The 144,179-nt window shown below is 46.3% G+C and overlaps 1 protein-coding gene, 1 non-coding gene and 2 pseudogenes across 2 annotated transcripts; 2 read left to right on the top strand and 2 right to left on the bottom strand.

Annotated features, from left to right (window-relative positions):
- Positions 1–5,289: 5,289 nt before the first annotated feature.
- On the bottom strand, positions 5,290–5,485 carry LOC126546475 (U2 spliceosomal RNA). The gene has a single exon (XR_007602606.1). It is a non-coding gene; the product is annotated as a U2 spliceosomal RNA (small nuclear RNA).
- A 21,369-nt stretch (positions 5,486–26,854) lies between these two features.
- On the top strand, positions 26,855–139,106 carry LOC126545589 (protease-associated domain-containing protein 1). The gene is made up of 4 exons (XM_050193507.3): positions 26,855–27,216; positions 27,281–27,393; positions 74,120–74,229; positions 138,798–139,106. The coding sequence occupies exons 1-4, from the start codon at positions 27,129–27,131 to the stop codon at positions 139,084–139,086; spliced, it is 600 nt and encodes a 199-aa protein (XP_050049464.1). The 5' UTR covers positions 26,855–27,128; the 3' UTR covers positions 139,087–139,106.
- On the top strand, positions 78,490–80,870 carry LOC126545588 (uncharacterized; annotated as a pseudogene).
- On the bottom strand, positions 80,975–86,712 carry LOC126545586 (uncharacterized; annotated as a pseudogene).
- Positions 139,107–144,179: the final 5,073 nt, after the last annotated feature.

Raw genomic sequence — 144,179 nt, 5'->3', positions numbered from 1 at the left:
AGGGCAATGCAGGGTCGCGACTAAAGAACCGGTAAAGCAGCAAATAACCAGCAGTTTCGTGGCGTGAAGAATTGTAAGCGAGCGTGACGTAGGGTATTACAACGTCCCAGTCGCGGTGGTCGGGCGAAACATACTTAGCCAGCACATCGGTAATTATCCGGTTCAATTGGTCAGTCAGGCCATTGGTCTGAGGATGGTACGAAGTAGCGAGCTTGTGCTTGGTAGAGCAAGACTGCAAAATGTAAGCAATGACTTGGGAAAGAAAAGTACAACCACGGTCAATGCGTAGCTGTCGTGGGGCCCCATGCACTAAAATTATGTTGCGGAGGAGGAAATCCGCGACGTCACTTTCACAGTTCGTCGGAAGCGTTCGGGTTATGACATAGCATGCCGCGTAATTTGTAGCCACAGCGATCCACCTGTTGCCGGGCTTAGACTCAGGAAAAGGGCCAAAAGGCTCCAAGCCCACTCCAAAGAATGGCTCAGTTGGGATGTCGAGGAGTTGAAGATACCTGGCAGGAAGCGTCGCTGCTTTTTTTCGATGCTGACAGGGCTCGCACGCCACAACATATCGGCATATAGAGCGAGCAAGGCCAGGCCAGTAGAAGCAACGGCGGACACGGCAGTAGGTGCGAGTGACACCAAGATGCTTCATTAAAACTTCTTTCTGGGCGAGTTGGTGCATACTTGACATAAAAATTGTAACAGCGCAAACACATGCAACCACAAAGTATCAAGGACAAGACCCATTCGGTCTTGACTGCTGTGTCTGACACCCTCCTTCAGAAGCTAAAACTGGGAACACGAAGAAAAGATGACCGTCAGAAGACCGACAAGCCTTTGGTTGTGCCGTAACTGCACAAGACTTCGCACAGTCTCAAGAAGGTAGCAAACAGGCATGGGGTGTCCGTTGTTTTTTCAGCACCCAACAAGCTGGCACAGTTATGCCCACACATCTGCAACTCTAAAAAAAGAGGTTGTCAGCTAAAACATGAGAAGCCGTTCATCAAGTGTTCCACAGGAGTGGTCTACGCCGTTCCCTTGAAGTGTGGAAAGGCTTATGTCGGCCAAACCGGCCGCTGCATTAATGAATGCTTGGGGGAACATGCCCGAAATTTAACTTAAAGAACAAGTACGCACATTTGGTCGCGCACGTAATTGAATGCACAGGATGCGAGGCTCGATTGGGAGAGACAGATTCTCGGCAAGAGTGCCGACGCGACGGCACGCATCAGTTTTGAAGCGTTCCACATACAGAATAATGGCAGCAAGTGCATAAGCACGCCTTCTGTATCACTTTTTGCTGCAGAGCTTCAATTTTTGGGAGTGACTGCTGATTTGATTGTATGTTAGTATCCCTCGCCTTTTTCTAGTTTTTTTCTAGTTTTCTTGTTTTGCTGCGCCTAATTCTGTTGACTGCTGGCACATTCGTTCATCGATGCGCAATGCCTTTTCCCCCGATTGTATCACTCCCTTCCCCCTTCACTTCTGCTTTTCCCCTTATATAAGGTATCCGTCTTCCGTCAATAAAATTTAGTTGACAGCCAGCGCTTGTGTCTCATCCTTGATACTTTGTGGTTGCATGTGTTTGCACTGTTACAATTTTTATGTCAAGACACCAAGATGGCCTGCAATTGGTGCGTCATGAAGCACATGGAGAACGGTTGAGCGAAGGTGTTGAGGGATGACACAGAGAAGGGAAGAACAGTCAACGTGAAAATTCATCATCATCATCATCATCAGCCTGGTTACGCCCACTGCAGGGCAAAGACCTCTCCCATACTTCTCCAACTACCCCGGTCATGTACTAATTGTGGCCATGTCGTCCCTGCAAACTTCTTAATCTCATCCGTCCACCTAACTTTCTGCAGCCCCCTGCTACGCTTCCCTTCCCTTGGAACGTGAAAATTATGGCGGTACAAAATGCCGTTCTGGAGGACAAGCCATTGTAAGGATCGGTCAGTAGGTGCAGATTCAACTTGCTCAATGAGGATCCGCAAAGTGGTGTCGAGGCATTGGTCATTGGCCATTTCCAGAAGTTGGGAGATGGAGAGAACGCAAGCAGAAGCGTCTATGTCGTCGACGTCGGGCCTTTGTATGGGGTAATGGGACAAGCAGTCAGCGTTGGTGTGCTGGTGCCCCGACTTGTAGACCATCAAATGGCAATACTCCTGCATTCGCAAAGCCAATTGTCCAAGCTTCCCTGTGGGGTCTTTTAACGACGAAAGCCAACAGAGAGCATGATTGTCGGTGACAATACAGAAGGACCAGCCATATAGTTAAGGACGGAATTTCACAACCACCCAGACAAGAGTCCGATGCTCTCTCTCAGTAATGGAGTAGTTTCGCTCCAAAGGAGACAAAAGGCAGCTGGCGTAAGCAATAAGCCGGTTATGACCACGCTGAACTTAAGCCAAGACAGCACTGATTCCGTGGACACTTGCATCGGTGTGCACGTGAGTAGGTGCTGAAACACCGAAGTGGCCGAGGACAGGTGGGGGTGGTGAGTAAGGTCGCGAGATGAGAGAAAGCAGCAGCTTGGGAGGAGCCCCATGAAAATGGCACACCTTTCTATAGGAGGTGTAAGAGGCCATGCTATGATGGCAAAATCTTTACCAAAGCGGCAGAAGTAACACCAAAGTTACGAAGCTGCGGACATCTTTTGCTGAGTGCGGCACAGGAACGTCTTTGACAGCGCACATTTTTCGCGGGTCAGGTCAGATTCTAAAAGCGTCAACCAGATGTCTAAGTACAGTTATCTGATGATGGCCAAAATGGCATTTTTGCGAGTTAAGCTGCAGGCCAGCCTTGCGAAAAATAGGCTGCGAGTCGCTCAAGGTGTGCACGGAACATAGGTGAGAACATTATAGCGTCACCTAGGTAGCAAAGACAACTTGTCCATTTAAACCCTTGAAGTAAAGAGTCCATGTGCTCAAATGTGGCCAGAGCGTTACATAAGCCAATGGGCATCAACTTAATTTTATAAAGTCCATCCAGTGTTATAAAGGCTGTCTTTTCATAATTGAGATCATCAAAACCGCCGGAAAACCACCAGCGGTCTCCACCAACAGCGGAAAACCACCAACGGAGATGACAGCATGGCTGACTCCAGTAGATAGTGTAGCAACACAATTCAGTCAATGCATATGCATCCTGGGCCCTTCTGTGCCCAATAGTACTTTCACATGTTCTTGAACAGTCAATCCTTTTGCACATCATAAAGTTTCACTGTACCCTGCTGCTTGTAACAACAAGTTTTGCTGCCAGTGCCAAAATATAAGTAGATGCCTTAGATCTGCTTCTATGGTAGAGGAGACGCTATAGCTGTGGATTTATCGTCTGGAATTTTCCATATTTAACACTGACTTTAGAGAAGCTGGAACCTAGTTACCTTTGGTGTCTTATGGCAATTTGTATGTGTTACTTAGCCCTGCATTCCACTGTTCCACAAGTACATTCATGGACCAAGGTCATCACTGATAACTCTGCAAGTCTCTCCATTCCTGTCACGAAGATTACATAATCGTCTTTCTTTCACGCGCATCTATAGCAAAACAGACGCTTTTAAGTCATCTGCCCTTCCACATGTCGTCCGCTTGTATAACAACCTTCCCGACATCCTGGTAGCTAACAAATAAAAATTCCGTCACCACATAGACACACATTTCTCACTTTAGTTCCCTTTTTGTCATCTTTGCTTGTTGTCTGCATTTCTAGTCTTCCTTGCTCAAAGGATTTTCGACTTTGTGTACACTTGATTCTTCATTGTATGCTCTCTATACCAGGTAAAATTTTCAAGCTCCCCTTACTCAATGCCCATTCTTCGGGCCTGTAAGGTATTTTGAATAAATAAATAAATTAATAAATGCTTGACTTGGTCAAGACAACATTCATCGTGAAAGCGCCCACAGAAAGGCAATGAGCGCACCTTGTGCATGTTTAGGCCAGATGTTATACTGACGAAATCAAGCATGGGCTTCAAGTTATGGTGCATTTCTGAACATGAGGCCTAGTAATACGCAATATGTTTGCACATGAGTAAAGTTGCTGTCCTTTTTTCATACTTTTCAAACCAGCCAGCAAGAGAGTGACCTTCCAACCCTTCATAGCACCACCCTGCTGGTGATACTGTGGCGGCGGCCTAAGTTAGTAGACGACATGGTCCACTGGGTTACCATAAGTTCTTGTGATGGTAATGTCATGCCTTACACGCATGCATGTGTTCATCTCCTTCTCACGCATGTCATGACATTCATGGGAATCATGTCATCACTTGACATACAGACCATGGCATTTATTCCAGTTATTTTATTACATACATGGCATGTTATGTCATTAATGCCACACATGCATATCCAGAATATTATCCAGTTACAGAAATGCAGGTCATGTCATTCAATTCATTATAGTCATCTCATTTATAACATCCATTTAATGACATGATTGTCATTCATGTCAGTTCCATTTTCTAACCAGTTATATATCAGGGTATCCATGACATGAATGTAATGACATTACCTGCCATGACATGACTGCAATGAATGATGTAAAACACATGAGGTGATGGCATCGTGGTCATTTCTATAACTGGATATGTATCATATGTGCGGCTCTGAAGGGTTGAAGTAACGCCTGTCACCGGCAAAAGATGCCGAGAGCGAGTGGGGCTATACTAATCCAGGTACAGCCAAATTCAGGAATTGGCATCCCTGGTGCAGTATTCGGCCAACACCTCCCAAATGGCTCACTCAATTACCCAATGTCCCTCAGTCCCTAGCAGCTGCAGAGCACCTGAACAAGGCGGTCGTCAGACCTGCAATGCAGCAGAGGGTGCTAAGAATCGCTGGGTCTGGACAGGCCGCCAATGGAAACTGACCCTTGCAACGTTTAACATCCGAACGCTTTCGAGTGAGGCTAGCTTAACAGAACTCTTTGAGGAATTATCAGACATTGTTTTGGATATCCCCAGGCGGGACTTGCAGCCGAGAGCCGACAACGTCAATCAACAGAGCGCAATCCACACCAAGCAAGGGAAGTTTTCAGGAGAAACAGGTGGCAGCACCCCTGGCGTGCGCCAAAGCAGTCGACGCTGAGTGCACTGTGGCAGCACAGTACAGGGTAAGGCAGTGGGTCCACTGCCCCTATTCTAGTACATTGTACTGGAGCTTCAGGATAGGACCAACGGCAGCACCACCGCAATTTCAGCATTTTTACAGCGAAGCTGTATAGGGCTAGGTTCTGGAAAAAATTGCGTGCCTCTATCGATCCATTAGATCGAGAATTTCTCCCCACACGTGGGCCGATCCCGAAGATAGTGCAATACCGGGCTGACCCGCGGCGAAGGTGAAGCAGGCTTTAAGCACTCCGCCAACTTGCAAAAAATAAGTTTAATACCTTAGGTCCAAATACAACCCGTATCAGATATGAAGCTGATAAGAACAAATACTACACTTTGACCCACGTCGGCCCTCTCTTTGCCAGCGTTGCAAGCGCTTGCATATCTCCTTTTGTTTCCTTCCGCTCTCCCGTGGTTTCTGGTTCCCCACAAACCATGGGAGTTCGTGGTTCCAATTTTGTGTGTGGCCGCTTGTGACTTTCAAGTGACCTTACAACCATTACTTCACTGCAGGACGTCGGCCAATGCATGGTCGCCTTGGCCACGGTGAAGCAGTGTGTGCCCTCGGAGTGCAGTTAGGTGCGTGTGTCTGTTCTACGTGCTGGGATTCGTTAGTAAAAGGTGTGCCACGTTTTGCAACAATACATGGGTATGTATACCCACCACTGCCTCATCATCTTCAGAGGCACAACATCACGGAGGAGGGGGTAGTCGCGCCTCGCCTTCCATTTATGTGCATACGGCGTTTGACACTCGGCAATGGGCAGTCCGCCATTACGGGGCTCACGTATACAGCTTCGCTGGTCATTCACTGGCAGTCAGCGAAAAATATGTTTCCAAAGCTATCATTTCATGCCTTTCGGCAGGTACCACATGCGGTCATCGGACACTTCATTGCGACACAGGTCATGCAGCCGCAAGCATCGGAGGGCCTGGATCTGCGCAGACAGCAGGTTTCCGTCTGCAAGTTTTGCCTACAAAACTGGCACCTTCACGTCAGCACATCACCTAGCCTGCACACCAGACGCTTGGGAATGCCTACTTAAAGGGACACTAAAGTGAAAAATGATTTCTTCTGCATCAGTAAATTACCATTCTACAACACCAAAAAACACCACTCTTACAACGATAAGACGTTTGGTAAGCCAGATAAAGCGCAAGAACGAAATACGGGTGCCGACGCCTACTTAAGTTCCCGCACCTGGTGGGGGCTGCGACGTCTTGGATTTTTATGGCATCTTCTAGGGCCTACTAATTATATATAGTGGTACAGATTGACTGCATTGTGTTCTAAAGGAACCAAATATTAAACATGGCATGTTTTGGGAACCTTTATTCAGCCAACGCGGCCCAAATGCGAAAACATACTTTGGAATCCCTGACGTCACGCTGACGTACCGGTGCTGGGGTTTCGGCGCGAAATTCAAATACTGATACTTGGACCTTCATTTTCTCATCTAATAACCAAACTATTTTTTTGAAATGATTGCCTGCAGGGTTCTCAACAATGCTCAAACAATGCAACTGATTTATTGTTTCGCTTTAGTGTCCCTTTAAGGAACAGCATCGCTCAGCTTCTTTGCAGTCAGTGGCAAATATGTTTGCGGAGCTAATCATTTAATGCCTTTCGGCAGATGAGTCTCCTGCTGTTACTTATTTTCTCTTTGTAGTTCTTTGCCACTGACTGCACAGAAATGCCTACTGATTATGCTGCTTGTTCTAAGCCGTTACCTTCGGATGCAAAATTTTTAGCATGTTCGGTTTGCCAGGAAGGTTACCACCTCTGAAAACGATGCTCTACAGTAACTGAAAACAGCTACACAAAAATGAGTACCGTTAAACATGGAACCTGGTTGTGCCAAAACATGTCAACCGGAGAAAAGCCCACAGGGAGACTTGACACAAACACCACAAGAAGAATCGTCTACACAGCAATTTGTTGCTGTAATTGAAAAACTAGACCGACTTGCATCCAATGTAGAAATGCTCACCACGAAAGTAGAACTTCTCACATTTAAGGACTCGGTTGAAAAAATTGAGAATGCACTACAGGAAGTCCAGACTTCCATCGAATTTCTTTCGTCAAAGTATGAATCTGTACTCGAGACAGTGAGCAACAATCAGACTAAGGTGCCGGAATTACATTCCAAGGTTGACTCGCTGTCTTCTACCGCCCAGTTCCAGGCAGACCTGATTGACAAAGTAAGTGAGCAAATGAATGAAATGGAACAGTATAACAGGAGAAAGGTTTCCGAGATCCACGGGCTTGCCAGCAAGCCCAAGGAGAATGCAACACCCTGTAAAGGGTCCTAAAGGGTCCAATAAAGGATGATGATGAGAATCTGCAATCCTTCCTCAGTGATCTTGCACAAAACTTGAGATAACTAACTTTGCAGCAAGTCAAGTCGCTGTTACTCATCGTCTTCCCAGTAGGGACAATACTGCACCAGCTATTCCTTGTCCAGATATGCTCCATTGAAGTCAAGGAACAATGGTTTCGATCACGTAAGGACCTGCCTGGATTTGTTCAGCAGATTTTCCATTGTTGTTTTTCAATGACAACCTCACACAGGTTAATTGTGAACTGTTCTGGCTAGCTCGCACTAAAGGAAAGGAAAAGTCCTTCAAGTATGCCTGGACAAGAAATGGCAAGGTTTTTGCAAGGAAAACAAACGGTGCTCCACTCGTTTGAATTAATAGAAAATCGGACATTGAAAGGCTTGTCTAATTATGGGTAGTAGCTCTTTAAGGTTTGCACTGACTTTTGAGAAATTTCTCGAAATTTGGTCCGGGTACCAACACATTCTATGTTACGTACGAATCACAAGCATTCATAATCACTGGGACCATTTAGTAGCCATTCTATATTCTGTTCCGTTGCTTTTTGACATCGTGTTACTCACAAAGATAAATATTTCTCCAGATTTACTTTCTCGTTTTGCATTGCCAGGCTATCGGGCATTCTCATTGCATCATCCAAACAGTAAAGGTGGGGGAGTAGCTGCCTTTATAAAAAAACGCTTGGTCGGTCTACGAACTTAATTTGCCTTTCAACCATGCCAAAGCTGTTACTCTCCGCTTATCTAATCCTCGATTTTCACTGGCCTTGCTTTCCGTATACCACCCCCCATGTGGCAACAGGGGGGTGGTATTTTTTTGGCAGAGCTCAACTCTGTGTTATCGCATCTAGGAACTGATGAATCTAGGAACTGATAAATGTCATCTGCCTCACAAGTGACATTTATATACGCTAGGTCCAACAGTAGGGATAGTTGCTGACTATGTAGATGCAGTGCGTAAATGGGAAATTGAAATTACAATCTACGCAGCAATTCGCAAGGGATTTCTATCTCAATGCCTTGTTTCATCCCGCATTGATCATGTAAGTGTTCATGCCCATAATTTAGTAGTTAAATCGGACATTGCACAGGTCAAGCTTTCTGACCATTACTTCGCCAGCTGTTCAATGAAACAGGCTGTGAGTCCCTTATTACCAGAGGCTATTAACTCCATCAAACAAATCTGCATAACTGACCCAAGGCTGTTTGATAAGCTAGTCCAAGAAACTGACTGGGATAAGTTTTTTCTGTACTGTCACCGGAAAATATGTATAGTGAATTTGTAGTTGTGTTTGATTCTTTTAGGCAGGCGGCAACAAGTGTTGTCAAAATTAGGCAATGTAACTTAGCCAGAAATGGATGACCAGCGAAATCTTAACCGCTATAAAGGAAAAAGACTTGCTGTGGACTAAGGCTAAGTGCTCGTCATACTGAGATGACACGCATTTAAAATATAAATGTGGCAGAAACAACGTAAATGCAATGATTAGATTTGCGAAACGCACTTATTTTAGAAAGAAATTTCAATAAACTCGATCTGACATAAAGAAAACATGGTCGCTTATCAACAATCTTAAAGGAGGCGACATTTAAATTTTCCTATTTTTCTGCAGGTGATGAAACTGTGGCAAACTTATTTAATCAGTCCTGTTCAAGGATCTCGGGATTGAGAAAACGGCGGCCATCTGTGTGCACTTTAACAGATAGCTTGGTAGATTCGGCATATCTTTCCTTACTCTCGCTTGATGAAGTGAGGTCCATTGTTTTTAACCTGACGAATAAGTCACCAGGGTTTAACAAAATATTGATCAGTGAACTCCAGAAGAATTTTGATGCAATTAAACTTTTATTGCTATCTTTTTTAAACTTTATTTTGGATGCTGGAGATTTCCAGTTGAAATGAAAACCACAATAGTAATTTCACTTTACAAGCAAGGTGCACACAATAATATTGAAAATTACAGACCTATTTAGATAATCGCCTGTATAGCTCCAATATTAGAGAAACATGTGGATTTTGCGATAACGTTTTCTGGATAAGCATAATGTATTATCATCAAATCAGTATGGATTTGTGCAGGGGAAGGGCACCCAAGCACTGTTCGAAGATTTATCTGATCTATTAAATTCCACCCTAGATCGCAACCGGGTAGCCTGTGCTCTCTTTACGGATGCCTCTAAGGAATCTGACAGCGTTTGTCACGACATTTTGTTACAGAAACTGTCTCTTCTCAGCCTTCATGATTCATTCTTCAATCTTAACTAATTTTCTGCATGATAGATGACAGTGTGTAAAAGTGGGAAAATAATTTAAGTGTTTTTACAATTAGTACATGACCGGGGTAGCTGGAGAAGTATGGGAGAGGCCTTTGCCCTGCAGTGGGCGCAACCAGGCTGATGATGATGATGACATGTATTTATTCTGGAGTCCCTCAGGGCTCAATACTAAGCCCCTGCTCTTTAACATTTATGTGAATGATCTGTCCAATGTAGTATGTGATCATATGTATCAATACGCCGATGATACAGTTCTTGTACCTGTGCAACCAATCGCTCTGATGCAATTAGCTCCTCACAGAATAAGGTAACTACAGCTATGGACTGGTTCGCGGCTAATTTAATAAGTGTCAACCCTTTTAAAATGCGACTTTTATGTTTCCATAACCCCATGAAAAAAATCCTGCCTTGCAAACTGTTATTCTTAACACATCTGACTGTTATACATGCACATGTCAACCTGTTAAATACGCATCTTCTGTTAAGTAGCTTGGGTTGATTTTTGACTGTGATCTTTTATGGAACTCGCATTTGTTGCAGCTCTGTAACAGGTTGTGTGCGGTCTCCTGTGTATTATTCAATATGCGATGTATTATGCCAATCTCCGTGCAAAAAATAATTGTGAATACTTTAGTCTACAGTGTGCTATGTTATGGCGTGACTGTTTATGGTCCCTGCACCCTTAGATGGAGCTCAAGGATTAAATCAATTTCACGTTGACTGTTGTCAATAATGGCATACGACTTGTGTCCAAGGAAAGATACAGATGGCTTCAGGTTGTTGAATTTGCTGAACTTAACTTCCCTGACTGTCAAAAGTGTTGTAATGAGACTTTGGCAGGCCTGCTATCTGTATTTTGTTTTTCTCTATGCACAATAAAGATTGTATTGTATTGTGTGCACCTTCACAGAGTGGAATGGCACTGAATTTTTTTGCATCACCCTCGGCGCTTGCCAAGGCTTCCGCTGGCCCCACTCCACCATTCTAGTACACTCAAAGTCACGAAGAGCTTGCGCGTTATCAGTGTGACACGGCATTCTCGACAGCAAAGTATCGAGCGCTGAGTTTTCGAGAAAGGAAACACAAGCAAGGCAGGTGATTATTGTTGTGGGTCAAGCTAAGCCCCAAAGGGTGCAAGCTTTTTTAAAGGGACGCTAAAGCAAAACAATAAATCAGTTTAGACTTATGAAGCATTGCTTGAGAACCCTGCAGGCAGCCATTTCAAAAAAATAGTTTGGTTATTAGACGAGAAAATGAAAGTCCAAGTATCAGTATTTGAATTTCGCGCCGAAACCCCAGCACCGGTACGTCAGCGTGACGTCAGGGATTCCAAAGTATGCTTTCGCATTTGGGCCGCGTTGGCTGAATAAAGGTTCCCGAAAGTTGCCATGTTTAATATTTGATTCCTTTAGAACACAATGTAGTCAATCTGTACCGCTATATATAATTAGTAGGCCCTAGAAGATGCCATCAAAATCCAAGACGTCACAGCTCCCAGGTGCGGGAACGTAAGTAGGCGTCGCCACCCGTATTTCGTTCTTGCGCTTTTCTGGCTTACCAAACGTCTTATCGTTGTAAGAGTGGTGTTTTTGGTGTTGTAGAACGGTAATTAACTGATGCAGAAGAAATCATTTTTCACTTTCCATTTAAGAATGTAGTCATAAAGAGCCTAGACATCGAAGGAGACAGTCGGAAACAGAAAACACTTGTGAAGCTCAAATTTATTAACAAGCTGCATGAACGGCACCGTCGTCACGCAAAGCGCAAACTGCTTAGCGCCACAAACTTTTCAAAGCAAGATATAGCTGATGCAGGAGAAGCGCCGTTGAACGGTAGCGTCTGCCTCATCCGGGCATTTCGCAATGCGCACTGGGATCGCACTGCGCTACCACAGTCACGGAAAAGTAGACAGAACCATTTTGTGGATGATTAAAGACACCATAGGCATATGAAATAAACAATACAGTTCTTTTTCCAACATGTGGAATTACAGTTCGGGCCAAATGATAGTACCGGTCAATGCACAGTACTCAAGTGCGGCGTTCAACAGTACAGTACACATTTAGTACACACGGCAAACATATGACCAGGGATCAAAATGAAAGCGCGTAAACGCAGTTTCGATACCTGGTTATAACCGCTTCATCCAGAACTATAATTCGCATCATACAAATGCAGCTACATACCGATCAATCGTTCGGGCGTCTAGTTACACAGCAGGGAGGCATTGAAGTTTCTCGTAGCAATTTGAGGCAAATCAACCGAGTTAACGTACATATGCGCAGTCACGACACAAAGAGCATGACTCCGTGTTTGCAGTAAACAATATAGCCGTCAGTATAACTCACCGTGTCAGTGGCGCAATTCCTCGTGTCCGCTGCGCATTGCTGTAGCCTCGCCCAGGCACGTGATCTGTGGCAAAGGAGCCAAGGTGTCGACCTGACGAAGCAACGATGCTTCACAGCACGCGCACCTGACGCACATTCCCGACCCGCCAGCGCGTCGCGTCGTCCAAGCCTCGGCCGGTGTGAGCTGAGCAGTCGCCCCTGTGCAGTTTTCCCTTGGTCCTCCCTCAAAGAAGCGCGCGAATGCAGTACGCATGCGCCGGCACGCCGGCACCATGGCCGCCGGTTTACTGAACCAACGCCTCCTTCAACATACGTTGACTGAACGGTGCCAAAGCTACACGAGCTACGATGGCCAAATAGGCGAGCGCTGCCATGTATCATATGTACAGCCTTGGTCAAAAGTTCTGAAGCCGCAGCGACTGCGCCCGGAGCAGCCACGCTCCGCTATCGCGGCGCTGCCATCAACGGCGCTCGCAGACGCTCGCTGGTTGCGGGAATAAAAGAGAGCAAGAAGGAATATCGTTCTCGCTGCCATGCTGTGGTGCGGCAAGAATAGTAACTTGAGTATTCCGCATCCCCCTTTGCAAATCTTGCCCTCACTGAAAGCGCTCCGCGCGTTAAGAGAGCGGTGATCCTGGTGGCGCTTCGCCAGCAGCGTTCACTCATAAAGAAAATTCTTTCTCTATGGTTCACTTGGTACGTTTGTGCCCGACGAAGCACAACAAATCTTTTTCGCGCCAATTGTGTCGCCTCGCCCAGCCCACGTCTTGGGTTTGACTTTTGTATACGCATACGATGTTTTTAGCTCGAAAAATCGGAGAGCTACTTCATAAAATGCAGCGCTATTGACACGTGGACTTGTTTATCTTTTTGGATGAGCGCTTTTCACTGTTTAACAAATGTTATCGCTCAGCGCGGGACCCGCCCGCATGTATCGTAAGTTTCTCGAATGTTATCGATGGTTCTGTTGTCACCGAAGCTTGTGTAATCTGATTGCATGTGCGACGCGAATTCTGTAGAACTTTCTGGAAGACACGCGGGCACCATCGATTACTCTGGAACCTTCGATGACTCGTGTATAAAAGCCGACGCGCTTGGCCGGCAGATCAGATTTAGACGATCGCCGACCGTGTTCGCCGCTGTAGCTGTGCTTTGAGTTTAACTTAAAGGGACACTAAAGGTTACAAGAAAGTCAAGTTAAAGTGATAAAGCAATGCTCTAGAACGTCTTGCCCCAACCACTGGCACGTGCCGAAAGCTTCGGCGCGCGCTAGCAAGCGAACGCGTCGCTTCGGCTGGAGGGAAAGGGCGCGCAACCACTGGAGACAAGCTCCGACGCACGCCGAAGCCATGCCGAAGCTCGCTCCTCCGCTGCGGCGCACTGTTGCTGGACTATTCCGTCTTCATCAGTCAAAGTCCGGCCTAAAACAGCCTGCTGTAAACTAAGCTTGAAACAATAAGTTAGTGATCTGTATGCGCTTTTAGATATAAAAAACACGTTTGAATAATGAAAATACACCTGCCTCAACAGTTTTTTATTTTTGAAGTAACAATAGTGTACAAAATATCGACATCAGCGCTCGCGCGTCGTCTGTCTGCAAGATCGCTTTGCAAACACCTGCACGACGATGCCATATATCAAAAACTGTTGCACCATTTCATTTTTTGGTAGCTTATTGCACAGCCAACTATGTAAGAATTAGGCGTGCAATGTATAACTGAAAAAATCTGTGTTGGAAATATTGCCACGTAGTAGTGACGGTAAATAAATAGTGCCGGCTCAATCGCAACGATAGCGGCGAGCAATGTCGGCAATCGAAGAAAATCTCATCTGCGGGTCAAGCGCGTCGGTTTGCATACGGCAGTCGTCGAAATTTACAGCCTATTCGCTGGTGCCCGCGCGCCTTCCAGAAACTACAACACAATTCGTGTCGCGTATGCAATCAGATTAGCAAGGTTCGTCGACAACAGACAGAACCATCGATAACATTCGCGAAACTTCCGATACGTTCAGGCGCATCGTGCAGCGAGCGATAACGTTTAACATCTTTTAGCCGGTGAAATACGGTAACCGGACACAGATAAAGCATCCGTGTCAATATAATTATGCTTGTTGGTACATGAAAGAAACGTGAAAAAGTGGGTTCTGAGAAAATCAGCACAAACGAATTGAAACATCTGTAGCACTCACAGAAAAAAAAAACTAGAATAGCTAAAATGTATGTAATTCGTATCTTGTCTCCCCCCAATTCTTGATTCTGTCAAATCTAGCCCATGGAGCACCTCTATTATTCTAGGTTGTTTTGATGCATCAACACCGCATCCGGAGGCTTTCACATTGAGTGTATTGCTACAAAACATTTTCACAGTGCAAGGGCCATGTTCTATTGTAACTGGTTTCCACATATCAAGTTTGCCTTTCTTTACATTAATGAAATGACATACCGTCAGATAATAAATGCTTGAGAATTAAAGGGTTTTAATAGGAGTCTTTCGTTGCCCTTTGCCAAGTCGTACTATTGAAGCACTTATTCGAATGTATGGGAGCAGCTCATTTGCATAGTATAAGAAATATATAAACAGGTTATTTTCACAATTTATACACTTCGTCACCACAAAAAGAAAAATTGCAGTTGTTTGTAGCCTGCTATGATGTTTTGACTGAGAAAGATATATTCAATTTTTTCTGCGAGGCACGGAATAATTGCTGTGGCATATTATTTTATTGCACAACACTGCATACAGTAGCCAGCCATTATTAAAACTCAGAAGAAATTAATAGCACAATGCATATGATCAGGCACATAGCATATTATTGCACTTTCTTAATTCATGCCAGAACGACGACCACAGGCGTCCTTCTCCAACAAGGTCAGCATCCATCGTGCCTCCTTACCATCGGGCTTCACACCCTCAGCACGTTCAACCTCAGCTTTGTGGTGTTTAAAGCAACCTCAAGTGCGTCTTACGGTTCCAGGAATAAGAAAGAAGACCGTCCTGCCTACCTTGGCCTTGAAGCAAGCAGCTCTGGATTATTTGCACACTTTCTACTTTGATCGAGTCCACATATATACGGATGGTTCTTCCACTCAGACCAGCTCCACCAGCGCAGTGGTTATACCATCATGATCACTAAGCATCCAATACAAGATTTCTCACTTGACAACATCGACCAGTTCGGAGCTTGTTGCCCTCCGAGGTGCCGTTGATTATATTAATAACCAACCGGCTAATCGGTGGGCAATATTCTGCGATTCAAAGGCGGCCTTACAATGTCTTCTATCATCTCTTCGTCGCGGGTCATGTGAACAACTCGTGTCGAAGATACGAGAAATGCACCATCACGTGATCAAGAAAGGACACGACGTCGTGTTTCAGTGGCTGCCTGGTCATTGCGGTATCTCCGGCAATGACCTCGCTGACGAAGCTGCTAGGAAAGCCCACGAAGGAGCAACCCTTGTTTCTATACCTTTATCGCGGACCGACGCAGCCCAACACTTAGGCAAGCTAGCGCACTCTTTTGACATTGGAAAAGTGGCACACACGTGAATTCACTCAACATCGATTGCATTCCCTCTATCTCTCTATGCAACTGCGGCTGTTACCAGGTCTTCTGCAAAATGAGGAAACAGTGCTGTGCCGCTTACGTTTGGGCGTCGCATTCACCAGTGCATATGCATTTTTGATTGGAATGGCTGATAGCGCCGAGTGCAATGCCTGCGGTGTCGAGGAAACCATAGAACACCTAATGTGCTACTGCCCATCTTTTGAAGATGAAAGGCAAGACCTCTGCAGAGCTCTCAATCAGCTAGATGAAAAGCCGTTCACCTTGAACAAGATCTTGGGAACATGGCCTCGCATATCGCAGCTACAAAAGGCCACAAAAGCGCTGCTGCGATATTTGAAAGATACCGGATTGAGTCAGCGTCTGTGATCCAGACTGAGTGACCGACTGATATCCCCAGTGGACTTTCTCTTCTTTTAATCTTTCCGTCCCCCTTTCCCTTTCCCCAGTGTAGGGCAGCCAACCGGGCTCAGTCCTGGTTAACCTCCCTACCTTTCATCTATCATTTTCTCACTCTCTTCTTAATTCATGCCCTTTTTTTAATTGCACGAAAGCTACTGCACTAAAATAGTATACTAGTACATACTTAAAAAGCACAGTTTTATACTACGATAATAATCAATCATTCAAATTTTTATTGTAGTGCCCAGGAACAGCTAGAGAGCTTTTGTACTGGTGCACTTAACGAGCACTATACGAGACAAAATGTGGAGAAAACATGAATGTAGTAGACAAAAAAATGGAAGATAGAGAAACAAATAGGGAAAAACGGAAATGCGGAAAAGTAAAAGGGAGTTAATCCTACGTGATTATCTACAGATACACAATACACAGGAAATGAACTCTGAAGTATGTTTTGGAGTCGAGTCTTATTAGCACAATCTTGTAACAAGCCCAGGCAACGAATGTGGAATGCTACCTGTTATACTGTTGCGGCACAAACAAATGCATATAATCAAGAAACTTTAAGGAATGTATAATGTCATGGACCACCTTATACAGGAACAAAAGGTGCGATTAATTGACTTGAATCTAGAGGTGCGAGTTGAAGTATATTTGAGAAGGCTCAACTGTGGTCGCCATAATGGCAAAAGTGGTGCTTTAAAATAGATATCAATTTATTCTGGATGCGTTCAATGAGGTCAGAATTAGATTTGCTCATTGCACCCCCCTCCTACAGAGGCATACTCTAGTAGTTGGAGGCACACAGCAGAATTTCAGAAACACAACAGGTGAGTGGAAATCATGCAATATACGGCATGCAATTCCAAGAGCGTGAAGGGCATCTTGTGTAATTATCTATGTGAAGAGAAGCTTAGCATTTTGTCGAATTACACACCAAGATCTTTCATTTCATTGACCCTAAGGAGTGGAGCATCACGTAGGGTGTATCAAAATTTTACATGGTGCGTTTTGTGCATATAACTTAATGCCATAGTGTTGGAAGCATTTAAGAGTACTTATTGCTTCTGCACCAGTTTGAGAGTGAAAAAATGTCTTTTTGGAAGTCGATGCAGTGGTGAACACTGTTGACAGTCTGAAATAATCTGAAAGTCTGAAATGTCGGCACACAAAGTCATGCTGTTCATTTATTAAAATGCTCTTAGCACTAACAGAAAGCGAGGAATCCCATATCGATTCGAACACCTGACGCACTGAAGAGGATAGATATAGGTCGGCAGTTAGTAACTGCACATCTAGCACCTGATTTGTGCATGGGCAATGTTCATGCTACCTTCCGAGTGCTAGAAAAGGTACTAGACTTTAGGGAACTATTGAAGATGCTTGTGAGAACGAGGAACAAGTATGCTTCCATACGTCTTAACCCTTTCAGACACCACTTTATCCCGTTGATTGAAAAGTTGCTTTCACCACATCTCTTGCATCCTCAGAATCGTAGAAAGTGTACAGCTGCAGCAAATATTAAGAATTTTCAATTGTTTAGCGAATTTTGTCAAGTTTACAAAATTTCGACTCCATGCGAAAACTCACTACAGGAACACAAAATATGAAAACATGTACTATTTCGTGTTTTGAAAAGCTTGAAAAGCACTTATCCAGCCACTTGACAATTACGCCTGGTGCACGACATTGTAAAAAACAATGAAAGAAGTGAACCCACTACATACAACATACTGACACAGAGTAACAACACCCAGCCGTCTACCTTCCCACTCATTTTGTTAAAACATTCTGCACATTATTCAAAATTGCAGCACAGTTCCAATAATAAGTGTTTCAAAATGTATGAAACACATTATACCATTACTTTCATCAGTGCTTTTGCTATTGATGCAAGCTCCTGCTGTGCCCAATTGTGTATACAGCGTCTCAAAGGGTTAAGCTCTGTGGAGGAAATACCATCAACACCACAAGAAAGGGATAGTTTAAGGCACTTCATATACTTGGAAATGAGGTTTTCATTGACTGTTAGCATACACTGCGCCAGACTGAGAAGGAAGGTTACTTGAAGCATATTTCACACCATATAGCAAACAGAAATGTTCTGCAAAGGCATCAGCAGTGTTCGATACAACACCACTATGTTCATGAAGACGTACATCTTTGGCACTCCTTTTAGAAGAGAGAGCCCACAAAGCTCCAGAAATATTTTGAATTATGTGTCACGCTGGCTTCAACACAATCAATGTGGTCAAAGTGATGATTCTAATAATAATAATAATAATAATATTAATCTGAGTGGTAACTTGGCACACTAGACTAAAAAGAAGGCTGATGCCTGTATGTTAGAGCATCTGATAACCAGCCATCTAAAGCAGGAATTTGCAGGATGCAGAAGACACTTCCTTCCCCTCCACGTGCACACACACTTGCTCAATAACACAGCACGGCACACAGGCACACATTCGACAGGTGCACAACACACAGGAGTGCCAATGAAGTCTGGTTCCAAGGAAGGAGAATCCAAATCGCCAGGGGGGTGGAGAGAAAGCTCTGCATGCCAGATATAATCATGGAGTTGTGGTGTCGGGCCATAGAGGCGTGATGAGGGCTCAGGCTGTGCTGACCACTTGTTCAGACGAACTGAAGAAAGATTAGTGCTGTCCAGAGACACGTCAAACACCCTGCAGTATAGACTAGTGCAATGTTGCGTTGGTATTGCAGGTTGTGCTACTTGAGGGGTTTCAGGCAATCCTCGAAGGCTGGCATGAGCTTGTGACAAACGAAAAGACGGGAGTGAAGGGTGCGTATTGTCCGGCGCTGAACAAGCTTAAGTTTGTTAGCGTTGCGAGTTTGGTACGGGAACTATACTGATGAGCAGTACTCAAGTCGTGACAGAATGATAGAAGTGTAGAGTGCTCGGAAAACCTTAGGTCATCAGGGAAGGGAGACACGGGACACAAACCCAAGAAAGGGCCGGTGCTTACATACAGTGCTGGTGACATATGCGGAAAAGTTGAGAGAACAGCTAAATGCTACACCCAGAATGGGAAGGGCCCGAACAGTCTTTATAGAATTGCCTCCAAGGAAGAAGGTTGGACGTGCAGCAGTTTCGTTGTAGCTGATACGCATGGCAGCTGTAGTATAGTGTCGCCCCCTGTCAGATCTCTGTGTCATCGTACATGTATGTTGTGTAGTTGTTTAGCTAGATGGCGCACCCCCCTTCTGTCATGTGACGAGCTTGTACCAATCGGGAGGTGTCATCTGGCATGTGAAGCCTTTTTAATAATAAACGGCCGCGGGTCGGCCGAGTCTTCGTTCCGGTTTTCATCGGGAGCAGTTAGCTCCGTGTCTCCTTCACTGCGCCGGCGCCAGCCGCGCGTTCGCCCGTCGGGGCCCGCTTGCCTGCCGCTGCCGACACAACAGCAGCACTTTTTACGGTGCTACTACAAAGTTTGATATTGTAGGCCCAGTCGTTCACCTTTACGGAATGTATTTATTGTAAGCACGTATGCTGTGCATCGGCATATTGTTGTTGTGGAAGCGTTAACTTGTTAATCAAACACATTCTCCGCAGATGCATTAGTAACTTGGTTTTGAGTAGTTCTTTGTCCTGACTACAATTTATAGTATCGCAGCAAGAAACATTTTAGTAGAGGCTGAAGGCATTCCAGTAGTTTAAGCATACTGACTGCACAAAACACTGATGACACCTTTTCACATTCCCCACAATGCACTCACACCATCTACACTTTCCATAAGCAAAAAGTGAGATAAAAAATCAATTACAGTTTCATTGACTCAGTACTTGCTGCTTCTGAAGCGGGCATCGAAGCAATCGTGGTATACGCTGCTACATGCATAGGTCTTGCATGATGCAGGTCCTGCTATGCACTGCACACAGGGCACACGTTGCAAACAGATTTCTTTTTGCAGTGCTCAACTATAACGACACACTGACTCAAACATGACTGCGTTGTCACGTATGCTTCAGTGCGTCAGTGTTCTTGATTGCTTCACGAGCGATTAATCCCAACTAGCCCAAAAGACGGACGCACCAGAAAGAAGTGAGTGAATGAGTACAGTGAACTTGTACTGAACTGGATTCACATGCCGAATAGAAGAGCGCAGTGTCAGCTGAAACAGGCGGCACGGCTGATTATGTAAGTACTTCCAATAGTTCGGCTACTAGTGTATTTCGCTTTCGGAAGTTATCTTTACCACTGGAAGCAGCGCAGAGCTTGCCCGTTAAACTTGAGTCAACCGACACCACACGAAACACGCCGCGGTTGACCAACCCAACTTCCACACGATTCATTCACCACATCACAGGTCACACGAAGTCAAGAGTGCCATATTTTAAATCACTGCAGCACCAAACGGACCTGAAAATTCATTTCCTTCGACAGAGTTTCTCAGGTGAGTTCGTTCACTCGCCAGTTACGAACTCGATGGACGCGCTAGGCCTACGCGTAAACAACATCTGCGATAGGCGAGTGTTGATTATCCAGACTTTGGAGCTCGTAAACGTGTTTCCATTCGTTTTGAGCACGACAATATGCACATACAACAAGCACAGACGTTGCGGCAATCGTGATTCAGTTGGCTGTTTTAGCAGACGATCGTACCGAGCCCGGCGGAACCCAGTGGGCAGGTTGGATTAGTCGGCGTCGTTCGAAGTCGCTTCGGATCCACGTCGCACTGCCACAACCCACGGTCGTCAGTCGGTTGATCGTGTCGTTGTCGGCCTACTATTACAACACTGTCTTTCAGGAACACTGTCGCGCGCGTCGTGCGTCCAAAACACTCGGACGATCGTTGGTGCCGGCGTCTCCGCACGGTCGGCCATTACAGGCCTAGCAGCCAGAGGCTCCGCAGCCTCCGATTGGTTGACGCCTGCGAGGCGTCGCAGCCTCCCATTGGTGCACGCCGGCGCAGCTTCGCCGCGCGCCGGCAAACTTCTAGCATCGGCAGTAGACATAATCGCTGCGCGACGTTCCGCTTCAGCGAGTTCCCGACCGACGCTTTGACGCATTTGACCCTTCGGCGCGCGCCGAAGCTTTCCAGCGCGTGCCAGTGGTTGGGGCAGGCATAGGTGTTCTGTGCCTTCGGCGCGCGCCGAAGCTTTCCGGCGCGTGCCAGTGGTTGGTTGCGACACGCCACGGCAACACGCACTTGTGACAAGTGCCGTACCCGCAATCATAAAATCAGGCACGAGACGATTGTCGTTTAGAGACAAGGTCTAATAAAAGAGTAAGCAGTTCACCCGAGAAGCCAGCACAGTACGTTACGGCTGAAAGTTAAGCACCATTCCAATTTCATGGCGCTGGCCAGCTTGGCAAGTCTCCAGAAACTGCTTAAGACGCGTCGGAGCAGCGTTCATACTTTCGTAGCACAGGAGATACGTGAAGGTCCCATGAGCTCATGATCATAAGGAGCGAAATTCGGCTAATAAACAGATGCGACGGGAGTGTTAACTTAGCCGACAGACTATAGAGATTGGCTTACCGCCAAGGCCGTGCACTACCGTTGGCAAAGTGCATCGTGCGAACGCCAGCAATGCCACAACCAGCATCTCGGCAAGGAATGAACTGCCTACACAAATTGGCCTGCGGCGCGAACTCGGCGCGATATCGGGCGGTTCATTTCCTTGCTGGGCAAAACACCTTCCTGTCACTTCGGAAGGTCAGATAAGGCGGCCAAACAACACAAAGGAGACACAGAACACGTCAATGTGTTATGTGGAAAGAACGATATTTATTCAGGATCTGCCAGTAGCTGGGTCCCGGCCCTGGGGCGCTCGAGCACTGGTCGCTGAAAATGAAACTCATGACGAATTAATAGCACTGCACTTGGATGAAACATGTTTTTCCCAATAAGTACACACTGCTATAATACTACTAATGCCCCTAATCAGGTCCTTTGGTAGCAGTTAACTGCTACTAAACGATGCTGAGGACTACATGTACCACTAGGATGACTGCGCACAACCTGCAGCAAGCACTAATGTACAAGCAAATTAAATCTGGCTTTGCCAACCAATGTTTATTAAGACAAAAACACACAAACAAGTGATGGCACAGCTGTGACAGAGTACAGCAAAGGCATTTTGATAGAATACAAAATGATGTTTGGAATTTTAGTGTATGGAAGAGAGTGCACAAATGCACCCAGGGGTTAAGTGCGGAGTGATGCAAAATGTCTTTGCTGTTTTTTGCACACTAATGATATAAATGAGGCAATGACAATGCAAACAAGGGAAACAACGCAACCATTACCACTGTGGATGCTGAAAGAAAATGGAGATCTAAAAGAAAAATAAACATGGGGAGGTCTACAATTAATGCAGACCCTCCGACAATCCTTTTTTTGCCAAACGCGAGACGATGTTGGTGCGACATGTAGGAAAACGCATGAGCATTCCACAACGGCAAACGCTGAGAGTGATGGCGAAATGTGTAGACTACGAGGTGTCACGTTTCTCACACAATGCTTTTTTTAAACATCTCACAGAATTGAGGTAAATGCACGACACGATTTGAGACCCCCCAGCGACATTCCTTCACAAGTGGGAAGGTCATGTGTAAGAACTTGAAGGTGTGGATGCCAGCTCTATATACAGCACGCAGACATTGAGCAGGTGTTAGCCAATCTAGGCACCTGTTGGCTAGATCACGCTCTCCGGTATCAGTATTCACCACGATTGTACTTTCAGCAGAGTGGCTGAAATGTAGAATTGTGGACTGCCACTCTTTTGATCGTATGTTTGAATCCTCGCAGCACAATGAGAACTTTATTTGCAATATTCTAGCAAGAAATTCGGGAATTCCAGTGACAACACCAGTAGACATCGGAACAACCAGGGGAGTTAGCCCATAGCAGCTATTGCTGTAAAAAAGAAGACTGGCATAAGCACAAGAATTGAGATGGGCATACTACATGCCTTTGTTCTGGTAGTGGTCCACTACTTTGGTGCTACAGTTAAGGATCTCCACTGTCACTGGACATAATAAGACTTCTTAAATTATACACTCGCGCACCCGCCGCCTCTGAGGTCGCCTAAGTGGACATACTATGCTGGCTGATAGCGGCCCCCTCCCACTTTTAGTATGCTTCGCCGCACAACTAAGCCGTACTGCGGCGAAGAAGCCGTACATTTGTATTGAGTGAATAAACAAATGGTTTTTACAACAGTACAGAAATAAACGCGCACCATGCATCATTCTACCACACGAAAGAGCGTCGCAACATACGGTAGCTGATTCACACAGGCCGTGTAGCCCACTTATCAGTCGTAAAGGGCATTATGGGTAATTCAAAATTTCAGACACACATATGTGTTTATGTTTACGTTCGCACTCCTTGCGTAATAAGACTCCCAGAACTTCCACAATAGAAAGTAATTTACAACACACAAACGCAAAGAACACTATATGTCTCGTTTTCAACTCGGCCGTCATGCAAATGACATATAGCGCGGAAAAGCGTGAACATGCTGTGTGTTAGCGTCGTAAACTTCATACTAGGCAAGGAGCTAGCACACCACAATCCCGCGACAGCCACTAATGAGACCAAGACGGGAGCACATGTCTGTGAACGCGCAAACCCTAAGCCACTCTGCTCCTCCGCCACCCCCGCTGCATCAATCGTTTCATGCACAGCACACCAAACACACATTCAGCGCTGAACAGTGGGCGGTCGACGCAGTTGCATTTACATGACTTGCAGCGAGCAGCACATGCCTCGATGTCCGTTAAGCAAAGTCGGACACGGCGACGCCACATCGCGGTTCGCAGAACTTCGCTGCCGAGGCGCTAGGCCACTTCGATATGGTGGCTAGATAACTTCGATATTTCAATTGTCACCACCGCCGGGTTCTCAAGAAAGCACGGGTCACACAACGCAGATTCTGTAGTGCCAGAGCTCATCGAGGCCAAAGCCGCATTGCCGCACCGCCACTACTCACGGCTTTCCGCTAAGTAACACAGAAACTACAACCAACACACAAGCAACGCACGCACGATTACATGAGCAATGTTGAACAACGCGCGGTCCAGAGAACGATCACGCCGAGGACGAACACGCCACGGCGTCGCTCGGCGCCAGCATCGCGCCTTCTCAAAAATCCCTAAATGATGCTGTCCCTAGGCACCTAGGATCAGGTCACGTGAGGGATTTTTGTACGACAAATAGACGCACGCGTCAGAACTCTGCCCCTATGGGGAACCAGTGCTGGAATTTTCACGACGCCTGCAGCGCCGCCCTGGCGGTCAGAACGTGCACAATGCAGCCTCCCCCGCGGACGAAAAATGCTATTGGTAGTGGCGTTGCGTGCCCTGAAAGTCGAAGGAAAACAAAAGGACGCCGACAATACTGTTGCGTATACAAGTGCCACAACTACGTCAGGATGAGGGAAGATGTATCCTGCGTTTTCCCATCTAAACTCTACGAACAAGAACGGAGGCGGTATTGGATCCAAGCAGTCAGGCGAGCGGAGTAAGTTCCCGTCTTGTCGCCCGGTCAAGCGGTGTCGGGCTGGTTTCTAAATCGAATTTCGTGTGTTTGCTTGGTTTATTCGATAGTTAAGACGGTAAGCCGTGGCAGACAGTACCAAACAGCAGAATCTGCAGTCGGCATTTCGTCGGAAACAAAATTAGCAATAGCATGCACCATCCGGCATATGTACCAACCATTTCTCCTTCGTAATACCACCGCCAAGCCCCTTCCAACGCCACCGCACCAAGCGAAAGATACGAAAGGTACATATTATCCATTCATTGCCAAGAATTATGTGGGAGGGAAGCTGCCTTGTAATACGAGTTGTGTGCGCGTACTGCCGGCGCACGCGCGACTAAGCTGCCTATGTGTTTTTAAAAATGCGCATGCGGATGAGGACTCGGAGCTGAGATGCATCCAGTAAATTTATGTAATTAATGCTAAATGCAGCCAGCGTTGTTACGGATCCAGCAGCGGAGCACTCAAACCTTTGCTTGCGCGAGTCACCTGATGCGATAAAGCTTTCTTCTCCATTGCCACGTAATATATGCACCCCGAGCATGACAAAGAGCGGCGCAAAGCCCGTGTACGATACATTGGCCGCATGCTTGCAAACATCCCGGTAACACACACTTTATACACGGACACATTTGGATGGCACCGAATCCCTTAGAGACTCTGCTGCAATGCGCGGAACAAATGCCGCTTACGGAGAAATTCTCGGTGTTGCTATTGCAATTCGATACGCCATCCATGTTCCTGAGGTAGTGTATATATTGACGGACTCGCAACAGGCATGCGGGGCGTTCCTATCAGGACATGGCATCCCGAGAGCGGCGCACCAAATTCTCAAACAGATCCCGCAAAATACACCAACCACAGCTCCCCGCATCCACTTACTCTAGACCCCTGGTCATACCTCGCTGCCGGGTAACGAACGCGCACATGCGGTTGCCCCAGAAATTTCCCTCCGGGCGACTTGGCGTGGTGAGGCGACTAGTTCAGAGTGGGGGGATCCCTTGCTCCGTTATAAAGACATACTCCGTCATTATACACCCATTCGTCGCACCCACGCCGCACCACCGCCATCCTTCTCGCGGGAAGAAGCAGTGGCATTACGCCAGTTACAAACCGCAACATTTCCTAATCTTGTCTCTCTCAATAAATTCTACCCACACTGTTATGCAGATCGTTGCCCTGGCTGTGGCAGCTCGCCCACAATCTTCCACGTCACGATTGAGTGCACTGCAAACCTCTTTCCTCCCTTGCCAACTCTCTTTTACCCCCTACACAACAAAGAGCTGTGGGACGATGCCCTCCGCGACGGACCTCCCGAGGTCCTCCGAGCAGTGATACAACGGGCTCGAAACATCGCCGGAATCATCTTAGGGACCCTGGACTGAGGGTTCCTCCCACACTGCTCTCGCCATTCAAATATTATTAATAAAGATGTTTTACTCTCTCTCTTCTCCATTGACTGCTGTGGCGAAGTAACATTAGAATTTTTTATGTCTAGCCAGAGAAATATGTCTTCAGGCCAACTAATACTTCCGAAAGCAAAGCGCAGCACGACCGGAGCCGTAACTGCTAGATTTGCGAGGCAGCTAGGCGCAACCTTTAAAGAAACGCACGTGCTCGCCGCGACACACTGTGAAAAATATATAAAGCTTAAAAAGCTTCTTTCGTCATTTCTTCACTTGATGGCGCTAGCTTCTTTACGAAAACTGTCCACTTGAAGCTGCGCGAAAACGGAAATATACGAACTATAATACGGCCGCGCACGTGTGTGTCGTCTGGTCGGGAGGCTGGAATATGCCGCGTCTCGTCGCCAGGGCGGCGTGCAACGCACTCTTTTCGAGCTTGGTGGCGCAAGCCACCGCCCCGTTCCAAAGGGGACGCTCATAACATCCATCCATCCATCGACGCGTTACCTATCCAGCGCTGGTTCCCCATTGCAAAGGCCGGCTAATTTGACGCGGCCAGGAGGCAAAATATGCGCACAAGGTACCTAACGGTAACGCATCAAAGAGCTCACAGCCCCAAGCTTTTATTACACGCATATAGCGTGGAAAGATGAATTACTCACGCTGTAAGTGGGCACGGAATACGGACCGCTTCGCAGCCCAACCCGTCCAGACGCCATGGAAATGAACAGTGAACAAATGTGACATCATGAGTTATAGCGGACGTGACGTCATAGGTGAACGTAGACGTTTTGGGCACCTTTCGTCTGCTGTGTCCAGGTCGCACCAGTCACGGCCAGCTTTCTAAGCAGAAGTGTAGAAAAAGAAGGAAAAAGAAAAAGCGCTCCACCGTAAAACTTGAATGTAAGCGCCATGCCATGTCACGTTGTTTCCCTGTATTATTTTAATTTGTGTATGCTAAAATGTGTCGTAGGACGCAATCAGTAAACGCAAATTCCTTCCCACAGAAGAAAGCACGAAACGAACTGACTCCCCTCCACTGGCGGCAGCACACTAGCATAGTGGCGTGTGTGATGGTGGTGGTGTGCAAGGTGGTGTGTACTATCTGTTGCGGCATGGTTCGGTGATGTGCTATCGGTGACCACGCGTTGCGAACTTGGGAATGCCCAAGAGATTCTTGCGGGGCACGGCGAGTCTACTGCTGACATATTGCTGCGTCCTTGTGGATGTTGCGCTGCTGGCGAACTTGGGTGCGTAGTGGCTGGCGCCGAATGCCGCGTGGCTTCTCTGACAGCGTTCTCCGTCTCCTTTCAGTGTCATCTGATGGCAAATTCCTGAAAGAGGACATCTTCTTCGAAATACTTGAACCTGAGAGCCTGAGGTACACGTTTCGGCTGAGGCCCGCGCACGAGTTCGGTTCGTCGTTTGTAAGTGGCCGCCTTCCTCTTGGTTGTTTGCTGGTCCACGTTCAGTGAAGACGTGTGATTTCATTGCGCTGGTGAACCTACGCCGAACAGGTTGTATCCCCAATCAAGTACCGAGGTTTTCAATTGTGACGTAGTCTTCATTAGCGATGTACAAACTTTATTCATTCAACAACCCTCTTGATAGACCTTTGGTGAGGGAGCAGGTACAGTAACGTGACAACACAAAACAGGAAATCAGCAAAAAATACGCAAACGTTATCAGGACTAGAGGCAACGATATGAGCACAAAATCCGCATTTGTTGGGTAAAAACGTAGTTGCGAAAATAAGTGGTCCATGTGCTCTAGAGATGCATCAGGAAAAAAAAGCAACAACAAAGTAACAAGCAAACTGTTAATTAGTCCATGATAACGAAAGCTGACTGAATAAAAATCATGTTTAAACATTTATCGTCCTACACTCAAATAAACCATTTTTTTGTGTAACGTGCAACACATGCAAGCAACAAGAAAAGCGATCTTCTAATCGGTGTCATCTCATGACATATGATTAGACTATGATGGAATTTTTCAGCATCAACATTCAGCAACAATGAAATTGGCGTGGTCATTCCACAGTCAGATGGCATACGGGAGTGCCAATCAGACGAAAGTGACCGTGTTGCCCTAGATGTGCATAGAATCTCATGATGGGACATGTACAGTGGGAAGTCTGGCACTGTAAATTTGTTTACAAAACAAGTGAAGGAGTAAGGTGTCATGGTGGTGGCTGAACAATGGTAGTGAACGAGTACATGCTATGGCAGAGTGGTAATGGTAATTTCTAGAGACACTTGTTCTGTAGGGATTCTAGAAGGTTAATGAGATTACTGTGCTTGAAAGATCATATTGGGTGGAGCTGCATGCTGAAATTTCCATATGTAGAAGTGTTTTGAAAGTTAATTTGCAAATGTACATTTGCGTAGCTTCAGCTAGGTACTCAGAGTGTGTTAGCCCAAACAGTAGAGAGTTCTAGATTAGGTTACCTAAGCCTTGGGGAATCCTATCGCTTGCGTTCATTCGCAGTTGCATACTAAAACAGAAAATTGTTATAGGTTTGCAACCGAAGTTGCACACTCTCGCTGTGTCAACATGTAGTCACATGTAGCATTCGCATTTCTTAAAATATAATGCTAACCATAAAATAACAAATAAAAATACTTTTCATAAAAGATAGTTTCTTTGCACTTCAAAGGTCTTTGTTGACATGAAGCAAGGAATGTATGGATGCATAGCTCACAATTAAAGACAAGCCAAAGCACTCCACACAGGTCGAAGTTTTGGTGTCTGGTATGCACACTCGCTGTGGAAGTGCATTGTCGTCAGATTCATTGTGATTGGTGGTTCATTGCCTTCACTTGCCTTAGAACGCCAGAAAGCTGAGCTAGTTGGTAAGGATTCATTATGCAAAAAAGAGGTGAGGCGTGCAGACAGGACACGAGTAGAGAAGGGAACAACACGATCGCCAACTATCAACTGAAGGGAGCACTGAGGCGAAAAAAGAAGGAAGACACAAAACTCATCTGCGTATGCTCAGGAATGGTATCACCACGTGTCAGTCGGGTACATGTGCCGGTCTACGTGAGAGATAACTGTTAAGGCACTTAATCTCTTCCTTATGTAAAGTAATCGAAGGCTGACTCACGCATGCACTTCCACCATTATAGATATGCCATGCCTCTACCATAAGATGCGTATCTTCATTCTTATGCCTGTACAATATCGTGCATTCATCTAACTCTGGCATGCAGTTACAATCTAGGCAATGTAGCGAAAGATTAGAAGGTGATTCGCCGGTTGACCACCTTTTATGTTCCATTAGCCTCTGATTGATACAACGTCCCGTTTGCCCTACGTAGAACTGGCCACAGCTAAGGGGAATTTTATAAGCCACACCCATACGACAGTCAATAAAACTGTTGTTCTTAAAGGGCCCCTGAAACGGTTCGGACAAATTTTGTAGACGCGTAGGGTACAGCTTAAGTAGAACATTCACACCACAATTTAAGTGAAGCGTTACGTATTAATGGAGTTTCAAGCGATTAGAAGTTACCCTCCTCTCTAGTCATGCTTTTCCTCCTCAACTCGTTCGCCGAGCAATCGGGGCTAAGCTCCGCCTTCACTGGTTTCGCGTCACGATGCGACGTCACATCGTCCACTTCCGGTTGTTTTGGAGCCCGCCCCCGGCCGCGTGAAACCTCTCCGCTAGCCGCTTGGCCGTCGACCCCAAGCGAGAGCTATCGAAGCAGCGTGCGTTGCGAGCTTTCTGTCGTAGCGCCGAACGTGTCTGGTATTCCAGTAACCACAGGCAAGCTGGTCATTTCGGCAACCAACTGGAGGCATAAACTCAAGCTGATGAAGGAACTTTAGCGTAGACGTACGTGCGGCCTGATCGGTCTGCACGGTCCAGCCACTTGTTGGTGCAGTGCTTAACCAGCCAAACAAATCGCTAATATTGCTCTAACCAAGTGCAAAACATTTTAAACATTTATAAAAACAAAGTGTTGATGATTACACTCCTGCGAAAAATACACACCAGCATCCAAAGAAGAATACACTTCGTTACTGCTACTGTGTATGGTTGAGCTCTGTGCCACCAGGTGGCTGCACCGTGCAGACCATTCGCATTTGCGATTCTGCTCATCCCATGGCTCATCCCGTTACGGCACAGTCAAGCGGCGAGACCCTGTCCCCTTGCGCTTGCATTTGCCCTAATACCGGACTCGCGAAACGCTATTCCGTTAGTAATTTTCCGGTGTAAAGTGACGGCCACAAACGCGCAAACCTTGGCGCCGATCGGATAGCGGCAGTCCGATGCGCAGCAGCCAGCTCGCTCGTATGCTGCCTTGCAGAGGGACACGATGTCGCAGCTTGACATATTGCCAGTCGCTACGTTTGCAGTCCACAAAGCAACAAAGTCGAATCGTAGTGCTCGCGAAAAGACTGAGACCGACTCTGACCGCGGAGCTCTCGTCAAAATGGAGTACGTTGTAACACAGGCAGACGACACTTGCTGTGTGCCGGAAGTGCTTAATTGTATTGAAAAGTCGTTCTTGTGCATTCTCTTTATGTTACTTTCTGTTTATAAAAACAAATGAACTAACATTCCAACTATTACGAAGATCATTTGTTTACCATAAAGTTGGAAAAATTATTGATCACGCGCCCTGGTCAGCCAATCGGATAGCTCGCCCCACTGACGTCATATGGGTGATTTTCGTCATATGGGTAGGGGCGGCTTAAAATTCCGCCGAGCAGCGTGCTCCGATCGGCAGCGATGTGCATTTTTAAAACCTTATAATAAATTACACGCTTTACGCGGAGCACTTAGATGTGTCAATTAATGATCAGAAGGACCTACTCTAACGACTTAGTACGTTTGTAGAAAATCGTCAAAATCGTTTCAGGGTCCCTTTAATGTGCTTCACTGGACAAATATCTGTTCTTTTTTTTTGCCTTTTACCTGCTCCTTTTTCCTCTGTACGGCAGCGCATATCTTACCTAGCTTATTGGGAGTAGTGAAAGCAACATTAACATCATACCTACTTGCAACTTCTTTAAGCCTGTGCGACACTGAATGAATGTACGGAATAGCCACTACTCTTTTTTTGCTATTACTGCTTTCTGTAATCACGTCCGTCACCCTCGAAACCGACTTCTTTAGGCGCTCAGCCACAGTGGCCACTGCTACACTAGGATAACCTGCTTCTAATAGGCGCCGGACCTGCGCATTAGAATTGGCACTCATTTTGTGCATGCAGGATCTGGTGAGAGAAGACTTAAGGCATGACATGGCTATTCCGTTTTTTACTACTTTGGAATGCTTGAATTGAAAGTTTAGCAACGGCTTCGAAGATCTTGGGGAGTACTGCCAACAAACGTGATTTTGTTCGAAGACCAAGGAAATGTCAAGAAACTGAATTACGCGTCGCTGAGGAAATCCCTTGGTAAACTTTAATCCTCCTCCATAAAGTTTAAATTGCTCACTTACTGAGGTAGCAGCGGAATCGAGTTCTTCCCTATTGCAGAAAATCAGGTAATCGTCAACGTAACGAAATATCTCGATAACGCTATCACCTAAGGCTTTCTCTAAGCAGCTGTCAACCTTACTCAGGTAAATATTGCTAAGAATAGGGGCAACCTTTGAGCCAATACAAATGCCTGATTTCTGCAGAAAAACACCATCTCTCCACCCAATCAGCGTCGACTTTAAGTACATTGAAAGAATTTCTAGAAAAGCTCCCGTGGAAACACCGCATCTGTCAATAAAAGCTGACTCTTGCACTTGTTCTTTAATGCACTCGTTTACAGAATTTAGCAACCCGTCATGCGGCAAGGAATAATACAGGTCTTCGATATCCATAATAAAAGCTGTACAATCACCAGGATTTTCCTCTCTCAAATGCTGAACTAGTGCCTGAGAATTACGCAAGCAAAAGGGGTCTGAAAAACTAGTGAAGCTAAGCAGTTCTGTAGGTAATTAGCGACACAGACCTGCCACGTCCCTTTCTCTGACACTATAGCACGAAAAGGAATTTCTTGCTTATGGGTCTTCACTGAGAAAAAACAGTTCCAAGGTGAGGGATTTTGCTTTCTTGACATTAGAGACAACCCTATCAAGATTATGTCTTGACAGGAGGTCAAGCGCACGTTGCTTAACTGCCGACGACTTGAGTTTTACTGGCTTTAAGTTCTTTTCTATGGCTGAAATCGCTTTTTCTGAAAACATGTCATCTGGCATGATTACGAAATAACCTTCCTAGTCGGATATTACTGGTCTAAGTTTCTTCTCCACAAGGTAATTAACTAACGGTCGGACAGGGTCAGACGTCTTAAAATGAGACTTTGATTGTTTAATGCTAGCAATGCAATCTGAAGTACAGCGCGAGCGTTCTTCTTGCGGGACGAACCTGGTTATGCAGCAAGGTATGCTTAAAGCGTCAACAGGCTTTACGTTAGGCTTAAAACAGTGCTTAGGACCTAAAGCAAGGGTTTTTCTATGGGTATCACTTACGATGGCGTCTCTAAGAACCAGCACTTATTTGACGGTGAATTATCAGAAAGGTGTTTCCTCTTACTTTGTTGAAGATCCAGAAGTTTCATCCTCCATAGGAAGTCCGCGTGTTGCACGGCTATCCTATTCCAATCGACGTAGGGGCGGTTCCAATGGTGACCATCTGCCAGGGCCGCGCAACAGACTTTTAGACACTCCTGATAGAACCTAACTTGGCGCCATGATTCAGCGGAAAGAATAGCTCCAATCCTCTTGGCATGCCCAGTTGATGGTTGAAGGAAGCCACACATCATTTGAACTTGCAATGGGACGACACGATTACGACTAAACCACGACATGGTTCTAGTGCGGAACATACATATTGCAATTAAGGAAGTTAACGAAGCAGGATTGTGCAGATAAGTAGGGGAACATGGAAAAGGGCTTAGAGTACTAGAAATGAAGCTTAGAACGGCAGAAAGCTGAGCTAGTTGGTAAGGATTCATTATGCAAAAAAGAGGTGAGGCGTGTAGACAAGACACAAGAGTAGAGAAGTGGACAACACGAACACCGACTATCAACTGAAGGGAGCACCGAGGCAAAAAAAGAAGGAAGACACAAAACCCATCTGCACAAGCTCGGGAATGGTATGGCCGTAGTATGAATGCTGCCATGAGATTGAAGGATGGGATGGTGCTGGCATGATAAGCATCTGTTGTTTTCTGAAAGCACGTCTTGGCTAGCCTCGCCTCAGCCTGCGTCCCCGAAGTTACCGTTCATGGCGGGAATAATGAAACCTCTTGAGGGCAGCAATGTTTCTTCCAAGCCGGCTGTCCCAATGACCCAAGCACACGGTGGCTTCTGCACGTGTACAGTGCTGTACTCCCTATTTCTTGGGTAGGCAAACCGCTTGCACTCCCTAATCTGATGACGACAGCATGTATTTATTGAGTGATGTCTCGAAGGCCTATAATGTGGTATAGGAAGAGGATGGGGGAGGTGTATTCAGAGCCGTCCTAGGAGCTAATCTAAAACTCTCTATTGTGAAAGGACCAATTTGGTAATTCCTAAGCATTTGTAGGATAAAACGTGAAGCACAGGACTTCAAAAAATCATGAGCCATTCCACTCTGTGAAGGTGGTTGACCAGCAAAGGTGCTTAGCACACATTAGGAGGCGACACATAATTTTGAACAAAGGTACACTCATTTATTGTCTTGATGGGTGGTCATTGTGACGAAAGGTACGCACACTCATTTATTGTCTTGATCAGTGGTCATTATTTCACTCACAACTGCAATCACATTCTTTGATTATGTCAAATTGATGCACATACGCCGCTGGGTGGTCGGTTGGGCCGGATCGGTGTGGCATCGCAAGGAATATGTCTGCAACACGAAACGCGTAAACCGCTCCCTTTTTGGTACCAACACATCCACATTAAAGTCACCGACAACAACAACAGGGGTAGTGTCATTGCAGCTAATTCAAGCAAAGTGTGTAGCCATAAACCTTACGGGACTAGGAATCATAGCATTTTTTGCTTGCTCACAGGGGTGTGAGCTATTGATGATGACAGTTTTTGACATGCTGTTCGGTATGTGGTATACATGATTAGAATTTAAGCACTGTTCGCTTCACTTTGCCGAGTCCTTGTAGCCTCTGCCTTACGACACTATGATCCATTGCATTTTTCGCTTGCTTACGGGAGCATGAATGCTTATGGCGGTATGAACTATTGATGATGATAGTTTCTGTTCACGGAGAACAAAAATGCCCGAAACTCTAGCCATATACAGCTTCGCTGTAAAAAGAATTGCTTGCAGCTTAACAATATCATTTAAATAGATGACCAGATGTTGCACCAGGTATTAGCTGGAGGCTGAATAGGCGGGTATGGTGATCGGCTGAAAATGAGTGGCATTTGAAACATGGCATCTGTGACATACATTCGACTCTGGAATTACTTCTGGTACATGCTGTCATCAAAAGCCTTCGAGATTGCCTTTTGTTATCCAGAGATATGGATGATAATGATGCACTCATCTGCAAAATTCACGAGATGAAATGTTACTTGGAAGGCTGTATCATAAGAAGCCAGCAAACACTGACACCAAGGACAATATAGGGGAAATTACTTGTGCTTAACAGAGCATATGTGGGTTTATTGACCAGTTGCCTTCACCCAAAAAGATCACGTTCTCGTGACGCCTGCGGCAAAAAGGACGTTCCATGTCCGCTGCTAAGGTCTGTGAGTGGTGGTGCTGGCTAACACATTATTTAAGCACAAGTAATTTCCCCTATGTTGTCCTTGGTGTCAGTGTTTGTTGGCTTCTTATGATATGACTAATAAAAATCGGGCCCCTCGGTTAACCCCCTTTCTTCTCGTTTACTTGGAAGGCTGGTAACACAAAAAATAGTGGCCTGAGGGGCATCAGTCTCTGCACCAGGAATTGCAAAAGGCATAGAATTGGTAATTTTCTTGATGATTGGTAGTTGTAGTAATGTATTGTGTTTACAGAAAAGGACAAGAAAGTTGTGTAGCTAGGATAGCGTGAGTGAATAGTTTTAGAACAGTCAAATTTAAGATCATGTGGCAATAGGCACAGATAAGTTTCTATGCAAATTGTATTGCACTGCCACTTGCTCCCTCATGTTTTCTTTCAAAGATGCTAACATTACTTGTAGGTATTCTAACACGTTACTTTACTTGAAGATATACTTGTAAATATTTGAAATTTTTTATATAAAAAAAGCAGGTGATAGTTGTGTAAGCACCCTGTCCTTGGCTCTCGCCAAGAAAGAGTGTTTCTATCTGGAAAGTAACTTGCCCATGGATTTGTTCCGATAGCTCCTGTGTTTGAGGGTGATAGAGGAAACAAAGGAAAGAATGTTGCTTCTTTGTGTCGGGGTTCTGCACATGTCAAGCTACGTGTGGTAAAAATTCAGTTGAAGTCCAGCATTGTGCCCTGTGTGCTTCTTGCTGTCATCTGACATTTTTTTTCACTACTTAATGATGTCTCAAGCCTGGAATAAGCACCAACTAGCCCAACTGTCTTCTCTAATTACTTGTAGGCTGTAAAGCTTTCTCACCTAATGTATTTCAATAAAATGTGATATGGGTTATGGTAGTGCATATTTTCTATTTGCAGTCCTTTTATAAGCATGTTGTATGTGGGGCCTTTGGCAAACATCGCCATGTGCAGGTATCACGTTAAAGATGGTGCCTGTGGGCATGTGTGCATTACAGATGAATACCACTTGCTTGATGATTGTCAGTGATGAGGCAGCTAATTAAAAGAATATTGCTATAAATATAATTACTAGAGGTGAGCTGTTTGATTAAAGTTGAAGCTTATTCTCCCCAGATTTTTGATAATTCCTTGCGAAACGCACTAGCTGTGAACTCGACCTTCCCCAATTTCTATTTAAAGGGCAACTCTGGCGTTTTTTAAACCATATTAGGATATTGTCATTTTCAAACGGCATTGACAGTTCTGTCACCTGTAGGGTCGTTCAATTTGCTTAGAACTTCATCAATAATTTTAAATAACCAATAAATGAGATACCAAAACCGAAACGGGTAGCTGCTTTGTGTGAGGTCACAATGAGTGACTGATGTGAGGTCCTACACTACCATAATGTAAACACGCAGAATGTGTGCTGAACACGCAGTACACATGGCGCTAATACTAAAGAAGCGAAGCTGATTATGTCTCCTGACGACACAGGCAGCTTTTACAAAGTTTCCGAACTAGACATCGGCGATTTAAGCGACGATTTCAGTGACAGTGGGGTGTAGACTCTGACGTCGCAAACACAGGGTACCCAGTAGAAAGTCATGAGTCCAGAACGCAACCAATCTTTAAAATTCATTATCAGGAAAGCTAAATGACTTGCAGCCATATAGTTTGGCACAAATAATCAGAATGCAAAAGAGAACATATATTCAAAATTTTATTAATATCAGTGGACGTCGAAAAATGACCGGAGCTGCCCTGTAAGTACTGCTGGATTATTACTGCACTTAGGCAATAGCATGCCCAAAATATTTTTAGTTAAAAAAAGAGTTTTTTGTCTGCTTGTATGGCAGTTATATGTTATCGGAACAAAATGTAGAATGTGGGGCAGGTTCGCAGTTTCTTATGGAAGCTTTTGTTTTCTTCGTAGTCATTATATAACTGAGATTGGTAGTCTTCAAACATAAACAATTGGCTAAAATTGCTTTGGCATGAAGTGTAAACGAAGAATGGTTGCAACCCCGTAGGGGTGTCTGTGTCAGCAAGCGTTTGGTGTGTTATGACACCATGTACCCGTGCACACGAGGTTTGGACCCTCCTGTGTCTATCCATGCACGGGTTAACCGTGTCCGGGGAAAAGGGGATCCTGGGGGTTGAGCTGATGCTGAGTGTTTGGACCTTTAAGGCCCCTCAGTGGAGGCAACACACCCCTTTGGCCTCAGGTTCACGTAGATGGCACCTCTGGACTTACCCACCCAGAGGAAATCGGCAGTCACCTTTTCCTCTCCCCGTCTTCAATCTTCTGCAGCGAAGCTGCTATGGGCTACCTTCCCCACTATTGTGTACACGTGTAGAAAAAACTATCATCATCAGCATTGGCTCCAGCGTCGTCGTCTTCCACAGCTGGTTAGTTGGCGCCCCTTGGCGCTACCTTGTGAACGTGCTTGTGCCACTGCTCCCGTGCTCATTGTCGTTATTAATTAAGAAACACAAAGACAACCAATCATTGTGAAAGACTTCAATGAACCGTCAGGATTTACCCAGTGATCGGGGCCGTACATTTCAGCTTCGCTGGTTAACCATCTGTATGGAGTGCTTGGGCTGGCACTTTTTGCTTTCCCTCCCACTTTTCCATCTTTCCTGTATTCTATTCACTTCTTTTAACTACTGATTTTCCGGGTGGCAAGGGTTCCCCTTGTGCAATTTATCCAGTCTTGTGTAAGGCTATAGCGGCAATGCATGGCTGGCGTCTGCAGGTATTCTTGTAACCTTGTAGCGTCCCCTTGTAGGGCTTGGCGGTGAGTGATTACCATCGCCGCTGAATTCGGTGGTGAATGACTACCATTGCCACTGAATTTTCCTAGGTTTATATAGCAAACTCTTTTCCCCCACTCCCTGATTGCTTCCTGAAGAGGGGGTGCACCGATGAAGTGTTCAACTTCTTCATGAAACCAAAATAAACATTTCATAAGTACCATGTAATACAGTCAGCAGAAAATCAAGACTGTCCGTACAATATCCCCATTTGTTGTCGCCAAATGTCTGATGGAAGCAGCCGGCTCAGGTTACAAAGTAACTAAGATGGGAAGCACCAACATTCTTCTGCAAGTGCGTGACAAGCTTCAATACAACAAACCATCAAAACTTGTAGCGTTTGGTGACATTCCTGTCTCAGTGGGCCCCCACAGGCCAATGAAGACTGTGCGCGGTGTCATCTCTCATGACAACCTCTTTGAACTTAAGTAAAGCAAGCTGTTAGACGGATGGCAAGACCAGAACGTGGTAAAGGTGCAAAGAATTTAGGTGCGCCGACAAGGAAATTCCAACCCAACATGTAATTACGTTTGGAACAAGCAACCTCCCTGATTCGATTGGGACTGGATATTGCAAGCTTCGTGCACAACCGTACATTCTTGATCCACACCGATGCTTCAAGTGTCAGCATTTTGCGCATGGGTCTCAGATCTACCGAGGGCACACTACGTGTGCAAAATGTGCATCAAAAGACCATTCCTCAGACATCTGTACTTTTGCAAACCACTGTGCCAACTGTGACGGAGATGACTCCGCCTATTCGCGATTGTGCCTGTCATGGAAGAAAAAAAAGGAGTCGAACTCTAGGTGAAACTAAACATTTCCTTACAAGAAGCGTGCAAGTGTATTTCTGTCAACCGCAATCAGTCCAATCCGTCTTACACTGATGTGACGCGCCAGGGGGCAGCATCACATCCTTTGGTGGCTGCCCAAGTAGCACGAAATGTGACGGGGGTTACGCCATTGTCCCCCTCTGGCAGGAGCAGTCAATGCTGTTCAGCCCTCTAACACTAAGGGCCAGCAGACCTCCAGGCCTGCCAGTCCCAGGACACCTGCATGTGCAGACAAACCTGAAAAACCCCCGAGTGTGCCCGCCGAGCAGGTATCATCCAACCCCTCTGAAGAGGCGATGAATGCAACCAACACTACTTTGGCGTCTCAGACGTTGAAGGAACGGTGTAGCTCTGTGGAGCACGCTGGGAAAAACTGCAGATAACCTTATCTTCAATAAAATAAAGTCTGAGCGTAGAAGAATGCGCCGTTGTGCCAAACGCAAACGCAGGGTGTCAACCAACCAGGAAGACCGGAAATTCTCAAGGATGTTGAATAGTCTGGAAATACTCAGGGAAAATTCGGGGAATTTGTGCTTCCATCAGGGAAAATTAGCTGTAATTTTATTGAAAGGGAACGAAAGTTGCGGTAATGCTGGCTCGCGTAACAGAGAGGGATTGTAACGAATCGTCTTTTGACGCCGTGTCGTCGGCTGGAGGAGTTGGCAGTGTACAGTCAATAGAGACATTCTATTCCGGCAAACGGGGGCGGTTGGGGCGGATTGCCGGATTTGCGGGGGCGTAAACGTGAGCGGCCGGAGCGGTGCAGCCGCCTGGTGGCGTAGAGGGAAATGAGACAAACACACAGCTAAAACTGCAGTAATTGACTATATCCTGCTTCCCTGCTGGTGCAAATTTTCGGCAACGGCGTAATTGGGAACACGATTACGCCACTGTCGAAAATTTACACCAGCAGCTAAGCAGAATATAGTAATTGGCTTTGTGCTTGTGTGGTTGAGCTTTGCACCACTCGCTGGCGCCACTGGCCGCTCACGTTTACGCCCCCGCTCAACCGGCAAACCGCCCGCGCACCGGACGCACTAAAATTAGATACTTTTAGCGTGTCCGCTATTCCGGCAAACCGGGACGGTTTGGGCGGATTACCGGATGGTCGGGGGCGTAAACGTGAGCGGCCGGAGCAGTGCAGCCGCCTGGTGCTGTAGAGCTCAATCAGACAAACACAGAACTAAAATTGCAGTAACCTACTTTATTATGCTTCGCTGCTGGTGCAAATTTTGGCAGCGGCGTAATTGTCTTCACAATTACGCCGCTGTCGAAAACTTACACCCCAGCTAAGAAGATTATAGTAATTGGCTCTGTGTTTAGGTGGTTGAGCTTTGCACCACCAGCTGGCGCCACCAATGTGGCCGCTCACGTTTACGCCCCCGATCATCCGGTAATCAGTGTTGCCAGGTTTGGCTATATATAGCCAAATTGGGCTACAGAAAAAAAATTTTGGCGTCGACTTGGGCGAGTTGGCTACGGTGTTATATTTGGGCTACTGAAAATCTGCGACTTGGCTTTGTTTGGGCTATGTGTGGCACCTTAATCCATGCTCCAGAGGTGACTCTCATAGAGTAGAAACAAATCTTGAAGGCTATGTTTTAGCTGGCTGACCCAGCAGCGCGGCTGTGCGTGTGCGCGAAATGACCCCCCCCCCCTTTCCTCAGTGCATCGTTCTTTGAGCCGATGATTTTATCCTTGACGCACTTAAATTTACACCGCACTTCACCGTGCTAACATTTACTCCAGCAATGTCTTCTCATCTTTGTCTTATGCCGACACCCAATCACCGGGCATCGGGATGAACCTGGGAGTGGAGAGTGTTTCACAGTACACTGTACTAACATGGTTATGCTGAGAAACGGAGAGCAATATAGTTGGGCGATCGTGGCACCGACATGAAAGAAGGGAAGCACGGGTAGATGACACGCTCCAGTGTGCAGGGCGAAGGCATCTGTTTGAGGTATCGCGCTGGGCACAGTTTTCGACCTAGTCCGCGTTTCTCACAGTAAGCTCTTTACAGCCATTTTGCGTGCGAAATGAACTTTAACGCGACAGGCGTTAAGGGCCCCATGTCGCAGAAAATCCGGCGTCGACGCCGTTGTCCGTGTGAGAAAATTGATCGCTAACCACGTAGGCTCTTCGGCTGGCGCATATGCATTACTGAAATAATCGATTTTTTCAAAGTAAAACGCGTCAGAAAATTCGTAAAGTACGACTTACACTCAACTTACAGACATGGTAGCGTCGAATTGTAATTTGAGTATACGAGAAAACATGTTTGTTACGCGGAACCTCGAACACGTACCCCTTTTCCAGCTGCCGTTCGACGTCTTATAGGGGGGCGATGGTTTGGGCTAGTTGGTTTTCCATGAGACTGAGTGGTGCAGCTCGAAGCAGATAAGGGGACACAGGAAAAAAAACGAGGACAAGCGGTTACTGCCAAACAGGAGCGGCGCGCCCCGCTCAGTTCCATGCAGCACCATCCGGATGGCACTCGCCTCCGCAGCAGCGGCGGCGTCTGCCGTGCGAGTGAAAAAAAAAAAAGAACCAGAAAGCTCGCCTTCGTGCATATTGTTCGCCTCCAGCGTTCGCAGGTAAACATTATGGTTGCATACGCTGCATTTGCCGGGAAGCGTGAGAAGCAGTCAGGGATCTTTGAATGCTATCACATTCCACTCTTAAATCTTAATATTAAAGAGCTGAGAAGCAATTTTCATGGTACCTATTTTTAATGCAAGGGAAAGTTTACCAGTCAGAGTGTGTAATCAAGAAGTGGTAACGCGGAAAACGCCGTGGAACATTTTTTATCAGAATTTTTTTATATGCAGTGAAGATGTAGTCTTTCACTGGCAACGTGCTCAAAGCCATGCTCAAAGCGGTGGTAGGTGAGCGCGATAATGATTATACGCCGGCATTATGGGAGGCAGACGACAGTGCGGCCGTAATTGTGACAAAGTATTTTGTCTAGCAATTCGACGTTCCTGCTATTCATGTTTGCCGAAGTGTTACATACTTTTGCGGTAATTGTTACGTGTTTTCATTGTTTCCGGCCCAAGTGCTTTGGTATTTAAACAGTCAAAGCGAAACCAATCGGATTGAAAATGAAGCGACGATTTTACGCGTGATACGCAGTTCAGCGTGTTGCCGTAGCCCTACGTGCGCTTTTGAGTTCCGAAGCATAGAATAAAGCGCAAGTTCTAATATTATAGCAACTGCAATTTTAAGCAATAATTATGTTGTACTTAATAACAGCCGACTTACAGTAATCTCATAGACTACATCGGAAGTACCAAGATTTTATTGTCAGGCCTCGCCACTTACTGGTCTTTGAGATTTTCTTTGCCAGTTTAAAATTATAATCCCTACTTCAGTCCCGAACAGCGTGCCTGTTTCTATCACCATAAATCATGATCAGTTCATTTCCATCAACGTCTCACAACACTTAATTTCTGGCCAGTTGTCCTCCAAGCCTCCTCCAAGTTTTTTGTTTGTGCTTCCACCGACATTCATTTCGATAGGTTCTCCCTCAGCAGCGATACGCTGGAAGTTGAGTTTTCGGGGCCAACAGAAAAGTGTTCTGTGTGCAAGCATCATGTAACTATTGTAGATGTCAAGGGTCGACCGTCACGGCCATAGAGTTTCTCACTATAACACCTAGAGGGTAATCTGGCGCCACCGTCTATGGGAGTTTCTTAAGGGGGCACCGTGCCATTATGGGAATGACTGTACATGTGTCTGCGAGGCTCGTGTTAGCTGGTGTTGTAAGAGGCTTCGTCTAAAACGTGGATATGGCTACGCAACTAACGCGTTCTCAAAGTAAAATCTTCATAAAATCTTTCCATTCACGCATATTACATCTTTATTCACCCACAATGCATGACCAAGCGAAGAAAAGCAAGGACAGACGACCAACTGTTTCAAAGCGAGCGCGAACCTTGTCGTCTGTCCTCCAACTTTAGCGGCCCGCTGATACTTTTTACGTAACATGTAGTCGTACACACAATAACAAGTTCTCATAGTTAAACAAAACATGTTTTTGCGTAATAATAAATCTAAAACAGCTTTTCACGTGCTGTTTTAGTAGAAAATGAATCATTGTGACAGACGGAACAGTACTTGCCAAGCGCGTCTTCAAGGTGTCCTGTCTCTACGAGAACGATGCCAATCTGAAGTCACAATAAACCGACATTCCCATGCATACCACAGCGCAGCAGCGCCGATTTCCCTCTAGGTAATGTAGTGAGAAACTCTATGGTCACGGCATCAGGGACATTTCTTTACGACGGGACGTTGTACAAACAGGGATTACCGGAGTCGAATGTGAAAATGTATATACAGATAAAACTGAAAATAACAATGGCTATATTTGGCCACAAATTTGTTTTGCTCTTTTTTGTGTTTGGCTACATTTGGGCTATAGTTTCTTTAGCTTTGGGCTACGCCGCGTTGTCCGACCTGGCAACACTGCCGGTAATCTGCCCAAACTAGGGTGGCTAGAAGGGGAGGTGTGAATACCGGCGGCGCAAACGTGACCCCACAGCGCAGATGCCGCGGGGCGGCGCTGTTGACCAAGGCGGGGTAAGCACGCAGCCGAAATGAGCGCCTCGCCAGCCTCGCGTCGGCTGCATCTCTACCACCGAAGTGAAAGTGAGCCCGTTTCGGGTATCCCGCGCTTTCTGCGAGCGTCAAAGAATGAATCTTTATTATGAAAACAATGTTATGTCAGCCCAAATTATTACTCCTGTGAAATTTTACGGGTCCAGTTCGCACTGTATCGAGATTCAAACGCGTTTTGTCTGTGCGCATTTCGTGAGCTGGCTTTGGGTGTTAGGAGCTAGTGGGGGCTTCGAAATAATTTCGACCACTTCGGGTTCTTTAACGCGCACTGACATCATACGGCACACGGGCGCCTTGCATATCGCCTCCCTGAAAATGCGACCGTCGTCCTCGAGATCAGCAGTCAATCACCCTATGCGTGCCGTAAGACCTGCAAACTGCAGACATTACCTGATAACGTCTGGACGTATTTACAAACCACTTTTTGTCTGCGCTTGCAGACCAGTAGCATGTCATTTTGACGCTCATATAAGGAATTTACTATGATTGCAGACAGTGAAGCAACAGATCTGGTCATGAAATTGTTTATTTACAAGTGAGCAAAAAAATTTACAACACACAAGGTTTCAGTGTTTTCCGTTTCTTCTCACTGCTCTGCTGATTGAAACCTTTAAGCGAAAAGTGAATCCTTGTGAGGCAATAAAAACGTATAACTGAGGCTGTCAGGGTAGCAGAATGGTCTAGGCAACCAATCTTTGACATTTAACCAATTGACTGCAAAATCTCGCCCACAGCTTTGGCATGCTAGCGTGTTACACTGAATTAAAAATTATGGGGTTCTACGGGCCAAAACCACTTTCTGATTATGAGGCACGCCGTAGTGGAGGGCTCTGGAAATTTTGACCACCTGGGGTTCTTTAACGTGCACCTAGATCTAAGTACACGGGTGTTTTCACATTTCGCCCCCATCGAAATGCGGCCGCCGTGGCCGGGATTCGATCCCACGACCTCGTGCTCAGCAGGCCAACACCATAGCCACTGAGCAACCACGGCGGGTGTTACACTGAATAAACGAGTGAGTTTGTTTTAAAGGGCATTGTCCAGCTTATAGAACGATTCTGAGGGATATAAAAGGCCCTCAAGGTCCCACTCTTTGGATGCATCTGGTGGAAGCTCTCTGGGGATATTGCCTTTATGGTGCTTCGCAGTCTTCACAATGTGTGGCCAAAACACGCCTTCTCGCCACATAACCTGCAATGTAATAAACTAGCCGTGCGTCGCTGCGGTGCTCAACATAACTTTGGGGGTCCACAGCATCTCGCCCTCGAATGACGGAATGTCGGGAGGAACACTCCAAAACAGGCGACGAGACCAACTGACAGCGGAGGGCGCAGGCCAGCGCGGGAGTACCACGCCGTAATACCACGCCGCGAGCAGCAGCGCCACGTTCCCCCTGGTGGCATCGGTGCGCAAGGTGGTCACGCGCGCCCGAAGGAAAGCGCCGCCGGTATTCACACCTCCCCTTCTAGCCACCCTACCCAAACCGCCCCGGTTTGCCGGAATAGCGGACACGCTAAAACAATTGGCTAAAACATTAGAGACGTTTAGCGTGTCCGGTATTCGGGCAAGCGCGGGCGGTTTTCCGGTTTAGCGGGTGGGTCAACGTGAGCCGCCAGATTGGTGGCGCCAGCTGGTGGCGCAAAGCTCAACCACACAAACACAGAGCTAATTACTGTATTCGGCTTAGCTTCTGGCGTAAATTTTCGACAGTGGCGTAATCGTGTTCACAATTACGCCGCTGCCAAAAATTTGCACGGGTGGCGAAGCAGGATATGGTGAGTTACTGCAGTTTTAGCTATGCGTTTGTCTGGTTGAGCTCTACAACACCAGGCGGCTTCACCGCTCACGTTTACGCCCCGACCATCCGGTAATCCGCCCAAACCGCTCCCGTTTACCGGAATAGCGTACAAACTAAAAGTCTCTATTGCCTCCTTTACTAGATGCCCGCCGCGTTGCTCGCTTTCCCATTGTAGCGGCGGTTCCCTTAGTTCACGGCCCCCTCGATCACGCGCGCACGGCGGGGCTTGCTAAGCCCCGCCGTGCGCGCGTGATCGAGGCGGCCGTGCTTAGTTGAAGTTAGTTCAGCATAAATTCCGTGAGGCGGCGCTCGTTGCCTTTTCAACTTCCGGCGGATGTGGCAGCGGCGGTTGAATGCATCCGCCGGCGCGTTATATGCGCGGGCGTCTGTTAGCGGGCGTTATCGCAGGCCTCCGAGACGGTAACAGATGCCTTGTTAATCTCAGAGGCCGCAGCACGTGATTGCAAGTTGCAGGCGTTCGCCATGAGAGGCGCTCGGCGCGGAGGAGAGAAAAGGGAGAGGGCCCGGAACCGAGCTACCGGGCAACGCGGCAGGCATCTAGTAAGACCTATTTTTGCCATTTCTGTGCAGTGGTAGTAAGGAATAGAGCACAAACATTAAGCTTCGGGCAAATTGAACATTTTGATAACCTAAATTACTTCCATTTTGCTTCTGGTTGATATGTAATGTTACAGAGTATCGCTCTGGTGAAGGCACTACCATGTTTTATGTGACGCTTGATGTGGGGCATGTCAGTAGCAACCTTGAAATATATATTTTTTTCTTTCTTGAAATGTTTGAGGCCAATGAATAACTTGTGCATGTAATTTGAGTGGGGGATTTAATCCTTTTTGTGAAGAAATGTAGCATGGCTGACTTTACAATATTCAAATATTTAGTTATCTTGAAATAGCTTCAGGCAAATGAATAACTTGTGCATATAATTTGAGCGAGGGATTTAATCCTTTTTATGAAAAAATGTAGCATGGCTGACTTTACAATATTCAAATATTTTGTTACTCTGTATTTATAATGACTTATCATAAAATTCTCAGAGTCATTCTATTACCTTGATTTGCTTTCAGTGGAGTCGCAAGCACCACCTATGTTTCACACATATGTATAGACAGTCGATCATAATTTGTGACCGAAGTGGATATTCGGAAACATTCGTTTATATATGCATCCCCTTTTTATTCGTATTTGAGAAGGTTCCATTCGATTTGCAATGAGTTTTACCATTTCTTTTCAAAGATATTTTATTTGCTATGCATTTTACTAACCCCTGCCTTCAAATTTATTTTGAATAAAATAAATGATACTTTTTACTGTGCAAACTGGATTAAGTCGTTTTTTAGCATGCTTACTATAGAGTGACAGCATCAGGCGACATAGTGTCAGGCTGTCTTGATGTAAAGTGAAGTTCTGTGTCACTCAGGCAATTTTGCAAAGGCATTCAGGGAAAACCTGGAAAACTCAGGGAATTTGGAAATGTCAACTTTGTAGACACCCTGAAAAGCGAAAGCTGGCAAAAATACATATCTAGCATTAATTCTTTTACCGACGAACGAAAAGCCTGCAACTGGGTGACCAAAATAAAAGTCCAGCAAACTCATCCTCTACCATTAGTAAATCTGCAGGGAGACACCTTTGATGACCAGGCTTATTCTCTAGCTGTACACTTCAAGCATATTTCCAGTACATGCCATTATGCAGATACATTTCTGAGGTACCAGCGATAAGCAGAGCGACTGCTTCTGGGTCTGAAAGGCACAACAAATCAAGTATACAATCGTCCATTTCACTGGAGTTTGACTTCACTGAATTGTTGTAAGAAGTCCACTCCAAGAAGTGACAGAATACTGTATGAAATGATCAAAAACTTACACCCTCAAACCCACAAAACACTACTGTCACTCTAACTCCGTGTTCTCTGCTGGCTACATTCCGACCATCTGGAAAGAAGCAATAATCATTCCAGTACTAAAAGACGCAAGGACCCGACTTCAGTCAGCAGCTATAGGCCTGTAGCCTTGACAAGTTGCCTGCATAAGCTGTTTGAGAAAATGCTTAACTGGTGCCGCCTTCATTTTTTAAATGTAGCAAACTATTTGACCCCCTAAAGTGCGGTTTCAGGGAAGGTAGATCCACAACTCATCACCTCGTACACATTGAGATGAATGTTTGTGATGCCTTTGTGCATAAAGAGTTCTTTTTGTCATTATTTATTGATATCTACAAGGCATGTGACACCACATGGCATTTCGGAATTCTCCGTTATCTGGCTGGAATGGGAATCTGTGGCAATTTGCTGAATGTCAACCAAAGTTACCTGTATAACCGCACATTCTCTGTTAGTGTTGGTAATTCCTATCTCGTCCATTTGTGTAGGAGACTGGTGTACCACAAGGTGGTGTGCTAAGCTGTACCCTTTGTAAAAATGAACTCTCTGCTTACTGTCATACCACGTACAATGTCTTATTTTGTTCATGTGGATGATGTGCAAATCGGTTACAGATCTCGTAAACTTGCTATCTGCGAGCAACAAGTACAGCTTGGGCTTAATAAATTGTGTAAGTGGGCAGATGAGAATGAATTCAAGCCAAATCCCCGAAAAGGTATGTGTGTCCTTTTCTAATAAGAGAGATATATACAAGACACCAATATTGATCTTAATGGAGAACGGCTATCTGTAAGCTGCAAACATAAATATTTAGGCTTCATTTAAGACACTAAATTAACTTTTATCCCGCATTTTCAATATCTGAAAGCGAAGTGCCTGTAGACAATGAATCTACTGAAGCTCTTGTTCTGCACATCTTGGGCAAGTGACAGAAGGTGCCTCTTGGGCTTGTACAAAAGTCTCATATGGTCATGCCTTTACTGCAGAGCCATGGTCTATAACTCTGCTTTGCTTAGTGCTTTGAAGATGCTAGATTCTGTTCATCACGTGGGTATCTGTCTTTCTACAGGTGCCCTCAGGACTAGTCCTCTAGAAAGCTTGTACATTGACTCCAACGAATGGTCTCTACATCTCCAAGGGACATATTTAAGTTTCTCCTAAGCCCTGAAGGTTAAATCAGATATTCAGCATCCATGTCATTCTACTATTTGCGACATGTTCACTGTCGGGCTTTTCCGTAACCGGCCAGCCATTAGGCCTCCTCTGTCCCTCCGGTTGGAAGCACTGCCAGAAGAAACAGGTGTTCCTATTTTAGAGAATCTTCTAATGGATCCTACTTGGCTTCCACCACCTTGTGAGTGGCAGACTATCTAATGTGACATCTCTTTCGTAGAAATATCGAAACGAGCACCTGAGGCACATATACACATTTTCTTGAAGTTCAGGAGTAGTACGAGGGCAAATCAGAAAAGTCTTTGCCCCTATTTTTTAGCCAAAATAAGGTACATACAGGTAAGGTACCTTACACTATTTTTCCACATAGCCCCCACACCGGTTCAGATATTTATCCCATTGCAGCACTAAATTTGAGAAATGTCAGGCAACGATGCACGAGGCCTCCCTGAATGCTCATTGCCATGCTGCTGCTGACATACCTGCCAACCCTCCCGATTCGCCCGGGAGACTCGATTTTTTTACTGAACTTTCCGATTGTACGATCACTGTCTTATATCTCTCGAAAAGTTGTCTCTCCTCGCGCAATAATGGTTTTTGCAAAACCGGCACCACGGAATCTGCAGCCACATCGTAATCATCAGCATCGCCAACAACGGCGGCACTAGCGCCATCGGTACCATCGACTAAGCAGCAGACTACGGTGCCTAGTTAGCCGACCAAAGCCAGAGCCAATGTAGCTTTTGCATTTCATGCATGGTTTCTGCGTGCCTTCCTCCATGGTGCATTGTTACGGCTGTTTGTGTGTATTATTAGTGTTGGCTAGGCCGTGTGTGCGGTGCACCATGTAAAGTTAGAAACTTCATGTGCTTGATGTCATGGCGCTATCAAAGCCCAAGAAAAAATATTTGCAGAAGTTCTTGCGATCTTGCACTTCTGAATTTCCGTGCCTTTTGACATCAAGATAAGGAGAACGTTTTGCATTTTGTACAATATGTGGATGCGATGTCAGCGTGCCTCACGGTGGGAAAGGCGACTTCAAACCGCACGTTTCTATGGCGAAGCATCAAAGCTATGTTCGCACCGCTGAGCCGCAAGACAACATAGTGAACTTTCTCCGGAACAACTGCGACGACAGTGTCATACGTGTGGAGTGCCTGTTTACGGGATTCCTCGCCGAACACAACCTACCCCTTTGTGTCAGTGATCACGTTGGGCCTTTTCTACAAAAAGTGTTTCCGAAATGCGACGAGGCGAAGCGTTATGGATGTGGATGCAACTCTGAAGAATGCGGAAATGGCCAACTTGAAATTTATTTCACAGGCATCGCTTTCGAGTCTTCATTTTTTTATTCAGAGTTTCCCTCAGTTGCTGCCCCGAGATTCGAATGAATCTCCTAAAGACGCTTTAGATGCTCTCGAAGCTGAGTTTGCCACTCTACAGGCGTAGTCTTCCAGAGGACATTCTGAATGAACAAAGGTGTGATGTGCAGTGGTCTATGTTTGGAAAAATGAAAAACACTGATGGAAAACATGTTTCTAGGAGTTGCTAAGGTGATGCTGGATTTACTCGTCATATTGCATAGCTACACAGTGTATGAGAGTATTTTTAGCACGTCGCGAAAAGCTAGGACTGAATTCCACTCATCGACAGTCTGGACTATGTTTTGAGCAAAGCTACTCCAACAAAATTTTGAAGTGAGCAAAGTCTGCTACTGCAAGGTCCCTGCCTGAAAGTTTGAACGAACCCCCCCCCCCTCCCCCGGTCCCACCGGAAGTTAAAACAGTAAATGCAACCCCCCCCCCCCGTTGACACAAATAAAAAGTCTCCCGATTTTTTATCTCGCCAGGTTGGCAGGTATGCATGCAAGTCTTCACAGCCTTTTGATAACTTGCAACATCACCACATCACACTTCTCAAAGTGAGACACCTCTCCCCATATGTGGGCTGCATTTCCCTGTGGATTTCGATGGACGTTCGTCCCTTGCTCCATATAACACGAGTCGCACTTTGTTGCTCATATACTGTGGATGTGTGAAGCACAACCGCCATCTTCAACAACTGACAGTAGTGTAGTGCCGCAGAGCTACTGGCAAATAAGCCTGGGCCAGTCCAAGAAAGGTCCACCGCTGTGAATGAATATGTTGACTTTGCATTTACAGCCTTAATTTGGCTAAAAAAAATAGGGGCAAAGATTTTCTGATTCGTCTTCCTATTCCTGTGCTGAATTTTATACAGATGCTTTGAAGTCTCCTGCTGGTGTTGCCTACGGAGCTTTAGGACCATCGTTTTTCAAATCCGGTACATTGAATCCACATATAAATGTTTTTACGGTGGAGACATACACGATACTCTCTGCAGTTAAGCACATAGAGCAAACAAATCTCACTTGGGCTATTGTGTTCATGGACTTGTTGAGTGTAGTCCGAGCCCTAATGGGTGGATGAAAACAAGACTATTTAAAATAACAAACTATATGCATTTGTGTGCTCAGCTTATATGGTTAAAACAAGTCATTGTCCTATGCTGGGTACCTCGCCACAGTGGCATAAAAGGCAATGAAGCTGCTGACGACAGTTACCTTAATAGCTTTTAGTGACACCAACACAAACATACCTATTCCAGTAACAGACACTAAACCATACTTATGGCATATGTTGAAGAAGCACTAGCCGAAGCATTGGGATACCCAGGTATCCAATAAACTACACTTGATCAAACCTAAGCTAAGGTACTGGATATCGGAGAAAACAGCACAATACAAGGAAGTGTAGAACAACAGAAAGCTGAGCTAGTTGGTAAGGATTCATTATGCAAAAAAAGGTGAGGCGTGCAGGCAGTACACAAGAGAAGAGAAGTGGACAACACGAACGCCGTGTAGATATTCTACACGGCATTCCACTTCTCTTCTCTTGTGTCCTGTCTGCACGACTCACCTTTTTTTGCATAATGACAAGGAAGAGATTGCTTGTAGATTAAGAGTAGAACACGCTTATGGTACTCACTCTTACCTCTTGATGGGAAGCAATCCTCCGACACGTACTAAGAGTGGAGTACTCTAACAGTTATTCATGTTCTTCAATGCCCTGCTATAGAAGCAGAGAGGAAAAAGTTTTTCCCTTCAGCATATCGTGAACACATCCCTTTGCACCCAGCATTTTTTCTGAGTAATGAACTGCTTTTTAACTTGAGAACTGTTTTAAACTTTTTAGCCGAAACAAACATCCTGGAAATCATTTGGCCAGGATGTTGGCACTCTTGGAGCACTGTTGCTACTCTCACTTATATGTTTTATTCCATCAGCTATTGTTAATGAAATTCCATTTGTTGTGAAATGCGAAAACACCAGTGTACTTAGATTTAGGTGCACATTACCCAGGTGATCCAAATTTCCGGAGTCCCACACTGCAGCATGTCTCATAATCAGATCGTGGTTTTTATAAGTAAAACAGCATAATTTAATTTTCAAATTCTATTTCTGATAGCCACAGTCATTGTCATTATTTTAATAGCTATAAAATTTTCGCCATTGATAGTGACAGATTTTTAGGCATTTTTACACCAATGTTACTTCTGCCATTTGCATTCAATTTCTCTCTTTCATTCAGAATTCATTGGCACATCATTTTGTGTCATGGTGCTCTTTGGTCATATCTGACCCTTGTGCCATAAATACCACTGTCACGAATTTCAGCGCTCCAGTAATGGACAGACACAATTCAGATATGTTAGAGAACATTGATCTCGAAGAAACAAAATAATGAAAGAAAAAAAAACAGCAAACTACCCTGACACACTATAAACACTATACAAACAAGACACTCTAAAAACTAGCTATACACATAAAAAACAAACAAGCCCTCAACTACATACTGTTCTTCTGCTCGATTAACCAACGCGACGTCACGAGCAAACGAACGTTCTGACTGTCGCCAATCGTGTTGGACTCCGGCCCAGTGTGGCAAAGGACGTTGGCCTCCGACGAGAGCGATGAGGTTGTAGTCTTGCGCAGAGATCCGCGTGGTAATGCGCGTTACATGAGCAGACTAGTCCAAGTCGTGTGAAAGGGTGACGCCGAGGTATTTAAATGTGTCCACTTTTTCTAAGGTAGTATTAGTAATATTATACGGTGAGTATAAGGGCTAATGGCGGCAAGTGAAGCACATTACTTTACATTTATTGCCGTTAAGGGTCATTAACCAGTTGTTGCACCAGCCTTGCACTTTGTTAAGGTCATTTTGTAAAATACTGTGGTCAGAGTCGTTAGTAATTGTGCGGTAGATGACACAATCGTCAGCGAACATACGGATTTGAGAGGAAACATTAAGGGGAAGGTCGTTAATATAAATAAGAAAAACTAGGGGGCCTAGAACGCTACCTTGTGGGACGCCAGAAGTTACAGGAAGGGGTGCGGAGGTGCGATTGTTGACATGCACTGACTGTGATCGGTTAGTGAGAAATTCAATAACCCAATTTAAGATGTCAGGGTGCAGTTTCAGCTGGGAGAGCTTGAGTATTAGGCGTTGGTGAGGTAACTTATCAAATGCTTTAGCATAATCCAGAAAAATGGCATCGATTTGGGTGTTAGCATCAAGATTAACGTGTAAGTCATGGACGAACATAGCAAGTTGCGTTTCGCACGAGAGACCTTTACGAAAACCATGTTGGGATGGGTGAAAGTAGTGTCAAGGAAGTGCATAATTTGGGTGAAAATGACGTGCTCCATTATCTTGCAGGGTACGCTGGTTAGGGAAATCGGTCTGTAGTTAAGAGGAGAGTTTTTATTACCCGATTTGTAGATTGGAACGACCTGCCCTTCCTTCCAGGTGACGGGGATGCTACAGGAGGATAAAGACTGTGAGAAGATTAATCTAAAGTACGATGCGCAGATGAGTTTAGTATTTTTTTACAGTTTTGAGTTGATGCCATCCGCCCCCAATGACGATGAGAGTTTTAGCTTTTCAATTATTCCCGTTATGCCATGTTCAGTGAATTCGATGGGTGACATAACAGATTGCACAGCTGACGGTGGTATAGGTAACGGAGCATCAGGTTCAGTGGTGAATACTGATGAAAACGCGCGGTTAAATGCATCGGCACACTCTTCTTCGGGGATTACTATATCGTTATGGTCGGCGATAGTGATAGCATTCGGTGGCTTGGGGTTTAGTAATTGCCAGAATTTCTGATGGTTAGTGCTTAGTACACGAGGCAACGTGTCATGGAAAAAGGAGTGTTTTTCGCGGCGTATAGCCGGGAGATAAACTTTCTCTGCCTCGTAATATTTGTCCCATGCCACAGCACAATTGGTTTGCTTTGCCGACCGAAAGAATCGTTTCTTCCTGTTTTCTAAAGTTTGTAATTTTTTTGTGAACCAAGGTTTATTGCTGTTAGTCGGTACTGAAACAACTGGAATGTGGTTATTAGCAAGGTCGGTGATTTTTTGTTGGAAGATCGACCAATTTGCTTGAAGTGTGCAGTTGTGGAATTCATCACTGAAAGTGGGGTAGAAGGACATTAGTTCGTTGTTAATGGCTTCGTAGTTGCCTTTATCGTATAGGCGTATTATTTTATTCCACGATTCTCGTTTTGGAAAGGTAAAGTTAAAGACAGTGTGGATTACCTCATGGTCGCTAATTGCCGGGAATAAGATATTGAAGATAGGCTAGACAGATTGTTAGTTAATATGAGATCTAAAATGTTGGCCGAGTCATTCACTATGCGTGTTGGTTCTAAGACCAGCTGGGTCAAGTTGAAATTAAAGCAGACTTCGAGGAAATCATTTTCGGTTGTACTATGTGATGAAGGTGGATAGTTATCCCAATTGATATTAGGGAAATTAAAGTCTCCAAAGAGCAAAATCTGAGCGTCAGTGTATTTTTTCATTAGTACATCTAGGACGCGGTTGAGCTTGTCAGTGAAGCTAGTGTCTGCTCGCGGGGGGTGGCAGCAAACGCCAAGTAAAATAGTTTGCGGGGTTGCACGAAAGAGTAGCCATAATATTTCAAGGTTACTTGGGTTGTGAACAGCGGAGCAGGGCATCGTATTACTAATGGCGATGAGCACGCTGCCGCCTCTAGAGTGCTGGCGATCGTTACGGAAGACATGGAAACCGGGTAGGTCATCCATGACCTCCGCGTCGGATACGTCAGTGGTTAGCCAGGTTTCTGTAAGTATCAACAAGTTACATCCAGCTGATAAGACCAGATTAGATACAACGTCACGTTTGGAAAGGAAGCTACGTATGTTAGAATATATCGCTGAAATAGTACTGTTAGGGCGGGTTGTCGTTATCGAACGGTGTGTTGGATGACGGTGATGCAGCGATTCCTATTGGATTTCTTTTACACATTTTGTACTTTCATCGTACATGTACTCAGCAGGTCCTATAAACAGAGTTTTGTAGCCTAATGAAAATGCAGCTGACTTGGTCCTTGCAAAAGCCAAAAGATGTTTCCGGGCATTCTGCACAGTACGAGAGAAGTCTTCGCGAATGCTATAGTTAGTCCCTTTCATCGTGCGGCCGTTAGACAGAATTTTTTCTTTTGTTTTATAAAAAAAGGAACTTTACGTTTATAGGACGGTTTCGGTTATCAGAATGGCGGCCGAGACGATGCGCACGTTCAATCGCCTCAGGATGCACGGTTATGTTTAATTGGTCGGCGCAAAGCTGAATGATTTCTTCCTCTGACTGAGCAGCGGATGCAGACGCACTTGGGTTGGGGATACCGAAGAAGACAAGGTTGTTGCGGTGGGCTCGGTTTTCTGCGTCATCGATGCGCGCTTCTATATCGGAGATTGCCCGTGTCGTCACGGCCGCAGAAGTCTTAAATGTTTCAACCTGTCGCTGCAGGTCCTCGATGTGTTGACAGTGGCTCTCGACGGCATGCATTCTTCTGTTTAGTTCAGAAATCGAGTTGTTAGTCTCGACTAGTCCGCTTTTTAAACCTTTAATCTCGTTAATTAACTGCGATTGCCCAGCGGATAGCTTCTTTAGTTCAGTTAGTATAGCGTTAGAGTCAGGACCGGGGTTAGTTTCTGTCGCCCGACAGTAGCAGCAAAGAGCGCGAGACATGAATACAATTCATTGCGATGGCAAACAGACAATGGGGGCTCGGCAGCAGTACCAAAACAGAGTTGCTTGATTTCTTAGCGTAGAGACTATAACACTGACTAACCTGCATGTTAAATAGCAGCAGTTTAGTGGACTGTATCATGGCACAGCCACCGAGCCCACAGGTTGGCGCGTGAAGGCGTTGGTCGTTTATAGGTGATCTGCCAGATGTTGCTGACGCAGGCAGCTCCCTGGTGGTAGGGCTGATCACGCTCGTCACAGGCAGCACTAGTAGAAGCGTAGGGGGCGCTAGCGTGACTTGGTGATAGACAGCAGGGGCACGGCCAAGGCACGGTTCCAGGCAGATTGAAGTTGCGTGTGGGACAGCCGAGATGGTAGCGGGCAGAGCTGCGCCGATCAGTGCGATGATGAGCACCTGCATGTTAAACAGCAGCAGTTTAGTGGACTGTATCGTGGCACAGCCACCGAGCCCACCAAGGTAGGTAACTTGCGATCACCCGAAGTTGCACTTTTCGGCCTTTACCGTAAGACCCGCATCTCGCGTAGACGTACCAGCACCTTCCTTAAGTGCTCCATGTGATCGTTCCAGCTGTTAGAAAAGATGGCCACATCATCTAAGTAGGGGATCGTGTAATCTCGTAGGTCTTTCAAAACAATATTCCATCAGCTTGGAAAAGCTAAACGGTGCGTTCTTAAGCCCAAAACTTAACATTAGTGGTCGAAATGTGCCAAGCGGGAAAGTGAATGCTGCATAGCGACTTGAGCTTTCTAACATGGGCACCTGCCAGTACCCCCTTACTAAGTCGATTGTTGAAATATATTGGTCTCTGCCCACCCGTTCAACTCGTTCTTCTATGTTAGGTGTAGGGTAAAGTTGGTCCCTTCTAATCGCATCCAATTTCCTATAGTCCACACATGGACGTGGCTCTTTCCCGCTTGCCTCTACGAGAATCATCGGGGAAGTTTAATCACTGTCTGCTGGCTCAATGATTCCCAACTCAAGCATTTGTTTGATCTCTACTTCCATTATTTCTCGCTGACGAGGTGAGACCCGGTACAGTTTGGATTGGACAGGCTCGTCTGATGTCAACTCAATCGCATGAGTAATGAGCGTCGTTCTTCCCAGCCGGCTACTGAAGCATTGGCGAAATTCCTCAAAGAGTTTCCGGAGGTTGCTTACTTGATCGGCCTCGAGAGCCAGTCGGTTTACAGACAGATTCAGGTTGTCCTTTACGGAGCGCTCCGCATTTGTCCCTGTCGCTAAAACTGTAAGTTCGACCGCTACTTCTTCAGACGCGTTTACCACCATGTTCACAACCTCTTCCCTTCCACAATAAGGTTTCATTAAATTGCAGTGGTAAATGATTCCTTTATTCCTTTTTCCCGGAACTTTTAAGGTGCAGTTAGTCTCCGATATCTTCTGGGTAACCTTTACGGGTCCGTCCCACTGTACCTGAAGTTTTTTTTTTTTTTTTTTTGTGAAGGCCTTAGGATCATGACCCTGTTGCCTACCTTAAATGTTCGCCTATGTGCATTTCTGTCATAGTACGCCTTCGCGGTTTCCTGAGCCTCTTCTAGGCTTTTTTTAACCAGTTCTTGCGGGGGACACTTAAGCGATCCAGCAATTTTAAAACTTAATTCACCACTGTCTGGCTTTAACCTGTTCCTTCCCACATTTCTCTTAACATTCAACATTCTGAGGGGGAACGGATCGTCCGACCGTACACCAGCTCGGAAGGAGTGAACCTCGTTGCCTTATGTGGGACCGTTCTCAACGCGAACAGGGTTGCGGGTAAACAGTCCTCCCAGTCTGCTTTGTGTTCATGGCACAATGCACGTAACAATCTCTTAAGCCCCGAGTGCATCTTCTCAACGATGTTTGATTGTGGATGGTACACGGAGTTGTGTATAAGCCGCACACCATACCTTTCTACGAACGTCGTGGTTAAAGCACTTGTAAGTACCATCCCCTGGTCAACCTGAATCTCTGCAGGAAAACCAATTCATAGTGTCGACTATCTCAGTGGAGCTCAGTTCCTTCAAAGGAATCGCTTCAGGAAACTTTGTCGTGGGACAGAGAATGGTCAAAAGGTACTTGCACCCTGATTGTGTCGCCCGACTGTGTCGATCACCAGCCGACAGAATGGCTCCGTGATTAAGGGAACCAACTTTAAAGGTGCTTTGTGTTTATCTCCCGGCTTCCCAACTCGCTGACACGCGTCACAGGACTTTACATAATTTTCCAAATCCTTAAAGCATCCTGGCCAGTAATATTCTAACAAGAGCCTCTCCTTCGCTTTGTTGATTCCTAGATGACCCGACCAGCCATTTCCGTGACACAAAGTCAGGAGATCCACCCGATACCTCTCCGGAATGATTAACTGATCGAGGATACGGCCCCTACCATCTCGGTAGTGTCTATACAGCAGTCCTCCCATTTCGTGGATGGTAACGTTGCGCCTTGCTATGTCCTCTCTGGCGTTGTAGTGTAAACGTGTCAGAGTCTGGTCCCTCTGTTGCTCCGCGCTGAGAGACTCCCTGTCCACCTGCAGAAGCCTGTCAAAGCCTCCAGAGGCTGGTGAATGTACAGAGCTGCTCTCCCTTTCCGTTACTTCCACTGACGACCTTTCTTCGCTACGTGAGTTTTCTACGGGGATCATTTTAATTGGCACCTCTGCTGTCACATTGTTTTCTTTTTCCTCCAATGTCCGAGGTTCTACTAGGGAATGCGCTTCCTCGCGTTACGTCATCGCTGCGCTGGGGTCCTCGGTCAGCTGCTCAGTCAAATTTGAGCGTGCTCGCGAGCAGGTTAATGCGTGCACCCTTCCTTCTCCGAACTCCTGACCGCACTCCCGTAGCAAACACTCCAAATGGTTTGAAAAGAGATATGGGTAGTCCATTGGCAGCGCCTTCGAAACGCCTGCCTCTGCCTCTAGTTCTCCGAAAGGACTGGAAATTGTCACTCATGATATTGCCAGACACGCGCTGTGTTCCTCTAGCACTGACTTGATCCATATCACCTTCCCTGTATAGTCCTCGGCATTTACAAAAGAAGGGTGAACTATGTTCATGGTTGCTCCAGTGTCCCTTAATACCTTACAGGTTTTTCTGCTAATCCATAGCTCCTGGAGGTATGGACGGAGAAGCTCCAAGCTTTCGTTGCTTCTGCCTACGTAGGAAAGCACTACCGGCTTTTTTTTTTAATGCAATCCGAGGCATAGTGACCTAGGCCCTGGCACTGATAACATCCGACCGGTCGCCTCTTCTCGAACTCTCGGGTATCAACCTTCTTTGTCCTGTTCCCGGAGGGCTGCTAGCTCCTTTATTATTGTTCCCTTCCTGAGTTTTTTTCGTCAACTCGGCGCTCTCGGTAGCTTTTACCTGTGTCTGTTTTTTGTGGTGGATATACCTTCTCATATTTACCCTTCCATTTGAACGCTCGTCGTCAGTAGTGAGTTTTAGTCGCATCACGTACTCATCAGCTAGCCGAGCCGCCTTATCTACCATGTCTACGGCATCTCTATCCTGCACCCAAAACCTCACTGACTGTGGAATGCTGCGGTAGAATTGTTCGAGACAAATACATTCTATAATTTTGTCTCTACTTTCGTAAACTTCGGCACCCTTAAGCCACTCAACAAGGCTTGTTTTCAAACCGTACGCAAACTCTGAGTAGCCCTCGTCACTCTTTTTGCTCGCTTCTCTGAATCGCTGCCTAAATGCTTCCGGGGAAATTGGGTAGCTCCCCAACAGCGCTGCCTTTACTTTCTCGTAGTCTTCCGCGTCATTCGCCGTTAATCTTGAGACTACGGTCGCTGCCTCACAAGACGACAAAGTAACCAACCGCTGTGACCAGGTGCCCTGAGCGAAATTACACCTTTCGCAAGTTCTCTCGAAATGAACCAAGAATAAGGCAATGTCCTCTCCAACCTTGTATGATTTCATTCACTGGTCTATCCGACATGGCTCGACCTCGCTTGATCTGCTATGGTTGTCCCCTTCACTGCCCGCTGCTGGACGCGATTTCTGAAGTTCAACCTGTAGCTATGCCATTTCTTTCGTGCTTTTCCCGTTCTTGCTTACGCTCACTCTCACGTTCTTGATGCTCACGCTAACGTGTTTCTTGTATCACCTCCCAAGCAATCTTAATGCTTTCATCATCATTGCCACTATCTTGAATTGCCTTTTGGATAGCTGGCTTTTTCATCTTTTCGTCCGCCTCAACTCCCAACTCGTCGCACAATAACAAGTCTGACCTCGTCAACCTTCTAAGATCCATGGCAGCTGCCCCGACTGGTGCTTAGAACTGTTTTCCTTAAATAATTTGTCCAAACACAAAATATGCAAAAATTCCCAATTCTTAGAACCATCAAAATAAACATGCAAAATTTGAAGTCTGGCGAATCAAAAGCAAAAGACCACGCGCTCACTCACGGATGCAGCACCACACCATCCGGTTCATCGGTCCACTGTTCCCGGTTCCTCAGGACTCCCTGAGTCAAAGGCTCTTTCTTCTTCGCTGTTCCCAGTTCCACAGGACTTCTTTGGATGAAGGTTCATCCTTGCCGCTGCCACCAGTTATTAGATCTTGCCGTTGAGTGCGGGAGTTGGCCGACATTGAGGAGAATTTTGAGAACTGAAGGTTTATTTACATTATTTATAGTAATAATACAAACTAATGAACAGTCATAAAGTTATCGATGTCCGGCAGCAAATCGGACGCTGCGGCCCGTGGCAAGAAGAACGAAAAAAAAAAAAAAGCTCTTCCCCCTGTCTCTCGCTTCTAACTCCTTCGGTCTCTCGGGGTCGCGTCATTTTCGGCCAATCGTCGAGCCAGCTCCAATGGTAGGCGCCTGTGCAAGTGCCGTCACATTCGGCCAATGGGGACGCTCCAAGGGTTCCATTGTCAGAGGGTTGACTTGCCTCGAGCGTCGCCTCCCCGCCTGGAAGCGCTCAGTTAGAGGAGATGGGTTGTTCTCGAACGACCTTCCAGAGCCACAAAATAGCTTTGCTCAGGACCAAGATCAACTACCTGGAACCGTGCCAGCCTCCCGTTGCACTTTCGGGAAGAGTCAAGCAGGGGGGGAGACAATAGCTCAACGTGCGGCGCATGAGGTGGGGGTTGCCAACCTGTCTGAGGGGTCCGGTAGTGTGGTAGACGCGCCCCGGCGCACCATAATTCGAATGCGACAGCGATTGGGTATGGTCGGGGAACGTGAGTAATGCCAGGAAAAGGGTCCGTATCCAACAAGGCGTTTCATCTGGGATTTCTGGTGAATCGCCGAGCTGCTTACTCGCCTCATAAAAGCTAACATGAAGTTTGTATGGCAACAGCCACAAGAAGACTCAGTCCGGGAACTCCAGCGACATCTGCAGCCGCCGCCAATACTTGGGCATTTTCATGAGATACCGACACTGAGGTTCACACAGTAGCAAGTGGCGTAGGGCTTGGCGCTGTATTGGTCCAAACAAAGGGCGGCTTGAACGAGAGAGAGAGAGAGAGAAACAACTTCATGTAGTCGCCTGCAGAACGACACCATGACTAAATGGCGCCGTGACGCGGGTCCTGACGTCTTCTTAGCGGGTGATCTCTACTCAACTCCAGCGCGTGTTACTCCCGCGGTCGGTCGCCCTGAGGGGCAATGTTCCGTCGGTTTCGCTCGGCATTTGCCTTTCAAGAGCCGCCGAGACCTGCTGGACGGCCCAGGTTTGGATTTCGTGGTCGTAGCATTCCGCCGCAGTCGCGAGTCGCGGCGAAATCGTTGTAGTTGTCGAAGCTTCGTCGGGGAACTTGGTGCAATCCCATAGGATGTGCGTGAGGGTGGCCCTCTCCCGCTGGCACACATCACTCTCACATATAATTTCGGGTATAGATGAGTCATTAACACTGGGGTGGGTAAGGACCCAGTTTGCAATTGTCTGAACAGCACCGCCTCCGCTCGGCTCAGCCCTGGGTGCGGGGGTGGGAAAGTCCTTCGAGCCAGGCGGTGGAACTGCGCAAGTTTGTTGAACGTCGTCATGCGGTCCTTGGCACTACACCACATTGGACGGTCGGTTGCAGCAGCGCGGTTGGTTAGCGCTCGCGCCACTGCGTGTGCCGTCTCGTTGTGGTTATCGTGCTTCGCCGACTCATCGTTGCCCGCCTGCGCCGGGAACCACTTGACTCTAACATACCGATTCTTTCGTTGCAGGTCAGCCGAGCACAGAACGCGCACAGCCTCACCACACACTTTGCCCTTTGCATAATTCGAGTCATCGCATACGCCAGCAGGTCTCTGTTGAAGGCTGAATGCAGTTATTCAACGACCGAAAAGTAGTGCCTCGCCGTCGTCTGGGCGCACACAAAATTTCGACCCTACTTTGTATGGCAAGGCATTCAAGGTTGTCGTTGACCACCATGCTTTGTGCTGGCTCGTCAACCTGAAGGACCCGTCAGGTTGCCTGGCTCGCTGGAGCTTACGCCTACTGGAGTTTGACGTGACAGTAGTCTATAAGTCAGGGAGAAAACATTCCGACGCTGACTGCCTGTGAAGAGCTGACAACGCTTTTCTTGGGCTGATAAGTGCTAGTAACTTCACGCACAACCAACGCGCTGATCCCGACCTGCACCGTTTCATTGACTTCTTAGCCCGCAACATTGATTCACCGCCCAAGACATACAGGTGTGCCATCTCGTCGCTGTGCTATGGAATAGCGTACTTTGGAAGAAGAATGTCGCACCAAATAGTTTGACATACCTCCTAGTCATGCCAGACAATTTGCGGCATGAGATTTTAGAAGCATCCCACGACGAGCCTACTGTAAGACATCTAGTATTCGCTCGTAGTTTACTAAGAACTCTGGAAAAATACTACTTGTCACGTCTCAATGTCGATGTTGCTCACTATATAAGGACTGCTGTGACTGTCAGCGCCATAAGACCCCGCCTGCTAGGCTGGCTGGCCTCCTGCAGCCTATTGACCTACCGACGAAGCCCTTTCAAAAATTCGGGAGGGACCTGCTCGGTCCATTCTCGACGTCGACTTGCGTGAACAAGTTGATAGTAGTGGCGACGGACCACCTGACGCACTACGCTGAAAGAAAGGCATTACCGTCAGGAAGTGCACTCGAGCTCGCAAGATTCTTTGTGAGGAACATCGTTCTCCGGCATGGTGCACCCGAGGTTCTCATTACCGACAGGGGAACGGCGTTCACTGCTGAGCTCACGGAGCAGTTTCTGCGTTTCAGCTACACATGCCATCACTGAACTACTGCCTACCACCCCCAGACGAACGGCCTGACGGAACGCTTAAAGGGCCCCTCAACAGGTCCCATAGCAAATTTTGGTTATATGCTAAAAGTTGTTACGTGTCCTCTAGGGAGCATGCTGCCGCAAAAAGTTTTCAAATCTGCCCAGATAGAAATATTTCAGTGCCGCGAACCCATGGTTTCAGGAGGCGAGCTCCACTGCATAGAGAGACTGTCCACTCGCCCTCTCCAGCCTCCGCAAGTGAAATTCCTTCCCTGCGTTCTCCTATACCGCACATCGAGGATTGCGTGACGCATACATCACGGGCCCTTCCTTCGTTTTTTCTCCTTGCTTTTTTTTTTTTCCGGTGTTACGCATTTCCGCCGACAGTGTCGCGCGCAAGCTATTGTCTCGTTCGTGCAGCGCACGATTTTGCACGCTGTGCACAAGGAAACATGACTAGCGGTATAATTCAGTGCTACATGAATACTGAGGCAGACACAAGCGTATTGCAGAGCATGATCACGGTAGAAAATGGTTTATTTTGGCTACCTGCACACGACAGTAGGAACAAGCAGACGAAGCGGAAGTACATCTCTTGCTTTGGTGCGAAGTAAAACAAAAAACACGCGGACATTCCGTTTGTGTTTTAGTATTTCTCTAAACTTCAATTCGTCGATTCAAGCAACAGATCACACAGATAAAAGATGTTGTCTTGAATAATTCTCAAAGTCACGTGTCACCACGAGCGATGTCACACTGCGGGCACGACTATATTGGCGCAGGGGCACAACAACGTCACCGTCCGGCTCGGAGCGCGGTGGCCTTGAAGAGAAAGAAAAACGGCGTTCTGATTGAAATTTAAGATCTTTACGCGGCATGTAGCGATGTAATATTTTGCAGACACGATCATTATCGCGCAATGTATGCTCTGCGCTCGTCAGCTCAAAATGGCCAGACCTGATGAGGGGCCCTTTAAACAAAACCCTTGCCGATATGCTCGCCATGTACGTGGACGTCAAGCGCAAGACATGGGACGAAGTTCTCCCCTACGCCACGTTCGTGTATAATACGGCGCAGCAAGATACAACGCATATGACTCCTTTCAAACTTGTTTATGGCAGAGAAGCCATTACTACGCTATACGCCATGCTACCACACGTTGACGACAGGAGCATTGATAAAGATGTTACCGGCTTTCTACAACGTGCCGAGGAAGCCCGTCAACTTGCCGGAACGCTCATCAAGCGGCAGCAACACACCGATGCCCGACATTACAATTTGAGTTGACGGGAACAAGACTTCGCACCTAGTGATTGTGTGGACAGCGATTCGCTGTCGGGGTCTCAGTGAGAAGTTCCTCTGTTGCTACTTTGGTCCCTATAAGATCACATGGCACCTTGGGCCGCTCACATGCGAGGTTGTTCCGGGTGGAGTCGCGCTAGCTCAACGACGCGGAGCGCGCCCTGAAGTCGTCCATGACCTGCGCATTAAGTTTTTTCAGCGTTAGGGGACTCGCAGACAATCATTTGTTTTGTATTTCTTTTTTTTTTTTCGTTACTTGCTCGCGAGTTTCATGTTTTGTTTGCATTGTTTGCTTTGCAGCCTTGTGATGATGCCCTTGCGTGGGGGAGCACTGCCACATGCACTTATTTCTGTTGGGGCCCGTTTCTTTCCGCAGCACAGTTTCCAACTCGTTTCAACGTGTCATGTCGATAGAGTGTTGGAGAAGCGTTTGATAAACGCATTGCGGAGCGTTCATGCGCTAGTACGTTTGGCGTCGTGGTTATTAATACTGGGCTGGCGAGAGTGCTGGCATTCTTTTCTACCGACCACTGGCACACGTCGGAAAGCTTCGGCAGGTGCTGAAGCGTCAAAAGCGTTGGTTGGGAACAGGGCGAAGCGTGACAACGCGCAGTGATTATGTCGACTGCCGATGCTAGAAGTTCGGTGACGCGAGGCGGAGCTTCACCGGCATGCACCAGTGAGTGGCTGCGGCGCGTCGCCGGCGTCAACCAATCGGAGGCTGCGAAGCATTCGGCTGCTGTGCCTATGATGGCCACCCATGCGAAGTAAAGCCCTTTAAACTTCGTGAAGTAGCGACACTCTCCTCCTCCGCCTTCATTCCTCCTCGTTTCTCCTCTTTTTCACGCTCCATCCTCGAACGTGGCGCCGCCTACACCGCTTGAGTGTAGCAGATGACCTTTCGTACAGTGAATGCATGCATGGCAAGGCGGTGTGCTTTAAGCGTTCGCGTTGGCTTTCTAGCTCAGAGTAACTTTGTGTACAGCATAACGGAGTAAACGAGTAGCTAAACGAGTAGCTTCGTGTACAGCTAAACGGATCGTTGTGCAAATTCGGTGACAGTTTTTTTTTCTGTTTTGGTAGCTATTCTTTAATAAGGTATCTGAACGAGCGCTGACGCTGTGCCATGACGACTCCGAATGTATCGCGTGCGCTAAAATTAGGTACGCAACATTTGTCAAGTGCGTATCGCAAGATCTCATTGTGAATGGTTGTAAATAGCACATGTACGATCGAATGCCAACATCCCGACCTCCAGCCAGCCCTCAGTAGCCTAAATAATCCACGCCGTCCTTACCGTGTGAAGTTGCGGTGCGTATCAGCTATGACGTACAAAGGACGACAGAGGGCACAAACGTACGCTGCTCTGAAGGTTCGAAAATGTATTACAAGCTACAGAGCTGCCAACGTGCATGCTTGCCAATCTTCTAAGCACGTGCAGCCTCAGAGGTGGGCGCTTGACGTAATAGTTCTGTGGAAAGCCGCAAGGTGGAGAGAATGAATCAATACATCCACCCATTCGTAGCAATTGCTACAAAAGAAACCCATACTTGTGCTATTATGTTTCTCGTGCCTCAAAGTCGACAGAAATATGTGCAGTCGATCATCGAATCGGGACTCTACGTATATAGAAAATGAAATCGTTTTCTTTAATATTGATTTGCGAAGCGGGAATGTGGGAACTGTGATGGACCTGTATGCCCCGTAATATCCGGAGTTCCCCAAGGCTCCGCACTAGGTCCCCTGCTTTTCCTAATTTATATTAACTCCCTTCCTGGTTCCATTCACTCGCATATTGGACTCTATGCTGATTGTGTATTGTATAGGAGTCATTGTGGTGTTTTTGGCAATGAACTCGCTGACAGTGAGGCAAGATCGGCATCCTCTTCCTCTGATGAAGTACGGATTGCCTACTCGCGACCTGACACCAACTCCATGATTAAGGCACTCATGCAGGACCTTACAAAAGCTTACAGAGCCCACTATAACAACATTCACAGACGTCTACACATGATTGACCCAGACGGTAAATTCTGTTTGCCCCTGAAGCTTACACAGAGCAAAACGTCAGTTACACAAAATTCGGCTCGGTGTTGCTTTCACCCGTCGCTACGCACACCTTATCGGCCAATCGAACAGCCCTGATTGTGATCACTGCCAGACGCCTGAAACACTGCAACACCTACTGTGTGTGCGACTGCCCAACATATATGCTGGAGCGAAGGACGTTAGAAAGTTTCTTAGCCAGCGTTGGCAGGCAACCACTGTCGGAGGAAGCTATCCTCGGCCCATGGCCTGACACTGCAACTTCAATACGTGCAACAAAAGTATTGTTAAAGTTTCTGCAGGACACCAAGCTCGACGAGCGGCTCTAGCAAGACCACTGTCTCATGTACATAAGCACTCACCACTTCTCTTATCATCATCATCCATCCCAGTACTTTCACTCCCCTTCCCTCTTCCCCAGTGCAGAGTAGCAGACTAGAGCGCACTAGCTCAGGTCGACCTCTCTGTCTTTCCTATCAATAAATCCAATCTTCTTCTTCGTGTATTGTATAGGCAAATATATAAACCTTCTGATGCAGTCACTCTTCAGTGAGATCTGGATAACATCTCCACTTGGTGTCACACCTTGTCTATGAAGCTAAATATTGGTAAGCGCAAAGCAATGAGAATGCATACGCCTAACCAGTCTTCCTGCACCTACTTCCTGAATAACTCTCCCTTCTGTCGTCTTTGATTAAAAGTATCTTGGCATGTACATTACTGCCAACTTATCATGGAAAATGCATGTTGAACATATCACTAATAATGCTAACCGATCACTTGGTTATCTTCGGCATAATTTTTCCCGGGCTCCTGTGTTCCTAAAACTACTTCTGTATAAGACTTTTGTGCACCCGAAAGTAGAGTATAGTATCCCCACACCAAATCACTCATACAAGTTCTCGAATCCATTCAAAATCGCTCTGTTCGTGTTATACTTTTTAATTATTCTCGTTCAGCCAGTGTAACACTTCTGAAGAAAACATTAGATCTTCCTGACCTTTCCTTATGCCGTCGTATTTCTCGTTTATGCCTCTCACAAAATATATTTCACCAGTGAAACTCTAAAGCAATCACCTTCTATTTCTCCCACTTACTTTTCATCCCACATGGACCACCGGTTCAAACCTGGCGTTCCAAGCTGCAGGACTAATTTTTGTTTTGATTCGTTTGTTCCGAAGACCAGTGTGTACCGTAACCAGTTTCCTGCCTCCATTGTGTCAATCACAGTACCCGAAGCCTTCAAGTCTGCTGTATATGATCATCTTTATTAATCTGCCTTCCACACATGTATTCCTACCCATTACCCATTCGTCTATAATGCCTAACGGCCCTAGAGCAAATAAATGAAATTAAATGCCCCTTGTCAAGTCCGAATCACACGGAAAAGGATTACAAAGGGAAGCAGGGAGAGTAGGAGATAGTTGAAGGGTGATTATAGCTGGCGACTCAAACAAGGTGCCCAGAAGCAATTGTGGGTAGGGTGAAAGGCGATAAAAGAGTGACAGTAGGGACATTTCCAGGGCGGGCATTGGGCGCTGTCATAGAGCGAGAAAAAGCAAAGCTCGCGGTAAATTCCCACGAGCGCAACCTTGTTGTAGTAGCAGGTCGGCTAAATGGTGTCCTAAGCAGGAAAGGGACAGGACTAGCCCAGTGCTTGGCGAAGGGGGTAGATGACTTGAGCGAGCTGTCCCCTCAGCTGCAGATCGGGGTGCATGGTGCTGGAGGTGCCTGTTCGTGACAGTAACATATAAAGAGCCGCAGTGGCTGCTAAGGAGAGAGAGAGAGAGAGAAACAACTTTATGTAGTCGCCTGCAGAACGACACCATGACTAAATGGCGCTGTGACGCGGGCCGTGACGTCTTCTCAGCGGGTGGTCTCTACTCAACTCCAGCGCGTGTTACTCCTGCGGTCGGTCGCCCTGAGGGGCAACGTTCCGTCGGTTTCGCTCGGCCTTTGTCTTTCAAGAGCCGCCGAGAACTGCTGGACGGCCCAGGTTTGGATTTCGTGGTCGTAGCATTCCGCCGCAGTCGCGAGTCGCGGCGAAATCGTTGTAGTTGTCGAAGCTTCGTCAGGGAACTTGGTGCAATCCCATAGGATGTGCGTCAGGGTGGCCCTCTCCCGCTGGCACACATCACTCTCACATATAATTTCGGGTATAGATGAGTCATTAACACTGGGGTGGGTAAGGACCCAGTTTGCAATTGTCTGAACAGCACCGCCTCCGCTCGGCTCAGCCCCGGGTGCGGGGGTGGGAAAGTCCTTCGAGCCAGGCGGTGGAACTGTGTAAGTTTGTTGAACGTCGTCATGCGGTCCTTGGCACTACACCACATTGGACGGTCGGTTGCAGCGGCGCGGTTGGTTAGCGCTCGCGCCACTGCGTGTGCCGTCTCGTTGTGGTTATCGTGCTTCGCCGACTCATCGTTGCCCGCCTGCGCCGGGAACCACTTGACTCTAACATACCGATTTTTTCGTTGCAGGTCAGCCGAGCACAGAACGCGCACAGCCTCACCACACACTTTGCCCTTTGCATAATTCCGCACTGCACTTCGCGAATCGCACAACACTGTCTGGCACCCGGGGTCGGCAATGGCCAGGGCAATGGCCACCTCCTCCGCCTGACACGCCTCGCGGACCCGTAAGCTCGCCGCTGCCCTCGTCGCGCCGGACGACGCCTCGATGACGGTAGCTACGAACGCCGCGCAATCTCCCTGATATTCTGCCGCATCCACGAACCTTGCGTGCTCGTCCTTGGCGTGAAAGTCGATGAGGGCCTTGGCCCTCGCCGCTCTTCTTTCCTTGTTAAACTCCGGGTTCATGTTTCTCGGGATGAGGTCTACCCGAATCAGGCGCCGAGTACCGTCCGGGACAGAAATGTCGCTACTCGCCTTTTTCGCCCCGGGCGTGAAGCCCAAGTATTGAAGCCTGCCGGCTTCGGTCATAGAGAGCCGCTCCAGCTGGGCGGTCCGTTGCGCTTCCGCAATTTCCTCGAGGGTATTGTGTACCCCCAGGCTTAGGAGCTTGTTGATGTTCGTACACTCGAATAGTCTGAGCGCCGCCTTGTAAGCGATCCTAGCCCAGGTGTCCAGACTCAACATGGGCGCAAGAATGTACAATTACATCAAGGACTTTCTGACGGGGCGGACTGCCGAGCTCTGCGCCGGCGATCTACGGCTCCAAGAGAAGAGGCTCGGCAGTGTCGGGACCCCCCAGGGCTCGGTCATCTCGCTGTTGTTATTCAACCTCGTTATGATCGGGGTGGCCAAGTGACTCTCTCACGTCGAGGGTGTCCGGCACACCATCTACGCCGATGACATCACGGGAGGCAGCTAAGTCACATTGAGAGCACGCTGCAAGAAGCTGTCGACGCGATCGAAGACCAGCTGAACGGTTCCGGTTTGATCTGCTCACCGAGCATGTCAGAACTGCTGGTGTTGCCACCAGCAATAGGCTACATAAACATGCAGTGCGGCAGAATTAAGGAAAAGTGGGTAGAGATTGAGGAGCTGTTAAGTACAAAACAAATAGGGGTATATGCGGTTACAGTACGTCAGACGTAACAAGAGCGCAGCGAGGGATTACGAGGCCATCAAGATCGTGACGAGGAACGGCCAAGTGATCCTGGAGGTCGACAAAATCCGGGTGCTCGGCATGATTATAGACAAGCGACGGGGCAACGGCGAGACCATTTCCCGCCTTACAGCCACGATTACCAACGCAATACTTCTCATCAGACGGGTCGCCAACCGCAAGGCCGGGATGAAGGAGGAAAGCTTGATTCGGCTTGTGCAGTCCTTCGTAATCAGCCACGTCACCTACGTTGCAGCCTTCCACAACTGGATGCAGTGTGAAAAGAACAAGATCAACGCCCTGATACGCTGCTAAGGAGGCTATATGGACAATGAGCCGAGAGAAAGGTGTCGAAGTTGTTCAAGTAAACAGGGAAATGAGAAGGTGTGGTGGCTTTCAACGAGACGGGATCCACTTCAATCATAGGCTTGGACGAGAAGTGGGCTGGCGACTTGCTGGTCGTGCGGTTGCTTTTTTGGAGGGCGCTCAGAAGGCCAGTGTAGGTAGTAATGAAGAAGGTCCCCTAGGGGAACCTCAGAATAGCATCACTGTCAATAACAGAAGAAGTAGGAAAACAAGAGAGCTCGCCATGCAATAGGCTACATAAACATGCAGTGCGGCAGAATTAAGGAAAAGTGGGTAGAGATTGAGGAGCTGTTAAGTACAAAACAAATAGGGGTATATGCGGTTACAGAAATGCATCTTAGAGACTGATTGATTGATTGATTGAGAATTACGTTTGGGAAGGGTGCAACAAAACTAAATCGGACAGAAAGGGAGTGGGAGTCGGAATGCTCATCCATCAGGGAGCCACACGGAAAAGAGTAAATTGAAAATGTCAAGAGCATCTTTGGTTATCCTGTACAATGAGTGGCAAGAAAACTTGGCTGGGCATAACATATTTGGGGACTGGAAATAATTGCAGAGAAGAATCAAGAGTTAGTGAAATGCCTAACTGCTGATATTAAGGGTTTCGGGAATGATGCCGAAATTATCCTATTAGGTGACATGAATGCTCACATACAGGATCTAGATGGCTATACCGACAACAACGGGGAGCCAATGCTACATCCTTATGAGCAACATAATCTTGTTATCATGAATACAGGGCCAAAATGTGATGGGCAGACCACGTGTGATGTGAGAAATCGGAAATCGACCATTGATTACTGTCTGATGACGGGGAGAATTCGTGATATAAGTGTTACAATCTGCCCGGGTTCGTGGACGAGGGGGTGCTCGAGGCACCCTCCATCAGGGAGACGCTCCCTAGCGAGGTGGTGGTGAATGATGACTGACGATGATTAGCTGTGTTCATCGGTGTTTATTTGGTGCGATGATCAATGTTGCCCACCGAGCCTGGCAGGCCAACGAAGATTATGCCCAAGGAGGCGTCACATGCTCGTCACATTAAGCTGAGAGATGTGGTCATTGAAGAGGAAGGGTATAGCAGCATAGAGAGTGACCATAAACGCATCATTTTGAAAGTGGGATATGTAGTTGGGAAAGAGAGCAAGGAGCACAAAATGGCGACTACAAATTTGAACATTTAACAAATAACAAATATAGTCACAAAAGTCGAGGAAGAACTTTGCAAATGGCCAAGAGTGGGAATATAGTGAGCTTCTAAGTGTAATAACGACAGATATACGGAAAGAGAAACATGTTCGTTGGAAAGGAAAAAAGATACCGAAAAGCTGGTGGAAGAGGGACATACGAGAAGCAATCGCCGAACGACAGAAAGAATCCCGAGAGCATAGGCAGGCAAAGAAGGCGCAGTTGCCACAGGATGAAGTGGCCAGTAAATGGAAATATACCGGGAGAAAAAGTTTATGGTTCAAATACTGGTGCAAGCAAAATTAAGAGGTGAAAGTGAACGTTGGTTGTCAGAAATACGTGAGAGAAAGGAGGCCTCACCTAGAATGTTTTGGAACCACATAAAATTATAATGCAGGAAGTCAACAACAATATAACAACATATCCTAGACGAAGATGGAAACAAACTGGAAGGGGAAGCGGCATTAAATTACATCCGAAAAATAACAGCCGAATCTTTCCAAGGCAATGACGAGGTTGTACTTGAGGAAAAAAAGAGCATGAAAGAGAGCCCGATAGAAAAGGAGCTTGTGCTGACAAATTTTAACTGGAAGAAAGCTGAAGAGAAAATTCCTAAGTGCACAGCCACAGGGTTAGACAAGGTTCCCGTTAGGCTGATTAATGAACTAGGGCCAAAAAGTAAGGAAGCTCTGTTGAAAACAGTAGAAAATCTTTAAAAGGTAGACGAATACCAGACAGTAGGTGACAACATAGAATGAATTTAATTTATAAAGGTAAGGGGGGGGGGGGAAAGAATTCACTCATACAGACCGTTGACCATTACATCGGTAATAGTATCCAGGTGCAATTAAATTAAAGCTGCAAGCATGGGCAGAGAATAATGGCATTTTGGGAGAATTTAAGGATGACTTCAGAATAGGTAGGTGTCTGGATGATAACTTATTTGTCCTTACCCAGTGTATTGAAGTATCCAGAGTGGAATTTAGGTTTGAAATTAAGCGTTAGAAAATCAAGTGTTATGTTATTCAATGAAAACAGTGAATAGACAGTGGCAATACAGCACCAGGAAATACCTCGAGTAAAAGAATATAAATACCTTTGCATATGTATAAACAAAGGCAATAGACATATGGAAACACAGGAAGAAACAACAGTAAAGGGGAATAGAAATTGTGGGAGATACGGGGTTCTCCTCCGTACTCTTGGGACAAAGGAACGACAACACAGTAGTGCAAACAATCACAAGGGCATTTATTGCACCTTTCATAGATCAATGCCTGCTAGCCGAGTTGCTATCCCCAAAACATGCCGATGGGCGCGCGACAAATCTAGAAGTCCGACTCACCGAGCGAGCGAATATGTTCGCCCCATGCTGGATCCCAACACCTGGTCATTCGCCTGTACGGTCACGCGGACTGTGGCGCCTTCCAAAGCGGCCACGCGAGACGGTCTCGCAGAAGCCTGGACTGGCGCGCGCGCGCGGTATGTCCGGCGCGTTCGCCAGTCCGCCGCTCAAGAGCCTTTCTTTCCCGCGCCTAAGCAACCCCGCCGCAGCGCAACACTAGCGCCATCTCTCGCACTGCGCTTCAACCACTCCGACCGCCGCGGGCGCTAGGCCATGCGGCGGGCGAAGCCTCCTTGCAGGAGACGAGCTATGCGGGAAAACTAGATCTCAGGGGAGGCGTGAGAGTTACGCATCCCCACAAAATGCAGCCATAATGAAACAGAGCTTTATGGTGATACAATAGGTACAAGGTGCTCAGGGGTATGTGGAAAGGTGTAATGGTTCCAGGACTTACTTTTGGACATGCGATTGTTTGCTTGAAATCAGGGGTACAACCAGGACTCAATGGCAACCAAAAATCAGTGGGACGCCTTGCATTAGGCACTCACGGGAAGACTACAAATGGAGCTGTGCCGGGTGATATGGGCTGGACAAGTTTTGAAGTAAGGGAACTTGACAGTGAAATTGATTATGAAGAACAACTGAGGAATATGGAAGAAAGTAACTAGACTGGGACAGTGTTCAGGTGTTCACAGGAAAAGCATTGAAGGACAGCGGAAGAAAAGAACTAGGAAGCTTACTAGCAAGTCTATGACCTGTATGGTGAACAAAAGGGCAACAAAAAATGTTTAGTTGAAAATCAGACAGGCTTAGATGATCTCATGAGTGGTGGCAATGGAAGAGAAACATGCTATGATTAACTTTTTAAGAGGAAAAAACGAAATCAGGAAAGAAACAATTTCTGATAACTTAAAGGGAAGCTGTTTACTTTTCAAAGCGAGCTCAGGAGGCCTTAGAACATGCACTTATAAAGTGAGATACAGCAAGGAAGAAGAAGCATGTACTTGCTGCGCCAAAGCTAGGGAAACAATGGAGCATGTTTTATTAGAATGTGAAGATATCTGCCCAGCGGTTGGTTTAGTCACCTCTGGCATCCTTGAAGCCCTTGGGTTCAGCGGGAGCAGGGGGAAAGTAAAAATGTCCGCAGTGAAGATTAGTAAGAGGCGATTGGAAGATTGGTGGAAGAAAAGTAGGGAAACGACAAACAGCAGAGGCGTACAAAAACGAAGTTCACAATAGGGGTTGAGAAGGTTTGGTTATAGGAATTCATCGTTCTTTTTTTTTTTTTTTTTTTAAACATAGGTAGGACATTAGGCAATATAACAAGAGCTTGGTGGCTCAACCTATCGCCCCGTTCCAAAAAGGATGCTCATAGCATCCGTCCATCCATCCTATATCAACCAGCACGGCACTGACAGTTCGGTTTGACCAACGAAGGAGGCTGGCCACTTTCTAATAAATATTTATTAATTCATAACATGCCATAGTGTGCCATTATGAAAATTCATCTCCAACCGCCATGGTGGCAAGTGGCAAGCTGTCACGGGAAGTTGCTGCTGCTATGTATTTGCTTTAGTGATCATCAATGGAGATAGGGCCTGAGATCACATTCACTGTTGGATGCTTGCATATCCATGGGCAATCGGGTGGCAACTACCAAGTCGACCCGTGAATAAGAGAGTTGATTTTGCTCTTGCTTTTCTTTCTCAAACTGCCCCACTATACGGACACATTTGCAGTCCCTTGTTTCCAAAAATTGGCTGGTGACTGTATATGTAGTATAGCCTCCATCATATGATGTTGTTTATACTAGTTAGTCTTTTTTTCTGTGTTTAAACTTACCTCTATCCTGGCTTCTTTGTTGCCTCCTAAAGAGGCAAACCTTTGTTCATTCAACCCCATTGCTGGCAACAGCACATGCGAGTGGCTTTTAGTTGTTTTGTGCAGCATTGTACATTCAGGTATTTCTTTAACAGTCCTGTGATGACCACAACGTATGCTAAACAGTTTCCTCGTTTGCATTATCACATCCGTTCTGGTGTTGCTATTGCACAAGAGCCGTATTTTTAGCAGCACTCTCTGGCAGTTTTGTATATCGGTTTCTTAGCCCATGACTGTTGATGCACTCGTTCTAGTCATCAATTAACTTTGTGTTTTGCAATTAGGTAATGAGGAAATCTTTGGTTGCAGGTCACCCAGCTATCCAATGTGGGCCTGGTGCTGTCTGAGCCGCTGCAGGGCTGTGCCAGCCTCGTCAATCGGCTTGAGCTTCGTCACAATGTGGTGCTCGTCGAGCGTGGGTCAGTCCGACATTTGGTTTGTTCTGTACACCATTAAGGAATCTACAGAAAATTTACAACCGAGTCTTTTCAAATAAAGAATTAGCCTAGTTCCCATGAAGGAAAATCTGGAGAAGAGGCACCAGAGTGCATTGCACACTAAAATTAGACAAGGTGTTTTTTAGCGCTAATTATACAACTGAAACATATTTCCAATGGCACTACACAGACAACAGGTGCAGATGAATATACTAGGCTATTTAAAAAAAATATGAATGGATCTTTTTATAACAGGGTTTAACTGATGCGAGTATGCTTTCTTCATGTCTTTTCCTTGGGGTAGGATGGGTAAGTGGCGTTTAGTGTTTGCTAATGAAGTAAACTTGGTTAATTAATTTTTAATTGCTAGGTTTAATGCCCATGTTGCAATATAAATGTCGTAATTGGGCACTGCAAGGAGCTGGAACATTTTGTGCGATTTTAGAAGAACCATTAATTGTTTAGGTGCACACAGATGAAAATGTGACTTTTTTTTCTAGTCCGAAACTGTGTTGCACACAAACACCACCGCAAGCACTGCCTGGTCATGCATTGACTGCAATGGCCTGCCAAGGCGTCCAATTTGTTGTGTGCTTCTGTTACAAACAATGGTCTGTCGCCGACATGCAAGTTTCACAAGAGATGCAGTGAACCCATTAGCATCAAGAGGCAGGCTCTATGTACAGCCCACTTTTGGAAAGTTAGTGGACAAATATTTCAATCGTAGATGGCACTCTTAAAATTGTGTAAATATCTCTAGCCTCCTTTGGCACGCTGTTGCAATACCGCCATTGCAACATGGGGGGCCCTAAAACTAGTAATTTAGAAGGTAACAAACCAATTTTAGTTAGCTAACAGACTGCAATAGGTACTTCTCATTCTAGCGTTCTCCATACTGAAAGGACAAATAGGGAGGAAAGAAGAGTCTGTTGCTGGTACATACTTTTAGAAACGATGGAACCCAGCCTTTAAGCCTCAAACATAGGAGAGAAGTAGACAGACACACTCTGGGACTAGCAACAAGTTTAATGAAAACAACCACACAGAAGTTCGCAGGGCAGCCATAGTGCGCATGCGTCATGCATACCACGTGACTATCAACAAAACCCAAAATGACATCTAGTAACCACATTTTTCTAAATAAGCTATCTCTTTCTTTGACAGCGATAATGATTGTACACTAACACATTGATTGTGACCATGTTTTCGGATATGATACGCTTCAATCAGTTCTCGTTCGTATTGTGTGGTTCCCCTGCCAATAAGTTGTGTGTCTTCTAGAACAGGAGAACAGCCGCACTCTCGGCAATGAGTAGGCAGGCTTGCCCCTCCTCCTGACGTGACGGCCGTTTCGTGTTCTTTTAAGCGGACATTAATACAGCGCCCCGTCTGGCCTATATAGACGTGACCACACTTCAATGGTATGCGATAAACATTTTTTATGCAAGTTGTGAACTTATGACCGGTACTGCAAGCACTCCTAGGTTTACGATTTTCAATCCTAGCACAGACTTGACACCTTGCATGGCGCCGAGAACACAAGCCGAAAGCCATGCCTTGTGGCAACTTTTTTCACATTGTGGGAAACCTTGTGGAGATAGGGCATGACTTCCACTCGCTTACTGTCCCCATTGGCAGTGCTAAGTCTCTGCCTTCTGTTTATGTTTTCAACTTTTTCAGTTTTGTCTCGGCTACTGCTTTGAGAACAGTGTCAGGAAAGCCGGCCACCTGTAGACGCTTAATCTGCTCATGAAAACTTTGCTCCATTGAATGATGGCAGCTTTTATTGAGAGCATTGTTGATGCAAAGGGTGGCATGCCATGCTTCACTAGCTTAGAGTGCGATGACTTGAATGGTAGAAGCTGTTTCTGGGTACGAGGCGCGTACATCCAGCAGACGTGACCATTGTTAGGGAATGCTAGTTTTAAGTCTAAAAACCTAATTGCATTGTCTGATGCCATAGAGTTTCATATTACTAAGCATATTAAATAAGCAGCGGAAGCGCATAGAACTTACATGGGTGGACGACAGATGGTGCTGCTCAAACAGGAAGCGGAAAACAGGAAATTTATGATAACTCAAAAGGAAGCTCATTACTTTTTGAAGCGAGATATAAGAAAGAAGAAGAAGCATGTGCTTACTGCGATAAAGCTAGGGAAACGATGGAGCATGTTTTATTAGAATGTGAAGACGTCTGCCCAGCAGTCAATTTAGGCACCACTGGCCTCCTTGCAGCCCATGGGTTCAGTGAGAGCAGTGTAAAAGTAAAGATGTCCGCAATGAAGATTAGTAAGAGGCGATTGCAAGATTCGTGGAAGAAAAGTAGGGAAACGACAAAAAATGGAGATGTACAAAGGCGAAGCTCGCAATAAGGGGTCAGAAAATTTGGTTCTGGGAGTTCATAGTATTTTTTCTTTCTTTCTTTTTTAACCTAGGTAGGACATTCCATCCATCCATCCATCTAGCGGAAATGAAGTTTCTTTTTTTAGAGCACAATCCAATATGGCCGTTTTTCACTGGCAGCGTACGCTGGTACGCGCCGTGCTCGCCCTGCTGGCTATGCGGCATGCCTCATTGCCTTGGCTGCCGCGTAGCTGGTTGCGTTCTAATTGCCAGGAGACCAAAGAGCTTGTACTGATGCCCATACAAACAAGCCACAAGTGAGTGGCTTTATTGGCAGAAGACAAGCAGTGTACATTCTCGTGCAAGAGCAGAAATAAAATTTGCAAGTTAATATATGATGGAATCGATGCTCACCATCGTCGTCATACATGGCGGTCTGGTAACGAGTGACAACCAGCCGCGCAAGCAAACTGAACAGACTGTCCCACCTGTTTGCACCGTCAGTCGCCGTGAAAGATGAGCAACGTGCATTGCGAAGCAACTGGGTGACGCAGGCGCCTGCTGCCGCAGCCATCACAGCAACATGGACTACCCGGCACTTTAGCATTAACTCCTTTCCAACCTGCACATTCTTTTTCTCTCGCTAATGTGTGGCTCGCACTTGGGGCCCCACTTTGTCTCAATATGGACAAATCAGTTTCGTGGGCATCCACTTCGGCAGCCACTTTTACGGGCCTTTCAACCCATGTGGCTATCAACTTCATACACGTCGGACCATGTAAGCACATATGCTGGTCTCCATTCATGCCTAATCGTGGCCGAGAAAGGCCATAAGCACAATTTGCCCACGGCTGCAACAGAAAAGGACAAACGGGGAGCACGAATCACTGTGCGTGTGCAAACTGCAGGAGCAAATGCTTATCCCGAGAGACTGCTTCCCAGTGCTACTTACCAGGTCACCACATCCGAGAAACGTAACACGGGCGACCATGACCAAGTGGGGCAACGAAACCAGATTCTGCAATCAATCACTTCAGTGTAGCTTGCACAAAGACCCAGGCTATAGAGCAAGAAGAGCAATCCTCAACGAGACTAGGAATATGGGAATGAGAAAGCTTGCATTCAAGAAAGAAGCCACTCTGCTCTGCAAGCACTGCAGGCTCAAAACATTATATTATTTATTAGTTACCTGCATCGCCTCGTAGGGCATTACAGCAGGGAGGTTACAGAATTGAATAAATACATCAACAAATTATTTCAATGCGTGGAAAAAAGCATAATTTTCTGTGATGTATACAATACTCGATGGCAAACTGTTCCAATCTTGAACAGTTCTAACAAAAAAGGAATAATGGAAGACATCAACCCTACAAGAAAATTCCCTGACCTTCAAACAGTGGTCGTTGCTTTGATATGTAGTGTGGTGCCTGGGTATATTGTTCGCGGTTTATACCTGTTTTAGAATAATAAATATCATGGAAAAATTTAAATCTGATATGCCTTCTACGATTCTTTTTGCTTTTTGTCATGTCAAGCTGCCGGCTATAGTTACCAAGAACAAATCTAACTGCCCTATTCTGGATTTTTTCTAATTTATTTATAAGCTCTGATGTGTGTGGGTCCCAACAAGCACATCCATATTCATGTATTGGACGTACATGACTGAAATACAACTGTGTTTTTAAGTTACTCGGTAAATGACTAAAATTGCGCCGCAAGAATCCCAAAACTGATGCTGCCTTATTTCCAATATACACTCCGTGCAGGACCTATAGGGGGCACCTTGAAAGCCGCACGCAGCGCCACTTGCGGTGCGACTTGCGTGCAATATTGAGAATAGTAGCAGATGGTCGTGACTCCTTGCATAGGAAGCTATGGCGGTGCAAGTGCCCGTGGCATTAGTCCTTCGAGCTGGCTTTAAAGATATTGTAGTGGGATCGTTCTTCCGCAATGCCTCTACGAAGAAAAGCGAAAAACTGCATCAAAGCGGGCATGTTTTTGACGGCAACGTCGGTCTGGAAGGCCGAATGCGTGCGTCAGGCGTTCGTCTCGCAAGAGGCTTACTCCATAACGATCGAGATAAGTTATCATTCTTTCATGCTTCGAATATGTTTGGTGCGTACCCACTACCCGTGTACTTGCAAAATATTGAGGCTATTTAGAATTATCGATGGCTTAGATGAAATCGCGGCCACTGGCTAGGCGGCGTTCCTTTGTTACGACCGTGGCTTCGGGTCACAACTATTCGCAGCCATGTCACCGTGTCTTGCGCAGTCTCTCGCTTAAATTTGTCGCTCGGTGTAATGACCCATTTCTTTGTTGTCTATCAAAAAAAAAGATATGTTTTGTAAAGCGCAAACAAGGGACACGGCACAAACAGAAGGTCAAACACAGGACAGGTACTACTTTCAACTGTTTATTCCACAATGCGCAGAAGCGTGTTGTTTATGCACTTCTGCCATTACATGGTCCGCACAGCTTACTTATGCGGGCCAGAAAGCCACGCTTTGTTTTTTCCTGCAGACCCTACAGTTCTGGTAGCCTAGCTACTCTTCGTCCTAGCTTGATTCTACAGAGTAGTCGCAGCGGTGCCATGCCGCTAGGTGTGTTTACGTTAATATGCTAGGCAACTCAGTTCACTGCTTCATGTTCCTAGCAAATAAATAAATCATGCACAGCTCTAGCTGACCTCGCATTGCATTCCCAAATTTTGTGAGAGGTACGTGGTGAGCTAATAATGTTTATGAAATTGTTCCCTCAATTTTGTGCAGTATTAAAATGCCTTGCATATTGTCGCGTGGTGGTGACATTGAAGAACACAGTAGCAATACTGTGAACGACAAAACTAACTTTTATTGTGCAAACCTGTGCCCACAAAACAGGCTACACTTATAGCACAAAAATAGCGGGAACACGGTCGGCGATCGTCGAAAATCTGATCAACGGGTCAAGCGCGTCGGCTTTTATACATCAATCATCGAATGTCCCAGACTAATCGTTAGGACCCGCGTGCCTTCCACAAGGTTCTACACCATTCGCGTCAGGCGATGAAATCAGATAGCATAAGGTTCGGCGACAACAGACAGCGAATAGAAGAATCGATAACTTTCCAGAAACTTCGGATACATGCAGGCGCGTCCTGCGCTGTGCGATAACATTTGTTAGGCAGCGAAACGTGGTCGCCCGATAAAGATAAGTACACGTGTCAATATGTTTCTTTTCTCATCAGCTGGATGCCAGCAGGAACATCACACAAGCTCACTGCACCTGAAGAGGTGGTGTCTCAAGGCAGTGCAAGTATTCAGCAGCAGTGATTACATATGTCAGTCAAGAAGACGTCCATAGCAAATGTGTGGAAATGGCCATCGGCGAAGCAGCTTGGGATGTATAACAAGGGAGTATTGTTTTCGGAAATGTACCCATCTAAGCGTCCAGATGACATGCTGGTGAAGCAATCAACTCAAACTGCCCCTTGGGCATAATGCGTCGCCAAGATGAGCAAGTAAAGGAAAATCTAGCAAGCTTGGACAGACTGCTCGGGCGCCTGGGTCATCCCAACGAAATATTTGAAGCAGAGAGCACTCCAATTGAAGAAGTGAGTGACGACTTTTTTCTTGAGGTAGTGGTGACAGAGGATGAATGCAGAAACATTGCAAGACAAATGATTCTACAGAGTGGATGCCCACAGTGGCATTGTGAGAAGGCACTGAGAATTTCAGCGAGTTCCAAGGCTCACAGGATGAAGACACATCAAGCAGACTTTGAAAGCTTGAGAAAACAACTGGCAACGCCAGACTCCTTTAAAAGCGCTGCAGGTGCGTACGGTGTGGCAGAAGAGCCAGTCGCACGGCAAGAGTACATATCCAAAGAGGGGCGCAAGGTGATTCAAGTGAGACTTGTCATCAGCACTGTGCAGCCATGGTTATGCTGTAGCCCGGATGGTTTGGTGGACAAAAAGCAAGGAATCCGCTTGCTGGAGATCAAGGCCCCTTCCAGGTGTGAGACACAGCCCGTTGTTAATGAGAACATAAATGTGGACTATCTCCACTATGAAGAACAAAAGCTGCAACTACGGGAAAGTCACTTCTACACACAAGTTCAAATAGACATGGGTTGTAGGTGCGAGCACATGTGACTTTTACGTGTACTTGCCAAAGGGGTCGAAATGTGTCGAAGTAAGAAGGAACGACTCCTTTCTGAAAAAAGTTGTGCAGAAATTGGAGTGGTTTTTTTAGGCACTACTTCCCAGCTGTGCTGAGGCGCCGACGTCTGTATTAAACTTTAGCAGTGTTTACTTGTGAAGCATGTTCTTTTCTATTGAGCGAAATGTGGGCACGCTTGCACAATACACCAAAAATAAAAAGAGCTGTCCAAACATTTGCTTTTGTTCAAAGCACTCACACAGTCTTGATGACAGGACCTTGTAGATTAGCCAGCACGCTGCACACATGCATTATCTCGTCGATGTGATACTTGAGCTCTGGGGTTAACCTTTCATTCAACATGGCAAAAATCTTGATGCGTTGGATGCACCTCTCCACATGAATGCAGTGATATGCAACCTTATAAGCTTCTTCCATCTCCGCCTTGGTAAAGTACTTGTTGGCCTTTGCAAATGGTGGCATGACAAGTGTGACGTCCTTACTTTTTAAGTCGCACTTTACATGGGGAAAACCTTTGTCCGCCATCACCATATCCCCCGGTTCCAGCAGGTTAATCAATCCAGAGTCGGAGATGATGTACGTGTCACTCGACCTGCCACCAAACACATCCGAAATGGATGTTATGCAACCGGATGGCGTGATCCCAACTAGAAATTTCAGTGTAAAGTCACTCTTGTAGTTGCTCCAGCAGTTTACCCTATCTGCAACTTTACCTGGCTTCTCAATTCTGTCTTCCAGACAGTCTACAATAACCCTACAATTGGGATAGTTCAGGTGGAAAGAGGAAGGCATCGATGCTCGTGCCACATCCCTCGAAAACCACTTGATCCACCCTCCGGTACTGACGGACAGGACATTCAGAGTGGCATAGAAAATGCGCGACGCGCTAGTTTGATGCACTCTTGACAAAACGCCTATTGCAGAGAATGTGAGGCCATGCTTCATCTTCACGAGAAACAGCAGAAGCTTGATGTCCACCGCCTGGTCCAAGTATCTCTCGCCATGCACCTGTAAAATGAGAGGTATTTTGTGAGAACAACATTTACAGTAGTGATGAAACCAACCTTCAAAGCTTTTCTTTTTTTGCTAATTCAGAAACTTCCACAATTTTGAAACGAATGTTCAGCTGATTTAGTGCTTTAGGTGTATGAGTGGTTTCTTCAAACTGTCCAATGCCTGAACACAAGCAGGCGGTATTTTGGTGCAGGTAGACATCCCTCCGAAGTTTAAGCTCCTCTGGCCTGTGCATCTGGCACATTGATGCAAACACTCCTGTGTAGTGCTGTTTTGTGTCTCACACCAACACTCTTATCTGAATGTCGCAGTTGACTATGTTTAGGTTCGTCCCCCTGGCGCCTAGTGTGACCGCATTGTCAAATGCAAGCTTGAAATCACCAGAGTATCAATTTAGACATATGTTTCTCATTCATTCTCAAACCACAGTCCAACAATGGCAATCCTGATGCAGTTGGTGGTGCTGTCCACTGTCAAAATGTTGTTCGGCTTGAGAAGACCAGGGAAACTTTAACTCCTGGCTTATGGGATCCCAACCCATCTGACACGCCTGAGGTTCAGTCACTTTGCAAAACTTTTCTGAGATCTGTATTTGGAACTCAAAATTTGTTTTCATACATAAAGTGGCACACTGATGCTCGAGGACCATGCTACGGGTAAAAACAAGCTAGTTGCCCACTGAAGTGCGTTGTGAAAGGATTAAAAGATGCACCTGATCTCACTGCACCACCATCTCCTTCGTCAAAAGTTTAACGGATGTACGCACAAAGCCAGCGTTTGAACCCAGCAAGAACAGACACCATTTCGCATCTGTCGTCTAGTGAAATACTAAACGCTTTCCAAAGGCTGACTTTCTCCAGCGCCTATGTTTATGCACCTCGTACGAACAGCTGGTTTTAAGATTTGAGTTTGGGCATGTGGTTTCCTATTGAGAGCATGGTCCTAAACTGTCAATGTGCTAAAAGCAATTCTCCATCACTAACGTTAAATAAATATTGCCAGACCAGGAAGTCAGTTTTCTGTTTTAGTTGTGATCGATATCTCACTCAGCTTCAGCAGATACACTGTCTGCTAGCGCATGTGAAAACGAGGAGAAACACCATCATCAAACAAAAAAACATCATCATCAACATCAAATATAAAAAAAAGGCTGCACCTTTAGATAACGTGCATGATATCAGCATATCTATTTTTCAGTTCAATTTAAATTGAGCAACTTGTGAATATACTCTCATTGGTGTCATTTCGAAGGTGATCTAACATTTACCCATGGGAAGAGGCTCAACAGAGCCAGAAACACCGTAACTGTCACCCCAGTCAGGTCTCTGGGCATCGTCGTTTTCCTTGTCCACCAAGGACTGGTAGCCGTAGAAACTTTTTGGTTGGTGTTCTTCTAAACGCAATGCAGTGACACTTGCGTCAGCTGTTCAGGTGCAAAGAATTCAACCTAGGTGGATGCCTCGCATGCACCGGCAAACAGGGCAATCATCACGACTCTTTTGCTGTGGGCTTACGGTGTCTCTAGGGTCTGAGTTGAGACCTGCATAAAATTGATGGCATGTTATAATTTTCAGACAAGAGAACAAGGTGTTTTCTAGCTTTATCTTAACCCTTGAATACCGATTGTAGCCACGTCAAGAAGCCCTAACCATGCACACCAAGACACAAAAGCCCATGCAAGGCTCACCACAGTACCCCTGGGAAACTAGGTGAAACTGAATGAACGTTCATTGTGATGAACGAGAAGGGAACTACCATCGCAGGTTTTTAATATGGATAACAACAGCAAAGATTAGACCCTACAGGATTGTTCGTTGCCTGGGGGACTCGAATTATGAAGTGGCGGCTGACAAAACCCAGCTTTTTTCATGCAGCAATTTGCAACCCGAGGTGGTTCACATTATTCTTCTCAAGCCGTTCTACACTCGATAGGACTGTGCACGTTTCATGTTCCAAATTGCTCTTCAGTGTACCATTATGTTGTTTTGTGTTGCATTGGGGTGATGTGCTTTTAACAAAGGCAGTGAAGGCTGCTTTTCGTTTGTTTTTGGCACAAGTTTGCCACAATAAATGTACAGTTGTTTTTTATTCACCCACCCTGCATTCCTTTTTTTTTATAATCTGCAAATTTTGAGCGGGCACTTACTCAGTACCTTATGGTAGTACAGCAGAACGTACCTCAACTCCTTGCAGTTGTTTGGGTTCGTTATTCCCATTGGTGCCTTCAGGTTCCTCCAGCAGTAGTGTGACTGCTGGTGCTGAAGAAGCTGGCACGTCCATGGTGGCTGTAGGTGGTCCAGCTTGCACCATGTTTGGCAAAGATGTTGAGGAGCAGGCGAGATCTGCAGCAGTTGCTGCGGCTGTTCTCCGCTTCTTAATTCTAAGAAAAATGCACACCTCAACTTCTCTAGATAATCTCAATGCAGGCTGGCATTGAACGAGAAAATGTCTGTCTAATTAGGGGGGGGGGGGGCACTGCTACTGTAAGTTTTGAGCAGTTGCAATCAGCAATGTTTGGCTCACACTCACATAGCACGCACGGACTGAGGTGCTGCAGTAGAACTGCTTTAGATTGGAGCAATCTCGTTTACAGCCAACAGGTCCATATCATGAATCTGCTCCCCCTTCTCTCCCTGTCAGGCTCTGGTGAAAGACCAAAACAAACGAAAACTAACGACTGCCAGATCTCTTAAGACGAGAATAAACAGACTCGATTTTTGTTCGGCATGCAAATTTGTCCCCATGCTGCACACTTCGGGCGTTTAATCACCCCCGTAATGGCTACATGCACTGTTCTTTACTCCCAAGTATGCACCACTCAAAGTGCATGCGCACTTGGCCAGCTCGTTTGTGTGAAGTCATTTCATTTCATTTTTATTTCCTTAAAGACCCCCTCTGTAGGGGGTTTTACATAAGGGGTGGGGTTAACATGAGAAAGTAAAACATTTTTGTTCATGATGACAGGTGGGATGTAACTTTTCTAGGAAGGTTGATGGACAGGTGATGGCTGCAATTTCATGGGGAAGGTCGTTCCAGTCGCTTGCTGTTCGGAGGAAAAATGACTTGGAAAATGTAGTCGTATGGGCACGTTGGCGTGAAACTTTCAGCAAATGACCAATTCGGCGAGACATGCGTGATGGTGGTGCGCAGATGTATGGCTGCTGTTTGAGCTGGGAATAATAGAATTTGTGAAATAGGCACAGGCTAGAAATACGGCGACGGAGGGAAAGACTGCATAATAGGAACTGTAGCTTGGGAGATGAAACACTAATATAGGATGAGTATGAGCGGTGAATGAAATGGGCAGCTCTGTTTTGCACAGCTTCTAATGAGTCAATGAGGTAAGCTTGCTGTGGATTCCAGATGGCAAATGCATACTCAAGTTTTGGCCTGATTAATGATTTATAAGCAAGTAGCTTTACATTTTGAGGGGCGTCGTGAAGATGATGTTTAAGAAAGCCTAGTTTTTTATTCGCAGATGATATTAGTTTTGTTACGTGCTCGCGCCATGATAAGTCATTGCTGATAGTGATGCCGAGGTAAATATAGGACGGGACAAGTTCGACAGGAGAATCGGAAATCTTATAAGTAAATAAATGCGGGTTGTGACGACGACGAAAAGACATGAGCTTGCACTTATTGGGATTAAGTGTCATCAACCAGTGATTGCACCATGATTGAATGCGGTTAAGGTTGTCCAGAAGGGATTCTTGATCAGCGGTAGTAGTAATTGGAGCATAAATAACGCAATCGTCGGCAAACAGACGGACATGGCATGATAAATTTTGTGGTAGATTATTAATATAAATTAAGAATAGGAGGGGGCCCTGAGGAACGTCCGATGTTACTGGTAGACGGTTAGAGGAGTAGTTAATAGTAATGGAGTGTGAACGACGTGTGAGGAATTCTTTTAACCATGCAATAATTTCTCGATGCAAGTTTAGTCTGGAAAGTTTTAAGAGTAGACGTTGATGAGGTACCTTATCGAATGCTTTGGCAAAGTCTAAAAAGATGGCGTCAGTTTGTAAGTTAGCATCAAGGTTGGAATGAAGATCGTGAAGAAAGTCACTGCGCTTTTCTTTTTTGCGGGACTTATGGTGTAAGCCAAGCTATGCTCTAGCGACCTCTCGAAGCTTCCGAGTGCCATATGGCTACCCCGCCGTACTATTTCTGCGTTAATTATGGGAGCTCTTCGAGGAGCCACGACCACATCGTCCCGCGACCTCTCAGAGAGGGGAGTTTCGACCCCCAGTTTGCGCACCTCTGCTCTAGCGGCTGCGCCTTGCCAGCACTAGAGTGAAATCGGTCACACGAACCATCGATCACACCGACTGACGAAGTCTTGGCTCGGGTGTCGCCAAGAAATTATCGCTTCTAAAAATGTCAACACCTGATGGCTAGTTTAAAAAGAAAGTGCCTATTTCGCGGAGTTCTCACCTGTCATAGCGTCCAGCCTTATCTTCCGGAAGAACGGACCGCTTACGGTACTCGTCAGGAAATATCGTTGGCACGTACGACGGGGACGACACATCCTTGGACGGCGCACCCCAACGAAATGGACGCTGCATATCTTCGTGTGTCGAGAGGGCACCCAGTTTGTTCCGTCGGCACTGAAACGTGTTGATGTTAGTGGCACAAGAAAAAAAAACGCAGAACGCGACACGGCCGAGAGAAAAGACACGGTCACGGGAACCAAACTTACTTTTCCCGTCGCACAGCCGTGATCCACTGTTGCCGCTGCCCGACAAAGCACGGACGAGTTGAGAAACCATCAAACGTCGTCCCCGCTGGGCACGACGTGTGCCTGTTGGTACAGCCGACTACGCAGCAATTCATTATTCCGATCAACTACGCGTTAACGACGCGGTCACGGCGTACGCGTCTCCACGGCGGCATGGATTCGTATTCCGGCGGCAGTAAGGAGACGTTTCCTTCTGCTCGGCTTCTCAATGAGTGTCTTCTCTGACAGCCGCGCGGCGGCGCGCCAGTTGCAGCGCACGTTTGGGATAGCGCACGTTTGGGCAGCGCACGTTTGGTTTTGGGATAGCGGTCGTGGTTGGGTTTGCGTGAGTGATTTGGCGAACTTGCTCGTTGGGTCTAGGGACGTAGGCCTAGCGATGACATCGAAAAACGTGAAGGCCGCGGGGGACGGGGAGCAAGTGCAGTGCGACGAGTGCCTGCGCTGGTGCTTCCTCGACGAGACTAAATTCCAGAATTTAGCAGACGCGGTGGGGTCTAGCTTCACGTGCAGGTCGTGCGAGGGCGTCAGGGAAGCCGTCCAAAAACTGGAAGGGAATTGGGCGGCTAAGTTTGAAGAGCTTAAGGCAAACCTGAGGGAGGAGCAGGAGAAGCGGGTAGCACTGGAGGCGAAGGTTGAAAATTTCGTGAAGGTGGAGGCGGCCCAGGCCGCGCAGTTGGTGAGGACTGTGGCCGAGCTTGGGGAGGCGAAAGAACGGAGCGCCGAACTGCAAAGGCGGCTCGACGCTCTTGAGACTCGGGCAGCGGACAATGTCGGGTCAGGGCACCAAAGCGAGGGCAAAGTGGAAGGCAGGGAGCCAAAGCAAGCGGTCGCCAGCTCGCCGCCGGTGAATCGGCGTAGCTATAGCGAAGCAGCGCAACACGCCCCGAGTGAGGCGACGCTGCAGCCACAGGAAGCCGGTAAGCAGGGAGAGGTAGGAGAGAATGAAAGAGTGATTATCGCTGGCGACTCAAACATGGCTGGGTGCTCAAAAGCAATTGTGGAGAGGGTGAAAGGCGACAAAAGAGTGGCGGTAGGGACATTTCCAGGGCAGACACTGGGTTCTGTCATGGAGCGAGCAAAAGAAAAGCTCACGGAAAATGCCCACGTGCGCAACCTTGTCGTAGTAGCAGGTGGGCTAAATGACGTCCTGAACAGGAAAGGGCCAGGACTAGCCCAGCGCTTGGCGAAGGGGGTGGACGACTTGCGCGAGCTATCCCCTCAGGTGCAGATCGTGGTGTGCACGGTGCCGGAGGTGCCTGTGCGTGACAGTCATGTACAAAGAGCCGTAATGGCTGCCAATGAGGCAATATGGAAAATGAGCCGAGAGAAAGGATTTGAAGTTGTCGAGGTAAACAGGGAAGTGAGAAGTTGTGGTGGTTTTAAACGAGATGGGATCCACTTCAATTACAGGCTAGCACGAGAAGTGGGCTGGCGACTTGGGGGTCGCGCTGTTGCTTTTTTAGGGGGCCCGCGGGCGCTCAGGAGGTCAGAGTAGGTAGTAATAAAGAAGGTCCCCTAGGGGAACATCAGAAGAGCATCGCCGTCGATAACAGGAAAAGGAGGAAAACAAGAACAAGAGCTCGCCATGCAATAGGCTACATAAACATGCAGGGCGGCAGAAGAAAGGAAAAGTGGGCAGAGATTGAGGAGCAGTTACATAGAGAACAAATAGGGGTGTATGCGGTTACAGAAACGCACCTTAGAGACTCAGAAGAGCCGCCAGTTATTGGGAATTATGTATGGGAAGGGTGCAACAGAACTAAGTCGGAAAGAAAGGGAGGGGGAGTCGGAATGCTCATCCAGCAGGGAGCCAAATGGAAAAGAGTAAATTCACAATGTCAAGAGCATCTTTGGTTATCAGGTACAATGAGTGGGAAAGAAACTTGGCTTGGAGTTACGTATTTGTGGACCGGAATAAATTGCACAGAGAAGAATAAAGAGTTAGTGGAATGCATAAGCGCTGATATCAGGGGTTTCGGGAATGGTGCTGAGATAGTCCTATTAGGTGACATGAATGCCCACATACAGGATTTAGACGGCTATACCGACAATAACGGGAAGTCAATGCTAGACCTTTGCGAGCAACATAATCTCGTGATCGTGAATACAGGGCCTAAGTGTGAAGGACAGATCACGTGGGAAGTGGGAAACCGGCAATCGACCATTGATTACTGTCTGATGACAGAAGGAATTCATGATAAGTTGAGAGAAATGGTCATCGATGAGGAAGGGTTTAGCAGCATAGGGAGTGACCATAAACGCATCATTTTGAAAATGGGATATGTAGTTGGGAAAGAGAGCAACGAAAGCAAAATGGCCAGTCCAAATTTGAACGCTGAACAAATAGCAAATATAGTCACTAGAGTGGAGGAAGAAATTGGCAAGTTGCCAAGTAAGGGGTGGGAATATGGTGAGCTTCTAAGTGTAGTAACGACAGAAATACGGAAAGAGAAACAACATGTTCATTGGAAAGGAAAAAAGAAACCGAAAAGCTGGTGGAACAAGGAGATACGAGAAGCCATCGCCGAACGACAGAAAGCATCTCGAGAGCACAGGCAGGCAAAGAAGGCGCAGTTGCCACAGGATGAAGTAACCAGTAAATGGGAAATATACCGGGAGAAAAAGTCCATGGTTCAAATACTGGTGCAAGCAAAATTAAAAGGTGAAAGTGAACGTTGGTTGTCAGAAATACGTGAGAAAAAGAAGGCTGCACCTAGAATATTTTGGAATCACATAAAATTATTAGGCAGGAAGGCAACAACAATACAACAACATATCCTAGACGAAGATGAAAACAGACTGGAAGGAGAAGCAGCAATAAATTACATCCAAAAAGTAACAGCCGAATCTTTCCAAGGCAAGGACAAGGTTGTATTTGAAGAAAAAAAGAGCATGAAAGAGACCCAAGGGGGAAAGGAGCTAGTGCTTACAAATTTAAACTGGAAGAAAGCGGAAGAGAAAATTCCTAAGCGCACAGCCACAGGGCTAGACGAGGTTCCCGTTAGGCTGATAAATGAACTGGGACCAAAAAGTAAGGAAGCTCTCGTGAAAGCAGTTGAAAAAACTTTAAAAGATGGACGAATACCAGACAGTTGGCGACAAAGTAGAATGAATTTAATTTATAAAGGTAAGGGGGAGAAAGACAGAATTCACTCGTATAGACCGTTGACCATTACATCGGTAATATACAGGCTAGCAATGCAGGCAGTGAAATTAAAGCTTCAAGCATGGGCAGAAAATAATGGCATTTTGGGAGAGCTTCAGAATGGCTTTAGAATAGGTAGGCGTTTGGATGATAACTTGTTTGTTCTTACTCAGTGTATTGAAATATCAAAAGCAGAAAGCAGACCGTTGTATGTAGCCTTTTTGGACATTACAGGAGCATACGACAACGTAGACCGCAGCATTTTGTGGGATATTCTGGAAGGGGAAGGCTTAGGTAACGATTGTATACAGCTCTTGAGAGAGATTTACCTAGAAAATACTGTTTGCGTTGAATGGGAAGGGATGAGGAGCGCGGAGAAAGTTCATATCAACAAGGGACTGAGGCAGGGGTGCCCTTTATCCCCGCTGCTGTTTATGATGTACATGGTGAGGATGGAGAGGGCGCTAGAAGGGAGTAATATCGGGTTTAATCTCTCATACAAACAGGCAGGTACAGTAATAGAGCAGCAACTCCCAGGTTTATTTTATGCGGACGACATTGTGTTGCTCGCAAACAAGCAAAGTGATTTGCAACGTCTGGCTAATATCTGTGGACAGGAGGGCAACAAGTTAGGTTTGAAATTTAGTGTTAAAAAATCAGGTGTTATTGTATTCAATGAAAACAGTGAACAGACAGTGGAGATACAGGGCCAAGAAATACCTCGGGTAACAGAATATAAATACCTTGGTATATGGATAAACGAAGGCAACGGATATATGGAAACACAGGAAAAAACCATAACAGTCAAGGGGAAGAGAAATGCAGCCATAATGAAGCACAGAGCGCTATGGGGATACAATAGGTACGAGGTCCTCCGAGGTATGTGGAAAGGGGTAATGGTTCCAGGACTTACTTTTGGAAATGCGGTTGTTTGCTTTAAATCAGGGGTACAATCAGGACTCGACGGGAACCAAAGGTCAGTGGGTCGCCTCGCATTGGGCGCTCACGGGAAGACTACAAATGAAGCTGTGCAAGGGGATATGGGCTGGACTAGTTTTGAAGTGAGGGAAGCCCGCAGTAAAATTGAGTACGAAGAACGGCTGAGGAATATGGAGGAAAGTAAATGGGCTGGGAGAGTGTTCAGGTATCTGTACAGGCAAAACATTGATTCACAGTGGAGGAAAAGAACTAGGAAGCTTACCAGCAAGTATGCGGCCTGTGGGGTGGGCAACACAGCAACAAAGAAGGTCAAGTGGAAAGTCAGAGAGGCTGAATTAATCTCATGGGTGGCGGCAATGGAAAAGAAACCTGCCATGAGTAACTACTTAAGGGGAAAAAACGAAATTAGGAAAGAAACCATTTATGATAACTCAAAGGGAAGCTCATTACTTTTCGAAGCGAGATCGGGATGCCTTAGAACACGCACCTATAAAGCGAGATATAAGAATGAAGAAGAAACATGTGCTTGCTGCGGTAAAGCTAGGGAAACGACGGAACATATTTTATTAGAATGTGAGGACGTCTACCCAGCGGTCGATTTAGGCACCACTGGCCTCCTTGAAGCCCTTGGGTTCAGCGGGAGCAGTGGTAAAGCAAACAGGTCCGCAATAGACATCAGTAAGAGGCGATTGGAGGATTGGTGGAAGAAAAGTAGGGAAACGACAAAAGACGGAGACGTACAAAAGCACAGTTCGCAATAGGGTATCAGAAAATTTGGACGTGGTAGTTCATAGTGGTTTTTTTTTTTTTTTTTTTTTTTTCATTGGTGAACATAGGTAGGATATTAGGCAGCATAGTAGTAAGAGCTTGGTGGCGCAAGCCACCGCCCCGTTCCAAAGGGGACGCTCATAACATCCATCCATCCATACGTAAAACCCCTTGATAATTTGAAAGTAGCGACACTCTCCTCCTCACGGCGCTTTCCTCCTTTATTCTCCTCGCCCGCCGGCTGCGCACGGCGCGCTTTTCCTCCTGGGCTCCCACGGACGGGCCGCAGGATTATATGGAGGCGTGTTATTGTGGGCCAGTTGCGCGCCCCAGTAGGGTTGAAAATTTTGAGAAATGCGAATAACAGCATCGATAATGCTGGAGGCAACGTTTATGAGGAGGTTGGTTTTTTTCTTAAAGCCGTATGAACGGGGTATACCGATGTAAAGGGAGCTTTGAGGCGAGTTCTATACTCCAGACATTTTTTCTGCAACATGATCAGATGCTTTACTTCGTGCGTCTGATCCAGTATTGCTTGTGACACATCCCTTTGTGTGGGGCTTATTAAGCGAAAGCCTTAGACCTCCGGTTCAAGGTCCCATTGTGAGCTACAGAAAATGTCACGTGACCGAAGGAAGGCGGGAAGCGTACCAAAGCATGTGCAGCCGCCTATAAGAGATGATTAATGATTAGCAAATGATTGATTAGTGATTGGATTAAGATGAATTCGGGTGTATTAAGGTGGATGAAAGTCGATGAAGGTGCATTAGGGTGAATGAAGGTGGATTAAGCTGCATAAAGGAGGACTAGGTTGGATTAAGATCGACGAAGGTGTGTTGAGGTGCATTAAGGACGATTATATTGGATTAGGGTGGATTAAAGTGTATGAAGAAGGATAAGGGTGGATTAAGGTGCATTAAGGAGGATTATGGTGGGCTAGGGTGAATTAAAGTGAATGAAGAAGGATTAGGGTGAATTAAGGCCGATTATAGTGGATTAGGGTGGATTAAAGTGAATGAGGGAGCATTAGGGTTGATTAAGGAGGGTTAGAGTAGATTAGGGTCGATGAAGGTGGATTAGGGTCATCAAGGACTCGTGGATTATGGTTGATTAAAGTGAATGAAGGAGGATTAAGGTCGATGAATGCTGATTCGGTGGATTATTGTACATTAGGAGGATTATGGTAGACTAATCGGTCTTAATACTCAATGACCCCTAATTCACCTTAGTCCACCCTAATCCACCTTAATGCTCCTTCATCCACCTTAATCCATCCTAATCAACCTACATCGCCCCTAATGCACCTTAGCCTACCCTATACGGTCTTAATCCTCATTTATAAACCCTAATCCATCACAATCCTCCTTAATCCTTATTAATCGAACTTAATCCTGCTTAATAGTCCCAGTCTACCTTAATACACCCTAATCCACCTCTATCAAGCCTAATCCAGCTCCATGGTCCCTAATCCACCTTAATCTACCCTAATCCATCCTCATTGGTCTTAATCCTCCTTTATCAACCCTAATTCACCTTAATCCACATTAATCGAACTTAATCTTCTTTTATCCACCTTAATCCTTGTTCATGCACCCTAATCCACCCTAATCGGTCTTAATACCCTTTCATCAACCCTTCACCTTAATCCGCCTTAATCCTCCTCCACCTGCCTTAACCTTTATTCATGCATCTTAATCCTTCTTAATGCCCTCTAATCCACCTTAATCTTCTTTAATACACTCTAGTCAACTTTAATCCTCCCTAATACACCTTATGTCAATAACTAATTATCCATTAGTTAACTTGGGTAATCATTCTCTTATACAGGGGTGGACATGCTTTGGGTCACCTCTGGCCTTCCTTAGGTCACGTGATACTTCCAGTTTACAACGCGACCTTGAAACACAGAGATCTAAAGGCTTTCGCCTTAAAACTTAAAAAACTCAATGTTGACTAGCTAACGCTCATCACCTGCAATACCACAGGTATACTTGCCACTAATGCTTTCAGGGCGCAAAGCAGAATCTATAATCTTTTTTTTATTTTGTTATTTATTTACACAACACTGCAGGCAGCAATGCTGCCCAAGCAGGAGAGGGTTTACAAAAGATGCTTTGTCAACATAATGAAACATAAGAAGTGCATTCAACACATTCCGGTAAATGATTCCATTCTTCGCTCGAAGTGGAAAAAATGATTTCTGAAAGATTTTAGTTCGAGCAAAGTATGACCGAACTACTTTAGAATGAAAAATATGCTACGACATTTGTGGAGCATGGGTAATATATGTGGCATTTGTTAAAACTGTTTGATTATGAAACAACGAGTAAAAAAATTTCAGCCTGCCGATTTTACGGCGCACATGGAGCGGATTCAGTCCAAGTTGGCCTAACATGCCAGAAACTGATGAAGATGTTTTGTAATCGGAGCAAATAAACCGTGCAGCCAGGCGCTGAATTTGTTCAAGTTTGTCAATTTCCTTATTAATGAATGGTTCCCACACTATGGAGGCATACTCGAGGACTGGGCGTACGAGGGAACCATAAGCCTGCAGCTTGACAGATAAAGGGGACTTCTTTAGCTTTCTACGCAGTTTTTTTGAAAGCTTTGTTGCATATGTTGTTAATGTGAGTGTCCCATTTGAGGTTACTGTTAATTGTTATGCCTAAATATTTAACAGAGGTAATAGAGTCAAGGTTCCGATTGCCAATGTGGTAAGTAGTGGTTTTCGTTTCAATGTTATTGTCATTGACAGTTTTGGAAAAGTTTATTTGCATTCCTCTGTCGTCGCACCAGTCCGCAAGTTTACAAAGACTATTGTTAAGTGTATTCTGGCATGAAGAACTCCTTACAGTGGAATAAATGACACAATCATCAGCAAACAATTTCACCTTGACATTAGGATCCAAATTTTTAGCAATATCATTTACATAGATAAGAAACAGCAGGGGTCCCAACACTGACCCCTGTGGTACACCGGATAAAACAGGCAGACTATTAGATTTCACACCATCGATTTCCACAAACTGAACACGATTCGCTAAATAAGCTTGAATCCAATGCACTATATTTTCTGGTAGTCCAAGTGATTTAAGAATTTCAATTAGATTTGCATGTGGCACACTGTCAAATGCCAGTGACAAGTCTAGGAAAATTGCGTCAATCTGCAGGCGGTCATCAATGGCACTGGCAAAGTCATGTACAATGGATAACAATCGAGTTGAGGTTGAAAAGTTTCTACGAAAGCCATGCTGAAAATCAAAAAAAAAAATTATTCGCTTCCAAGTGGTTAGATATGGGATTGGCGATAATATGCTCCAAGAGCTTACATGTGCTTATGAGGGAAATAGGTCTGTAATTGTTAGGAATAAGTTTATCACCTTATTTAAACACCGGGATTACTTTGGCCGTGAGCCAGTCTTTCGGCACTGAGCTCTGTTTAAGAGATGCATTAAAAATAATGTATAGGAATTCAGAAGTTAGTTCGGAGTAGCGTCGAAGAAAGTTGTTAGGCAAACCATCGGCTCCAGCCGATCTTTTTTACGTCAATATCCAGCAACATAGTCGTGAAGGAATTCTTACTAATTGAAATGTCAGGAATTGATTGAGATGTAGATAGCGTATATGATTTATCATGGGCCCTGAGAACTGAAGGCCGAGTGAATGCTTTATAAAATGTGTCATTTGATTCATTGACGATATCATTAAGATTAGAACTTACGCTGTTGTTTATTCTTAGCTACTGAACACTACAATTAGAGTCAGACAGGAAACGCCAAAACTTGTCTGGGGAGCTTTTTAGGAATGTAATCATAGTTTGATTATGAAATTTGTCACGGGCATTACTTAGTTTGATGAGTAAAGCATCCCTTAAAGAGCGGAATTCGGTAGTCTGAGCTAGCTTATACTTGCGTTTACGCTTTATTCTAAGTTTGAGATGAATGATTTCACGAGTGATCCATGGATTATGACGTTTAGTTTTCTTTCTACGCGTCGGTACGAATTTATCAGTACAATACTTAACAACAGAGTTAAACTTGTCCCAGAGAAGCATGACGTCATCATCGCGTTTTAATTCATCGAGGGAAAGGTGTAAGCAATCCAAGACGGATTCGTCATCAGCTGATGAAAAATCTAGAAAGGACTGCGTGATGGGTGTAACTTGGACGTTTTTTTTTTTGTATTTCTAAGTCGACATGTACAAGTTTGTGGTCAGCTATACCTTCAGTTAAGACAACAGTAGGATTTTCCGACAAGCCTTTGATAAAAACGAGATCAACAATTGATTGGACGAGTTCTGTGACACGTGTGGGATGTAGTACAACCTGTTTAAGATCATGAAAGAACATAGTATCAAGAAGAATGTGTGTACTGGCAGCATCATGAGAGCCAGAGATTGATAACTGTTCCCAATGAACGCTAGGTAGATTGAAGTCACCGGCCATCAGAAATTTATGATTAGGTCGGAGCATGCGCTCTAGGTAGCCGACAAGAGATTCCACGAATGACACTGGGCTTTTGGGAGGCTTGTACACGACACCGACTAAAATTGAAAAATCTCGATATTTAACGTCACACCAAATGCTTTCATGCTGTAGTATGTTTGGAAGCTGGACACAATTTATCTCCCTTTTTGCAATCAAGGTCATGTCGAATTATTTTGTGGGATGGGGGAATTATTTCGGAGTCATTTATCTCCGGTGTCAACCAAGTTTCTGTGACTGCCAAAATGTGTGGGTCATAGAGGATGAGGATATCTTCTAATTGGGTTGACTTGTTGGCAAGACTTCTTGCATTAAGCAAGATAAAACGGAGCGTCTCTGCAATCAAGGACCAGCTCTAGGGAAATTAGTCTGAGGTAGCATAACTGGCTGCGAGGTGGCCTCATCCCAAGCGTAAACACTATCGTCTACCAGAAGTCGCTCATAGTGCAGAGAAACTTTATGGCCTTTAGCTTTAAACTGTTTGCCATGCTGCCATAGTTTAGAACGTTTCTTTAAAGTAGCCACACTAAAGTCGTGGCTAACAGAAATAGTTGAGCCTTTGAGTTTGAATGAATTATGTAGGACGCGCAATTTCTCATCGTAATCAAAGAAGTTTATTATCACTGGTCTATGTTTATCAGGCCGTTTTTTTCCTATTCTATGCACCCTTTCTACGGTACTGACCAATAATCCCAGCTTTACGCAGATTAGGTCTTCAGTAATCGCTTGCTTTAAAGTGCTCGGACTCTCGTAATCAGACTCAGGAAGGCCAAAAACAACTAAATTGCGGCGCCGACTTCTGTCTTCAAAATCGTCCAATTTCTTTTGTTGCGCATTGATCACCTTCTTAAAAGAAGCAACTTCAGATTGCGATTGGCTGATTGCTTCGGTATGCTGTGCGAGTACTTTTAGCGTACGATTTAATTCATTGAAACGGGCGCTCATCGATTTTTCGAGATCAGAATGCGATGTAGCTAGGTTATTAATATATGCTTGTAAGGATGAGGACATGTCGGAGAGAAGCTTAATCTCATCCCTAGAAGGTCCGGGATTTTGCTCAATATCACCAGCAAGCAACAACAAAAGCACACTCCATGCATCATCAAGTAAAGAAAGGTGCTGTTCAGGGCACGGCAGGATGATAATACACCTGTCATCACTACAAAAGCAGCGACAGGAATAATAAGGACGAACCTGTACAAAGAACATAAGGCGGTTCATGGCTGCATCTGCGATGGTCTCGCCGTGCCCTCTGAAGGTGTGCTTGAGTTGCCCGAGTATTTGTACTGTCAGTGGTGGCGCTGAAGGTCGGGGCTGATGAGCAGATTGCGTGACCAAGCCACGGTTGATATCGGCAGCCACGTGGTCGACAAGACGAATTCCATCATCAAGACTGCAAGATGAGTTGACCAATGGTGCGCACAGGATTGAAGTGGACAGCGTGACCTCTACAAAGAGCATAAGGCAGTTCATAACTGCATCTGCGATGGTCTCGCCGTGCCCTCTCATAATGCTGCACTTCCGACTGAATAACAACAGTTAGCGACGTGCGAGGTGATGGAGCCGCCCCAGAATATTAAGCATACTGAGCACAACCGCAACAAAAACGTTGGTGAGCAGGCCGGAAGAATGAAAAAAAAAATGCAGCATTACGGGATGCTTTGCTACGACCTGTAAGAAAGACGCCTCAGCTCGCAAACAACGCTGTTCTTTGTCGGAACAAAGTTCTTTTGCCCAATGTCGTGCAGCCACTGCTTCCTGCGCAAGCCGTCACGCTTTCCTTGTGGTATCATAAAAACGGCATAACCATCTTCAGGCTTCTTGCTGCAGTTATATGCGCAACAGCCCGGCATAGCACTAGCACATAGAGCAGGAAACACAGCGTACAACGTTCGCGACGCCGAGCTAAAGCGCCGAGCCAGCCATGCTCGGGAGGAAAATGGCGCGAGCGAAAAAGAAAAACACCAGCAAAACTCAAGATCCGCGCGTTTCCAAGGGCAACGGCAGGGAGACCAATCGCCGTGCAGAAAAACGGGGGCAAAACTGGTTGCCGCAGGGGAACACGCAAGGGGCGAGGAGGAGGTGAGGAGGTCGCGCGGCGGCGGCAGAGTTCAAAGAGTGTCGCTACTTTCAAATTATCAAGGGACTTTCAGCGCACGGAGCGTATAGTCAAGAGGAAGCTTTAGCTCGGGCCCAACTCCGACGCGGCCTATTCAAATACATGTAAAACGCAAAAACGTTTTACTGAGATAACCCCTGGACCGATTATAATGAAATTTGTTCCATTTGAAAGAGAAAGTTAAATTCTAGTGACTGTTGGAAGTGGAATTTCGATTTAGGTCCTGGGTTTTGTTAAAGGAATTTACAAAAAATTGGAAGTTCGAAGAAAATAGAAGAACGAAGTTTACAAATTCATAACTCTGCATCAAAAATAGATATCGCAGTTCTGTAAACGGCATCCATTAGACCATTGAAAGCAGACAAATTTGATATGTCATTTCATACCTTACGTGAATTTGTTACGTTGTTTACAAAGGTTCTGCAAAACCTGTATTTCCAGATTACTACATTTTTTGAGATTCATGTATAGCAGATCAATTTTGTCCGCTTTAGATGTACTATTAGATGCAATTCACAGAATTGTATTATCGTTTTTCGTTTCTGAGTTACAGAATTATAAACTTGATATTTTCTTTTTTTGAAAATTTTCGATTTTTGGCAATTTTTATTAAAAAATTAAGGACGTAAATAAAAAATTTGAAACCAACAGTCACTAGATTCGAAGGTTTTCTTTTAAAGGCCACAAACTTCGTCAAATTCGGTGCAGTGGTTGCCGAGAAAAATGAATTTTCCTTTTACATGTATTTAGATAGGAGCACCCGAGCTAAAGCTTCCTCTTAAGATGTTTGTTCCATCGTAAATCAGAAGTAAAAAAACACACCTAGATATTTAAATTCCTTGCTTGTGTTTAGAGTTAAATCATGAATTCTATACCAATACGGATGATTAGCTCGTTTTCTTGTGAAGGTGGTGTGTACAGTCTCATTTATATTTAATGACATCCCATCGCACACACCAGTCTGCTATAGTATTTAAGTCAACTGGCAGGATTTGTGAATCGGAAATGGCATCTACGACTCTATAAACAACACAATCATAGGCAAACATCCCGAATGAAGACTGTATACCAGTTGAAATATCATCAATATACAACAAAAACAATAGTCGCCCTAACACTGAGCCTTGGGGAACTCCCGACGTAACTGATGCATAGTGCGAAGATATACCGTTCAGAACAACAGCCTGTTTCCGCAATGACGAATATTCGGCAATCCACGCTATTATTTTACCATCCAAGTTATAAGCTTTTAATTTGGAGAGTAGGAAAGTAAAATCCTACCTAGCACACAGTGCATAGGGTAATGCAAGACATGCCGATGCTGCATCCGCTATTTCAGGAGAGGAATTGCACATGACAACGTACCATAGAAAATACTGCTACAGATATGTTATGCTACTAGACAGTGACTGGTATTAAGTATAAGTGAAGAATCGGTTGACCTTTATGTCTGGAAGAGGAAGAATGATCTCTAACAAAATGGGAAATGAAAAAAAAAAAAAAACTCAGTGCCCTTCAATTCTGTGAAGAAGGATGACCAGCGAAGCTGTGTATGTGAATGGTGAACTGCACCTCCGCCGCGGGTCGGCCCACGTATGGGGAGCGCTTAACACCTGCTTCACCTCCGCCACGGGTCGGGCCGGTATTACACTATCTTCGGGATCGGCCCACGTATGGGGGTGCTTAATGCCTGCTTCACCTCCGTCGCTGGTCGGCTCGGCATTGCATTATCTCCGGGATCGGCCCACGTATGAGTTTTTTGCTTACCACAACAACATGAAAATTTCCTTGGATAGTAGAGGTATACAGCTTCACTGTAAAAGCTTGCATTCATAGAAAAAAAATTATACTAGGCACAAATGGAATATGACATGACCAGGAAGTCGCTTAAGGAAGGGCAAGCTGATGGGACTCTTTTAGCGAGCGTCGTTAATGCTTGTTCAGCGGTTGCAGGTGATCTGAACACGAAGGATTTCTTAAACGTCCTTGTTGAGGTACCTGGATTACTCTGCCAATATCTGTGCTTGTGGAATGATGACTGGAGCTCTTTTCAGTCTTGACCTAGTCCTCCGTAGAGTTGATATCACATCGAAATACTTCTACATCCGCTTCTTTGTGGTGTAAAAGCCTTGCGAATTCGGTTCCTGCCCCTTCCTGTTGGTGTAGATGGGGGCTCCTGTGATGACCACGATGTGCTTGGCGCAGACTCTGTTGTGGCAGAACAGTGACATATGAGACACAGCACAAATTAGCCAAGCTCATGTAGTGTTTTCTTTCATGTTTGAACCAATTACACTGAACTGTAAATATGAACAAGCATTCATATTGACACGTGTACTTGTTTGTCTTTTCCGGGTGACTGCTTTTCACCGTCTAACAAATGTTATCGCTCAGCGCGGGACCCGCCCTCATGTATTAGAAGTTTCTCGAATGTTATCGATGTTTCTACCCATTTCATGTTCTCACCGAAGCTTGTGTAATCTCACTGCATGTGCGACACAAATTGTGTAGAAATTTCTGGAAGACATGCGGGTACCAGCGATTACCCTGGAACCTTCGATGACTCATGTATAAAAGCCAACGCGTTCGACCGGCAGATCACATTTCGACGATCGCCGACTGTGTTCGCCGCTATTGTTGTGCTTTAAGTGCAGCCTGTTATTGTGGGCACAGGTTCGCCCAACAAAAGTTAGTTTCGTCATTCACAGTATTGCTACTGTGTTCTTTGCCATCACTACGACGTGACATCTGGTGGAGGTGCTTTGCGTTCATGTATCGGACGCCCCCACAAAGCTGTGACCCAAGCCCCAATGCGGAGGGCAGCACGAACATTGCCAAGAACCAGCGAGGTAGCCGCAGGCTGCAAGGACTGCCCCTGGAGCACGGACTTTTGCCTGAGGCGACTAGGAAGATCGTCGCGAAGTCAACCCCCAATGGCAGCCCCAGCATCCCCCATCATGCTGCAACAGCCGAGAGAGCCACCGACCTTCCGTGGATCATCATTTGAAGACCCAGATAATTGGCTGAAAACATATGAAATGCTTGCTGCATTGAACAACTGCAACTCCGACGACCAGCTCCGGCATGTGCTCCTCGCCTTAGAACACGGCGTCAGGACGTGGTTTGAGAACTGGGAATTGACCCCGACTACATGGGACCTGTTCCGCAACGGCTTCCTGCAGATGGTCACGATTATCCTGTGCAAGGAGCGAGCCCAAGCTCTATTGGAAACCCTCGTGCAGCTGCCGAACGAGATCATCGCGATCTTTATGGAGATCACGACACGCCGATCCAGACATGTCGATAGAGAAAAAAAGTTCAGTTCCTGATGCGCGGTTTGAAGCAAGAGCTTTTCGCTGGATTGATACCCAACCCGCCTAAAACCATTGCTGAATTTCTTTCCGAGGCCGCAACTATTGAGAAGACGCTCGATATGCAAACAAGGCAATATAACCGCCGACTGCTCACCGCAAACTACACCGACGTTCAAACACTCTGCAGCGACGGCCTGCAGGACGCCATCAGAGTGGTCGTTTGCGAGGAATTGCAGAAGCTCTTCCAAGGTCGCAGCCTCAAGTGGCCTCAATCGCTGACATCGTCAAAGAGCTTGGAGTTCCTGAGGTGCGACCACAATCACCGCAGCCCCAGCCGGAAGCGATGACCTACACCGCCGATGCCCGCCGTCAAAGTCCCCCTCCGCGACCGCGCCAGGGCCCTGTAATGCCGCAATTTCGTTGTCCACCGCCGCCGCCGCCAGCACGCCCACACGTCTTCCAGCGCAGCTACACGAGGAAGACAGACATTTGCCGCGTCCCTGACCATTGCCCACTCTGCGGAGAAGTGGGCCACGTCCACCACCGGTATCTATACTGCGAAATGGGACTATGAGGGGTCGCCGTCAACGCACTGCGCCCACGTGACATCGCCGACTACCTCGCCGCCACTCGGTAGAGCCCTCGACGACCATCCTCTTCACCGTCACCAGGCCGCTACCTGTCCCCACAATGCCCACCGAACACTGGCCCAGCCCCGTGCCGGTCTGCAAGCCCATATCCGGAAAACTAGAACCTGCAACCGATGGAGGTGCAATTGCTGTTCGTCGAACTCACGAAGATCCTCCGCCGCCGACGAAGACGCCGAAAATCCTGTCTCGATGACATATCAACGAGACGCCGCCACTCCGACGAAGTCTGGAAGCAAAGAATACAGCGACGAAAGACGACCTGATGATGCCACGTACCAGCCACAGGTCAATGCGTCGAAGCCGTGATCCGACGCCAAGACCGAACTGCAACACAAGGCAAAGAAGCACTGTATCGACATGCTTCTCGACGACCGCGCAGTCACCGCCTTAGTTGACGCAGGAACCGATTACTTCGTCATGAGTGGACCCATTGCCGCCCAGTTGAAGAAAGTGAAGACTGTACGGAAAGGCCCTCAAATTCGGACCGCTGGAGGACATCTCATAACGCCGACTGGAATCTGCACGGGAAGAATTAGCGTTCATGACCGGACTTACCCATCCACCTTCGTTATGCTCCAACAGGGTTCACGAGACGTTATTCTCGGCATGGGCTTCCTGAACCAACACCTACCCGCCGTGGTTGCTCAGTGGCTATGGTGTTAGGTTGCTGAGCACAAGGTCGCGGGATTAAATCGCGGCCATGGCGGCCGCATTTCGATGGAGGCGAAATGCGAAAACACCCGTGTACTTAGATTTAGGTGCACGTTAAAGAACCCCAGGTGGTCGAAATTTCCGGAGTCCTCCACTACGGCATGCCTCATAATCAGAAAGTGGTTTTGGCACATAAAACCCATAACTGATTTTTTTTTTGAACCAACACCGCGCAATCATCGACCTGAAGTTGAAAGTCAGTAACGCTGTCGGAAGATCAAGCGATACCGCCGGCAAGCGATACCGCAGGAGAGCACTTGTAAGTCACCACGCCTCGAGTGTGTTCGAAGATGAAGTGAGCTTCCCGCCTCACTCCACCATTATTTCTGTCGGCACCGAAACACCCGCAGATGTAGAAGGCGTCATTGTGGGCAACCAATGTCTACTGCTCGACCGCGAAATTTGCGTCGCAAGTGGGATCGCTCAATTGCATGGAGGGAAAGCGAAAGTGATGCTAACCAACTTCAGCCAGGAGTTCAACCACATCAACAAGGGCACGACAGTCGTGTACATCGAGGAAATTATGGAAACCAGCAATGCGTTTGTCCTCTCAGATTCTGCCGCATCTACCCACCATAGTTGCCGAACCAGACTTCGACATAAATCCAAGTCTCCCCACGAGTAAGCAGCAACAGCTCAGAAGTTTTCTCCGACGATACAGACTTCTTTTCGACGTCATCGAGGATTCGACAAAGAGCAGTCGCAAAGCATTGCATAATAACCAAAGACTGCGCTCTACCACTCCGGCAGAGCCCTTACCGAGTTGCCACGCGAGTGCGTGAAGCTATAAGACAAGTCGACGAAATGCTGCATGACGACATCATCTAGCCGTCGAAAACCCCGTGGGCATCTCGTAGTGGTCTTGGTGAAGAAAAAGGACAGAACCCTTCGTTTCTATTTAGAACTGAGGTTGAACAGTGCGAGTATGACAAGGACACGAGGAAACAAATACCACATACAAGCGCTGAAACTAAATGCGGTTTCTGCGTCAGTTATCGTAGACTGAACAGGATCACTAAGAAGGACGTATACCCCCTCCGGATAGACGACGCATTGGATCGGCTCTACAACGCTAAATACTTCTCGTCGATGGATCTAAAGTCTGGCTACTGGCAAATAGGAGTCGACGAGAGAGATCGCGAAAAGACCACCTTCATCACGCCAGACGGCCTATACAGGTCATGCAATTCTGACTGTGCTCGGCGCCTGTAACGTTCCAGCTCGCCATGTGCACGGTGTTAGCAGGATTGAAGTGGCAGACCTGTCTTGTTTACTTGGAGGATGTCGTCGTCTTCGCCGAAAATTTCGACGATCACCTTAGGCGGCTTGCGACAGTACTAGAAGCCATCAAGTCATCAGGGCCCACTCTGAAGCCGGAAAAGTGCTCCTTCGCTTACGATGAGCTACTGTTACTGGGCCACGTCATGAGCAAATCTGGACTCCGTCCCGACCCGCAGAAGACAGCTGCCATCGCAAGGTTCCAGCAACCCATCGAAAAGAAGGCAGCGCATAGATTCCTTGGCATGTGTGCCTACTACAGGCGCTTTGTCAAGGACTTTTCACGCATCGCTGAGCCGCTGAGACATCAAACTAAATGTGATGTCGAGTTCAAATGGGAAACGTCGCAGGTCGACGAATTTCAAGAACTCAAACGACGCATGCAGTCACCACCGGTACTTGCGCACTTCGACAAGGACGCCGATACAGAAATCCGTACTGATGCCAGTATAGCCTAGGCCTCGGTGCCGTCCTAGTCAAGAGGAAAGACGGACTTGAATGGGTGATAGCTTACGCTAGCCTGTCGCTGTCAAAAGCGGAAGGCAATTATTCTACCACCGAAAAGGAATGCTTCGCCATCATGTGGGCTACAGCAAAATTCTGCCCTTACCTACATCGCAGACCATTCAAAGTCGTCAGCGACCATCATGCGTTGTGTTGGCTAGCGAACTTAAAGGACCCATCAGGATGCCTGGCGCGGTGGAGCCCCAGACTGCAAAGATATAACATCACTGTAATCTGCAAGTCGGACCGAAAACACTATGATGCCAACTGCCTGTCTCACGCTCCCGTGGACCCGCCGCCCCAAGATGGCCAAGATGAGGACGCCTTTTTAGGTACAAGAAGTGCAGACGACTTGCCGAACAGCAACGAGCAGACCCAGAGCTCAGAAGCTTTGCTGAGTACTTGCAAAGCAAGACCGACGCTGTCCCAAGGGTATTTAGGTGCGGAAAGGGTTTGTTATTCTTACGGAACGACGTACAGGTGAACTTTTCGCCAGCCCGCGCAAACTACTTTCTTGTTGTTCCCTTAGTGCTGAGTTCAGAAGTACTGCACGTCTTGCATGACGATCCGACCTCTGGACATCTGGGATTCTCCCGGACGCTATTGAGGATACAGGAAAGGTATTACTGGCCGCGCTTGACTGCCTACGTCGCCCGTTATGTCAAGACATGCCGGGAGTGCCAGCGACGCAAGACACCACCGACAGGCCAGCTGGATTACTACAGCCGAACGAGCCTCCTTGCCGACCATTTCAGCAGATCGGGATAGATTTGTTGGGACCCTTTCCGACGTCAACATCTGGAAATAAATGGATCGTCGTGGTGACATACTACCTCACCTGCTTCGCTGAAACGAAAACTCGGCCGGAAGATAGCGCAGCCGAAGGGGCAAAATTCTTCGTCGAGAACATCCTGCTGCGACATGGCGCCCCAAAAGTTCTCATCACCGACTGAGGAACGGCCTTTACAGCGGAGCTCAGCCAAGCCATTCTGCAATAGTCAGATAAGCCACAGGAGGGCAACTGCCTACCACCCGCAGACGAATGGTTTTACGGAGTGCCTGAATAAGACCCTCAGCGATATTGCTAGCAATGTATCTCGACGTCGTACACAAGAACTAGGATGGTTGCTTGGGCTAAATCGTGGTAAAAACAACTTACAGCGCAAAGGACAAGGACTGCGAGAGACGAAAAACACTGCGCTGACATCCAACAATATTTTATTGCGTTGCCGCATCATGTGTATGTATACAAGAGAGGGCATGTGCTGAAAAATGAAAGGCGGTCAGAAGGGGTGCTCTAACAGCAAGTCATTGTACTAAGAACATGGTCACGTGAAAAAAAACGCATATTGCTATTTCTATCTGTTGAGATACATGACTTCACTAGGTGTCAGCGCGATAGAGGGGGCACTAACGCACAAACTACCCTATTTTCTGATGAAATCTGCTTCCATAATTTCCCGCGTGAGCTGTGTTTCGCTAAAACTTCCATATCTTCAAAGAGGGGAACGTAGCTGCAGTCCCGGCAATGGATGCCCAAGTGGCCTTGAACAGTGTTATTAACATTGTTGTAGTGCTCTCTTAAGTTGTTTAAGCACCTGCCTGTCTGTCCAACATATTTACTGCCACAAAACAGGGAATCTGGTAAACCACATTCGTTGCGCATGTCACAAAACGTTTTCTGTGCCCGACAGAACAAGTCTTAGGTGATTTAGGCGCATTTACACGTTTACAGAATCTTGCCAGCTTATCCGGGGCTGAGAAAACCACTGTGACTGCTGCACGCTGCCCAGTCTTTTTTTACAGCTTAGCTGTATACCTCAACCGTCCGAGGAAATTTTCGTGTCGTTGTGGTAGGCAAAAAACTCCCCATACGTGGGCTGATCCCGAAGGTTGTGCAATACCGGCCCAACCCGCAGCGGAGGTGAAGCAGGTGTTAAGCACTCCCCATACGTATGCTGATCCCGATGATAGCGAAATACCGGCCAGACCCGCGGCAGAGGTGAAGCAGACGTTAACCACTCCCCATATGTGGGCCGATCCCGAAGATGGTGCAATGCCGGGCCGACCCGCGGCGGAGATGCAGTTCGCCATTAAGTGGGCCACCAGACAGCTTCGCTGGTCATCCTTCTACACAGAGTGGAAAGGCACTGACATTTTAGCCTATGGGAGAAATCATGCACATACGGTAGCACTGCAAACCTGCACGTTTAAACCGGCTGGCTTCTTGATGGAGCGGGCTCATCATGTTTTGTGTGCCTGAGAAGCTGTTCCGCTATGGCTGAAATTAAGGCCAAAGGGTTAACATAGCCCATGAAAGGTGATCAACTTGTGCGGGAAAACTATATATGTTGCATCTCGTGTGAGCATGATTTATTGAGGTTAACGAGGCATAGCTTTATAATACCTCGTTTAATGAGCTTTGAGTGTGCCGAGTTAAAGGGCAAGAGTGGGAGTTGAAGGGCAAGAGTGGCTTCTTAGGCCTCAGTTCGAAGCACTCACGCACGTTTGTTTGCAAGGCAGAGCCCGAGATCTCGAAAGCGCAAGGAATTATCCACGGAGACCTCATGCTTAAGTTCCAGAGGCTGGAGCTCTTCCTTAAAGATCTGTAAGACTCCCGAAGCAGCAGGCTCGAAAGCGTGATCAATGCAATGTGAATGTGCACTACCACGTAGTCGTCCACGAACCTGCACACTTTGACAACCGGAGACGAGTCTAAGCAACCTTGAATATTGCGATCATAATGAGCTAGATAACCGGGCATCCATTGCCGGGACTGCTGCGTTCCCCTCTTTGAAGATACGGAAGTTTTAGCGAGACACAGCCCACAGGCTCACGCGGTAAATTATAGAACCAGATTTCTTTCTTTTCTTTCATACTGCAGACCTAGATCAGGTCCAAGCAGGGTGGTTAAACACAACAATAATACAATGCATTATTCAATCAAGTAGGGTGGTAAGACACAACAGTAGTACAATGAATCAATCAACTGAAACAGGCAACAACGAGTTATACCAGTCTGTTATAGTTCGGGGAAAAAAAGAATACTTGAATACATCCGTCCGTGCAAAATAAGGTGTTAGTGAATTTGGATGATGGTGCCAATAAAGCCTAGACGTTGTACTGGACAGATACGATGCAGGATTAATTGATAAGTCTACATTAAAAAGCATGGAAAGAAATCGAATTCTTAAGTGTTGCCTTCGCTGCTCAAGGACTTCGATGCCATTATCACGCATTATTTCATCAGAAGGGTAGTTTGTACGTTAGTGCCCCTTCTATTGCGCTGACACCTCGTGAACTCATGTATCTCAACAGATAGAAAAAGTAATGTGCGTTTTTTTCACGTGACCATGTTCTTAGTACAGTGACTTGCTGTTAGAACACCCTTTGTGACTGCCATTCATTTTTCAGCGCATGCCCTCTCTTGTATATATGCACATGATGTGGCAACTCAATAAAATATTGTTGGAAGTCAGCGCACGCAGTGTTTGTCGTCTCTAGCAGTCCTTGTCTTTTGTCCTTAACATTGTTTTTACCACCAACACAAGACCTAGGATGCCGTCCCGCCGTACGTAACCTTCACTTACCACACGGTGGTGCAAGAAACACAGATCACGCCGTTCAACCTGGTTTGCGGCACGTCTCCGACGAAAGGAATCTTGACGTCGCCACCTATCTCCAAAGCGCCGAAGACGCCCGACAGCTCACCAGCCTGCGGATCAAGAACCAGCTGAGGACCGACAGCCGACACTACACTTTCGACGAGGCTACGTCGAGTACCAGCCCGGCGACTGTGCTTGGACCCCAATACGCCGACGAGGACTTAGCGAGAAGCTTTTACGCCGCAATTTCGGACCCTACAAGATCATTCGATGCATTGGCACACTTAGGTCGTACCAGACGGCATTTCGCTATCAATGGGTTTTACCCCGCCTTAAAGCCCCATGATAATTTGAAAGTAGCGACACTCTCCTCCTCACGGCACTTTCCTCCTCGATTCTCCTCGCCTGCCGGCTGCGCACGGCACGCTATTCCTCCTCAGCTCCCGCGGACGGGCCGCAGGATTCTATGGAGGTGTGTTATTTTGGGCCAGTTGCGCGCCCCAGTGGGGTTGAAAATATTGAGAAATGCTAATAACAGCATCGATAATGCTGGAGGCAATGTTTATGAGGAAGTTGGTTTTTTCTTAAAGCCATATGAGCAGGGTATACTGGTTTAAAGGGAGCTTTGAGGCGAGTTCTATACTCCAGACAATTTTTCTGCCACACGATCAGACACTTTACTTCGTGCGTCTGATCTAGTATTGCTTGTGACACATCCCTTTGTGTGTGGCTTATTAAGCGAAAGCCTTAGACCTCTGTTTCAAGGTCCCGTTGTGAGCTACATAAAATGTCACGTGACCGAAGGAAGGCGGGAAACGAACCAAAGCATTTGCAGCCGCGTATAAGAGATGATTAATGATTAGCAAAGTAATGATTGATTAGTGATTGGATTAAGATGAATTCGCGTGTATTAGGGATGATTAAGGTGGATTAAAGTAGATGAAGGTGCATTAGGGTGAATGAAGGTGGATTAAGGTGCATAAAGGATGACTAGGTTGGATTAAGGTCGATGAGGTTAATTAGGGTGGATGAAGGTGCGTTGATGTGCATTGAGGACGATCATAGTGGATTATGGTGGATTAAAGTGCATAAAGAAGGATAAGGGTGGATTAAGAGGAATTAAGGTGTATTAAAGAGGATTATGGTGGGCTAGGGTGTATCAAAGTTAATGTGGAAGCATTACGGTTGATTAAGGAGGATTAAAGTGCATTAAGGAGGGTTAGAGTAGATTAAGGTCGATGAAGGTGGATTAGGGTGCATTAAGGAGGACTCATGGATTACGGTGGATTAAAGTGAATGAAGGAGGATTGAGGTCGATGAATGTGCATTAGGAGGATTATGGTAGACTAATCGGTCTTAATACTCAACGAACCCCAATTCACCTTAGTCCACCCTAATCCACCTTAATGCTCCTTCATCCACCCTAATACTCCCAATCGACCTTAATCAACCTACATCGCCCCTAATGCAACTTAGCCTACCCTATGCGGTCTTAATCCTCCTTTATCAACCGTTATCCATCATAATCTGCCTTAATCCTCCTTCTTCCACCTTAATCCTTATTCACGCACTTTAATCCCACTCAATCCTGCTTAATGGTCCCAATCTACCTTAATACACCCTAATCCGCCTCTATCAAACCTAATTCAGCTCCATGGTCTCTAATCCGCATTAATCTACCATAGTCCATCCAAATCGGTCTTAATCCTCCTTTATCAACCCCAATTCACCTTAATCGACCTTAATCTTCCTTTATCCACCTTAATCCTCCATAATCCTTGTTCATTCACCCTAATCCACCCCAATCCGTCTTAATACCCTTTCATCAACACTTCACCTTAATCCACCATTATCCGACAATCCTCCTCCACGCACCTTAACCTTTATTCATGCATCTTAATCCTTCGTAATGCACTCTAATCCACCTTAATCTTCTTTAATACACTCTAATCAACCTTAATCCTCCCTAATCCACCTTATGTCAACCACTAATAATTCATTAATTAACTTGGGTAATAATTTTCTTATACAGGGGTGGACATGCTTTGGGTCCCCTCTGGCCTTCCTTGGGTCAAGTGATACTTCGTTTACAATGCGACCTTGAAACGTAAAGATCTAAAGGCTTTCGCCTTAAAACTTAAAAAAAGCTCAATTTTGACTAGTTAACGCTCATCACCTGCACTACTACGGGCACACTTGCCACTAATTTTTTCAGGGCGCAAAGCAGAATCAATAATACTGCACTTCCGACTGAATAACAACGGTTAGCGACGTGCAAAGTGATGGAGCCGCCCCAAAATATTAAGCATACTGAGGACAACCGCAACAAAAACGCTGGTGAGCAGGCCGGAAGAATGAAAAAATAATGCCGCATTACGGGATGCTTTGCTACGAGCTATAAGAAAGACTCATCAGCTCGCAAGCAACGCTGTTCTTTGTCGGAACAAAGTTCTTTCGGCCAATGTCATGCAGCCACTGCTTCCTACGCAAGCCGTCACGCTTTCATTGTGGTATCATAAAAACGGCATAACCATCTTCAGGCTTCTTGCTGCAGTTATATGCGCGACAGCCCGGCATAGCGCTAGCACATAGACCAGAAACACAGCGTACAACGTTCGCTACGCCGAGCTAAAGCGCCGAGCCAGCCGTGCTCAGGAGGAAAATGGCGCGAACGAAAAAGAAAAACAGAAGCAAAACTCAAGATCCGCGCGTTTCCAAGGGCAACGGCAGGGAGACCAATCGTCGTGCAGAAAAACGGGGGCAAAACTGGTTGCTGCGGGGGAAACGCGCAAGAAGCGAGGAGGAGGCGAGGAGGAGGCGAGGAGGTCGCGCGGTGGCGGCAGAGTTCAAAGAGTGTCGCTACTTCAAAATTATCAAGGGACTTTACCCCGCCTTGGTCAACAGCGCCGCCCCGTGGCATCGGTGCGCTGTGGGGTCACGTTTGCGCCGCTGGTATTCACACCTCCCCTTCTAGCCACCCTAGCGCGGCGCTTCCTCTCGCAAACGTTTTTCTTTTCTTTTTGTTTTTGTTATGCCGACCCGCTCCGCCTTACTTTTTTTGTTTTTACCTGTATGAGGCGCGTTTTTTTTTTTTCGCGCGCGTGCTTTTTTTTCGCACGCGTGCTACGGCGCACCACGCGCCAGCTCGCAAGCAATCCGTGCTCTACGCAGCGCATTGGCATTGCTTGCGAGCTGGCGCATGGTGCGCCGTTGGCTATGCGTTGGCACGCACGCAGTCTTGCCCATACTTATATTACACCAGCATGTCATCATCATCAGCCTGGTTACGCCCACTGCAGGGCAAAGGCCTCTCCCATACTTCAACAACCCCGGTCATGTACTAATTGGGGCCATGTCATCCCTGCAAACTTCTTAATCTCATCCGCCCACCTAACTTTCTGCCGCCCGCTGCTACGCTTCCCTTCCCTTGGAATCCAGTCCGTTACCCTTAATGGCCATCGGTTATCTTCCCTCCTCATTACATGTCCTGCTCATGGCCATTTCTTTTTCTTGATTTCAACTAAGATGTCATTAACTCGCGTTTGTTCCCTCACCCAATCTGCTCTTTTCTTATCCCTTAACGTTACACCTATCATTCTTCTTTCCATAGCTCGTTGCGTCGTCCTCAATTTAAGTAGAACCCTTTTCGTAAGCCTCCAGGTTTCTGCCCGTAGGTGAGTACTGGTAAGACACAGCTATTATACACTTTTCTCTTGAGGGATAATGGCAACCTGTTGTTCATGATCTGAGAATGCCTGCCAAACGCACCCCAGCCCATTCTTATTCTTCTGATTATTTCCGTGTCATGATCCGGATCCGCCGTCACTACCTGCATAAGTAGATGTATTCCCTTACCACTTCCAGTGTCTCGCTACCTATTGTAAATTGCTGTTCTCTTCCGAGACTTAAACATTACTTTAGTTTTCTGCAGATTAATTTTTAGACCCACTCTTCTGCTTTGCCTCTCCAGGTCGGTGAGCATGCATTGCAATTGGTCCCCTGAGTTACTAAGCAAGGCAATATCATCAGCGAATCGCAAGTTACTAAGGTATTCTCCATTAACTTTTATCCCAAATTCTTCCCAATCCAGCTCTCTGAATACCTCCTGTAAACACGCTGTGAATAGCATGGGAGAGATCGTATCTCCCTGCCTGAGCCCACTACGGTGGCTGTGGAGCCGCTATAGATATTTTTCAGTATTTTTACATACGGCTCATCTACACCCTCATTCCATAATGCCTCCATGACTGCTGAGGTTTCGACAAAATCAAACGCTTTCTCGTAATCAATGAAAGCTATATATAAGGGTTGGTTATATTCCCCACATTTCTCTATCACCTGATTGATAGTGTGAATATGGTCTATTGTTGAGTAGCCTTTACGGAAACCTGCCTGGTCCTTTGCATGACAGAAGTCTAAGGTGTTCCTGATTCTATTTGCGATTACCTTAGTAAATACTTTGTAGGCAACGGACAGTAAGCTGATCGGTCTATAATTTTTCAAGTCTTTGGCGTCCCCTTTCTTATGGATTAGGATTATGTTAGCGTTCTTCCAAGATTCCGGTACGCTCGAGGTCATGAGGCATTGCATATACAGGGTGGCCAGTCTCTCTAGAACAGTCTGCCCACCATCCTTCAACAAATCTGCTGTTACCTGATCCTCCCCAGCTGCCTTCCCCCTTTGCATAGCTCCCAAGGCTTTCTTTATTTCTTCCGGCGTTACCTGTGGGATTTCGAATTCCTCTAGACTATTCTCTCTTCCATTATCGTCGTGGTTGCCACTGGTACTGTATAAATCTCTATAGAACTCCTCAGCCACCTTCATTTCCGTTGGCTATGCGTTGGCACGCACGCAGTCTTGCCCATACTTATATTACACCAGCATGTGCCGGGACATAAAAAGAAAATTCCACTTCCAACACAACAGATCTTTGGTCTCCCTTTATTGACTTCGTTTCCGAAAACAGATTTTTCTTATAACGTGGTGTGATACACGCTCAAAAAATGAGCAAAAGTGAAAGGTGCATGGCATATACAAGAGTACTAAACACAAAAGTTCACAGACGGTGAAATAAGAAAAAAAAGCACTAGAAAACGCGAAGGCTGTTTCATGTACACACCCATAAAAAAAAAACAAGGTTTTTATATAACGCCCTCAAGACCGAAATGTAGACGAGCTTCTGATATATGCACTAAAATATTGCACAAAACTGGACATGTATGACATAGTCATGACAACTATAAAAAGGGAAAACTCACTGGTAATGGCAAAAACAATGACATGCAAAATACCTAAAAAATAAAATAAAATGCTAACGTTGTTTGATTGAGAGCTATACAAAAAAAAAGCTTACTTATAAATCTGCACGAAAGTATATGAAATGCATGACATGTTCATTACTGCTGAACAAATTGAAAAAGACATGGCAGAACAAAAATAACATTGTACTAAATACTGAAATACATATTATCACATTATTTTGCACCTGGCCACAACTTGAGTAACGGTGGCAAGGGTAACAGAAGGTAGTTGGCTTTTGCAGCAGCACATAGAAAACATTCGCAGAAAGGCTTATTCCTCAATCAAAGACCAGGTAAAATAATCCAGCAACACGACTTTTCTTTCGACCCGAATGCAATGCTTAGCAATAAAATTACGTCACTTAAGGCACTAAGTTGTATCTACTGGGCACTCGTTTGTATTATAAACACGAGCTGCAAAAATCTGCATGTAGGACACTTGCAATGCTCATGCTTTCCAGAAGAAAAAGAAAGCGTATCATGCCTACACATGAAGGTTGTTCGTGCGGTTTTCCCATCGGCGGTTACTGAGATAGTACACAAACACGAACAGTAATTTTTCAGCTGTTAGAACGTTAGTAGGACGTGACACACAGAAAAAGCACTGAGGGCGGTACGGAAAGCTGAGCAAGTTACTGAAGTTGCAGAATGAGACTTGACACAGAAAAACACAAGTCTTAGACCAGGTGACAATGAGGAGGAACATCTAACTGTCAGCTTTTTCTACCGGCCGGGAAGAGGCAAGTGTAGCATAATCAAGGCGCAACGACGTCCGGAGCTTCATGGAGCACACACATGCAGGGGCGTCCCGTCCCCCCCGAAATTTTTTCGTACTGTCATGCCCTGCCGACCAAAACAATCCCCAGTACTGGAAATCATGCTCGATTTTGTCTAGAATGTTCTTTTCATGCTCGAAAAGACATTTTAGCGCAAACATTGGGCAATTGGGCTGTATTTCGCGGCAACGCCCATGCACCGGAAGTCACATATTCTAACGCCAAGGAGCTCCATCCGAGCACAAAGTTTCAGAGGCATTTCGATGGCGAGCAGGCTCGTAGCGGCATTTCGCGGAGGCCGCGGAATCTATAGGGAGCGCTTGGATTTAAATTATGAAACTTTATGGGTATAAAGTTCTCATAAACTTTTGATGCGAAAGGCGCATTGACATTTCCAAAGTCATGCTTTAGATTTTGAATTCCGGAACTATGCGAGTTTAATGTTGGGGCGCTCTAACGTAAAACTATTCTATTCCTAAATTTCTATTCCTAAATTCAGCAATCAGCCCTCTGCGATTGGACAAATACTTTTTTTGGACCACCCCCACTTCACCTGTTTCTCACGCGACGTCACGAAAAGCGCGTAGGTCCCCATCTGATATGGCGTGTACACAATGATTATGCATGATTTGACCGAACAAAAGAAAAACAGTTATTTCTGATTCAACGCCTTTTCGCCATTACCCCTTGGCTACTCGTCAAAAGTTTTCGGGCTGCACCCACTTCACCTGTCTTTCATGCAACGTAACAAAACTGCAAAAACTCACCGCGTCAAAGTGACGTGTACGCTTTAAAGATGCATTAATATGCCGAACAAAACTGAATTTTCTTCTGAATAGCCGCAGGGTGCCCCGTTCCGAAAGGAATAAAAGATGGCTGCCGTAGATCGCTCAGACACTGTACTCGCACCTGCCGGAGAGCACGGGTTTGTTTGCGTGTAATAAAGGTTTTTCCGTATCCGTGTAACATTTTCGAGCACTTTCGGCACGTTTACGACCTCGTTCTGCCTACTATTCTTTGCTGACGATCCGTTTTATCGTCATTGTTAAGCTTCCATTGCATGCCGCTGCTATTGTCGACGAGCCACCGCAAGCTAAGTAATGGAGAGCAAACCAATCGCAGATGTCGGCACCACCCTCTTCTCCGGTTATCAATTTTCTGTGCAGTGGCTCGGCCCCATCGAATCCCTCTCCACTTGAGCGTGCTCCTCGCCTCTTGTGAGCCAATTAGATAAGTCAAGCTGCTCGATGTAGGCAATGTTATTCATTTTTCAAACAAAGAAAAGTGACCTCCTATGAATGAGGAGAGCGTTTGATTGGTCTGTCCAGACAACCCTGTGGGTGACCGCCCGATGCTTGCGTCGACGGTTACGCAAAGTTGATGTCAAAAAATTGTAATTAAAACATATTGGAATAGTTTTAGATTATAAGGCCCTCGTTATAAACATATGACGCCAAAGATGCATTGACTTTTCTAAAGTCGTACATCGGACCATAGAACGAGACAAGCGAAATCAACACACTATCAGACAAGCTGACAAAGCACGCGGCGAGGTCCGATGAGACGAAGTGTGTGGTGGTTCATTTGTGCCGTCATGACACAGAAAAGAATATCAACATTTCTTTTCATCTGCGCAAAGCATCCATGTCAAGACAGTAAAGCCAGCAAAGGAAACTACGTTCGTACTTATTTTTCTACTTGGACTTTTATTCGCGAGGATACACTGAGCCTCTTTAATTTTCTTGTTCTCGCTACTGTTAGGATCGGCCTGCAGCTATTTCAGCCCGCTGCACGTGTTTCAATCCAACCGGACGGGGCGCACTTCAGAGAACTGCGGGTAACCAGCAGCCACGTGGCGCGGGGTCAGCTCAGGGAGTTCTCGAGGGGAGGTAATTGGCGGAACCTCCCCATGAGCTTTTCGAGAAACCAGACAATGTGCTATCTGGCCGCGTCAACAGGGATGGCTCAGAGTTCTACGAAGCCCCTCTGACGTCAGCTCCGGACCACTGAAACCTGTGCGGCACTGAAACCTGTGCAATACGTGTATGTGAGCCCGCCTCCTCCAAAAGGGCGGGTCATCTTCAATGACGTCGAACTATGACGTCGAGTGGAGTGCTTATAAGCAGTGATTGCCGGCTGCTAGAGCGTGCTCGTCGTAGTGAGCTGCATGCTCGGTGTGTGCTTGTTGTAGTGCTCGTTGTCGTGCTCGAGATGTTCTAGTGAGCTGAGTGCTCGTTGTCATGCTCGAAATGTACTCGTGAGCTGTGTGCTCGTAAGCTGTTTGCTGTATGTTAGTCTTGCGGGCTCCGTATGGGAATCACGCTAAACTGTCGATGTATGTCTTGTCTAAGATGTAAAGAATGTAAATAAATCCTGTTCACCGAGTTCCTCTCTACGACCTTCAACTCCTTCAAATGGTGGCAGCGGCGAGATCGTCCAACGACTCCTACATCTGGTTGACAGCGGTGGGATCGTCCGACAACTCTAATACTACGCGCGTGCTGCCAGAGCCAGCCAGAGCGCATGCGTTTTTCTCGTGTTACCCCGACCACCAGCAACATGTTTATTTGCCTTGTTTGACGCATCATATATAGGGACTTTTTCTTAGATACGTATATTTATTGGAGACTTATACGTATATTTAAATATCTTGTTGAGAGGTTTTGTGTATATGTGCAGTGAACTTTGTTTCCAGTGACACTTTTTTGCCCTTTATCAAGCTGTTACTTCGCATTTGTATATTCCATTGTATCTTCACATTTCTAATGTACGAAGGCGAGCCAAATGAAAGTGAGCCCACCCACCCTGCGCAATAATGGCTCAGTTCATTATGTGCGAGGCATGCACGTGGCATAGAGGCATCTCTTATTTATAAAAGTGACACGCAGGTGTGAGGATCAAGGTTCTTTAATGCTCTCATACACTGGGATGAACATGTTTGTGTGACATAATGGACACTCCAAAAGTTGAACAGCGTGGTGTCATGAGGTTTTTTACAGATGAAGATGTTTCCCAAAAGGAAATTAGTTGCCGTATGGCTGCAGTGTACTTTGAACATTGCATTTTATTGGCCACTGTGAAGCATTGGAGCAAACGGTTCAAAGAAGGACGTGAAAATTGAAAAGACTATCCAAGACCATGCAGGTCATAGCCACCATGCAACCACCCCCAACACAATTGCAAAGGCTGGCTATACAAGAACGGAAGATAAGCATCGATGAATTGGCAGGGCTTGTAAACATCAGTCACGATTCGGGTCAAACCATAATTCATGAACATCTCGGTTATCGGCTCTTGTGTGCGCAATGGATTCCAATGGATTCCAATCCAGTATCACGATGAGGGGGAGCACTTTTTCTCTGCAGTTGTGACAGGGGACTAATCATGGTGCCACTATTATGTGCCTGAAACACGACAGCAAAGCTTACAGTGGAAAGGTTTGAATTCATCGCCCCCAAGAAAAGCAAATGTCATTTCTGCCGGAAAGGTGTTGTTGACTTTTTTTTCGATCGTCAGGGGCCATTGTTGTATCGAATTTGCTAAACCTGGAGAGGCTCTTAATCGTTTCCGATATTGTGAAATGTTGGATCGGCTGCTTGTCGCAATCAAGAACAAACGACGTGGAAAATTGAGGAATTGGGTCATCTTGCACTACGACAATGCCCGTCCCCACGTCGCTGATGTGGTTAATACGACACTGGCAAAGTTCAAGCGGGAAACGCTTCAAAATCCGCCCTACATCCCAGCCTTGTCGCCTTGCAACTTCCACATTTTGGAGCATTTGAAAAAAAAAATAACAGCTTAAGGGAATTAAATTCGTGTCAAACGATGACGTGAAAAAGTCAATTACAGACTTTTTTGAAACAGCAACCCAAGGAGTTTTATCAGACGGGAATCACGCAACTCGTTAGTCAGCGGGACAAATGTCTAAATGCTCATGGAGACTACTTTTGAATAAAGTACCCCGTTTGCCATATATTTGCATTGGCTCACTTTCATTTGACTCACCCTCGCATATTTTGCAGAACTTCTGCTTTCAATATGTGCTCTCTATTGCGACTATAATTTCGGAGCAATTACTCGCAATACACGACTGGTGGCAGCTGCTCCTGCGGAATACGTTCTAACAAAGGACAGCGTCAGTGAGATTTTTCCCTGGTCGTTGCATACGTACAAAAATGTAAACAAGGTTCTTGAATGTCAGAGAGAGAGAGAGATGTAAATGTGAGAAAGGCAGAGGGGCTAACAAAGTTTTTTTTTTTAATATTTGTCCTCAACTTGTTGATTTCATGACCTTTGCATTTTTCATATCAGCGCCATGCACTGCTTTGCTGGTTTCAAACTGATATAGTTTTAAAGTTCGTGTGATATTTGCTTTACTTCTTAAGTATACAGAAAACATAGAAGCATTGATATCAGTTATTATGGGCACAATTTTTGAGACTTAGGAGTATATTCTTTTATGAAAAAATTCATATTTTACTTGTCTTGACAGTGCACAGCGTTCAAGAATTCGTTTGCAGTATCTTTGGCTATGGCAACGCGGCTGTTATTAATGTTTAATGTATTTCATCCCTCAATAATTTCTATAAGGAGGAGGCCGAGCTGCAAAGTGAGCCCCCCCCCCCCCCCCCCCCCGAACCAAATTTCTGGCTACGTCACTGCACACATGGACAGGGCTGTGTTTGTGTACATGCGCTTTCTGAGGTCCTTGGGTCTGAGCGCTCACCTGTTGTCTTTAGGCACCTGGAACAACCTTGCAGGGCTTGTTTTTGACGTATTTGTGCACCACTGCACGATGCACGAGCGGTGCGAGTCGTGAAACAGGCGAAACATCGCGGAGCACAAGCACACAGCTACCGAGGACCACAAAACTGACGGAACTACCCACGTCGGTGAACGCACAGCAGCGCACGCTTCGCAATAACAGCAGATAACGAAACATGAAACGTCATGCAGCGGGCTGAGCTGGCGCGGGGCCGGCGGGACCACACGGCATGCACGCGGAGACAGTCGAAGGTGAGAGAGTTGCGAGGGAGTAACGAGGGAGGGTAATTGGAGAGGAGTTGGGGGGGGAAGGGCTCGGCCACCTGGATCGGCGCACGTGCGCGCGACGATCTACGAGGCCATGCAAGGGAAACGGATTTTCGAGTTCGCCCAATACAGAGATGGCGCCAATTACCTCTGCCACCAAAACCGGGGAGTTTCCCCCCACTGGCTGCGGCTGCTGTTTGTCCTCCCCCTTCGGCACACACGTACCAGGTCCCCAGTTTTCCCGCACGTGAAGCATTGTGCTTGACAGAACTGGCACTGTGACGGGGAGTAGGCACCACCACAGCGACTGCAGGTACTGCCCTTTGTCGCCAACTTGTTTACCGCCGCTTCCGCCGACGGTGAGCCAGTTGCACGGGCAATCTCGCCGGCGTCCTTGGCGGCGCTGGACAGCATCGTCGAGCGAGGGGTCGGGAAGCTCCAGGAGTCGCGTCTGCATGGCGGGGTTGTTGATGCCGCAGACGAAACGGTCCCGGAGCAGCAAGTCCAGCTGGTCCCCGAAAACGCAGGCACTCGCTAACCCTCGTAGCGCAGCAACGAACTGCCCAAGGGTCTCTCCTTCCCGGCGGCTCCGGTTGTTGAAGTGGATACGCTCCATTAGTGTGGACGGTGCTGGGTTGAAATGCGAGCGCAGTATGGCGAGCAGCTCACCTAGCATCTTAACATGTGGCCTGGCTGGCTTGAGAAGGTCGAGCTAGAGACTGAAGACACGGGTCCCGCAGCTGGCCAGGACAATGTCCCGGGTTTTGGCCTCGGGTGTGTCGTTTGCCCGGAAGAATACCCATCTCCCTCGAACGGCTCGAGCATTCCGTACAGCGCCATGGCGGCAGCAACGGGGGGCGGTGTTTCGCCGCTCGCGGCGGCGTGGGACAATCCGCCCGGGTTCGTGAACGAGGGAGGGCTGGAGGCACCCTCCGTTAGATGGACGCTCCGCAGCGTGGTGGTGACGAACGATGAATGACCGCCGAGAAGCTGTGCTCGTCGGTATTTATTGGGTGCGGTGACCCATATTGCCTACCGAGCCTGGCGGGCCAACGAAGATTATGCCTGAGGGGGCGTCAAATGCTTGTTATGTCTTTGCAGGTATTCCTTTTATTCCTCATTCTTTTCAATTTCCGTTTAAGGTGGATTATGTGGCGTGTCATCCAAGGAGTATATCGCTAAGTATGGACAGCTGGGCTAGTTGGTTGTGATTAGCATTATGAAACATCGTTCCAGCGCACAATTGAACACGGACGAGAAGAGAAAGACAACACGAACGCCGGACTTCAACTGAATTTTATTCATGGAAAACATGGCTTTATGTACACGGGGAGGGGGTGGGGCTGCTAGTGCGCAGGACCACCCAAAAATATTTCCTTGGTCCAGGCAACAGTCATCAGAAGTGTCAAACTAAAAGAAGAAAGGAATAAAAGCAAATAGTGAAAAAAGGTGAAAGAACCTTTCCCTCTCTTTTTTACATCACTCAGTACAATCTTGCTCATCTCCCGCCCTACTTAGCTGATTCGACACACCCGTTTGCCCTAAGATAATCAAGTTCTTTTTTCCCGAGTACAACAGAAGGAGCACTGACACAGTAATCGTTCTAACTGGAGATACAAAATGCTTCAAAAATTTCCCAGTTTTTCTGATTTCTATATTTGCACAACACACGTGTTCGTTCGAAAAACGCCTTACATGCTGGCTTGTGCGAGCAGCGGCGAATGTGGTCGGCTAAATGACCAGCGCCACTTAGTGAAGTAGCATTCCTGCGATGGGCTCTAGCAGGCGTTCATTCAGACAGCGCCCGGTTTGGCCAATATAGCATTTCCCACAGGCGAGGGGAATACTACACACAACACCGACGTCACATTCAACGAGGGCTTTGGTGTGCTTTATTTTGCAGGCTGGCTTCTTTTGGGATTCGTTTACTAGGCGACACATTCGTCCCAGCTTTTCTGGTCCTGAAAACACAACACGCACCCCGCACCTGTCGCCAACCTTCTTGAGGCGGTGAGAAACCTGGTGCCAATAGGGCACTACGACATGGTGCTTTAGCGGGCGGGCGTCTTTTTTTTCAGCCTGCGCCTTCCACCAACCTTTACTTCGCGAATCTGGCTCTCTACCACCGAGGCCACGATTTCTCCGTGGAACCCAGCCTTCTCTAGATGCCTTAGCTGGGCGTCGACGCTGTCACGAACTTGATGTTCGCATGACTTCTCTGGAGCAGAGCGGATGCAGTTTTTTGCTATACCTCTTTTTACAAGCTTGTAGTGGGCCGATTGATAATTAAGAATTTGCCTAGTAAACGAATCCCAGAAGAAGCCAGCCTGCAAAATAAAGCACACCAAAGCCCTCGTTGAATGTGACGTCGGTGTTGTGCATAGTATTCCCCTCGCCTGTGGGAAATGCTATATTGGCCAAACCGGGTGCTATCTGAATGAACGCCTGCTAGAGCCCATCGCAGGAATGCTACTTCACTAAGTGGCGCTGGTCATTTAGCCGACCACATTCACCGTTGCTCGCACAAGCCAGCATGCAAGGCGTTTTTCGAACAAACACGTGTGTTGTGCAAATATAGAAATCAGAAAAACCGGGAAATTTTTGAAGCATTTTGTATCTCCAATTAGAACGATTACTGTGTCAGTGCTCCTTCTGTTGTACTCGGGAAAAAAGAACTTGATTATCTCAGGGCAAACAGGTGTGTCGAATCAGCTAAGTAGGGCGGGAGATGAGCAAGATTGTACTGAGTGATGTAAAAAAGAGAGGGAAAGGTTCTTTCACCTTTTTTTCACTTTTTGCTTTTATTCCTTTCTTCTTTTAGTTTGACACTTCTGATGACTGTTGCCTGGACTAAGGAAATATTTTTGGGTGGTCCTGCGCACTAGCAACCCCACCCCCTCCCCCTGTGTACATAAAGCCCTGTTTTCCACGAATAAAATTCAGTTGAAGTCCGGCGTTCGTGTTGTCTTTCTCTTCTCGTCCGTGTTCAAGTGTGCACTGGAACGATGTTTCATAATGCCCATCCAAGGAGACATATTCCCAATTCTCTTTAGTTTTGTAAGTGTGAAGATTTTTTCACAGTGCACGATAGCTTCTTTAATTTCACCCACAGTTCATTAACAGTGCCGGAAGACTCAATTGAAAAATTATCTAGTGCCTCCTCTAAGTAATCTATTACGCTTTCGTCGGCAGCCCGGTTGTAGTCATTAATTTCAATACGCGAGGGTTTAGTGTAACAGTTAGGGCCCATATTTGTGTTGCGTACTGTCAACACTAAAATCTTATGATCCAAGATACCATCATCTATGCTAATACTTGTTGATAATGATCCTGACACGAGAGCCAGGTCTAGCAGCGACGACGTGTCTCCCTGCGCACGTGTGGTTCTTTGACAATTTGGGATAAAGAAAAACTGAACATTATATCCAAAAGTTGCTCAGAACTCTGCTTTCCTTCCTGTGCCCGCAGTTAGCTATTCCCAATTTATGTCCAGTAAGTTGAAATCCCCTGTTAGCATTTTCTTAATGCGTGGGTTTGTCACGCTCTGTAGATAGTCATGCACTTGTGCTAGATATTCATCTGGCGCTCCTGGACATCTATAAATAGCTCCTATTAAGAGCGAGTTCTCATTAAGCTTAACCCTACACTATGTACTCTCGTGATTTGCTATGCCTATTTCTCTTTGGAAGGGTAGGTAGTTCTTTATCGTAATAGCCACTCCACCTCCACGCCAGTCACGATCTGTGCGTAACAATGTATACGAGGAGGGGACTACAACTAGCTGAATTATGGATTTCAGGATGGAGCCAGGTTTCTGTGATTATGATAACATCTGGAGAATACAGTAGTATTAATTCTTAACATTTATCCACTTTATTAACAAAACTATGGGCATTCAAACAAAGCAACGAAACCGAGGCAGGATTTCCATTCCGCAAGGCGGTCGTACCACTATGCCCCGTATCAATGTCTTGATTTGCCTGCCCTACTTGGACTCGCTTACTTTCGCGATCATTCCACACGTATAGCTGGTCGTTTATCCTAAGTTTGTAAAATACAAGCGTATCTTTATCGCCGTTTGCCCGATTATCTTTGGCTGACTGCCATAGCTTTCTACGCCTCTCGCGAACATCGGCAGAGTAATCTTCCGATATCGATAGCGAACTGCCTTTCAGCTTGAAAGCATTGCGCAAGATTCACAGTTTTTCCGTGAAATCATAAAAGCGCAAGATTACAGGACGCTCTCGATTTTCTTTATTAGAGCCAACTCTGTGAATATGCCCCATTGAACTTACTTCAACGCCCAATATATCCCTGATAACGTCAGTCACAACTTTTTGTTGAAGTGTTGCGTAATCTTCCCGTATGGTTTCTTTCAAGCCGTATACCACGATGTTATTTCTTCAACTGCGGTTTTCTAAATCACAAATCTTGTTAATTTGGTTCACATCTGCGTGCGTCGCTTTGACTGCTGCTACGCACTCATCTACTTTTTCATGGTGTTGTCTTAATGTAGACAATGCAGTTTCTACTTGCATTAACTTTTGATGTACACTCTCGAGTCCACTTTCTAGAGTAGCCTGTGAAGTCTTAATTGAAGCGACCATGGCAAGAATTTGGTCCAGCTTATCCGGACCGGGATTCTCCTCGACATCACCACTAAGTTGTAAAAGCAATTGGACAACACAGAACGACCCGTAGCAATAAGGTAGCAGACACTGTGGGCTTGGCAGCACGATAAGACCTACGCAGTTGCTTTTTATGCAATTGGAAAAAGACCATTTGTCACTAACCTGGACAAAGAAGAGCACGAAGTTTAACATCGTGCGCCGAATGATGCCGCCAAGCCCACTGGCCTGCCCTTGCTGGTGTTCTCGGTTTTTAAGCGTTTCTCACGATGTTATCGATGCCGCTGGTAATCCAAAGGGCTGGTCCAGTCGGGAAGTTATCTGCAGCGCTTCCTCGTGAGGCGATGGTGTCAGTAGAGGCATCAGGTTGACTATCAGGCGAGGCATCACCGGTTACTAGCTGGTTGTCGAACTGTGGTAATCCAAGAGCAACGGCAAGGTGCCATTGCTTGGCCAGCATACATCCACGAGCACCTGGACAAAGAAGAACACGAAGTTTAACATTGTGCGCCGAACGATGCCACCGAAGCCCTCTGCCGCCAAGCCATCATCTTTTTATTTACTCGAAGGGCACAAGATAGCCCACAATAAATAGTTGTGTCTGAACTCCTTGAACTGTTCGTTACAATATGACCCAAAGGGTGTAAACATTTTTAAGAGTGTGGCCCAGCACCCCCGTCATTGGTATATTTTGCTGTGCGCAAATCAGCATTCTGTAGATCTTGTCTTGTTTTTTGCGCTGTTTTCTTCTTAACAGTGTGTACAAACTAGCCTAACAGCAAGCTCTTCTCAAATTTATGAACACAATGAAAGTCGGAGACAAGGGAACGAAAGAGAAGAAAAAATATGCGGATCTCACGCACTGTGGAAAATAATGTAAGGGAAGCTATCTATGCTGTTTGCTTTGAGTGACGATAAGTAGTGATGATTGACGGCGAATGTGTAATTACTTCAACCTTTAGTCGAATGCAAGAGTAGTGTGTTGATGTTAAACGTTACCTTGCGTGCACCACTGCTGTTTGTCTGCGTAGTACGCAGATCACACAGTTAGACGTGTTTGCTTCAGGCGCAGTGCACCATTGTTCATAATCTCTGAGAGGGTTGAACATTATCATTGCTGCACATGGCACATCGCATTGTGGCAGAAGTATTAAACTTGAATTGGATTATGGGGCTCTGCGTGCCAGAACCGCAATCTGATTATGAGGCGCGCCGGAGTGGCGGACTTCGGATTAATCGTGACACCCTGGTATTCTTTAACGTGTGCCTAGGTGTACTTGTGCTTTTTATTTCGCCCCTCGTCGACATTCGGCTTCCAAGGTCGGAATCAAACCCGCGACCTCGAGCAATTCCATAGCCGCAATGCTACTGCGGCGGGCACAGAAGTGTTGATTTGACGTGCGACCGCTTCCGCAGAGTGGCCTAGACCCTACTCTGCATTTGAATGCGGCTTTGCTTCTGCACGGCCAGCGGAAGTTGTCCCCTTTTTTATTTTTCAGAAATCATCATGATCATTTATTAACCGTTAAGGACCCTTAACAGGGCATTACATAAGGGGGGGGGGGAGGGAAACAATATTGAAATAACATATAATGGAGAGAATGCTAGTCAACAATGAACCAACTACGTTACAAGTACAGAGCGCGTGCACACACACACACAAAGGATACAGTAAAGAGCAGTGGAAAACACAAGGCAAGAAATAAAGTAACACATACATCCTTCTATAGAAGTACTGGATGGAGCAAGTAGTTAGTAATAAGCTAACAAATGAAGATATACTTTGTAGTAAGAGACTGACACCCAACCGGACATTGAAGTACAAGTCAAAGTATACAAAGCATAATGTAAATCAATATCTTCTATTGGACAGTGCCTGTAACATAAAAATGGTGCGAGAAAACAAAAATGCGTAGTTCAAGTTATTTAACAAAGAGCTCAGTTAAGGACTGCCTGAATTTTTCTGGATTCCTCTCAAGAGCAACTGCTTCGGGAAGGCAATTCCAGTCTTCAATGGCTGTGGGAAGAAACGATTTGTTGAATGCAAGAGTCGAACCATGAAGGCGTTGGACGCTGTTGGAGTTGAACAGGCGACGAGAAGTTCGAGCAGGTGGCAGTAACAGTGTACCATGCAGGTTAGAAAAGTTGTGATATAGCTTATGGAACAGACTGAGACGTGAGATTCTGCGCCTTACTGCTAAAGGGGGTAGTTCAAGAGTACATTTAATGTGGATTACGCTGACGTGTGTATTATAGTTTGACGAAATAAATCGGGCAGCACGATTTTGGACTGACTCGAGAGAGGTAATTAAATAATCTTGGTAAGGGCTCCAAATGGGAGAGTCATATTCGAGTTTGGTCCTAACGAAGGTTTCGTAAGCTATTTTGCTGATTTCCAAGGGGGGGGGGCAGACGTAGTGTTCTTTTTAAGTAACCTAGCGACCTTGAGGTATCAGTTACAACATTCGAGATATGCTTCGACCATGTCAGTTTACTGTTAAGAGGAAGCTTTAGCTCGGGCCCAACTCCGACGCGGCCTATTCAAATGCATGTAAAACGCAAAAACGTTTTTATGAGATAACCCCTGGACGGATTTTAATTAAATTTGTTGCATATGAAAGAGAAAGTTAAATTCTAGTGACTGTTGGAAGCAGAATTTCGATTTAGCGTTTGAATTTTCTTAAAAAGATTTTCACATATTTGACCGTTTGAAAAAGAACAGAAGCACGAAGTTTACAAATTCATAGCTCTGCATAAAGAACTGATATCGCAGTTCTGTAAACGGCATCCATTAGATCATTCAAAGCGGACAAATTCGATATGTCGTTTTCATCTTACGTGAATTTGTTACATTGGTTACAAGGGTTCTGCAAAAGTGGTATTTCCCTACTACTAAATTTTTTTATATTCATGTGTAACATATCAATTTTGTCCGCTTTAGATGTACTATTACATAATATTAACACAATTGTATTATCATTTTTCGTTGTTGAGTTAGAGTTGTAAACTTGATAGTATAGTTTTTTTGAAAATTTTTGATTTTTGCCAACTTTTAATAAAAAATTGACAACTAACTTGAAAATTCGAAACCACCAGTCACTAGAGTTTAAGTTTTCCTTTTAAATGCAACAAACCTCGTCAAATTTGGTGCAGTGGTTGCCGAGAAAAACGAATTCTCCGTTTACATGTATTTAGATAGGAGCACCCGAGCTAAAGCTTCCTCTTAATGAGGATGCCTAGGTGTCGGTAAGAGCTAGCATGTGATAAAGCTGTCGAATTAAGGGAATATTGAAAGATCAGATTAGCTTTTTTCGTGAAACAACCATGCATGTGCACTTTGAGGTGTTAGGCTCCATCAACCAGCGCAAGCACCACGTTTGAATTAGGTTTAGGTCGCATTGTAGTAATGATTGATCACTACTGTTTGAGATTCGATGATATACAACGCAATAATCAGCAAAGAGGCGAATAGATGACGTTATTCCAGATGGCAAGTCATTTATGAAGATAAGAAAGAGAATCGGGCCAAGAACTGATCCCTGAGGGACGCCGGATACCTACTTGTGCTGCTGTTGAAAGCTTATTGCCAATGACTGTGAACTGAGATCGTGCTGTTAGAAAGCTTTTGATCCATGACAAGGTAAGCGAGTCAAGACTATCCAGTGCCAGCCACGTGGATGGGGCCTGCACTGGCATGGGCAGCGATAGGAAAGAAGGTCAGGCAGGTTCAGACAGGAATAGCTACGCACACATGGCAACTAGGAAGTCAGGAGGCGAAGGAGAGGAGGGGAACAAACTAACCCCAAGGAATGAGGTCACAGTCAGTGATAAGAGGCAGCATAATCTGGAAGTTACAAGGGAGGAAGGGAATACCGTAGTGCTCATTGGTGTTGACTAAAATATGAGTAGGTGCAACAGAACTATAATGGAGCGTGTAAAGGGTGATAAGCGGGTAGCAGTCGGGGTGTTCCCAGGCAGGACAATGTACGCAGTACTGAGAGAGACAAAAAGCGAACTTTCTAAGAATGTTGCAGAGCACAATTTGGTAGTGGTAGTGGCGGGGCTAAATGATGTCCTGAATGGTGAAGCCGCAAAAGTAGTTGAAAGATTAGCAGAGGGAGTTGACAATTTAAGGGCGATAGCACAGCAAGTCCAGATCGTGGTATGCACAGTGCCAGAGGTGCAAGGACGAAACGGATAAATTACGAAGGACGTTGTGGCTGTTAATCGGGAGATAAGAAAGCTAAGCCAGGAGAAAGGCTTTGAAGTGGCAGACATAAACAGAGAAGTGCATAGAGCAGGCTTTGGCGGAGGCTTTACACGAGATGGCATCCACTTTAATGGAAAGCTAGGAGCCGAGATTGGCTGGCGCCTGGCAGGCCAGGCAGTAGCTTTTTTGGGGGGTCTACTATGGCTCCGGGCGTAGGGGTAGGTAGAAACAATGTAGAAAGTGCAACAATAGAGGCTGACGCCGATAAAATGGCCACTAGGAGGTCGAGGAAGAAAGCTACAAAAAAGAAATTTAACACCAGGATCAGGTACATAAACATGCAAGGTGGTAGAAAGAAAGCGAAGTGGTTAGATATACAACAGCAGTTAAAGGACGAAGAAGTAGGTGTTGTTGGATTCTCAGTGCTGACGCCCGTCGTTGCAAATGGGTCGCAAGCCCCAAGGGTAGCGTTGGCCTGGCGGCCTGGGGCACTGGAAGCATCCGAAGGTCCCGGCAAAGCATGAGTCGACTGGTAACAGAACAACTGGTTTATTCTAACATCGCAAAAGAGCGGGCGGTCAGGTCGACCGAAGTGAGAGACGGGAGAGCACGTAACTCGACAGAAGAAATCGGAGCCTCTCTCTTGGCGTCCGGGGGCAGCTGCTCTTATACTTTCGCAGTTGAGGGCAAGAAGGAAGGCCTCGTGACGAGACCACGTGACGGCGGGTACGGACAGACTGAGAGACACGTTGAGACGAGTGTAGTGACGCATCGCCAAGCTGGCGCCTGTCAGACCTCCTCGCTTCACACTTGGGGAGCTCCTCTCCCCGGCTGCCGCGCTTTGACAAGCGTGGGCACACACACACGCACACACGAAGACACGTGGCACTGAAACACGCCTGGACGCGCTTGGCGGGGAGACTGCGGGAGCTCCGAACGGGCCAAAATGTCCGCCGCTTTGATCGAAGCTCCGGCGTCCGTTGCATCCGCGCCGGCTATACCGCGCGTTGTAGGCGAAACGTAACAGTGTATATGCACTATGCGAAACACATCTCAGGTATCTAGAAGACCCACCGTTTATTGAGGGCTATGTCTGGGAAGGGAGCAACAGAACAACAACGGAGAGGAGGGGAGGAGGAGTAGGTATGCTGATACATCAAGGAACAAATTGGCAAAGAATAAAGTCAACTTGCAAAGAACATGTGTGGGTATCAGGTACGTATGCCGGTAAAAAGACATGGCTAGGAGTAGTTTATTTAGGGACAGGGGACAAATACAGGCAAGAGAACAAGGATCTAGTGAACTGCCTCAATGACTATATAAAGCAGTTTGGAGAAGGTGCCGATATTATTCTGCTGGGGGACATGAATGGCCACATCGAGGACCTGGATGGATACACAGATTGTAACGGGAAGTTGATGCTAGACTTCTGTGAGCGACACAACCTAGTTATAGTAAATAGAGAAACTGTGAGGGACAAATCACGTGGGAATCCCGTAACAGGCAAACGACCATTGACTACTGCTTAATGTCTCAGGGGAAGTACAGCGTCAGAAGTGATCATAAGCGTATTAGTCTACAGCTGGGAGCCCTCTTCAAAAGAGAAATGCAGGGAAGTCAAAAAGAGTACGCAAAATTAAATGACGAACAAATAGCAGCCGGCATAGAGGAAGCAATAGAGAAACATCCCATAGAAAAGAGTGGGATTATGATCAGAACTACTCACTAGTACAAAAAAAAAAAAAAGTAAAAGGTGTAAACCGCTGGAGAGGAAAGAGGAACCCACGAAGTTGGTGGAATAAGGAAATTGGGGAGGCCATCGAACAACAACGGTTGGCATCGCGGGAACACAGTGAAGCAAAGAGGGCGCAGTTATCGGAAGAGGAAATAGGCCAAAAAGGGAAATCTTATCAACAAAAGAAACAAGTGCAGGTCCTCGTCCATGCTAAAATAAAGCAGGGGCCCTATAACATAAAACTGTTCCAATATGTTTTTATTCCAATCTCCTGACGTCAAATTTGCGTAACCGCCGACGCAAGCATCGAGCGGTGGCACGCAGGGTTGTTTAAACAGACCAATCAAATGCTTTCCTCGTTTATAGGAGGTCTCTTTTGTTTGCTTTAAAAACGAATAACATTGCCTACACTGAGCGGCTTGTCTTGTCTAATTGGCTGATAAGAGGCGAGGAGCACGGCTCAAGTGGAGAGGGATTCGATGGGGCCTAGCCGTGCACTGAAAATCGATAACCGGATGAAGAGGGTGGTGCGGCGTCTGCGATTGGTCCGCTTTCCCTTAGCTTGGGGTGGCTCATCGAAAATTGCAGCGGCATGCAATGGAAGCTTAAGAATGCCTCTAAAGAAATCTTCAGCAAAGAAAAGTTGGTTGAGCGAGGTCATAAACGTGCCAAAAGTGCTCGAAAACGTTACACAGCCACGCAAAAAGTATTATTGTATGCAAATAAACCCATGCTCTCCGGCAGGTGCGAGTAGTCGGTGCCTGAGCGATCGGCGGCAGCCATCTTTTATTCCTTTCGGAATGGGACAGCCTGCGGCTATTCAGAGAAAAATTCAGTTTTGTTCGACATATTAATGCATCTTTAACGCGTACACGTCACTTTGACGTGGTGAGTTTTCACGGTTTTGTGACGTCGGGTGACAGGCAGGTGTGACCAATAGACGAGGTCTAGTGGAGAAAAGGCGTCGAATCAGAAATAACTATTTTTCTTTTGTTCTTTGCAGTCATGCATAATCAGTGTGTTCACATCATATCAGATGGGGAGTTACCGCAGTTTTCCCGACGTCGCGTGACAGACAGGCAAAGTGGGGGTGGTTGCAAAAAGTTGTCGGCCAATGGCAGAGAGATGATTGCAGAATTGGAATAGAAAAGTTTGGAATCAAATTAATCTTTATTTTCCAGTAAAAGCAACAGAACTGGATGGTCATTTTGGGCTAAAAGCTACGATAGTAGCTTGACGGAGCCCAAAAGACCTCACATGGCAACATCAACTTGGCACATGATCAAACACTGTAGTAGATATATACATATATGTGAGGCAAAAACACAGTAGTCATGACTGCATTATAAATAACTATGCCATAGTGCACCGTAGTAATGACAGCAAATGCATATACGCAGAAGAGAAAAACATGCGTTTCTGCAAGACAATGGAAACGGAATATTATAACTGAAACAAAATATCATAACTGAACAAAATATTGTCAGAGTTGCTTCTCATTGTAACCTGCAATATCTACATATTTGTTGAGAATAAACGGTATGTTGCAGGCTAGCGATTGGTGTTTGTAGTAGTATGTACGGAAATGTGGAGTAATCCATTTGTTAGATTTTCTTGTGTTTAGCATAGGCTGACGGTGTTGTAAGCATGCTAGACGTTCAGTAAAGTTCTTTACTATTGTCAGAAAATTGCATCGCATATAATAAACGGTATGTGTAAAGGTGATCTACTCTGACAATACTAAACAATGTATATGCATCTCTAGTCGTAGCAAAGGTTCCAGGTTTCCGATGTGACGAATAATTTTTTCTGTAATATCAAAAGTCTGTTTATATTGGCTTTAGTTGTACACCAGACCAATGCACAGTAGTTTAGGAGTGAATTGAAAAGGGCGTAATATATCTATAGTTCGGCGGAGGCTCGCAGCATGCCGCAACAACGGCATAGTACTCCTGTCACAGAGGATAGTTTTTTACATAGATAGCTTACATGTGTATCCCAAGTTAAAGTAGATGAAAAATGAACACCAAGAATTTTGTAACTGTCAACAATCCCTATTTCTCGATCCTCAAAAATTATTTATGGTTCAATGTTGCCTTTTTGTTTTTCGCTTGAAATATCATAACCTTTGTCTTTGTTGCATTAATCTTAAGTTGATTTTCCTTAGACCATATAGATAGCTTCTTTAGTAAATTGTTACATTGTGATGATAACTGGTTTATGTCAGATCCTTCCATTAAAATGGTGCTGTCGTCTGCATATATAATAAATTAGCTTTATGTTACAGTGCCCCGGTCCTCTGATCACTGGCTGGCTGAAGTTCACGATGCAACTAAAGGGGGTCAAGAAAATTCTGGAAACATATAAGCTGGCTGGGTAAAGCAAATCACAAAGCAGGAATAGATTCACGATGATGAGGGAAAATGTTTAGAGGGAGATGACACTGTGAACTACATTGGTTCAGTTATAGCTGAGTAATCTAGGAAAGACGATAGGGTAATCGCCCCAAATGAAGGAGCAACACAGGAAAGCACAATAGAAAACAGCTTAGAACTGATCAATCTTAACTGAAAAAAGGCGGAAGCATATGTTCCAAGATGCACGTCCGCAGGAATAGATGAAATTTCAATCAAGTTAATTAGTGAACTTGGCCCAAGAAGCAAGGAAACGCTGATAAAAGCATTGGAGGCAGTCATAACAAATAAGCAAATTCCACACAGCTGGAAACAGAGTAAAATGAATTTGATTTGTAAAGGGGAAGGCGATAAGACGAACATAAAATCCTTCCGACCAATTACGATAACATCAGTTTTATATTATAGTTATATATAGGCTGGCAATGCAGGCGATGAAATTAAAAGTGCAGTCATAGGTAGAAAGTAATGGAATACTCGGAGAACTTAGAACGGGTTCAGAAATGGTAGGCGCTTAGATGATAGCCTGTTCGTGCTTACCTAGTGCATAGAAATAGCTATGGCAGAAAATATACCTCTGTATTTAGCCTTCCTGGACAAAAGTGATGCATACGACAACGTGAACAGGGAACTCCTGTGGAACATATTGTCACGTGGTGGTGACGGAGACGTGACCTGCTTCTCCGCAGTGGTAGCAGAGCGGGTGGTGGTCAGGAGCGCGCCAAACGTCTGTCTTCCTCGGGTAGCAGCGCTGGGCGACGGGTGGGCGTGCTGGGAGCGGCAGCGGTGGTCAACGGAATTGCGGCATTGCAAGGCCCTGGCGCGGTCGTGGAGGGGGACCTTGATGGCGAGCGACGGCGACGTAGGTCATCGCTTCTCGCTGGTGCTGCGATGATTGTAGTTGCACCTCGGGAAGTCCAAGCGATCGCTGGACTTCTTTTTGGACGATTTTGGCAATTGAGACCACATGAGGTTGCGATGAAGGGAACAGCTTCTGTAGCTCCTCCCGCACGACCGCTCGGATAGTCTCGCGCAGGTCGTCGGTGGCCAGTGACTCCGGCGTAGCTTGTCGAGTTTGTGCGGCAGTTGAATTGCCGGTTCCGCATTTCCAGTGTCTTCTCGATGCTAGTGGCCTCGCGAAGAAACTCGTCGACAGTCTTCGGTGGGCTTCGTACCATTTCGGCGAAAAGTTCCTCCTTTACACCACACATCAGTAGGCGGACTTTCTTCTCCTCGGACATATCCGGCTTGGCATGGCGGAACAGACGGCTCATTTCTTCCGTAAAGATGGCAACATTCTCGTTAGGTAGCCGCACTCGGGCGTTCAGCATAGCTTCGGCCCTTTCCTTGCGCACGACGCTTGTAAAGGTGCACAGGAAGCTGCTACGGAACAGGTCCCATGTTGTCAAAGTCGACTTCCTGTTCTCAAACCACGTTCTGGCGTCGTCTTCTAAGGTGAAGTATACATGCCGCAGCTTGTCGTCGGAGTCCCAGTTGTTGAAAGTCGCGATTCGTTCCTAGGTCTCCAGCCAGGATTCAGGGTCTTCACTCACTGCTCCATGGAAGGTCGGTGGGTCCCGAGGTTGTTGTAGGATAACGGGGGAAGCTGGGGCAGCCATTGGGGTTGTCTTGACCACGATCTTCTTTGTCGTCTCAGGTAGAAGTCCGTGCTCTGGGTACAGTCCTTGCAGTCTGCGGCTGGCACGCTGGTCTTGGGCGATGTTGGTTTTGTCCTTGGGCTTCGGGCTCGGATCGCGGCTTTGCGGGGGCGTTCGGTACATGAACGCACAAGCACCTCCACCAGATGTCACGTGGTGGTGACGTTGAAGAACACAGTAGCAGTACTGTGAAAGACAAAACTAACTTTATTGGGCGAACCTGTGCCCACAAAAACAGGCTACACTTATAGCACAACGATAGCGGCGAATGCGGTCGGCGATCGTCGAAAACCTGATCAGCGGGTCAAGCGCGTCACCTTTTATACATCAGTCGTCGAGTGTTCCAGAGTAATCGCTGGGACCCGCGTGCCTTCCACAAAGTTCTACATCATTTGCGTCGCGCACACATGCGGTCAGATTACACGAGGTTCGGTCACAGACAGCGGATGGAAGCATCGATAACATTCCAGACACTTCGGATACATGCAGGCACATCCTGCACTGTGCGATAACATTTGTCAGGCGGTGAAACGTGTCCCCCAATATAGACAAACAAGTACATGTGTCAATATTAAAAGATGAAGTTATCAGTCATGAGGTAATTGATTTTCTAAAAGAAATGTGTCTTGAAAATGTTAAAATAACATGGGAAGGAATTAAGAATATGACAACTGTCGAGGTACACAAAGGATTAAGGCAAGGTTCTCCTCTATCACCGCTGCTGTTCATGCTTTATATGATAAGTATGGAAAGAAGGCTACAAGGAAGCAATCTAGGGTATAATCTGTCGTACAGATTAGGTGGAAAGGTTGTTGAGCAATGACTACCGGGCTTAATGTATGCGGACGATATTGTACCGTTACCAGATAGCCAGGAAGAGTTGCAAACTCTGGTTAATTATTATGGAGACGAAGGAGACAGTCTAGGTTTCAGTTTTAGCGCATATAAGTCCGGTGGGATGTTTTTCAACGATACAACTGATCAGGAGCTTGCAATACAAGGCCATGAAATACCCCGAGTGGTCGAATACCAATATCTCGGGGTATGGATAAACAAAGGGCAGATGTACACGGAAAAGCACGAACAGTCTCTTGTAGCAAAAGGGCGAAGAGATGCCTGGATAATGAAACAGGGCATTGTGGGGGTGCAACAGGTATGAAGTACTGAGAGGTATTTGGAAAGGAATAATGGTTCCGCGGCTTACTTTCGGGAATGCGGTCCTGTGCTTAAGGGCAGAAGTTCAGTCAAGACTAGAAGTAAATCAGAGAGCTGTTGGAAGATTAGCACTAGGTGCCCACAGGAAAACCACAAACGAGGCAGTACAGGGGGATATAGGCTGGGCATCATTTGAAGCACGGGAAGCTCAGAGTAAAATCCTATACGGAAAACGACTGAGGAAATTGGACGATAACAGATGAGCAGCTAAGGTATTTAAATACCTATACAGAAAGAGCATTGACTCACAATGACAGGAAAGAACTAGGAAGCTAACCAGTAAGTATGCCAGACACGAGGACGGAGAAAGACAGAGCAATAAACGACAGGTTAAAAGTGCGGAAGGAAAAAATTGGATAAATTCAATGGAAAAGAAGCTTAGTGTTGAACTATATCGATACTGGAAAGAGCAAATCAGGAAGGAAGCGTTTTATGATAACTCAAGAGCCAGTGCCCTACTTTTCGAAGCTTGGTCAGGATGTCTTAAAACATGCAGCTATTAAAATAAATTTAACGAAGAAGACACATGTACTGTGTGTGATAAATCTGTAGAAACAATAGAACACCTCATACTAAAATGTGATGGTATCCATCCCGATTTCGATGCGGGCACGCTTCCTGAGGCCCTAGGGATTAGAGATAACCATGGTCATGTAAATAAATATGCTGTGGAAATTAGCAAAAAGTGATTTGAAGATTGGTGGCTATAAAGCAGAGAAGTGATGTAAGGTTAAAAGTGTAGGAAGAAGTATTTAAAGAAAATGACAAATTTTAATAACTTACAACACGGTTAAACAAAAATAAAAAGCTGAGCATGGTGGCAACTGCCATCACCTGTTTCAAAGGGGACGCTCCTACCTTCCTTCCATCCATCCATCCATCCATCCATCCATTCGCAGTGCCCCCTGGGCAATGCAAGAGCCCCATAAGGGAGGCGAACTCGCGGCAATGTAAGGCTTCAGCCAAGACACATGCACGATGTCCGTGGGGACACGCAAGTCCAGCGGAGTGATCTCGTAGTTGAAGTAGTAATTTAGCGCGATAAAAACCACAGAGACAAGAAAGGTGCACTTTTCTTCGTCCACTTTTCTTGTCTCTGGTTTTTATTGCGCTAAGTTACTGCTTCAGTTATGGAAAACCAATTTTCCCAACGATCAACTCTTCTAGAATACGGATGTCGTAGTTCACATTGCAAAGCTGGCACACTATCGTGTAGTGCCCTCTGTAGCGCGGCAGCAGCTTTTCAGACAAGCCGACGCGGCGACAAAGTGTCCATAAAAGGACAACGAACGTCCCGGTGTTAAAAAAAAAATTAAATTATGGGGTTCTACGTGCCAAAACCACTTTCTGATTATGAGGCACGCTGTAGTGGGGGACTCCGGAAATTTAGACCACCTAGAGTTCTTTAACGTGCACCTAAATCTAAGTACTCGGGTGTTTTTGAATTTCGCCGCCATTGAAATGCGGCCGCCGTGGCCGGGATTCGATCCCGCGACCTCGTGCTTAGCAGCCCAACACCATATATCCACGAAGCAACCACAGCGGGTGAACGTCCTGATATCATTTCAAATCGAACATCCCGATGTCGGCTTTCGTATCGGATCTTCTACGCGGCCTCAGACTCGGTGAGCCGGGAGCTGGCAATCTGCCGTGCCGTGCGAGCTCGGGCGAAGAGATGTCTTGAGCATATGCAGTGGGAGTGTTCGTTGAGGAAGGATGCAGTATGTCAAAGGGCAAAGAAGGGTGGCGGCCGAACAGGAGGTAAAAGGGTGAAAAGCCAGCGGTCTCGTGACGGAACGAATCATAGGCGAAGGTCATGAAGGGTAACGTGCTGTTCCAATCACTGCGGTTGTCAGAAACGTACATAGATAGCATTTCTGTCAACGTGCGATTGAGCCGCTCCGTCAGTCCATTTGTCTGCGAGCGCCTCCCCCCGTGGTTTCGTAGTGGTTTTGGCTTTGCGCTGCTAAGCACCAAGTTGCAGGATCAAATCTCAGCCGCGGCAGTCGCATTTCGCCTCCAGCAAAATGTAAAAATTCCCATGTACCGTGCATTAGGGGCACCTTAAAGGGCCCCTCACCAGACCCCATAGCAAATTTTGGTTATATGCTGGAAGTTGTTACGTGTCCTCTCGGGGGCGTTCTGCCGCAAAAATGTTTCAAATCAGCTCATTAATAGCCTAGATAGAAATATTTCAGTGCTGCAAACCCATGATTTCAGCAGGCGGGCATCCCCCATCTAGCCTACGCAAGCGAAATTCCTTCCCTGCGTTCTCCCATACCGGACCTCATGCCGGACCTCGAGGATCACGTGACGCATACGTCACAGGCTTCGCCTTCATTTCTTTCTTTTTTTTTTCTCTCTCTTTTTTTTCTATTTTCCTTTTCTTGCTCCTCGCTGTTTTGTTTTTTTGTTTTTTGTTTTCTTTTTTTCGGTGCTACGCACTTCCACCGACGGCGTCGCGCGCGAGCTGTTGTCTCGTTCGTGCAGCGCATGATTTTGCGCGCTGTGCACAAGGAAGCATGGCTAGCGGTATAATTCAGTGCTACACGAATACTGAGGCAGAACAAGCGGATCACAGAGCATGATCACGCGCTGGAACACGGTAGAAAATGGCATAGTTTCGGTACCTGCACACGTGACCGCACGACCATGGGAACAAGCAGACGATGCAGAAGTACATCTCTCTTGCTTCGGTGCGAAGTAAAACAAAAAACATGCAGACATTCCGTTCCTGTGTTTTATTATTTCTCTAAACTTCCATTCCTCAATTCAAGCAACAGATCGCACAGATAACAGATGTCTTGAATAATTCTCAAAGTCACGTGTCACCACGAGCGACGCCACACTGCAGACACGACTACGTAGGCGCAGGGCACGATTATGTCACCGTCCAGCTTGGAGTGTGGTGGCCGCGAGGAGAAGGAAAGATGGCGTTTGGTTTGAAATTTCAGATCTTTCCACGGCGTGTCGCGATGTAATACTTTGCAGTGTATGCTCCGCAATGTATGCTCCGCGCTTGTCAGCTCAAAATGGCCAGACCTGGTGAGGGGCCCTTTAAAGAACCCCTGGTGGTCGAAATTAATTCGGAGTCCCCACTAAAGCATGCCTCATAATCATATCATGGTTTTGGCACGTAAAACCGTAGAATTTCATTACATTTAATTTTGAAGATGGCCATACAGCTTCTAAAATTTCGCAGGCGAAAATGTCGAAAAAGCAAACTTCTAGTTACTTAAAATTCTCTAGAAGTTAACATGCACTTTCATAATTGCGCTCTGCGTATATTTGCAAGCGATTATATGCTAAATGATCAAATCGTGTAACTGACTGGTAGGCGAGAGTGGTTGCGCAATGGGTTGGTGGAGCGGGATTAACAAACAGTGCGCTATGTGCTAGATAATTGCTGTAATACAGTGTTATCTTGTCTGATACTGACCATCAGGCTAGCCACAAATGGCAGCACTGTGGAAATGTTTATTCCGCCAATAAAATGAGTACCATTTGGCATAGCTGGATTGACGTTTGATTGCCTTGTGGATTTCCTGGCTTGCTGACATTATGCTGACAAAGCGGACAAAGGTGTCAGCACTGTAGCAAACACCCGGAAGAGGAAGGCGCGAATATACAGCAAAAGATTTCACATTCGAGGCACAAAATGCGTGCAACGTCTACACTGTATGACCACACTTGTTTTCTATCGTTCGTTTAGACTCCAACTCTCATCAATGGTAATCACTATCACAAGTGTCTTGTTATGATAAAGTCGCAGCATAGCGTATCGACATACATTTCGTCGCAGGGGATGCTCGTTCCTGACCAAGTGCGTGGAGGTGCGGCGTCAGGGTGCACTGGCCGTCATTGTGGCAGACAGTGACCCAAGCAATGACGACCAGTACGTCGACATGATGGACGACAGCACGCGGCGTAACTGCAGCATACCCGCTGCATTCCTGCTGGGAAAGGATGGCTTCATGATTCGCCGGGGGCTGGAGGCACACGGCCTGAGACGAGCCCTCATCAACATCCCTGTCAATGTGAGCGGCGTGCCTGCTCACCGGCTACGCCAGCCACCATGGCTTGTCTGGTGAAAATAAACGGCCTGCACCTATGCTGTCTTTTATATAAACTGACATGTACGCTACTAACAAATGAAGGAAACAAAAGATTCTGTTCTGGGAAAAATTGGCTGGGGTTTAACTCGTTTAAACCTAGTTATTACGAGCGAAATGTCCGCTTGGGTTGGTTTTGGAAAGACTATATGCACACAGTGTTTTATTAAAGTTAGGCCACAGTCTTTCAGACATGTTATACACGCTGCCGAACAGGTTGTCCGTGAAGTTGTGGTGAAACCTGGCCGTCGCAGTCAAGCTTGCCGCCAGCCGAAGCGCGTGGTTCGTCAAACAATCGTTGTGGGTGTCGTTGCGTGTATCCACAGCTTCGTCTCCTTTTTGTTGGTGTTGCTGAACCATGGAGATGGTTGAAGTAGCTTCGATCTTGGCATGCTTCTGCGTTTGACAAGCTTCTCTATTACGTACTAATCTGGCCTCCCTTTGCTCCGATGTATCAGCAGGCAACTTTGCCTTTGCTTGAGATTTCGCTTCCTGTCGTCTAGCTATATCTACTGGATGATAGGATTCAGCCTGTCGCTGGCACTGAATCGCACGCACAGCCAGCCCGGTCGTAGCACCATCCATGGCGAGACTGAGCGACCAAGCGCCGCAAAGCAGCCGTTAAAGGCGCGTTTATAGTCCGACGTTACCGGCCCGCGGGCGAGCGTCTGTCGACGCCAGGCGTGTCGAAGTGCGTTGGCCACGTGCGGTTACGTTGGCTGCGCCAGTGTGTCGAACCATCAGTCGACGCTGTTTTCGCCAACGTGATGTAACATGTGCACGCTCACATTATATCGGGCTATATTTAGCCCTTGAACCCATGCCTAGTCACGTGGTACCGCCGCAGCGAGGCTACGAGCGAGCGCAGCTGCCACACTTCTCTGCAGCGGATCACGTGGCGTGACGTCACACCTGCCACACGCGCGCTCTGGTGGGTCAAGATCATTGCAACGCGATGAATGACCTTGCGAGACAACGTAGTAGAGCTTTCGCTCTAAAACGCTTGCGTACCGTTACTTAGGTGCACAATAAAGGACTCCAGATGGTCTGCTATGTATATGTGTTGTTGAAGCCTTTGCCTGAATGTATTTCATTTCTGTCTTAATATGTTACTGTACAAATATGTATACCCACGTGCAATGGTCTTGTGATCAAGACTGCAGTATTCATAAATAAATAAAAATAAATAAAATCATTCTGGAGCCCCCCACATCCCTCACAAACCAGTGCCGGGACGTTAAACCTTTGGTGCGAAAGCGACTATATACATACAGGCACAGCATGCAGACAGTTGAAAGATTGCATGTTTATTTTTGTACATCACAAACCTCGCATAAAAAAGCAGTTCTAGATCACAGAGGAAATCATAGGTCCAGGCATGTTCTTGAAGCAGCAGAAGCTTGATGTGGGCTAGTTGGTTTAACATACTTGAAGAAAAGAAAAAGAGCGCTACAAGGACGCGGAGTAAAAGAAGAACATGTACGATGGACAGGCACTGTCCGTCTTACATGTAAATAGCATAATACATGTAAATAGCATAGTACATCTAAATAGCGTTATGCTATTTGCTTTCAATTTGCTGAAGCTGAAGCATTATGGGAATGAGTCATCCGTATTTGCAATAAAAGTCTGCAGTTCATGAGATGGGTAAAGCAGTCCTCCCTTGTCTACTTTAATTAAAGAGGCATTTGCAGGCATTTTAGAATCAGGTGGATGAATGAGCGCTTTTGCACATTAATCACATTTGGTTTTTCTCATCATCCTTCTTGCAACATATCCTGTGACGTACTAAATTACTCAGGAGCCACTTTTTGCTGTAGCCATTGCGTCGTTATCCACTAGGATGCCAGATGATGTATTTCATGGACTTCATTGAGACACCCAATGTCCATGAGCTCATCAAGCTTCTTCTGGACTTCTCTTTGGTCCTTGTAGCTCCCATGTGTGAGGCTCGTCAGCATTGATGGCGACACATTTCCATTTGCATAAAGTAGAAACTGTTTCGGCATTGGATGATCGTTGCTCCCGGGCATTTGCCTCAAGATTCCGATCACATTGTCCAGAGGATCCTGACTTAGTTGTGAAGTTAGCAAGTACTTATAGCCAACATTGGGTGTGACGTATTCGAGAATAAACACAGTGCTTTCTGACGCGAAGGCCTTCTGCGGTACTCTGGCTGAGGAAACCTACCTTTCCAATTTCCTCCCCGGCATCTAAGCAGGTAATAAAATCCTTCACTTCAGCCAAGACTGGTGAGCTTGGGCGCATAGCATTGCGGATACAATGGGAAGTCATGCCTTTAATCAGCTTAGCCATTCTTCTGATAAAGCATGTAGTTGCTTTGCTGGAGCTGATGCCCCATGTTCTCTTGATCTCTTCCCTATATGCATACAAGCCTCTGATTATCTCATCATTGAAAAAAGTGAAGGCATAGTTTACTTTCATTTTTTCAAACCCATTCAGTTCGATTGCAACTCTTGCTACATGAGGCATTGCGTTGAGTTGCACAATGTCCCTATTGCCACGCTTCCACGCCTCTTTCACATCTATTGTGACCCTTCAGGCGCCTGGAGTCCCATTGGCAGAATGCTGTTGCGGGCGCACTTCACAAGACGCAGAAGGTCTGATAAGTGCAGGCTTCTGCTGGGATCTGCAGGGTGGTTTACTTTGCAGACAATTGAACTTGAAGCTCCTTTGATGCCAAACTGTCGCCACACACTTCTATTCCAGGATGCGCCATCTGTAGTCACAAAAAGGCCAGACTTCTGAGCAGCTAGCGTTGCATCAACTAGGATTTTGGCAAACATCTGCCTTAACGTTTCCATGGGACCCAAAGAGTCCCAAGGTCTGCTGAAAGTTGCCTGAAAATGGCTGGTACAACACTACTAGACCGTGATCACGTCTCTGTGCTTTGGTCCAGGGAAGTGTATTTACCCAAATCAATGAAGCCTTCAATAGACCCACTGTTTGTCACTTAAAGGCTCTCCAAAAGCTTCATCTCCTCAATCAAGAGACCTACCTCCATGCCTCTGAAACTTGTCCATAGTTTTGTTTTTTTCTGTGATGTCAGCAAAGATGTGTTTATTGAAGGCAAAGTTGTTTTTGTAGTTTCCTACATATATTTGTTCGAACAGCCCTTGTCATTATTCTGTGCTTTCGAATATGTTCAAGTTCGGACTTTTCATCCTCATTATAATGCTGTCCAGAAGCCACTCATCGCTGTACTTAATTTCATGTGCATTTCCTTTTCGCTGCTTCAAAGCATCTTTCTACTTGCTGCTGCGGCATCTTGCGCAGCTCAGAAATACACTCCTGAAGGTTTCATTCAAAGAGGGCAGAATTAACTTCCTTCATCTTGGCAAGCAATGTTTCTAGTTTTTTGCCTTTTGCTTTTTCCTTCCTCAACTGTCTTCCCCACTTAAACAGTTTCTTTGAAGCACGCAAACCAGTTGCCACTCTTGCTTTTCTCTTATAGGACGCTTGGTTCAAAAGCAGCCTCCTTAGATACCTGCAGTGCATACAGGACCTCTGATCTTGAGAAATCCCTGAGAGTTTATGTTGTGCAATTTATTTCCATGCACTCTGTGCTTTGATTGAGTGGAGCTCTGGCGTTGCTCCTGTGGAATAGCGCTTTACTCAAACCCGGAGCACACGTTCATCTCATTGACAGAAAGGAGCAGGCTTTCCACAGATTCTGCATCAAACCTCCACTTTCTTCATAGTGATTCCTTGTACAAACAGAACAATGGTAGGGGGTATTGATCCTCAGCCGAACACAAGTTTCTTATTGGGCCCCTAAAACGGTTCGGACACATTTTGTAGATGCGTAGGGTACAGCTAAAGTTAATCATTCGCACCACAATTTGTGTCAAGCATCTCATATTAAGAGAGCTACGGACGATTACAAGTTACCCTCTTCCATAGTCATGCATTTTCTCCTCAACTCCTTCGCCGAGTGATCGGGGCGAAGCTCCGCCTTCACTGGCTCTGTGTCATGATGGCACGTCGTATCGTCGACTTCCGGTTCTCCAGGGCGCGCGCACGAAGCCTCTCCAAACTCTCTGTTAGCTGCTTTGCAGTCGACCCCAAGTGAGAGCTATCGAAGCACGTTCTCAAAATACAACTCTTTATCAGTGAGTGCCAGGGATGGAGCGCTGACACATTCGTTAGCAGCTTTCGAAATGCAATATGCCTTAAATATATCCCTATATGACTGCCTGGCGAACCGTCTGAGCACTTGCGTGTTATGAAAACACTGGTAGCATTTTTGTGTGCATCTACGGCAGTGGTCAGCCAAGTGGCCAGCGCCTGCCAGAGTGTTAACAGCATTCCGGTGCTCCCTAAGCCAGTCATTCAGGCACCTGCCTATTTGTTCGATATAGCACTTTCCGCAGGGAAGCGGAATTTGACCAACCCCACGTTGCAGTCACCAAAGTGGGTGACATGGTCTTTAGTGGACACTGGTGCTCTGTCCTGTCCCAACTTTTTTCCGTTAGTCTTGTTAGCGCTAGTAACTATGTCTCAGCAAATGCATCAATGCCAACTAGCCCAACTTTCTGCGTTAATTAACCTCATGTCCTGGTGACCAGCAACATTTCGCGCCATGCCAGGATTTTGTTATTACATTTGCTCTCTTATTAGTATTTTTTTATTAGTTAGCTTAAGCGGTTCGCATGCGCCAGCATCTGCACTCTAATTTGGGGACGCGACATCTGTTGAAAGCTGGCAACCGTTCGGCAGTGCGCAGAGCAAAGCTGTTCGAAGACATGCGTCTCTCTGCAGGCCGGCTGGATACAGAGAACAATAGACACTCTGACGTCACACCAGATTTTTCTTCCCTAAGTTGTCCCCAGAATTCTGTGTTTTTCCTCTGTGTGTTCCCTGTGATGCTGCGAAGTACCTGACGCATCACGTGACCGTGAGAACATGGCCAGCATGCTTGATGGAAGATGGGGAAGATCACACAAGAGTTGAGATCTACTATAGTTGCGATCACCTCAGTTGACCAGGTCAACGTAAGTGCGCGAACCATCGTTGCGTGTTTTCGAGTAAACACTTTGCTCAATGCAAGA

The sequence above is a fragment of the Dermacentor andersoni genome, chromosome 1, assembly GCF_023375885.2.
Source record: "Dermacentor andersoni chromosome 1, qqDerAnde1_hic_scaffold, whole genome shotgun sequence".
Taxonomy (NCBI): Eukaryota; Metazoa; Arthropoda; class Arachnida; order Ixodida; family Ixodidae; genus Dermacentor; species Dermacentor andersoni.
The sequence above is the reverse complement of the archived record's forward strand: the minus strand, read 5'-3'. Positions and strand labels throughout refer to the sequence as shown.

Coding starts and splice junctions, on each gene's coding strand:
- LOC126545589 (XM_050193507.3), top strand. CDS start 27,129: ATGCCCAAGAGATTCTTGCGGGGCACGGCGAGTCTACTGCTGACATAT. Junction 27,217..27,280: donor TGCGCTGCTGGCGAACTTGG/GTGCGTAGTGGC, acceptor GTCTCCTTTCAG/TGTCATCTGATGGCAAATTC. Junction 74,230..138,797: donor GTGGTGCTCGTCGAGCGTGG/GTCAGTCCGACA, acceptor ATTTCGTCGCAG/GGGATGCTCGTTCCTGACCA.